The sequence below is a fragment of the Oxyura jamaicensis genome, chromosome 2, assembly GCF_011077185.1.
Source record: "Oxyura jamaicensis isolate SHBP4307 breed ruddy duck chromosome 2, BPBGC_Ojam_1.0, whole genome shotgun sequence".
NCBI lineage: Eukaryota > Metazoa > Chordata > Aves > Anseriformes > Anatidae > Oxyura > Oxyura jamaicensis.
This window is the reverse complement of record NC_048894.1, coordinates 103,888,819-104,032,997: the sequence shown is the minus strand read 5'-3', so window position 1 is coordinate 104,032,997 and position 144,179 is coordinate 103,888,819. Positions and strand designations below refer to the sequence as shown.

Below are 144,179 nucleotides of genomic sequence, written 5' to 3'. Positions count from 1 at the left end.
TTCTACAAAGCTAGGTGCTGACATTTTCCTTTCCACAGAAAAGTAAGTTACGGTGTGAGAGGTGCCTTGAGTGCAAAGTAGACATGCAGGAAAGAGTGATTAAGTTGTGTGATTGTTTGTTTTGAGTTGCCTCAGAGTGAAAGGCAGAAACCTCTGGGTATATACTGAGTCAAAACAACTCCTGGGCTCACAACAGCATCCACTTGATGTTAATGACCAAATTCTGCAAGTCAAAAAGTAATGGACTTCTCCTTATCATGTCACATTTATCCCATCCAGAAAGCTGTAAATTATAGTGCCAATAAGTAAAATGGCAGATGCTTAAGTGGAGTAACCTGAGGGTTACACCTCAGATATAAGCACCCCACACCAACCCCCATGTGCTGGAAATGTTTGATGAATTATTTATAAATGTACCTCTGGCATCTCATTTTGTATTACAATTTCAGACGTCTGACTCCTCGATGTCCTTAGGAGAACAGACCCTGTTTATACATGCACAGCACAGCACAGCACAAATAAGCAGTTGGCAAAAAGCAACAAACAACACTCTTACTATTTCCAATAAACCAACAATCACTTAATCAATCCCTGTCTGAATGCAGAACTCCTCCTACCTCTCTCTGCAGATTGATATCTGCTCCTTGCAACACCAATTCCCGTACGCAATCTATGTGGCCATGGTAAGATGCGACCATCAGAGCTGTTGTGCCAAGCTGGGAATAAAGAAAAACAGATCAGTTCCTTCAACAGACACCTTCAGCGTTGAATCAGGCTGTCTGCAAGAGACAACACCTTCTTCTGAAAAGATGAAGAGTGTTTATGCTTGTTGACCACAGAACCTGTCTGCTCTTCTTTTCCTGAATAGGGGACAAATCTTCCCCTGAACAGATCTGAAGGCAATTTAAAACTTGCTATCATGAATACTTTGAAAATGAGTAATTAGTGGGTATTAAAGCAATAAGTTACAGACTTGCCTGCAAAGCTAAGCCTGACCATTCAACAAATATGTACGCAATGACTTTGCATTACTGTCCTGAAAAAAGTGTAACAGAAACATCAACAATATTTTTGGTTGACGCATAACTTTTTATCAGAGAATCTCAAAGATATCTGCGTCCTTTCCAGAAGAATAACCTTAGACACAGGGGGAAAGTGACTTACCTGAGTCACTTAATTTTGAGTCATAGTCAGGAGTAAGGTCATGGTGTTTTGAATACTAATTTCCTAACTCAATGACTAGAACAAGCTCTGTCTGTGACTCCTCGCATTGTATCAGAGAGCTTTCCATAACAGAACTACATGTTCAGGTTCCCTCAGAACCCCAATAGCGCCACTGCTCCATTGAACCGAACTTAGGTTACATGCATGTGGTATAAGGGCAACGTGCAAAGCCCACATACATAAGGACAAAAGTAATCTTTCACACACACCAATTCAGTCTAAAGAAGGAATGTGTGACTTTGCAAAAAAAAAAGAAGCATGCAGCCTTAATTGTATGAAAATATTTTAATCTAGAAGATGTGTATACCTGACAAAATTAACATCAGGATATTTTACAGGGCGTTATAAAAATTCTTGATCGAGGTTTGTCTTATTTTGAGAAAAAAATGAGCAGTAGTGGACCTTATTTCTTTACATCTGTCTCTATCCTGTTTACCTCATGCCCCCATCTATGCATCCTTTCCTCCCTGTCTGAATGACAGTCACAGGATAAACTCCAGACTTTGCGAGTACTCACCTACAGGTCAAAAATGAAATGAAGATGAAAAAATAGGTTAAAGACAATAGGCTTAGAAAATCTCTTGCACTTTGAAGGCATTCACAGTGAGAGAAACACATTAATTGCTAGAAGTGTCATTAGTCCTGTACGACACAGGTACAACTGCCTGTAAGTCAGTCCCAACACCAGCCAAAGGAAATCTGGGGACTTCTCAACCTCAGTTTTCTCTGGCTTTTTGCAGTAATTTTGTACAACCAAGTAAAGGTACAAATGTTACAGGCAGAATAGCAAGACATACACCTTATCTGTGTTTTCAACCCATTTCTAACCTCAAAACTACTTTCAGGCTACAATTACAGAAAAAAAAATAAATAAATAAAAATAAATAAAAAAAAATCCCATGAATTCTGTTGGTCACTTATTTGGGCTCCTTTTTGCCTGGAAATCTTGCTGTGCCTTCGTGTTGGTGTCAGTGCAGGAGACACTGGGGTGAGGAGAGTAGGAGGTTAGGAGGCCAGCACCACCGGCTGTTTGTAGCACACTGCATGCTGCTCACAGCGGGAATGGCTGCACATCAAATGCAAACTTTTACATTGCTTAAATGGAAACTGTGGTCCAGGGTTATTTTTTAAAAAACTAATTATGAGGAGCAATGTTAGCTGACAGAATCATTGCTACTGGGCTTGGCTGAGTTGATTCTTCACTGTGATCTACTACCACAATGACATTTCCTTGCAAAGAGAAGCCCGAGGTGCTAGGATCTGTGTTTTTAATGTCAGCGCCACAAATAACTATGTAAGACACTTTTTTGAGTGCTGGCAAATTCCTAACCCTTTGCCACTGATATAAATCATCATGCTATTTTATCTCGAGTTTCAGACTTGCTTCCTGACAAGAGAAGGTTTTAAATCATGTTCAGGTGTCATGAGACTCTCAAACGTCTCCAGTCAGATCCCTGCCTCACCCTCTCTGCAGTGGGCTTTGGAAACCGATGTGAAATCAGCGCTATGGGAATACGTGCATCGTGTGCATACACTGTCTTTGCAGTCCACATCTACTCGCCCGCTGTTCAGCAGCAGCTGGAGGAGAGCCAGGTTTCCTTTTCTTGCAGCCCAAAATGCAGCATTGGCGAGTGGTGTTTCTTTCTGGTGAAAAAAAAATAAAAAAAAGGAAAAAAATTGGAAGACATATTGGACAAACACGCACGTGCAAATTCTGCATTCAAGACAGGCATTTTTCACTTAAGGGAAGCTAATCTGATTTATTTGCCCAATTACAGAGATCAGTCTGCCTGTGCTACCTCATGCTGTTTCAGGTCTTCCCTGTGTCCATAGCAGCATGACTTTTAGCTTGCTTTATATTAAGAGCTGACGAAGCCGTTCCAGATCCCCAGGGAAACATCACAAAAAACAATGTTCTAACTGGTACCTGCATGGTCTGCTTCTGTGGTGGGGCCGAGCCCAGTTACAGCAGCTGATTCACCCTGCTGACATGTCCTGCTGCAGGACATCCTCCTGCATTTCAGGCTCGCTCTCTGCCACTTCTGTCTTTACCATACAAAGCCCTGATACATGAAAAGCATTGCTCACCAATCTCCAATATTATTTGGTTTGTCCCCTTCCTGGAATTAACACCCTGCAGCTGTCAGCACATGAGTTATTTTCTGGGTGATGCTAGAAAAAGAAGGCTAAAATCTTGCTGTCTACAGCTTTATGAATTCATTTACTATACAAACAAGGCAAAATAGAGAAACTCTGAAATCTAGACTTCACAGACCTCTGTTAATCACACTGGTAGCTTTCCGCAGTGGCACAAAGAAACTTCTTCCCTTTAGGAGCAAATTATCACAAATTCAGCATGGGAGGAGGACAGAAAAAAAAAAAAAAAAGCTGATGGATAAGGAATGTGGCAGCAGAAGTGCTGAGGTGAAGCAAAGCTACGGTGGCAATGGTACATATATCCTACTGCAGGCTCCTGCTCTGGTTTTGAATAAGGCTGAATATCATTAACAGTTCAGTAAAAGCATCACATCATTGGTGGTATCTCAGACCAAAACAGTGCCAATAACTCAGGGACCTCACTCTCCCATAAATCCTGCCGTCAAGGTAACCCAAAGAGAGAGCAGAATGGATATAAAAGTCAGTCGCTCTGCTTCAGAACATTCGATGCATACTTTCCCATGTCTAAAAGTCAATGCACAAGTGTAATGTGATAGAGAACTACAATTAAATAATTTTATGGCTGACACTTAAAATATATCCATAGATCAGAGTTGAAATTGCTTCCTTCAGCGACATGCGTATAATAAACCTCCCAGAAACCAGCAGACACCAAATGACTTCCATGTGAACTTATTCCAAATCCATCACACTGGGAATTTTTAATTGGTTGCATTTTTTAATATTCATAGGTGTTAGCAGGTCATAAAACTGGCAACTGTTTGAGACAAGTTTCAGCCGTTCAATAAATTCTAGGAATGTTCCCATAAATTGTTAGTAATATTTCTTGTACCAGCACATAGAGGGGCAGGAGACTGAAAAAGAAAATTGCAAGAAACACAATAGGCTTAATTTTGATTTTCCTTTTACAGCTGATAAACTGCTTTTCCTCTGGTGAAACTGCTGATAATGTGGATTAAGACAGAGCTAGCACGTTATACCCTCCTTGCTGGTGACCAGCCAGGAAGCATGGTTATTCCACCTTTACCCTTACAACCACTCAAATTGTATGTGATAGCAGGCAGGTGACCCAAACACACAGTGGTCCATGTTGTGCTTTTTGCTCTAGTTTATTAGGCAGATATTTATTTTTAGTGATCATAGTTAGGGATATTGTCTTTATTATCGTGATATTCTGTAATTCCTACCGCAGTTCTCCAGCAAAGATGTCCTCACACTTTGGATCAGATTCAGGGAAGAATTCTCAAATGCATCAAGGACATGAAATTAGGTTTTTCCCAGTGGTGTTTCTGACCCAATTTGTGATGATCACTATCAGTACTTGTAATTCCCCTCGTGACCCCACAGTGCTGGGGATTCCTTACATAACCGTTGTGTATACAGCATGCTCAGTCTATCAGCTATGTATTGATTAGACAGAAAAAGCACACACAAATCTGAGCTGTTTTATATATTAAGGTGAATGGAATTTGCAAAACCATTCAAGCAACCTGGACAATCTACAGGGACAACCTCAAGAAAAACTGTGTAGCAATTTGTATTCTGTCTTCAAAACCAAGGATTTATATCTGTGTGCTCTTCATTGTCAGGTGATATCAACAATACTGACATCACTAGGAGACACAATATTAGTTTGGAATTATCAATCTGATTAACTGAATATTTTTTAGCAATGAACTGGTTTTAAACCAAAGGATACGACATACACCTTGGCTGCTGTTGCTCAGTTATGAATTCAGTCCTGTCTCATCAGATACTTCTTAGGGAGAGGCAATGCTGAATTTCAAGAGATTACTTGGATAAAGTTTTGATGCAATTCTTATTATAAAGCTAGTCTGCTCCTAAAAACTTCTTAAAATAAACAAATGATTCTCAGCATTGACAGTCAGGGAACAGAACTTATTAAACTTCTGGAAAAAGTGATGCCATGTTCACCAAAGCATTAGCTAATATTTCATTATGTCATTTGTTCCAGCACCAACAGTTTTCAGGGTACAATTTCCTTTATTTCATCAAGGTCTCTAAAGCATTACTGCAAAATTTGGCTGCGTTACTCATTTCAATTGTTTGTATGCCTTTTGGAGAGCTCAGAGCTGAAATGCGTGCCTTATATTGATGCTGTGTTGACATCAAGCAAAAATGCCTATTGAAAAATGGCTTAGAGGAAAATATATCCTATAAATTTATCAAGATCATTTCTATACAGGAATGCAGAAGAAGTAAAATGTGATAAAGTAACTGTATGTGTCATATAAGGAAGATTGAGGAGAAAAGTATCATTTAAATGCTGTGACCACCAGCTCCCACTCCCTGCCCTACCTTTCACTTGCTGTTTGCAAAGAAGAGGGAGGTCACAGCAGGCTAACAGCTGAGGCGGATGAGTGTAGCTCTTATTGATCTCAAAGATGAAAGAAAAGAAACAGAGAAAGAAAAGGGAGGAGAACCCTAGTCCAGAGGTTGGTTCCTCATACTGTCAAAATGTAAGAACATTTCATTTTCTTATTCAGTTTCCAAGCCAGTCCTGATGGAAAGGAGGAGTCAAGAGAAAAGTTTTAAAGCTGGAAATCAGAATCTGCATGATATAACTGAAAATATTAGTGGGACTCAGGAGGAAAGTCAGAGGTCTTCATTAGATAGTAATACATCTTACACAAAGGACCATGAGTAAAGAGACAGGTAATTGAAGATACAGATGTAAGTTAAGGTAGGCACAATGTGTAGAAGAAGAGAGGATGTTCATGTGTATAGACAATGAGAATGAATGAGAAATGCTAGCTTGTGGGTGAGAAGGGTAATAAGATGGAGTTCAATAAGAGCAAGTGCCGGGTCCTGCACCTGGGACGGGGAAACCCTGGCTGCATGTACAGACTGGGCGATGAGACGCTGGAGAGCAGCCTAGAAGATCTGGGGGTCGTGGTAGACAGCAAGTTGAATATGAGCCAGCAGTGTGCCCTGGCAGCCAGGAGGGCCAACCGTGTCCTGGGGTGCATCAAGCATGGCATCGCTAGTAGGTCAAGGGAGGTGATTGTCCCGCTCTACTCTGCGCTGGTGCGGCCTCACCTCGAGTACTGTGTGCAGTTCTGGGCACCACAGTATAAAAAGGACATGAAACTGTTGGAGAGTGTCCAGAGGAGGGCTACAAAGATGGTGAAAGGCCTGGAGGGGAAGACGTACGAAGAACAGCTGAGGTCACTGGGCCTGTTCAGCCTGGAGAAGAGGAGGCTGAGAGGAGACCTCATCACAGTCTCCAACTTCCTCGTAAGGGGGTGTCGAGAGGCAGGAGACCTTTTCTCCATTAACACCAGTGACAGGACCCGCGGGAACGGGGTTAAGCTGAGGCAGGGGAAATTTAGGCTTGACATCAGGAGGGGGTTCTTCACAGAGAGGGTGGTTGCACACTGGAACAGGCTCCCCAGGGAAGTTGTCACTGCACCGAGCCTGTCTGAATTTAAGAAGAGACTGGACTGTGCACTTAGTCACATGGTCTGAACTTTTGGGTAGACCTGTGCGGTGTCAAGAGTTGGACTTGATGATCCTTAAGGGTCCCTTCCAACTCAGGATATTCTATGATTCTATGATTCTATGATTCTATGGAAAACGTGAATAGGCAGTAGCAAATGGAGAGTGGTTGGAGTCCGAAGTAAGTACACAGAGAGTACACTGAGAGAAAGGGAAAATACCAAGGAAAAATACACAGAAAATAGAGAGAAGGCAGGGGCCTGCAGTTCTCCAGAGGGAGAGGGAGCAGGCACAGAGCTACCTTGGGCAGGAAGGGACAGAAAGTGAGAAATGGCACAAAAAGGGAGCAGATAGGGACAGAGCAGATAAGAAAATATGAAGAACAAGGTTAAAACAACAACAAAAAACACACAGAGGCCAAAAAGGGAGAAGGTGGCAAGAACATGATGCTGGCACCTCAGTTTCTGACATAAATAAATAAATAAATAAATAGAGGAGAAAGGCCATGAGCAAATTAAGGCAGGTGCTGATGAGAAACGAAGGTGGGAGCAACTCACAGAGAAAGAGTGGAGGGGCAGGAGAGACTAAAGAGGTATGGGGCTGAGGAAGGACAAAAAACGAGATAAATGCTGAGATTTCACCACTCAGCACATGGCAGGTGTCCTGTTCCCTGACAAATCCGGGCTTTGGCTGCAGGTGGGAGCCACCTGCAGCATTGAGCAGTCCTGCCATTGAAATAGCACCGTGCCAGTGCTGCACCAGCACTGCTGGGGTAGATGCATGGACTGAGGGAGAGGGAAGGACAGTGAACAACCCTTCCAGTAAAGCAACGCAGCACGAGCAACACGGCAGAGGACTGGCATGGAGCTGGTGATCAATAAGTGAAGAGCAAGCACAACATCCAGAAAGTGCATAAACTGAGGAGATGTACATCTAGCCTAAATATAATCTGCTATCATCAGCAAATTGCTGCTTGCTTCCCTCTTTGCCAATTGATCTTATTAATCCTGTCCTCTGACTTTTTTTTTTTTTTTTTTAAAAAAAAACTTATTTTAGGCAATGTTTTGACTATGACTGCTCTGGTGTGGGTTTGGATGACAGAAGCACAGTGACAGGAATCACAGAAAAGGGAACGAACCGGCCGAGCTTCAGTGGCCACCACAGCCTGAGCCGGGGAGCAGGGATAAAAGCTGCTTCCTAACTATTACACAACCAGCACCAGCAGAGAGGACCAGAAAAGTCGAGGGGAGGCTCCCGGCTGCATCAAAACCTACAGAGCACAGACCCTGAAGCCAGCAGAGGGCCGTGATTTATGTACCGCTGAGCACCCGTCCTTCGGGGGGACCTCCGCTGCGGAAAGCACCCGCTCCACAGCCTGCCTCCAAAGCACCCCTGGGGCACCCCACAGACCCTCTCCCCCCGCCCCCCCCCAACCGCCCCTCCCACCGTTCTTTCTAAAAATATAAATAAATAAATAAATTAACGGAGCTCTAATTCTAAGAATACGATGGAACGTTTTGCCGGCTGCCGGCACGGAAAGCTAAAAAAAATAAAAAATGAAAAAGGAAGCGGGAGGGCTAAATGCTCCTATCCCTTGTGTGTCTCCCCCCCCCTCCCGGCTCACCTTGAAGGACATCCTGAGCATCCCCTGCTCCGCGCCTCTCCGCGCAGCTCCGCGGGGCCGGGGCGGGGCGCAGCGCCTCCCTCCCTCTCTCCTTCCTTCCCTCCCTCCTTCCCTCCTTCCCTCCTTCCCTCCTTCCCTCCTTCCCTTCTTCCCTCCCTCCCGGAGGTTTGGATGCTCAGGAGTTTCTTGCCATCAGTCCCGTTTAAAGGCTGGGTGGTGCTGGTATATATATATATATACTATATATATATATATTATATATATATATACTACATATATATATATTATATATATATATATACTACACATATATATATTATGATGATGATGGTGATGTTTTAATCAGCTCCCACACCGCCCCCCTGTACCATCCTAAAACACAAGCCCCAACCCCAGCAGCTGGCAGAAAGCTGCAGATGGGGCACATGATGGTGAGCGTCCCCTGTAGCATCCCCGTTGCACCAACACCACCCTGCATGGGTGATGTGCGCCCACTAGACAGCCAATAAATTCCTGATGGCTTAATTTTAAGTCTGTGCGAGCGAGCAAGCAGAAAGGCAGTGCGTGTCCTGTTTCGCCTGGCTGCCACAGATTTCATTCAAAGCCTTCGTGATACAAAGTAGGCAAAATGGGGCATGCTGTGGTGGGAGATTCCTGAATTTCTCTGCTATTGTTGGTTTAAACAGAGGCCCTTAGGGATTTTTGTCTTTTGATGTACACGCATAAATGCCATTCACAAGAAAATTACGCGTGTGCATTGAGAGAAAATGCTTGCACTAAGATCCAAGGAGTTTATTCTACAAATCCGCAAGCAGAGGGGTTTCTGCAGATTTTTTTCCTGGGGCAAAATTCTGTGCATACAGTAAAACAAACTGTAGGCAAGCAGATGAAAGCTGCCAATAGCATCAGCTCATTTTAGGCTGTATGGCATGCTGTGAACCTAGCCTTAATTACTGAGCAAATCATGCAAACATGATCGATCGTTCTAATTGTTCCTGAAACTTAAAAATACTGAATAAACTCAGCAGATTGCATAGTTAAGAGACATCCTTGCTCTGATCCAGTTGCACAGCTCTACTTGCCCACTGATCAAGGAAAATATTAGTAATCTTTGCACGCTCCCTGCCTCACCCCTGGAAAATCCCTGTATTTATGAAATCTATTGTGAGTAACATGCCAACCATTTAACATTCATCAGCCAGAATGTTAAATTTTCTGACTAAGAAAAAACAAAATTCTCTGGACGAATGACAAAATAGGAGATTAATGCACTGCAGGCATTGATTTTTTTTTTTTTTCTTTGTCTGTACTTATTTTAGCCAACAAGGGACAAATTTTGAAGTGCCTTTCTTAATTTTCCCACAAAAGCTGAAATTATTTTCAATTGTATGTGGTCTGTGACTACAGAAGATGCAAGAAAAAAATAAGTCTATGTGGAAAAAAAAACAGTATTAATAATACTACAGTTAAAACTCATTCATATTTCATATTTCAAAACTCATTCATATTCATATTTCCTAGTTTCTACCCATTTTCCTGATATTATTTATCCTCGCCTTTCCCCTGCTCTGCTAGGTCCTGAAGTTGGTAGTTTCATTCCGGTGGTGGTGGCCTGGGATGTTACGGTGAGCTGTCAGCTGTCCTTACTGTGGGGAATACGGTGTGCATGCTGATGGCTTCTTCTTTCTCCCTCTAGGACCTTCACAGGGTCATCTTATGTCCTTGCTAACACTTTTACATCTTGCTCTTTCTTCATTGGTCTGCCGCTCCACATTCCAACCAAACTCATGTTGGCTTTTACATTTGTTAGTTTTTTTTTTTTGTTCTTTTTGACAGTTACTACATCTGTTTTGTCCATCTCCAGGTCTGCATTTCTGCACCTAGCTATTGGCAAGTTGTTGGTGGCTGTGAGGGCACCAGTGCCAAGCTTGTGTCACATCTCTTATTATCCCATGTCCATATTCATCTACTACATATCCAGTGTCTCCATTTCTCAGGGCCCTCGTCGTCATACCGGACCTTCATTTCTCTACTCTGTCTCATTATGTTAGAGTTGTAAAGCCGCGGTGGTACTATACAATGATAAGCAAAAGTAAATCAAATTGCTCATAGACACCTGGCCAATTAGAAGAATTACTGCTAGAGCTAGAATGTGTAAAACAAAGTTGTGGGAAGGTCAAGAAAAGTCTTAGCAGAACAAGTCCAGCAGTTCTGGGGCCTTGCAAACTCAGTGCAAAGTCTATGGCCTACAGTACCACAGGGCTATGCAGTTGCACTACCCACATCTCCCCCGTTCTTGATTCTTGGCAGGACATCTCACATTGCAAGATGTTTGAACCGGTTGGGATTTGTTACCTGTTTGGCACAATTCATCTGCAGGGCTGCATGCCTACCACATAATATTTCATCACGATGACTATTACAAATATCCTTAGTCATGTTGTTTTGTTCAAATTCAAGGGGTATCTAAAATTAACTGATGGGACTAATGAAAGCGATGCCTTTAAAAGCTGATTCACCTATTCTGTGTAAGTCGTAAGCAAACCTTTCCTAAGCCAGAACAGCTCAGGCACACCTATATATGAAGAGTTAAAAGAGGTGGCACAGATTTGGAGTTAGTCAAAACATTCATTTGGAGATCTTGATCCAGACATCTACAAGCTCTTATGCAAACATATGCATTTTCTTCTATTTGCTTAAAAATAGCTACCAACAAGCAAATACATGTTTAAAAATATCAGTGAAGAACAATATGTTTGCTTGTTGTGTAAGTAAACAAAGCTATTTTGACAGAGTATGGTGACTAGTGTATGTTTTTTAATTTCCATGACCTGTAACATGGGATTCTGCCCCCATTTTAAGAATCTATGGCTGAATTTGATTGTCTTCTTCTAAACTCCAGAGCTTTTCCTATTTCCTGTATGGCAGTATGACTATCGTGTTGATGCGTTTGCTTTCAGTATCATTTGTCTAAAAACCACTGATGGGAGCCTGTGACATTTACTGTCTGATTGTAACCTATTCTTTTCTAAAGTTTTAAAGAAGGTGAAGATCTTAATTTGTTACTGATTTCAGCTGCGTCTGCGTTGTCTTCTTTCCTGTGACATGTACTTCCATGAATATTTAGTTATTTGAATGTTCAAAAAATGTAAATATGTTTGTATGCTTTTCCAGGAAGGAATTACTTGATCCAAAGATGAAAAAGGTAATTTAAAATTAAAATTTTAAATCTCCTACATAGAGTTGAGCAAGACTTTTGTTCCAAAATCTTCCAAAAGATCTTCTTAGGCTTTCTTACATTCTCTTGCCTTATACAGGACACACAGGACAAAGGCTACTTTTCCTTTCAGCGTCAGCCTACGGTTTTTGCACATCACTTTTCACTAGCAAGATTCAGTATTGGCACACAGTACGACAGCAGCTCTAAAACGTCTTTCTCTTTCCCTGAATTTTGAGCCATTTATGCTGCTAAAATCAGTTTCTATCTTGGCTAAAGCCTGTGGTGCACTGTGGAGCGAACTGAGCTTGCCAGCTTGGATGGCAGCAGCAGATCTGCTGTGCTAGCCTGAAGGTCTGTGCAGACCAACAAGTCCAACTGCTTGGCAAGATAAATCAGTCCATGCTGATCTCCCTGCCAATGCCTACATTAGTGTTTTAGTCTGGATCGGGAGTATACTTCTGAAGTGAATGCCCTGATTGTCTCCCTTTATTGTGCCGTTGTTCTTACTGTGATCTTGCTGTATGCAAACTGGATCCGTTTCCTGAACCAAACTCCTAGGATTTCTACAGGAGCAGATTTAGCCAACTGCAGCTGCAAGTGGGTGGGTATCCATGTCCTGGGACTGAAGGACAGATAATCTGAATTTAAGAAAACAAAGAAAAATGAAAACGCCACAACATGAAATGTGTACAGGATGGGCTTCGGGTCCTCTGCACCGTTTGCTCTCCAGACCAACTCCTGTTAGTCTGCACTACTAGCAAAGTAGACAGCCTGCTTTTCCAAAGTAGATTGCTACTACTGCTATAACCAGGTTAGATATCTCTACGCTATAATGCAGTCTTTGGTGCAGAAGAAAGACCTTATAGTACATTGGCTGGTACAGCTATGTTGGCCCGCCCCCTGCCTGAGAAGTAGCCAAAGCCTCGTGCCGCTGGTCCTTCCCCTTTCCTTGTGCTTGTTCTCTCATCCAGTGAGAATTTGGGAAGTCTCAGTATTTGCCCAGGATATATAGAAGTCCTGCAGTAACTATAAATTGGCCAAAAAAAATCCCACAGAAATCCTAAGCCTGCCCACTGTGATTTAATGTAGACTTATTGTATGTGTGCTCCATCGACACTCTACTCAGACACTGTGATCTCAACCTGTTCAAGATGCCCTGTGCATAGGCAAATGCATGTTACAGAGCCTGCACAATAAATGTAATACTTTCTAGGCATGCTGTATGTACTCAGCACAGCTTGTGTCATCAGCTTGTACCTGTGCAACAGGAGTGATACATCCTTGAGTGCCTGGGCATGCCCATCCTCTGCCTGGGAGTATTAATCACTCCTAAACCAGCATGCTGTATCACCTGGGAGTATTATTGTGTCCAAAGGGAATCCTCAACTGCTTCTTGATTGCAGATTTTAATGTCCTTTGGCTCCTTCACAGAGATGTAGTGTTGAAGATATGGGCTTCCTTTTTAAAATGAGAATAGCACGATTTATCTCATGTGAGATGCTTGAACAACCAGAGATAAGAACAGCTGCATGTCTCAAATGGTTAAGTGCTTGTGTAATTAGCTATTTTTTTTTTCATTTTTTTTTTCCAAATGCTACGACATTGTGAGGTGAATATTGAGTGCAACATAATATTATTATTCCAACTTTAATTTATTATATTTTGGAGAACTACTCCAAAAATAGGAATAGTGAAAGATCTGAGAAGGGTTTCTAAATTAGTTAGACGAACTGTTATTTTACTTCCAGCACTCACCTGTGGAAACAAGAAGTCATAGATCATAAAAACAATACACATACATCAGTATCTCACTGTTAAAATGCACAGGCACACAGGCATACTAGGTGCTTCACAGTCTTGCTACCGACGTGGTATGCAATCACCTGATTCCATCTATTTAGCAACAGAAAAGATGCCATTCATTTCAAGTGAAAATGTTATTCTTGCTAACACTCTCTGGACAAAGATTTCTATAATGTAATTTCAAGAAGATCTGATACTTGAGACACTGCAGTCAAGGTTCTGTCATATAATGACAATTTGTTCAAGTTGTCAACTTATTCCGCTTATTCATAGGACTCCGTCAGATTGAGTCATGTTGTAACTCCTTTCCTGTATATTTGTACCTCTTTTATGAGACTGATTTGCAATTTTGGCAAACACTTATGAATGATTCTCTAAGGCATCTTACCTGGTTTTGTTGACACCCTAGTTGTACAAAGAACCTAATTTAATTTGAAAATGAAATACAGAAAAATTCAGAGAAAATGAATCCAACATATACAGTGACTGTCGGTTTTACTATTACCAGGCACACAATAGTCTTCAATTTGTATATTGCACTTTCCATGTAAAGATTTACATATATATACATATATACACACAAACACATAGTCGTACTGTTATGTCTGCTTTACAAGTTGGGAGGCTAAAAAAAGAGTATTTTTTCCCTAGATCACATAAGAAGCTCATAGAAGGATCAGAATTAGGTTCTGCATTTGGCTGAAACATAAACTTTGGAAAAAATAATCAGCATATATTCCATGTAACATTTTGTAAGTTTACTCTTCATTCAGTCCCAAAGCCAAACTTTAGGTGCACAGTGCTCTCTACATGTTCTGTCCACTGATTACAGCTCAGGCTGCTTAACTGGAGTCCATTTTTGTATTTGAGAAGCAAATACTGTGCTGGGTATAATTAAGAAAGTTGTGTGCTGTAAAGAAACCACAACAATTCGCATCACAGCTCTTTGTCTAAGATATGCCATGAATTACCTCTCCATAATTAGGCAGTGCAGGATCTCTGATGCACCTAGCATAGGACATATTTCATTTGAATACTTCACAGACAGAACTGGGGATGAAAAAGTGTAACAGCTCGTACCTGTCAAATATCACTGCCCATAGGAAAAAAAAAAAAAATAAATAAATATTTCTACCTTGCTCCGCTTTGCAATTTGAGTTCTAGCTGCTTGGAGCTGTACAGCACAAGCCTCTGAATGACGCAGCAGCTGATTCTGACCAATTTTCATGAGATCCTTTCAAAGGCAGAGAGCTTTCCCTATAACACTTGACCAATCCGCTTCCTACTTTGTCCTCAACCATTTTTCATTTAAAAGTTGGTGACAGATTTAGTAACCCTGAAAGCAAACCCAAACATGAATACTGGCTGGGTGATGAGTGGATTGAGAGCAGCCCTATGGACAAGGACTTGGGGGTATTGGTGCACAAAAAAATGAATATAAGCCAGCAATGTGCACTTGTAGCTCAGCCATTTGAATCTGGGACTGCATCAAAAGAATTGTAGCTAGCAGGTCGAGGGATGTGATTCTGTACTACGCTTGTGAGACCCCACTTGGAGTACTGTATTGCATTTAGCTCTGGTGTCCCAGGCATAAGAGAGGCATGGGCCTGCTGGAGTGGGTCCAGAGGAGGGCCATGAGGATGATCAGGGGGCTGGAGCACCCCCTTATAAAGACAGGCTGAGAGAGCTGGGGTTGTTTAGCCTGCAGAAAAGAAGGATTTGTGGAGACCTCATTGTGGCCTCCCAGTATCTAAAGGGGGCCTCCAAGAAAGATGGAGAGGGACTCTATCAGGGACTGTAGTGATAGGACAAGGGGGAATGGTTTTAAACAAAGAGATGGAATTAGATTAGACATTAGGAGGAAATTCATCACTCAGAGGGTGGTGAGGCACTGGCACAGGCTGCCCAGAGAAGCTGTGGATGCCCCATCCCTGGAGGTGTTCAAGGCTAGGTTGGATGGAGCCCTGGGCAACATGATCTAGTGGGTGGTGTCCTTGCCAATGGCAGGGGGCTTGAAACTAGGTGATCTTCAAGGTCCCTTCCAACCCAAACTATTCTATGATTCTAAATCTGCAAACTGCTACCCAAAAAGTTTTCTCACTGTCTGGCCCATGAGATGAGTAAGTGCTACAAATTATTCCTTTCACACAGGCGATGGAGCTCTGTGCTGAAGTTTTAAATGTTTAGTCCAAGTTCAGACACTGTTGAGTGCCTGTGCAGAGAACAATGCTCTGAACTGTAAAAGAAATGAATGATTGGCCGGTCATTTCAGAGTTGCAGCAAGTCAGTATATCATCAAACATTTTATCTTTATGCATTTATTTAATTATATAAGAAGCAAAGTAGTTATTCAAGATACATCTGAATCTAAATCATGAAAAAAAAATAGTCTAGAAGGACTGTACCAAGTACTTGTGCAGTTAATGCTGAAATGGTGGGATCTTTTCAGCATGTTATTATTCTTTTAAAATATGTTGTATCTTTGGCATTACCTGAAGTTGTTTCTTTTTGGTAGACTGAGAAGTCTTGAAGTTCACACTATGACTATGCTGGTGATATCTGTGAAATACTGAAATTTTAAAAGAATTTACCTGAAGTTTAGCTTCTGACAGTATAAGTTCATAATTAATCTACCTCTTTCCAAAAAGACAGAAACTATAAACGTTCTACAAATAAAATGTCTCACAATAATGCACTGCTAGTTATTTTTTTTCTTGTTCAAGCAAATGTATTTAAACTATCACTAATTTTGACAAAGCAGTAAATAAAGCAAAAGATTTTCCATCCAGCTGATCGTTTACATTAGTTTATATTAGTTACATTTTTCCTTTGCTAAACTGTAGCATAACCTGCTACAAATAGGCCAAATATGGGCTATTTCTTGTTTCCATAATATTTATAAAAATACAGGCCCCTTCTACTAAACCTATCACATAAACAATGTACTTTGAGTTACTCTATTTTGAGAGATACTCTTAGAAGAGTAATAGCAAGAGAAATAATAAAAATCACTGTAGAAACTAAACCTGCAGACTTTGCTGGCAAACTGTACCAAATATTTATGTATCTTACAAACCATATAAAAATAGAATTGAGAATTTACAAAACTGAACCAGAAAAAGGAAAAGTTTATCTAATAATAGAAGTAGTTTACCCAACACGTTCATAACCATATGCATTCATCCTTTTAAGGAGGTACTACCTTGAATTTTTCTTTTCACTCCATAGCCCTTTTGCTGAGGCCTTCTGTGATAGATATTTCATATAAAATTTGCTGCTATAAGCCAGTGTAAGGACACATAGGTTCTGGGAACCACAAGAGCATTATTAAACACATGGATGTTCTACCTGATGTCTGGCTTAACGACCTAGGAATCAAAAACAAGTTAGCATTGTACATGAATAAGTGGTACAGGATAATTTCCACAAATCTTCAATTGAGTGTTTCAATGCATTTGCTCTTTTGTTTCCTTTTTTCCATTTGTTCCTAGAAAATGAATGCTTTTAGCTACAAAGATGAAGCGACTTATCATGGAACTCAACTACCAGCTAAGACTAAATTTCCATCTGGTAAAAAGCATCATCGTCCCTTGTTCACTCATTGACAAATGCATTTCAGCATTCAAATAGCTGAACTTAAACTTTACTTGTATGTTAGCATCTATACAGGTACATCATGCTTTAACATTTTTTATCCTTCCCCTCCCCAAGCTGGAATTTTGCCCTCCTGAAGTTTTACTGCTTCAGGATGCTGACACTGTGTGCAGATTGTGACTGCATGTTTTCTTCAGCTATCATTTCCTTTTCCTTTCCCTACTTATCCTCTGTATATATTGATTTTATGACTCAGTCGGAAGTTAACTGTTTATCCATCTTCCATCTGCTCAGGCAGAGAGAAGCCAGGGAGCCTGCATTCAGGTGCTTTGTGCCTGCAGACTTTCTATCTCCATGCACAGCACTTAACTAATGCCTGACACTGGTGCAGATAATGCAAATGCAGGCTGAGTCCACGGAGAATATAAATGAGATGGACAATGAAGTTCTTGAAATATAAAGGCATCTTCAAATAAAATCACATCATGGACATTTTTCCTAGGCATTGTGTATTATTGCATGTAACTAGTGTGGGAAATGACACGGGTCTGAGAACATACATATCACAGGACTGTGAGAACAATATATGACATATGCTATGTGCTTCAATGGGCAAGAAAAAGAGCAGATTATCAAAGATTTGCTCTTTTTTTTTTTTTTTTTTTTTTTTTCACAGAATATAATCAGCTTCTATTCTTGTAAACAAAGTTTTGCATATGTTCACTAACGAAGATAGAAATAAGAGTAAATATAACAAATTGGGCCAAAATCTAATTACCATCCTTAGCCTAAATAAACAGGTTCTTTAATGAGGGGGAGGAGACAACCTCATTAGTGCTGCACAAGAACCCCAAGACTCCTCTGCACCAAAGCATAAGATGCTTGCCTTCCCATTCACATGAGAGATTCTGACTGGCAGAACAGTTTCAGTTTGGATATTTCTTGCCTGCTCCAAAAACCTTGCCTGTCAATGATGGAAACCATTGCAGAGCATAAGTTTCAGGGTCCAGACACTCTGACATCTCTGAGTGTCCTCAGCAGTTTATCACATTCCATAAAACTAACCTGGTAGATTGGTTTTGTCTTCACTTTGAGAGAGCAGTAGTCCTCAGACGAAGTAACTGAAGATAACAGGCAGAAGATAAGGATGACAGGACATAAGTAAATTTGATAGGAATTGTCTTTATACACTACTTATATTGCCAGGTACAAAATTTGCTGAGTTACTGGCTAGAGCTCAATCTATTCTATTTCTCTGTTTAATGCTCTGCTGGTCAAAACATCAATCCACTAATCAAAATAACTTAGCTAAAGAACCAAAGGACTACAGCTGAATGATAAACTGCCCAAACCACAAAATAATATTAGAGTAGCACTATGGTATCTCCTAACAAAGTGCCCTATAATTAATTTGACTGAAACCAATTGTTATTAATGAAAAAATATGGAGATTTACAAAAGTTATAAATCTTCCATGGAGAATTTTGGTGGCGTATTATATCTGTGCTATGGATATCTAAAATTGTGTTTAATAAAACATATCAATGGTATTCTCCATTAAATTTTCAACACTTTCATGAGGGATTTGTTCTATATTCACTATCTCTTCCAACCTCCAGAAGTAAACAAAAAGTACATCTTAATGTTCTTGAACTGTACTTGTTTGAGTTCTTAGTTACAGTATTACCTGGAATAAAATGATATAAGCCCTCAGTTTGTACTGCTGAAGATTGGGCTTCCTACCATATTTAAACATGAAGTTCTATTTAAAACTTAAAACTTGATGAGATTGTGGTTGGGCTAGAGTTAAGGTTGAAGTAAACCTGAAGCGGTATCAAAATTTTTGACAGTAACACTATTTGAAGACTATGAAAAGATTGTTGGATTTGGATCCCAGAAAAAGCACTGCCTTTTAAACACAGATCAGATCATTAAAAATTCTTGCAGAGAAATAAGCAGCTATGAAATTCATATGGCAATTTAACCCAACCAACATCTCAGAAGTTTGTTAAGAAAAGCAGTTTACAAAGAATTGGTTTCTTTGAAAAACAGTATATTGTGGCAAGAGGTCTGTTAATAGCTATTTTCCCTGATTATAACAGCAAAAGCAGCAATAATAGCACCAAAGTCAGCAAATAAACAACAGGATGTGAAAAAACTGAGAGTAGACATTTTATTTTTCCCAAGACACCTGAGTGACATGTCATTGGGTACTGACTAAAGAGAGCACATACCTTCTTCTTTTTGAACCTTAGACCCACAAACAATTCCATAAAAAGTACAGAAAGGCAGGAGTAAAATGGAAATCCATTGCAAAGAAAAAAATAAAGTGGATGGATTTTAATGTCAGGACCTATATTTGACTTAACAGAGAATCATGAAATGTAATTTCCTTAGGGAGTCTAAAATTATCTGTACCTTTTCCTGCTTTCCCCAGAATGTGATACTCTTAAGTTCTTCTTTAGAACCATATGGCAAAGAAGAAGTTCTGTCTTATTTCCAGGGTTGCCTTAGACCTTAGCGTACTCAGTGACTGAACATATAAAGCTGAAGACAGGGAATGGCATGACTTCTACAGATTGGGTACTGATGAGGATTTATGTTTTTGGCTTGAAAATGCAATTTGCCTCCTCCTAAATGAAAAAGGTCTTTTAAGGTACCAACATTCACCTTCCATTCTCTTTTGGTTTAGCACATCTCTTCAATAAAATACTGTGAAATACCAAACCTAAGTCTTGCATCAGACACTTACCTATTTTTATGTCTTTTGTCCACAATCCCACTGAGTCATGAGTGCATGCTACAAAGATATTTGTGGCTAGAACATTCCAGGAGAGAACAGAAGATACAAAAAATTGCACTCACATGTCACAGACTTGGAAAAGGTATTAATGTAGTCTGTAGAAAGCTGGCATGCTGAAGCCTGAATTTGTGTGGTCTGCCAAAGACATGCACTGAGATATCATGCATTAGAGGAGCATAATAGTATTGAACTGCAGTTCATCAAGAAATCCTCCATTTCAATCAAGAATCACAATTTAGCCTATTCCTATTCAAAACTGTAATGACTGGCCTGATGCAGAGAGGTAAGGAAAAGTCTTTCCTATTATCAGCTTTTCCTATTATATTATGCAGCAAAGATGAAAATCAACTATCTAGAATAATCAAGAGCTACTTCAGAAGATGGTGGTTTGAGTGAGCCAAAATACAACATGCTTCACTTAAGACAGTGAGAAAACTGTCTTGGTACTATTTTAAGTCTACACAAGAGTTTAATGGTTCAGGGTTGAGCTATGATGAGAATGTGGCTGTGGATGTTGCAAGCAAGGGAGTGCCCTGTTGGAAATGGAGGAATTCACAGTAGTTCTCTATGACAAGAATATTTCAAGTAAACTCAAGAAGCTGAATGTGCAAGAAAATCTTAGTACATGAGATTGCTGGCTGGCAGAGGAAAATATTAGGTTGTAGAGATATGCTAAGAAAAATGGTAGCCACTAAGCTACAGTACAACAAGTACAATCTGACAATATTACAACAGTATACAAACCACAAAACAAGAAACTGCCAATTATGAAAAAGCTGAAAGAGTGTCAACAGAGATACCTGAATCAGGTGAGATTCTGGACAGGGAGTAAAAGAACCTCCAACTGGATGGAGAATAAGATCTAGTAGACACAGCAGACACAAGGAGACTTACCAACAGGACCAAATTAAAAGTACAATTCTTAACAATTCACTTCTGGATTACACCAAGAACTGTAGGCATCTAAACTGTCTCTACTGACTTAACAGCATTTTCAGGTGTGGGTCCTAGCTTCTGTATGTGTCATTATTCCAACTATAAAGGGATAACTTCTCTTTTTCAAAGTCATATGGTAGGGTTCTCAAATACTGTGGTACAAGAAATTTCTGCAAGATGAAAAAGATCATTTCATGAGAAAAGTGGAAGCCAAAATGACCTTAACAGAACGAATCTTTCTTGATGAAATCCAGTGAACACAGAGGACTTACAAGGTCATAAAGGCACTATTGTGCTATTAAGACAGAGCAAGTGCAGACAATCCCTTTTTTAGCCTAGGTGTACTGCAAAATGCTTTTGTTAAACTACTGAAAGTTTACTTATAGACATGAACTAATAATCGTGCATAAATATTTATCACAGGGCATAATAAATGACTTACTTCCTTGATAAATGTAAGAAGCCTAATCTGAGCTTGTAGTGTTATGGTTCTATATTAACACTCTAGGCTACAAATGTGCTTAACTGATTAAAACTTTGAAAGAGTTGAGAGAGCTCCAGTACTTTGCAGGAAGACTCTTCCACATATTAAATCTTTAGGATTGGCCTCAACATAAATTCCAGATATGATACTTCTATGGAAGGACAAGATGCACAACTAAATCTTCAGTGATCACTCAGTACTTAGTTGGGTCTATCTAATCTGAGAGACTTTCTAGCTACCTACAGGGATATTGATTATTATCTCACAGAGTAAATTCCTACATCATCTGGTATGGCAATGTATGATGGTAAACGTGGTGCCTGCACATGAATCTTAGGTTTTATTCCTACCTTTTTCACTGACTTGCTGTGCAGCTCACATAGTACGGATTACAAAGTCTCATCCATGCTAGTTTTGCTGTCTCTTAAGGTCCACAGTACTTGGTTCCACCTTCTAATTCCTTTCTTAAATCATATTATGGTAGGAGTTAAATATTACAATTAGTATTAGTCACTGAGAATATTTTTTCACCATCTCCCATTTTCTCTGCAGCTTTCTGGTTTGTGAACTGCGCGTGCCAAGTCTTAAATTTATTATGGGCAGTATGAGTTGAGATGAGGCAGTATGAAATGAGATGTGCTATATTGCACGTATGAGAATGAAACAGAGAAATTGTATCTGCAATTTTGGAGCAAACATTCTTGGCTTGAAATTTTAAACCCATTCTTAAATGAATATCTTTCAAAATAGAAAATATGAACACAAAGAATGATCTCTGATCATGGTAGCATAAATGCCTACTAACGTAACATAATCTGTTTGCATTAAAATAATACAGATCCAGAAACACTTCCAATTGCTAACATTTATTCAATAAAGTGCACTACATCTGTCACGTAACAAAGTCTACTCCTTGCAGATAGGAAGAAACAAGGAAAGCAAACCTTATAAATTCTGAAGGAAAAAGGAGGAGAGGACTTGCTGTGAGGAAGAAAAGGGCAGGTAGCTGTAGAAGAGTAATTTCTGCTGAGGGCCACTGTCTTACAAATGCTGATTCCTGAAAGTTGCCAGCTAATAAATTCTTATCTGAGTTTCTGGAACTTGTAATTACAATGAAAAGATGACATGAAGGGAAGATAAAGTAGTATACCATGAATTATTGATATTGACCTTTTTAACAGGATGAAGTTCTGTGTTAGATACAGATAATAAGATCAAATATGTTAGTAAGTACTTTCCTGTGAAGTTCTGCCAGCTTTGGATTTGGTTCAAAACAGATTTTATTTTTATTTTTTTAAAAAATAGAGATGGTAGTTCTAGAGATTTCTCAGCAAAATCTAAAATGTGGCATTTTACACACTCCAGTTCTAGAAAACATATTGAATAAAATATGTTTGTTTGGCATAAGTGTTTAACAAAATGACAGAAATATCACCTGCAAGGCTAGCAAAATCTTTTTAAATCTAGCTATATGTTAAGCAAAATGCACATAATTTTATGAGCAAAGGAACAGAACTTCTTTCTCTCTTTTTCTATTTGATAGGTTTATTTTCTGAATGCAAACTTTCATTCTTGTTTTTAAGAAAGTAGATTCAAGATCATGTCATGATTGTTTTAAAGTGTTGGGTTCTTGCTCAGGTAAGTTTTTTTTTTTTTTTTTTTAATGCAAATACTCCCCAGTAAATTAACTGATACTTGCTGTTTAAATAATGGCATCTCTTGTGAGCAAGTGCTGCCTTTTATGCTGTGCAATGTAGCAAACAGCTTACAAGAATCTTCTCTTTAAAGTAAAATTGTAAAGGATCTCCTGAATCTAGATTCCTTACCTGAACTACCCACAAAACCATGCCAGGAAAAGTTGTAAGGTATTATTCTACACAAATGCAGTCAAAGAAAGTATAAAAACAGATTCTAGCAGATGCAGGACATAGATCTCCATCTCAAATTCTTACTTTAGGCAGTTATTTTCTCTGCTTTCACAGTTCATTCTGTTTTTTTAAAGCTTCATCAAAGGTAGCTGAATCACATAGTTTATGCTTTGCTTCGTCTTATTCTGGGTTTATGTTTTTTAGAAAACTCTTCCTAAGTGCTTATTTAGGAGACCAGGCACAGAGGTGCTAAAGAAGAAGACAAAACTCAAAACACAGAGGTGCTATTCACAATCCCTGCATGTGTATGAAGAGAATAGGCAGGGTTCTGTGCAAGAAATGTGTTCAAAGAAAATATGTTACGTATTTTGCAGTTATTTCAATTTGAAACATTCATATCAAGAGAATCCTTTTCAATATAATCAACAATCCCATCACAGGAGTCCAGTTTGTAGGAATGCACTGCATAACTGGCATAAACTACTTTCCTCACATGATGTGCAAAACAATCATTTTCTTTTTGGATGAGGAAAATACTTCATGGCTTGTTGGATATATACAGAAGCAACATCTTTCAGAGACTGCTAGATGAATGTCCAGTCTGGAGGTAATCTGACTACTCAGAAAGAGTCTGTGACAATTTTGTAATCTGCATAATTATAATCCTCATTGGTTCCTCTTAGTATTGTACTTTATAGTGCATTTTCCTTAAAGTATCCAAATGCTTATTTTCCACCAGGAACATGCTCTGCTCAGCTTTCATTCAATTTGATTTAATTTCTCTAACAATAAAGAGGACAAGAGCACTCAGCAAGTTAATGGATGGAAGGCCTTTGTAAGAGCATGCTTGCCTTGAACTTAAAGGCCACTTATATCAGACACTTCTGGTTCTCCATTTGTAAAAACTGATATACTCTAGATCCCTTTTTATTTAACAGGTTTTAAAGGCCAGTGTAAATCCTATATTACAATGTAACATTTTGCTCAATAGAATTTTTGTTCAATAGAGTATTTGAAGATGATATTGCTTATTTGTATTCACACCTCTCATAGTTTTTATGAAGTATTTTATATCGTAGGAAGTGATATGCACAATAAGATAATTTCCTTTCCACAACGCCACAGTTGGAAACAAAGTATATTTTTAAGTTGCTCCAGAAACTGAGAGAATTTATGGATAGAATACCCAAATCTGATATATTTAAATTGGCAGTATGTAAACATTTATGGAAAGCAACTCTTCCCATGGAGGACACAAAAATTGCTTCCCACAGATGTGTCTCTACGGTGTATTAAAGCCACAGTGACACAAGACTAGGGATTGTGATATTTGCTTGCAGACGGAATCAATAGCTTGTGGCTGGTACTTCCTGAAATAGTATACCAGGAATCTCCCTTGCTAGTGCTATTTGGAATGTATCAAGGACCATAAAGTTATTAAGTACTTTGCTACTCACATGAATCACTATTAAAATATTAGAGGTATGCATATCTAAGCACATCTTTGTATTTGAATCCTGCAAATTTTATTAAGAAAACTGAGCAGTGGATTTGTGAATGTGCTTGGGGGAGGAAACATGAAGGGGTATGAAACTTCAGATAGCAATGCTGTGAAGCAGTGTAGCTCCTGATACAAGTGTCTTAGTTCATAGCTCTCATTCTCGTGCCTCAACACTCCTTCTGTGTTATCCAAAGCCTGCGCCAAACACCTTCAAAAAGACAGCAGGTTCATTGTCTGTCCCAGCTTAGCAGCACAACCCTGGCATATGGAGTTTGGCTGTGTGCTGCAGCGTGGGGGACTGCAGCCTTTCAGCAGCCCTGGGGAGCCAACAATGCTGGGGAAGGGGTGATTTGTGCAGCACAGCTTGGCAGGGTGCCATCCCGGGGACCTGTAGGTAGAAGCACAGAATCATTGAATATCCTGAGTTGGAAGGGACCCACAAAGATCATTGGGTCCAACTCCTGGCTCCACACAGCACTACCCAAAAACCAGACCATGTGTCTGAAAGTGTTGTCCAAATGCTTCTTGAAGTCTGGTAGGCTCGGTGCCATGACCACTGACCTGGGGAGCCTGTCCCAGTGCCCGACCCCCCTCCAGGTGCAGAACCTTTCCCTAACCCCCAGCCTGACCCTCCCCTGTCCCAGCCCCATGCCGTTCCCTGTCGCAGTCCCCAGAAGCACACCTTTTGTGAAGGTACAGGAGAAAGCCCAGAAAACCTTAATTTTATTTATGTTACATGACGGGGTGGGATGCTCGGAGATTTCTCTGCAGTCCCTTAACAGAACTACCCCCCACATTCACTGGGGGGGTCACCTCTCACCATGGCGGCGGGGCCCACACCTGAGCCCGACCCCACCGGCTCAGGGAGCCAGGAGGCCGCCGCCGGGCCGCGCCCTCGCCCCGTGCCCGGGAGCCCCGCTCTCCCCTGGGGCTCCTCGCCTCAGCGGGCCGGTCCCGGCGCCGCACCGGGGGTGTGTTCGCTCCTCTCCCCGCCCCGCACACCGCTACAGCCCCGGCCCGCCGCAGCTATAGGGCCGCCTTTGGGGCGGCGAGGGCAGAGCCTGGCGCACGATGGCCGCGGCGCGGCGGCGGCTCCTCTGGGCGCTCCTCCCGCCGCTCTTCGCCCTCTGCCCGGCGCAGACGGAGTCCCCCGGCTCCCTGGGGCTCAGCCTCCACCCGCCTTATTTCAACCTGGCCGAGACGGCCGGCATCTGGGCCACGGCCACATGCGGGGAGAAGGAGGAGGAAGAGGAGGAGGAGGAGGAGGAGGCGGGCGGCGGCGGCGGGCGGCCGGAGCTGTACTGCAAGCTGGTGGGGGGCCCCGCCGCCGCCCCGCTGGGACGTGCCATCCAGGTAGCGTGTCGGACCGAGAGGGGTGATGGTGGGGACCGAGAGGGGTAACGGGACCGAGAGGGGTGATGGTGGGGACCGAGAGGGGTGATGGCGCCGCCGACCCTTCCCTCAGCCCCGCCGGCTCGTGGGAGAGGCAGGGGCTCTGGCAGCGAGGATGGGGACGGTCGCTGGCGTTTCAAGGCATGCCGCAAGGAAAAGCAGAGCTCCTCGCGAGGGGGTTAATGGAAGTGTGTTTTGTCCTTTGGCAGAAACCTGTCAGGGCGGGGAGGGAGCAGCAAACGCACCGAGCTCCGTGGTGTGCTGGGGCTGGTGTTCAGAGCCGGCTCCATCAGAGCTCGGGGGAGGGGGGGCTCTCCTAAAGCCTCCGACCTCCCAAAGCTCTTTTGTTTGTACTCTTCTTGGTGGGAGGAGGAGACAGACGGAACGAAACTGCACTTTGAAAGAGATTTTGAAAGATTTAAGGTCTGCTTCGTGACTCCAGGCGATACAAAAAGAATGCAAATCTAATGTGTTGGTGTCCTGGAAGAAGGGTTAGCGTTTCCAAGTCTTAAGAGGCATTTATGTGTTTTAACAGTGAAATAACCCGTAAGATCTGGTCTCAGAAGAGGCTCCAATGTATAAGAGTTTTTCCTTCTTGTTCTGTAGCAGGGACAGGTGCTCAAGAGAGGGGAGAGTGCTCCGCAGGCTCGGCACTGCCTTGCAGCAGGGTGCTCAGCCCCCAGGTTCCCTCTGTAATGCCTTCCCTGCCTCACAGACATCTCAATTTACCTTGCATCTGTGTACTGCCCTCCGTCCCAGCAAGCTCAGTGTGCTTTGGAGATGCTTACCGGTTGAGCAACACCAAGTTCCTGTTGGTAAAACCGGGCTGCAGGTATTAAATGCTTCATCTAAGGCGGCAGAGCAAGTTGCTGTGATCGGAGAAACTGCTTGCTCCTCTGCTTCTAACATGTCTCTGAAGTTTAGCCATCCGTCCCTCCATACTGAGCACAGCACCCCTGTTCGAAATTCACCTGCTGGTATGGCTGTTTTAGGTCCTAGCACGCTAATAACCTCTGCTGCTTTCTCAGCAGCACGCTATAGCCCACTGTTGCAGTGAGATCTCTACTAACATGCTTTAGGATAACAGCACAGCATAACAAAAATCAGCAAAATAAATATGAGATAAACAGGTCAAAGAAATGGAACAAAGCATGTAGTGCGATGCATTGCCATTGATTATTTTTCTAAGTGTTCCCTTTATATTACCATCCAGTTGGAAATGAGGGTTTTCTGTATGTGGGAAGAGGCTGGAAAGGGGAGAGATCCTCTTCTTAAATATTTGCCTTACAGGTCCTGGGTTAGAAGCAGTTATGGTTCATTCCTGATTCAAGTTCCTAGGACTGCTGACAGCTCAGCCCTGGCACGAGGAAGCCTGGTGCGCCTCCTGAAGCAGTTGTGTAAATGTGGATGCAGCAGCATCTCTCTCTCCAATTTTAACAAAGCCCCATTGAAATACATAACATGAATACTTCTGTAGTTTACCAGTAGTTGTTGTGGCTTGAGAAGGCTTGGAAAATTCTTTCTGAAGGCCAGGGAAATCCAGCCATGGAAAATGTGATAGCAGCACAATGAGCATATTATCAAGCCACTCCACCTCGCAAATTCAAAGACACTGTAAATAAGAGATTTTTTTTATTTTATTTTTTTCTTTGGTGGAAAACTGGGCAGAAGTGCATTAAATTCTTGTAGAAGCTGAGCTTATCTCAAAGGATTTAGAGCAGCATAATCATTCATGTGTTGTTTCTTAGAAGTCTGATGGAGGGTCAGCTGGCTTTTACACAAGGTGGCAGTGATGGGTGTAATAGCCACTGTCAGGCCAATTCCAAGTTAAAGCTGCACTATGTGCTGGAGTCACTCACTTTTGGAGGGTATCCAAAGCTGGATGGTGGCTGTTGCCCTACAAGCAGAGAAATCAGAAAGTGCAGTGGGTGGTTGTTCTTTTTATGAAAGGAGCACATAGCTCTGTTGCGGTGCTGTCACAAGCACTTAAAATAAGGCAAGGAGAAGAAGAGCAGCCCCAGCTTCACTTCTACTTTTGCATCAACCTCTTTTGTTCAGCTTGTTGTTTGATATGTCCACTGGTGAAGCCTGTTGTCCCCATTCCTTAAAGCCCGTCCAAGAGCTGGCAGGCAGGGTGGGCAGTCCCTAGAGGAACAGCTGAGCCACCAGGTGCAGTCTGAGGCTTGTGACGAATATTGGACCTACATTGTGGAAAGCAGCTTGTTTCCCTTGTTTAGCACATAGGCGAGTGGGGCAATGGCTTAATAAGAGCAGTGTTGAGTGAACAGATGCTCTGCAGCGCGAAATATGTTGGCAACTCTGATAGATAAATGACATGCCTGGTTTTGCCTGCAGATCTGTCCACAGTGGTGTGCGGGTGTGAATTAAAGTTTAACTCCATACCTGTCTTGCCTTGACAGTGGGCGCAGATCTTCTAGGTCCTAATTAGTGAACAAGTCCTTCATCGTTGTAGCTTTCTGTAATTTATGGGTGAGGAGGCATTTTCATCGATGTCATTGATCCCCACTGCTTTATGCAGTCTCATTTTTTTCCCCTGCTCAGAAGAACCAAGGGAAAGGAGGGTAGCAAGGTCACCAGCGGATGCACACCTACCTGGGTGATGAACTGCAGCCAAAATCAAAAGATGGCACGATGCCCAGTCTCCAGGAATTGCAACATGTCCTATGGCAGACAGGCTGGGGGTGGCGTGCCTGCAGGTACTGCCAGTGGGAAGCAGGTTAGGCCGCTCAGTCCAATAACTTACTTTCTTTCATTTTTTGTTTTTCTGTCTTTTTGGCAGGTTTGCTGGAATGTACTTTAAATAACTGAAACTCCAGTTGCAATGAAATTCTTTGAATTATGTGTCCTAAAAGAAAACGGTGGTGTCTTGAGTTCAGATCAAGTGCTCTGGTATACTGAAATAACACAGGTGTATGGCAATGCAACACTTGTGTTCAGTATTCCTCATTGTTTTCTACTCATTCAGCCTTTCTTTGAGGATTGGAGCCAGATGCCAGATTGGAGCTGAAACTGCTGTGGCAGCAACTGTTTCCTGTATATTTCCAGCCAGATCATTGTGAATGTGAATTGAGATCTAAAGACCATATTTCATGCATCCTACAAAACCATTTAGGGAAGCTTGTGGTGGTGTAGTACCGATGTTGGAACTCCACCTCAAGTATGCATCTGTCAGGAAATATTACCTATAAAGATTCTCTGATGTGGTTGCAGCTGTAACTGCATAGATTAATTGCTCAATGTATTGATCCAGCAGATTGTGACCCAATGTTCTCTGTCCTCATTGCAGCAACTGGCAATGTTGCCTGTAGCTAGCACAGCCTGAGGTGGTGTTGGCTGTGTCAGAATCCAAGTATCCTGGCCTATTGTAGATGTTTCTACAAAAATCAGCCAAGTCACCTTCTCTGACGGAGCTGGAGGAGAGCCGTGTTATAACTTGATCCCCAGACATAGTTAACCAACCTGTGTACAGATGGATTTAGTAAGTCAGTAAATAACTTGTTGAATTCTCAAGACTTAACCCTCAGCCAGACTGACAATCACAGTGCTGAATCAGAACAACTAACGGTGGTCACGTCTTCTGGCAACATCATCATCTTCTGGGCTTGCCAGAAGAGCAGGATGAGGACAAAACCACTGCTAGATGCAGATGCTGAAATAGTTACAACGTATGCAGAAAATGCAGAAGTATTCAGTGAACATCCATGTTTTTTATGTGAAAGACACAAGAGGATGTAGTTGTATCACATGAGAATGATGTAGTTTCCAAACCATTAGTAACTATGGAAGAGATTAAACAAATTCTGCTAAAGATAAACATCTTAGATTCACCAAGTGTGAATCTGCAAGACTGTATCCAGCAAGAATAAGAGAGCCCTAACATCTTTCCAGTATTAAAAGTGGACAAGTATGATTGCTGAAGTTAGTTTGCACTGGTTAGCGTGACAGCAGTGGCAAACAAAATAATGACAGTTATATGGGAGTCTTAATGCTTAAAGGATAGGAATGTACTTGATGCCAGGATACACGGGCTGTGGAAATAACAAAAGATGTCACTTTTTTTTTTTTTTTTTTTTTAATTTTCTGAAAATCTCTTTAGTTTATAAAGGGAATGCTTTAAATATGACGTATCACCTTACTTAAAACACAGATCCAGCACAGGGTCAGCACCTCACAGACTGGATGGATTAAACACATGAATCAAGTACCTATTAAGAGGGTGGTACCATTTAATGAAAATGTTATTTTTGTGTTGGGGTTCTACAAAGATCTGTACCTGGCATGGTTTATCACATCAATTATCTACACCCAGTGACTGGAAAAAGATGTGAATGGGACAGTAAAAAGATTGCTTAATAACTAATTCCAATACCTCACTAATCTTAGTAGACTGTTAAAATGCATTTTCTTGAAGATAAAAATACTGCCGTGGGGCAAGCCAAGATGCCAAATTAAAAGACAATTTGGTTTCATGAAGTTTATTCATTGTTATTGTAGGCAACAGTACAAAGATCTTTAGAAACTGTCAAGGAGAGATTTTCAGAGCATTTCCAGAATGTGGCTTTCTGGACTAAAAACTGGGTAGTAACTTATGCAAATGAAGATTTAATGGGATTCTTTCATTGTCCTTAAAGGGAACGCTCTGTGCAATCCATTGCATTTTCCATGGGTATGTATTTTTCAGAAGTTTCTTTTTCAGAACATACTTTAATAGCATGAAAAAAATTAAATCCACGTTACAAAATTATAACACCAATCTTACACACCCAAACTAGTGGAGTATTTTATTTATCAGTTTGTCACTGCCAGTCTTCTGTGTACATATGCTGATGTTTCATGGTCTTTTAAGAGAATTGAGGGTAATTTTTGTATTGGTCTTAATCCAGCTATAAGAATCTTTGTTTCACTGATTTTCTGTGGACATGCCTGTTTAAGTCATAAAATTGTGGCAAGGTATCAGTAAATTTATTGATAAGAAAAGACTTATTGTAGTTTCCTTAGAGATTTCTGAATTTCCTTTTTGTAACATAAATTTTTGTGTGTTTCAGGGTATAAGTGTGTATATGAATTGCAAGGGGAATCGTTATACAGAAAAAAAATACGCAATATAGAGAAGCAAAATTTAACTCCATTTATAGTCAAAGCTCTGATCAGAATCTCCGTTAACATCCTGAATCTGCAGTGAGTAAGATTTCAACTGATACCATCTCTTTAATTAACTGTGTTTCAGGGGCAGTTTTGTGATTATTGCAATGCCGCTGATCCCAGAAAAGCTCACCCAATAACTAATGCGATTGATGGAACGGAGAGTTGGTGGCAAAGTCCTCCTCTGTCTATGGGTTTAAAATACAACGAAGTCAATGTCACTTTAGATCTGGGACAGGTGAGTGCATGAGCTGTTGCTTAAGGTTTGATCACTTCTTGCATCTGTATAAAGGCTTTGCAATTGGGAGGGATGTTTGAGCTAATTGTTTTAATTTCCAACTCCATACATTTTTTGTCTGGTTTATGTTATGATTTTTTTTTTCTTGTTAACCGATTTAACTTTATTATGGAAATTTTGGAAATTTTAATGATGTGTGTCCTTGCCACAGGTATCATCCTGATTCAATGACTGCGCTTTCTTTCACAGACATTGTAACTTGTTAACCAGAGGTTATAGAGGGAATTGCCCGGATAAAACTGGGGCTCTGTCTTACATTTCATATTCTCCTTTTCCATGGGTCTGTACAGAGAGATTTCACAATCACTTACCATGCACGCATTTTGAGAATAATATCTGGAGTCTGCTTTTGCCTCCAGGATCCTTCCTCCTCTATCATCCAGCAAGATCTTCAAGGTAGACAGGATAATATTGATAACATGGCCTAAAAAAGAAGGGTCAGCAAAAACAGTGTAATAGGAATTAGTAAGATGACAGTAACGTGATCACCCGTATTTCTTCTGCAGGTGATAGGCAAATAGATAACAGTAAAGCCTCTGCATCTGTAACTGTAGCTTTTAAGTCATAGGGCTGGATTCTCAGCTGCCCTAATTGGGCACTGATCCAGTAAAATTAGTTATGCTCTGCAATTTTACACCAGCTGAAAATATATGCCTAAAAATACATGTATATTGCAGCCTCCAATATATATATAAAATTTTTTTTTTGGACAGTGGTAACTCTTTACTGACACTAGTGATATAAAGGGCAAGATATATATATATATATATATATTTAATTGGCTTTCATTTTAGTTAATAGCAAGGGGATAATAAAGGAAAACAATAACAAAACAAAAAAATATCTTTGAGACTTAGCTGCTGTTTTGTTCGGGATTCAGGTGCAAATCATTCTGCCTCTTCTACTACATGGGGTTTTAATACTCCTATGCCTCACATGTCTGGGACGCATCTTATTTTGAGGATATCTTCATTCTGTATTGTTTTTTAATCTGGTGTACCAGCAGTGCAGAAATAGTAGATAACTCCAGATGGAAATGGAGAATTTCAGTAGTTAAACTAAACTGCTGTGATTGTTGAATTTCTGTTTTTATTGTTTAAATGAATTACATGCGTGTTTGCTTTTTTTTCCACTGTACCATGAAAAAAGGAGTTATGTATAAGCAGGAAGGATGTGGATTGAGTGCCCTCTTCTCATGGGACTCCTTGGAGACCAGCAATGTGCTGGTTATTAGTTAGTAGTTATTAAAAGATTTCTCAGCAGGAGGCTGTGTCTTTCTCTTTACTCTGGTACCATTTGGAAAGGTTACTCTGAACTCCCTTACTGTGAAATGAATCCAAGACACAGGTCAAAATGATTTCAGGACTTGTGATCAAGAAGGGATCCTTTTATTTGGTGGATGATTGAGGGTGGATGGTTTGTTAGGTTTTCTCTGTGTGTGGTGGTTTTTTGTTTGTTTGTGTTTGTTTGCTTTTCCCTTCACAGACATCATATTGTATCTGTGTTCAGTCAGTTAAACCTTAGTTTCAGGTTCTGTTTGAACCTGAGATTCAATTTTGATGTTTTGCCTAGTATTCTCCCATCCCAAATTCATTCTGTAATGCACAATGCTAATCATAAAAGAAGAAAAGTAAATACTGTGACAGAGTAAGTCTACTGAAGTGAACAGGTAAACACTGAGACCTCAATTCACCTTACCTTATTTCAGGGACCTAAAGATTAAGAGCTTACTCAGTTAGTCATGCAGGCTTTCTCAGTAGTCAAGAAAGACAGACAAACACTTTCAGAGTGCAGTTGCCCCTTAAATGAACTGAAATAAGGCTTTTTTTTTTTTTTTTTTTTTTTTTTTTTTCCTTAAAGAAAAATGAATGTGCTTAAAATTAGATACGTGCCTAAATACCTTGTGGAACAACATGCTATAATACTGGGAAGGTATCAGAAATGTAGTTTTCCTCACAGCATGCTTGTCCTATTCTTTATTTTAACATAAGACACCTTCTTCAGACAAAATATGGAATTGCTTTTGCATTTTTATGTATGTGCGAAATAGGACAGAGTAAGGTACATATGTGTGCAGAAGAGCAATTATTGAGCTGTAAATTGGTCATCAAATAATCACAATTAGAGGAAGCAGAATGTCAGAAGGTTCTTATTTGCTGTGTTCCTGCCATTATATCTTTAAGGCTCAGAGTGAAGTCCCAGTGGAGCCTTTTGTCAGTGTTCTGAAGACAATATTTAATTGAGTAGTTTCACCATGATGAAAGTTTGAGGGCTCATTAAATTGGCGTTAGAACACCCACCCACTGCTGTTCCCGTTTCACAAGAACTGGGGATGATTTTGACAGTCCAAGTCTCTTCAGGATCTTAAATCTTTATGCTAGAAGAATGCGCACTCTTTTTTTACTTTGTAATATGAGAAAAAGCTAAAACTTTAAAGCAAAAGCTCTGCTTTACTTCCCTTTCTGCCTTTCTCTACTACAGTTATAATTCTAATCAATCACAGCCCTTCTGAATAATAATTATAATGTTGATCCCTGAGGCATTCTCTCCATCCTGTTAACATACCTATTTATGCTGTGGCTATTCACGACTTGTTTCAAATATTTGGATCAAATGAAGACTCACTTATACCTTTAATTGGTCCAGATTTTCCCAACATAGTTTTCAACATATTTTAAACTTTTGAATGCTGAATGTTTGACTGAACTTCGCTGCTGTTCCCCTGACTTTTTGGATTGCCTGACTTTAGCAGGTGTGCCCTCATCTTTGTCTTTCTTAATGCTCAGCAAATATTACACTAATACTCCCCCAGCTATTTTTCTGAACTCTGTTTAGATGTAGAAGATGAAGGTTCAGGATAGCATGATAGTGCATGATGAAAAATAAATTACTTTCTCTAGGGAGAGAGGGAAACTGAAACATAAATTTAAGATGAGTGGTATGGCCTGTGGAAGACGATGCTTTTATATCATCTGCCAATTAAAGCATGTAAACATGTACAGGAACATGCTCCATTTATTCCTCATTCCCACTACAAGCACATTCTTAGCCCAGTTGCCAGATTTAATCAGGGAAACACCCTGAATAAACCATTTCTTCCTCATATGTTGTGCTTTAAGAAGTAGTCAATGTGTTGTGTTTTCTCACAGATTTAATTAAAAGACCTTTTGAATGGCTGGATTTTTTTTGTTTTTATGTTTGTAGTAGTGTGTGTATTTGATATTCGGAGATTTTATTCCTAGAACCTACAGAAATATATTTGAAGGCCTGCTCTCCTTAGATTTCCTGACACTATCTTCCTCTGGTTCTTTTTCACCATCCTCTTAAGAAGATCTTTGTTCCCACTCATTGATCTCACTCCCTTCCCTCAATGTCTGTAAGCCTCCTTCTCCCACTTCCCTCCCTATGTCCATTCCTACATGTTACTTTCATCTGTGATGTGTTGCCCTAACTACCTCACTTTTCAACTCAACATAGTAAAATAGCCTTCAACCCTCCACACTGCCCCGTTTTCTTCTAGTGCTGACAGTCCTACTGTGTTCTTTGTACTTTGCACTGTAGACTTCATAAGGGGATGTTTATCTCCTGGACAGCCGAGGTCTGAACCATACAGATCCTCTCCCATATGAATAACTTCAGTGTTCTTTGAAGAAATAGGCTGTATGTAAGAAATAATTATGAGCATTGGGTTGGTCTTTGTCCAATTCCCAATGGAAAAGTGGCTGCATGAGAAATTTCAGGATTGTAACTGACAATCATTGATGGTTTTGCCTGCAGTCTTGGCAGAAAGACCAAGAACCTGGACAATAAACTACCCTTTCATTTCCAAAAGTGTTCTTTCCAGAATACTGCCTGTGAAACGTGGAGAACTTTTCCTTTCTGGTCCTGCACATTGGCTGTCATAGAGAAAGGACTTAACATCTCCAGCTGTGTCAGCGAGGCACGTTCACAGACACTCAGATAACTAAATACAAGCATAGCTTCTCGGTGTCAGTGGCAGGTTAAACAAAGAAGTGGTGTGAGTACAACATGCACAATGCTAACTGAACAATATTGGAAACCCTGTGCTCATTACTGGCTTCTGCATCCCGGGAGGTGAGGCTAACGTGCAAAGAATGACTTCCTCGTGGTGTGCAGTGCAATGTGAGCTTCTCCAGCCACTTGTGTATGTTACATTAGCACCACTGCATCTACATGTATGGGATTAAATGTTACGGAACACATTGGGTGGATCTAATGCCTCTCATAAACTGCCCACATGGGCTTTTCTCTACACCTTTACCATAGCTACTTTTCCAGATGGTAACTACCAAAAAGTCTGGTTCAGCTCTCTCTGGTTGATGTTTTTGTATTACAGTTTCATCTGCAAAAATCTATGGCTGGGGGTTGCTAAATGCTGATTGTTAGGATTGACTACTAAGTCTCTGGGTCTGTAAGGATGCCTCAATTCCTACTGAGAGATTCCTGAAGAAAGGGGGTGCTGACCTTCTTGCAACAAAAAGAAATAAAAACCTTTTGTTTTAACCATAATCATGGGATTTTTATTTCATTTAAATATATTGTTATTCTTATTGCTTGGTCTGCATTTTTTTATTATTTTATTTTAGGTTTTCATGTGCATTGGTGCTTTGAAGTTGCTGTACATTTTTTTCTTCTTCTGTGGTTTCCATGGAAGTCTGCCAAATCTGGTGCTGTGAGGCAGTTCTTTAAGCACTGGCAGAGCCGGTAGAAGAGTGGGTTCCTGATCTAATGCACGTATTTGACAGTACTTCAGCTTCACACACACTGAGTAATCACAGGCTTAAATCGGTTCCACAGCTGTGCAGCAGATGTGGCATACAGGTGTTTGAAGGGCACTGCATGGTGATTCAGCTGTGTTACACAGAATACTCTTGTGTGTCTTCATTTTGGGCTCAGTTTTCTTTAAAGGTTATAGTCCAGGGTGACGCTGATGTGTAAGTGGGCATGTTTCAGGTTTCAGTTCTTCAGCAGTGAGGAAGCACAGTGGAAATGGAATTCACGATTTCTATTTTGCTCATGCTTATGAGAAGGCATCACCTGCTATGAGACGAGATGAGACTGCCTGTGTCAGCAGTCTGAGGAGCATCTCAGAAAAAGAACAGAACTGCATGACAGGCTGAAGCAGGTGCTGTCAGCTTTTTTGGAGAGTAGGTAGAAGGTCATTGTTGTAGTGGTTCAACAATGTGACTACAAGCAACGTGTCCTGGAGGAGCGGTGTGAATTTTCGGTGTGCTTCTTTTATATTCCCCTGAGCTTTCTAAGACAATTGTCTTGATGAAATCTGGTTTGATGAGCAAGTGGACTGTTGTCTGCCCTTGTTAATATGCTTGTAAGAATGGAATTCTTAAAGACCTTAAAGCATAGGGGGGCAAGAATATTAATGAATAGGCAGTTGCCTGCCCGGTGCAGACCTGGTTTTAAGAGATCCTGCCAGTAAAAAGCAAGAACATAAACCAATTTCTTTTAGAAATGACACAACTGTTACCCTTCCCTGTGAGGATACCAGACTTTGCACTGAATGGCCATACTGGATGACACGTAGGGTCTGTATAGCCAATATCCCTGCTCTGAAACTTGCCAGTCAAGTAGCAGAAGTTGCATAGGTGGAGTATCAAAAACTCAATAAGACCAAGTCTTGCCACAGTCCCCAAAGTTTCTGACCACTGGTTTGGAGATTTTCAATCAGTAATTTAAGGACATTTTTCCACCTGTGCCATCGTTGTGAATAGTTCTGGAGAAAAGAACTGTCAACAGAATGACTGCCACTTACTTTGCTTGATACTGTTACCTAGTCATTTCCTGAATGTGGATACTGTCTGGCTAATTAGCTACCTAATTTAGTATCACATGAAGTGAAGTTGGTGCTTGTGAGGTGGTGTTAAGCTGGCAGGGTAAATCCCACCACTAACATGAGAGGGCTTCTTCTCTTGGTTATCCTTCCCACTGACTGAGGTCAGCAACATTCATCAAATCAACAGTTTCTAGAATAGATTTCAAGGTGCAACACCTGCTGCAGTGATGCCTTAATGCGTGTAGACCAGGCAGTTGCCCTGAACTGTAGTTGTACATTCTACATGAACTGAATGCACAACGAAAAAGCTTCAATTTCTTTTGCTGGGATGTGAGTTACTGTCATGAGAACATGCTCCATGAAGTCCCTGAATTCTCATGTTCCTCTGTGAGAAGGTTTTTCTTTCTTTTTTGAGTGCTTTTGATATTCAGAAGCTGATGTCTGGGATGGATGCGTGAAGATCTAGTCTGAAAGGAGCCCTAACCAAGTAAGACCCTCTTGCAAGCAGAAGTTCCTGAATTTATGCTGTTGAGTGAGAAATTCCAGTGCAGCTGCACTCAAGTATTGTCTGTCCCTTGGTATCTGATTTCTTTTATTGACAACTCATATACACATCATGGTTGTTTAATTTTTAGATGGCCCTTAGGGCTCAATCTGTATTCAGTCATTTGTGTGAGGGTAATTTTACAGATGTGCAGGTTTTTATAACTGTGGACTATCTCAAGAGGCTTATAGTAAAATTTCTGCTCTTGTCAAATCCAGATTTACTGTAGTGTTGAGGAGCTTTCTGTCTCTATGGTCTATCTCTGTGATACACATTGAGCTCCTAAAGAAGCCAGGTGGGACTCTTGGCCTTGGCAGCCTTGGAACAGATGAAGCATTTTGAGCAGTTTCAGACAATGAATGATCTACCAGCATAAGAGTCTCTCTTGTGTTACTTCATGCATAAAACTCTGGGGAGACTTGCTTCTGCTACTTGGGAAGTGGCAAAGTTATCTAGAAAGATTCTTGTAGTGAGGGACATGTGCCTCAGATTACTATCAAATGCAGCCAAAGGAGCCCCAGTGTAAAGAATATGTGCATTTTCACTAATACCATTGTGATTTTATTTGACTCCATGCACAGTTACATGACTAGAATGCCAGAAGCAGAGAAAATGTACCAGGATGCGGCAAATGAGTCTTAGCTCAGTAAAGAGTTGAGATGCTAACTCCTGAAGGTTAAGTAATAGATCATGAACACACCCAAGCGATCAGTTGGATGTGAAACAGAGCTACTCTGAAAGGTAACAGATGGCTTACAGCAGAGTTCTACTGCAGCTTTTTTAATGTATTGGAGCACATTGTCAGGTGAAGTAGGTTGATAACAGCTGCGTGGAGGCTACCAGCTGAGAATCTGGAATGTTATTTCAATGGGAATGGAACTGCAGATCACCTTCTCACTGTACACAAAAGAAAAGGGGGGTTACTGGCATTAATTTTAGTATTGCATGACTTTTATAGAGTTCAAAAGGCTGCTGATAATATTTCTACATGTTCTGTTACCAGCTTTTCCATGTTGCCTATATCCTTATCAAGTTTGCAAATTCTCCTCGTCCAGATCTCTGGATCTTAGAAAGATCAGTGGACTTTGGAAAAACGTACACTCCCTGGCAATATTTTGCTCGTAAGTATCAATTCTTGTGCCACTGCTCTTTTGTAGATAGTTTCTTTAATCATTCACCCAGTAGCAAGAAAATCATGCCATTGATCCTGCTGAAGATTTCAGCTGTAGTGTAGTGAAGACAGTGGATGGCAAATACATTTCTCTTATCTTAGCTGTCTGCAATAAATTAGTGAAAAGAGTGTAACTAAAAATGAGCATGATATTTGGAAACTGTAACTCAGCACATCAATGTTTTTCAGTCCATTGGGATTTTTTATTTTGCTGTTTTTGTCTTGATTTTTAGTATATCAGAACTACAGTGTCCTTCATCCCATTGGACTCCAGAGTTCCTTGCAAAAGTCAAAGTCAAATGCAAGCACAAAATCTTGGAGTAGATAAATATTTATTTTTTTTTTTTTTTTTTTTTTTTTTTGCGTGTATGTGTGATGACATTAGGAAGATTGTGTAGTGTCTTATCAGGCACCACTGAATTGCTTAGGACAAGAAATGATTTGTTTTTAGAAATTTCCATTTTTATGCACTAAGGGAAGTTAGTTATGCACTGTTTTATATTTTTCAGGTAAGGGGGAGAATTTACCTAAAACACAGGGGATATTTCTTTGTTAATTCAAAATAGAATATACAGTAGTATATATTTTCTATTTATATATAAAAATAATTTCATTCTGACTTGACTAGACTCCAAAGCAGATTGTTTGGAACGCTTTGGGAAGGAAGCTAATATTCCTGTGAGGAGGGACAATGATGTCATTTGCACTACAGAGTATTCTCGCATTGTGCCTCTTGAAAACGGAGAGGTAAGTGCTTTTAGAAAAATAATGTGTAATCTTGGAAGTAAACAGTTTTAGAAGTTCATTGTTTCAAAAAACAAACATAGAACAAGAAGTATTTTTTCAGTTATGACTGCTTGAAATTAGATTAATAAATCTATAACCAACTATTTACGTAGCTGGTGAGATATTTGGAAAGTGGGTTGACATCTCTTAACTGTCACCAGGTGACAGGGGCTGCTCAGAACAACTGGTATAGATTATTATGGTTTAGGTACCTCACTTTATGCATATGCATTTGAAGATATTGACTGCATTTTCTGAATAGTTTCAATGTACGTAATAGAACCTAACTACACAAGAATTCCTCATGGGAGCAAAGGCTGTAGAAACAGATATTTACCATTCAAGAATAAGTAACCATTTAAGATAAAATATACAAAATGCTACATGTCTATAACATAGTACATGTGCTTGCAAAAGCATTACTCTGATTTTAGCCAATGATCCTTGCTAGGCAGAAATGTGGCTTGTGTTACTTGAATTAATGTTAAACTCCTGGCTGTGCTGTTCACTCTTGCTGATGTTCCTGTTTTATGTCTGATGCAGTTAGAATCTACACCTAAACTCCTGCAGAGTTCTCCAGAGTTTTATGCATATGGATCTGGAGTTGTAGTTTAAAATTGAAGTAGAATTTGCCCATTAACATATCCATAAAATTTTCCACATAAAATATTTTTAAGAACAATTTCTGTACAAGACTATTGCTGGTACCATCCCCTATTACATGCTATATGACTTCTCCTGAAATAATTGTACTGCAATTAGAACTGCCCCCAGTCTACTGTTACATGTTTCTGATTATAGGAGCTATTTGAAAATAGAAATCTGTTATCTGGTTGGTTATAAATAAATGAAAGTCTCTTACTCGGTTGCACACTAGATTTTTAATTTAATAGAGATTCATGACTGCTAATTTTCTTTAAAAAATAAAATTGTACTGGAGTACGTTTTGAAAGTCAGATAAACCTGTGTTCATGTGAAAGGATTTTCTAAAGCAACACTGTGTACTTTCTTCAAGAAGACCATTAATATGCTCCCAGGCATTGGACCTAGTAACAATAATATTTTCCAGGAATGTTTGTGCCTTAACCCAAAAATAAATGTGCTTTGGGAAAGAGCCAAAACCTGGTGTTTTTACTCAGGCAAAACTCCCCTTGACACTATCAACTGTTCATGTAACTATTTGTAACTATACCTATTGTTTTTTTTTTTTCCTACTAAAATGTGTTCTTTTTGTGTGTTGTACCCACTGTTTTCAAAAGAGATAGAGGACAGAGGTACTCTTTACAGAGGTACTCTTTTTTTTTTTTTTTTTTTTTTTAAAAGGTGTAATATGTGTAATGAAAATTCAGGAGGGTCCAAGACATGTTTTTTCCTGATGTTCTGGTTTCAGTATGAAATGTGTAGTTGGTACTGCAAATATGCTCAGAAACAATAGCAATTTTTTTTTATTCTGTTATTACTCAAAAGTTTGGCTCTGTGCCCACTACTGATACTTACAGTTGATATGTTTTAACAAAAACACACTTCCTTTTTTTTTTAGATTGTAGTATCTTTGGTAAATGGCCGCCCAGGAGCAAAAAACTTCACTTATTCCCCTAGTCTTCGAGAATTCACAAAAGCAACAAACATCCGCCTTCATTTTCTCAGAACTAATACACTTCTTGGACACTTGATATCAAAAGCTCAACGAGACCCTACTGTAACCCGTAGAGTAAGTACTGTTTTCACAGAGGTATATTCAACAGCTATATCCAGCATGTTGGAGACCAAAAATGATCTGAATAATTTAAGTTTGCAACAATCGATATTTACAAAGACCTACCTGTAAATCCTTATATTTTCTCCAGGTCTGTTTGACATGAGCAGGTAACTGGCATAGCAGGTAGTTATGGAGGGGAAGTAATGATTTTGTAACAGGCTATCTTATTTTGCTGACTTTGAATATTAAAGGAAGTTGAGTGCATCACGGGAGCTATAAGGAGTCAATGCGGAAATCTGAGCTGTCTCATCAGCCTTATTTTATACTGCTTTCCCTTATTTATTCAAAGAGAGATTTCAGAAAATAGTACTTGAGTTTCTGAAGGAGAAGGAATCAAAGGGCCTACTCAGAAGTTACTATCTGTAGACATATTGTTTGAGATACATAGGTGTTTTTAGTGGACTTTGTGCTATCCTGGGGTTTGATAGCTGAAGTCCCACTTTCATTTAGTGGGGAAATATAAGGAAATCTGGATCCCTCAAGGGAATGGTGCATAGAGGTTGAAAGCTTCACATTGTATTGTTATTTTTGACCTTTTTATTTTAAATGAAGATTCAGTAACAATTGGAGGAAACCCTAGGGTGAGGCACTACACAAATGTGTGTGGGTTTCTGCATCGAAAATCATGAAACAGTTCCAGTTGTTTGATAGCACTCCCATTAAGTACCTTTATTGTCTTAAGTAAATGTTAAGATGTTGCTCACAAGCAGATGTAAAACAAGTATTTACTTTACTTGGCAAGCAGCATAGCTTTAATGTAAGAAAATTCTGATGTTATTGCCATGGGTTGTAGGACAGATGAATAAAAAAAATGTTTTATTGAATTGTTAAAAGAGAGCACACATTTTCATTGTAGAGACCTACAAAGTCTAGGAAGGAGTTAATATTCTTAAGGAAAGTCTCTGTGTTAAACTTATTAGAGAAACAGATGAAAACCAGACGAGTTCTGTTCTCCTGTCCAAGTAACTGCCTGACTTCTGTTAATGGCTGGAGTTCATGACATATTGAATTATGTGGGCAATGTTTTACGTCTAAACTGTGGCAATTTGGCCTATTAATTGTTTTGGCCTATTATTAATTCTACTTTTTACTAACCAGTAACAGGACTATTCCTGTTTGTAGTACAGCATAGTTCTGCAAAGCTGCACGTAACCATTGACAGTCTTACTATATTAAAAAAAAAAAGAAAAAGAAAAAAGGTCAGATATGATGGCAGGAGTCAGAAGAGTCACTTCTAGCTGTGCTGAAAATACTGGAAGCACAGGTTTTGTTTACAGCATGAAAATGGTAGGCACAGTTAAAAATTAGAAAGTATATTTCAGTAGAAATTGTTCAGAAAGTGAAAAATAATACAGTTCTTATTTCCTAGTCTATATATCCCACCTACTGCTCTTCTCCTGCCTAGAAGTAGCTTTACAGAAGCCAGAGAGAGAGGTTTTCAAAAGCTCTCTGCCTTGGAAAAGCATCTCATCTGTGCCAGCCAACTTCACCTACATAAAAGAAGAGAGTGTTTATGCCACTTAGAGGAGCTATATTGTGGACGAGTAAGCACAGGAGACAAAACTGCAAGACGTTCTGACCCTTTTTCTCTTTGTCCTCCAGTGGCATTATCTCTGGCCCTTTAACTGTCTTTGGGGGTGCATAGAGACCAAGAATTGCAACCAGCTTTCTGTTCTGCCTGGTGCACTAAGGAGGCAAGGAAACAACTTCTGAGCTACAGAAATGTATGCAGAAGTTAATATTGATATGTATATGCTGCTGAGATTTTCAATGAGTTGAACTGATTAAATTTTTATCTTCTGTTGCCTGGATGCCTGCAAGGCATCAGAGTGAGATAGATATAAAGTGGTTCAGCTTCAGGTCACAGGTTCAAATCCAGCTTGAGTCACAGTGATTTTATCTGAGCCACCGATCTCTGTTGGTTTCTAGTGTTTAGTGATTGTGTGTGACTGAATGGGGAAACTGTACTGCTCCTACCAGCGTGTCCTACTCGTTGACCAGACCATGGTATCCCAAAATGATGCTGTATATCTCCATGGTCAAGCTGGCTTTGAACAAGTTTTAGTCTTGGGCACTGGTGGCTTTGTAGCTGCTGGGGAATGGAGAGCTACAGCAGTATGCATTTGGTTTGAACCACACAAGCCCGAAATTGTGTTCTGTTGCCACCAGGCACCCCATGAGTACTGGCTTGATTTGCTGGGACTCATAGTGAGACATAATATCAGTACAGGTTTGACTATTGGTTGCCTGACTGTGGCCTTTTGTAAAGTCATGCCTTTAAAATTATCATAAACATGATTTAACCATGTAGAAATAACTGATGTTGATATGCCTGCCATAACACAAGTAAGAAAAGATGTATATCTATTTCTTGTGATTCTTCCGTAGTATTACTACAGTATAAAGGACATCAGTGTTGGTGGTCGATGTGTTTGCCATGGCCATGCTGAAGTATGTAATGCAAAAAGTTCTGAAAACCAATACCAGTAAGTAAACTGAGCATCGCATTAATTTAGTATCAGAAAAAAAGTCCACAAACGTTTTCAAATGAGCTTTTTTATTACCAAATGTATTCTTAGAATAAAATTTTATTATATTTAGATAATGAGAATCTGCTAATGATTGACATGAAAACATGTCAAGAGGTATTGTATGTGAAATACAATAATAAAAAGTGTTCTGTTTAGATTTTGACTGAAATAAGAGCTTGGAAGATCTAATAACTCATTAGAAACCCTTAATTCTTTCTGGAAAACATGGTTTGATATCATCTCCCAACAGCAGGAATTAGAAGGCCAACTCAAGAACAAAGTTAGTGAATTTTCTAGAGAAATAGAGCATTATAACTGAACTCAGATGAGATCCAATGCTTTTGATCACTACTAAAAAAAAATAAAAACAGAAATTGAACAAACTATATATCCTGTTGTCAGTGGAATGATACTGCCTTTTAGCTGAATTGACTATTAAGGTACTTAAAAGAGAAAAACATGACTTTTAGTATCATATTCTTAGTATATTAATGAAGACAGCTATAAAGTTGGTAGAACTCAGTCTGCATTTTTTGCTTGAATATTTTGTAGGATCAGAACTTGGGAGTGCTGGCTATTTGTCTAGGTTCTTTGGACATTTGGCTCTAACTAATATTTGTTTAGAAAAATTGTTGCAAAAGCATTCATTCTGTAGCTGCAATAGATCTGAGATATTTTACAATTATCTTTACATTCTGTAGTTGTTGGAGGGCGTTCTTATTATTGTCACTTACATGAGCTATTAGCAAATGTCAATGTTATTTCAGTAACTTTGCAGCAGGAGGATATTTATTTTAATGAATGAATATATTATCTTACTCTACCTTCGTTTACAAATGTTACTTTCTATGAATGAGCTTGAATTAAAAAGGGTCACACAGTTACCTGAAATCTATAGGAAAGTTCCATTTCCCTATGGAATTTATGATACCCATGTTGATTTCACATGGAATTAGATCAAGCTCTGTGGCTCATCTGTTCTGGGAAAATGACTGTGGGCATTCAGGCCATTCAAAACACATTTTAAGACCCCAGTTTAAAACAGCTTTTGCTCTTAACCGTGATGGCATTGAAATAAACTGATAGAATAATGTAATATTTTCAATTGGTTTCTACTGAAGCGTTACTGGGCAAATGGGTGCCTCCATTTCAGATGTCTATGCCGGAGAAATGTAAGTGCAGAATGGGTGAAATCTACCAGAATAGAATGGTTATACTTGAAAATTAGATTGCCCCTTGGTTATTAGGCTACACAGATAACGGAGGAATGCTGGAAAAAGCCTCTCCACTCTCAAGGTCCGCTTGTTACTCCTGGGACTCAGTTACTACGCATGACAGTAAGACCTAGCCCATAATGACAGCCTGCCCTTATGGAGGCTATTCAAATCAAAATAAATATGAACTATGTTTTCTTGATGATTAATGGGAATTATTTTAAATGTAACAAGATGAAGTTATTATCATGTTTTAATAAAGACAGTAATAAAATTATTGTAAGCAAAGCATAGCTGAAAAGGGATGAAGGCGTGCATAGAAAGTTGATAAATATTTTGATTTACTGTAGGTCAACAAGCTTGAGCCTTGGAATGAAGCTCAAATAGGGTACATTGTAAGCTGTTATGTACCAGTTTGATTTAATATTCTAGCATGAAGTTTCATAATCCAGTCTAAATATTCAGTTCTAGATGTTCTCTAAAACTCATTTGTGCTAATAAGCTCATAGTCGTATGATTAAAGTAACTGATCATGAATAACTTTAGGGAAGTTCTAAATCGTTCCAGTATCGCTTTGACCTCTCTACATGTGAACTTACGTCCTGTCCTTTTCACATTATGTGTAAGTTTGGGATGCAATAAAATTAAGATAAAAAAAAAAAAAGTTTAAACCCAGTTTCAGTAGACTATGAAGCTTTTATGTCTGTAGGTTTCAGTGTGAATGTCAGCATAACACTTGTGGGGAAACCTGTGACCACTGCTGTCCTGGATATAATCAAAAACAGTGGCAACCTGCAACAGCTGGGAACACAAATATATGTGAACGTGAGTAGTTAAAAATACATGAGTTTAAAAGGGACTTTGACAAGTGGGTGAAAATTAGCCATAGTGCAGTGTTCATGGACCGTAACTAACAGATTAGGCTTTGACACCTCTTTTTTTTTACTGAGAAGATACTTTCCATACAGAAACACGGACTAAATGATGCAGTGAATGTTATTTGTGTTTTTCTCTCATCTCATTAAACAATGAAAATAATCACAGATGTCAGAATATTGCCTGAGAAAAGTGGAAACCTTCCTGTAGCATGTTGGGTGAACTTTTCTCCCCAGTCATAACTGCCTGCTGACAAATTGTGGGTGCTCCCTAGCAGAGCAGAGTTTACAGGCATCTTGAAATTTGCTTCCCCATTGCCTATTTGTATTCAGAACGTAGAGACTGCATATATTAAACTTTCAAACAAGTCACTCTAAGTGGTATCAAGGGAGAACTCTTGCTCTGACTTCTAGATTTTATGTCCCGTTGGCAGAAAGGGAGGGACTGTGTATTTAGCTATGTGGCTTTTTTGTTTGTTACTGGAGGGAATGAGGAGTACTTAGTGCAGTACTGCAAGATACAGTCAGCTCCCCTTACGAAACAGTAAAGTATTTAGTAATAATTTGCAACTGGGAGTTGTAAGAAGTAAAAACTCGGTCTTTGCTATCTTATATTGGGAAGAGGAGCTGAGTTATTCAGTATTCATGTCATTATAGTTACTAGATCCTTGATATTGTAAAGGAACCCTGTTCAAAAGTCTGCGTCATAAAGCAGATTTTTAGAAGCAAATCTGTTTTTTTGGGAATTAAGCACGCTCCAGTGTTTCAGGAAGCAGTGTGAAATGTCATCTCTCCAGACATTCTTGAATTTACAATCTAATAACTGTGAACTGTGTTTGGTCTGAAAAATCCTTTCAGCAGTGGAGTCCTGCCTTAGCCTTGTCGCATGTTACCCGTTCATCAATGCGGCCCTTCTGCCTTTCTTGCCTTGGACCCATAAGCAGGGTCCTCTGAGCTTCCTGTCATCTGAATGCTGTTATGGGAGGTTGTTCAAGCCTAGCACTTCTGACAGGTGTCTGTTGCACTCGTTTTTCTGGTGGGGAGCCTGATCCACACATGTGCTTTAGACCCACAGACTAAATAGTCAAGCTGAAGAAGCCACTTCACCTTTCTTCTACCTTCCCCATATTTCATTCTCTTAAAGAAAAGGTAATATTGTAAGATCGACCACATGGACCCCCTTTTTCCTAACACGTACATGATGTCCCACATGGGTGTTTTGCATCCTTCTGTCAGAAAACAGTGGCTGTGTTAGCCATCTCCATGCACAGCCTTTTCTGAGCAAATGTGTTGGCAGCTTCCAGATTCCTTTGTGTCTGGCCTAATTTAACTTGTCTGCCTTTCCTGAGAGTAGTGTAGCCAGTGGGTACAAACGGTTAACAAGGGAACCTTATCTGAAAGCCAAATAGATGTACCTTTATAATTAGTTTGAGGAATAAATAGACTGCTTGTTTGATCAAAACTGCAGCACTAAGACAGAGTGTTGGGGGGAAGAAAAGATGATTAAAACATTTGATCAGAGATAGGCATGTTGGGACTCAATTTTTGGACAATATTTGAAACCTCATTTGAATTCCCCTCTTTGAAAGAAAAATACTTTCTGCCAGGAAGAGAGAGACAAAGAGCATAAATAATGTCATGTTCTTAAAAGAATGAGTTTATAGAAGATCATCTACAAGTTTTGGAGCCAAAAAAACTTAGCTTCTAACTACCTCTGAAAAAATACCCTTTTCAGTTTGGATTGCTTCTAGCTGTTTAAGGTGATTTTTTGAAAGTGTTGGCCAGGTGCAGGCCTCTTCTCCTGGAAGCCAGCAGTGGAGGAATTAAAGCAGCCTCATTAAGCTTTCCAGCAGCCTGAGGTCCCTTTGGGGAAACCGACTGAAAGAGGTCGGTGGGAGCTGATAGAGGTACGGCCAATCTTTTGCTCTGAGTTTCCTCGAGCAGTGCAGGTCAACAAATGGCTCCAAGTTATAAGAAAATACTTTGTGAGGTAGAAGGGGTTTGTGTTCACCTGTAAGAGAAAATGCTGTTACTTTGTCCAGACAAAGTAATTTCCCATCACTGTTAATAGGCATATTTGTGAGCTATATGTAGCTCACACAAGTTTTGGCCCTAGAGCCAAGGAGCTTTTTTTTGCAGTGTAGAGAAAGGGGAATACTCACGTCTGTGCACATATCCTCATTTTGTCCAGCAGCTGGGCTGAGGGTGAACAAAAATATCCTATCTTTGTTCTGCTTTATCACTCCCAGAAATCTTTTTCTTTTTGCCTATTACCTTCTTCCATTTTTTGACTTAGTATCTTGAATCAATAATATATACATATTGTAATGTTTTATTTTCCTTGAAGACTTTTGTGAATTTAAAACCTTCAAAGATCTTCAAAAGCTATCAAAACCCAGCCAGAAAACCTGGCTCTTGACCTATCTGGCTCCTGGCAGCAGACCATGAGGGAATCTGATAAGAGACCACAACTTTCCTTAGCTGTGCAGTTGATAGTTTCTATGGGAAGGCTTCTCTGTCCAAAGATTTTCAGATGTAAAGACCTAGAGGAGATATGCACAATGGTCCAGTTTCCCTTCTTTGTATGATCACATAGCAAGGCATAGAGTTGTGCTCCCAGTTGTGCTAGGTAATTTGAAGAGCATTTGGTAGGTGACCTTGGAAGAAGATGCTTCCTTCATCACAAAGAAAATAGGGTCAGGGCTCTTATTTTTTATTTTGACATGCTTTCAGGAATCCATTGTCTTCCAGAGTATCTTATCCCCTGGTCCAGATGAAGGAAGGATTTCCCAAGTGTGAAGTCATAGCTTTATAAAGTTGTAACTTTAAGAATTTTGTAGAAGAGTTTCTCTGGAGTGCTGGAACACTTATAATTAAAACTTACCTAGCATCACATGTTTATGGAAGCCTTTTTTGCTTTCAGCTTTTTGTTGTTGTTGTTTTTCTTTCATAAAATTTCCTATACGCAAATATGTATATCTTATGTATAGCTGTTTATTTGAAACAAAGTTTTAGTGCACACAGCTTCAGCCCGGATATATTTTTTTGGATGTGGAAAAATAGAAAAAGCATTTGAACATATTTTTCATTATTTTTTAAAAACTGCTGAAACCATTCTTCTGGAGCTTCCTAGTTCTGCTTTTATGTATAAATATATGGTTTTGAAATGGTACAACTGTTGACTCTTCTGACAAATCTAGCAGTACATGTTTTCCTCATGTCTAGATGATCTTCCCAGGTTTCTGGTGTAAAAATCTAGTTGCTGATAAGTAAATATGGGCACTTGAGAACACTCCAAATACATGAGTGTATGTATAAATAAATACTCTAGGTTTCTTTTTCACCTCTGCTACATTACTAAATTCCAGCATCACTATGAAAGCTGACTTGGAATATTAACTTTTTCAGCCTGCAATTGCTATGGACATGCCACTGACTGCTACTATGATGCTGATGTTGACCAGCGTCAAGAAAGCTTAAACATTCATGGGCATTATGAAGGTGGAGGAGTCTGCATTAACTGCCAGGTAAAAAGGCTTTGGTCTGTTTAAGTAAATGGCATTTGAAGAAGGGATACTGGAGTGTCACAATGCCCACACTGACAGTTTGGAGGCTGACCAGTCTAGATAGCTCCATTCCTCTGGTATTGTTACTGGTACTCAAAGCAGGGAAAAAGACGTCTGAAAGTAATTTGCATCATACAACATGCTCGTTAATAAAAAAAATGATACATAAATTATGTTTACACTCAGTCCAGTGTGATTCAAATAAAGCCACACAATACAACAATTAAATGAACTATAAAAGTCCCCTTTCCTGTTATGAACTCTGATGTTTCCCTGCTTAATAAAGGGAAGTAAAATTTCCTAAATAAAATACTGACTCAGTCCAGCTGGTTCTTTACTGAAGCAAAACACAGAGAGCTCTTCCTCACCAGAAGGACTAAAGGAGGGCATACGCTATACAAAGACAGAGATTTCTTGGTATTGAAAACATGGAGTGGCAGAGGGGAGTCTGGAAGTCATCTAGACTAGTTCTCCACTCAAACCAGGAATAGGTATAGAGTTATATCAGGATGCACAAAGAAACACCCAACTGAGTTCTCAAAATTTCAAAGGATGGAGATTACATTGTCTCTGGGTAATTTATTACAGCACTTAATTACTTTAATGGTAAAGAGATTTTTTGCTACTGTTCAGGGGGAATTTCCACAGTTGCATCTTGTGACAGTTGGCTTTTGTCCTGCTGTGCATGTCAGATAAGGCTTGGCCCTGTCTTCTCTCTTCTCTGTAACCCACTCCTGGGTAGTAGAAAACTGCTACTAGGTACCCACCTTCCTTAAACATCTCTTCTCCAAGTCAACCAAAGCCATTTCCTGAGTTTTTCCTTACATGTCATGTGCTTCAGCCCCGTAACAACCCTAGAGACTCAGTTAGTTTGAATCAACAAATGTAAATTTGGAGTCAGAGACGTTACACTGTATGTCACTAATGACTAATACATTATTGTAAAGAGAAGGAATGTCTCTCATCATAAGGAACTTTTATACTGCTATGACTAATTACTTTCAGGGAAGATCATACAAGACTCTAAACAACTTGATCTAATCTTGGAGATATCTCTGCTCTGAGTGAGATTGGACCACCTGACCTCCTGAGGTCTCTTCCAATCTAAATTAGTCATTGTTTCAATAATCTCAGGGTTAAATACAGTTAAATACTAATTTTAAAGGTTGTCTTCCTTTTGTTGTCAGGTCTGTCCGATAACAGCTGACCAGAATGTAATTCAGAGGGAAAATTATCATCAAGCCTATGCTCCTATGACACTTGCATGTAATGCATATAATTTATATATTACCATGCTGTGCGTTTAAAATATAGCTGTATTTAAGCAACAAAAAAGGGGACGTCCAGTAAAATGTATAGGGTATTTTCCATCTTATTGCCACAGTATAATAAGGTACTGTCCAAGAAACAGTCAGAAGAGAATTATTTCTACTAGCATGAGTGAAAGAAATGCCCTTTGTCTTCCAATTGATATTTCTGTGCAGAAATTGTTCATGCAGTCTGATCAGATTTATCATGTTGGTCCTTTCTTTCAGTTCTTTGTTCATGAAAGAGCGTTTTTCTTAAATTGCTTCTAGGACAGAAAAGACCCAAATTAATTTAAATCTGGAAGTCTATGAGTCTATAGTTGTATGATTGATATTAGTTGTTTGTAACCTAATTTTGTGGAAGTTATGCTAGATTAAATGAGTTTACCATAAATCTAATTATAGCATTTTTTTTTTTTTTTACAGCAAAGCACATGGATTTTAATTTACTTTTTCTGTTTATGTCAGGGAAAAAAAAGTGAAAGAAATGGATGCTTGAATGAATATTGAATGTGTCAAACAGTAATAGTATTCAGTATTGTACTTTCCACAGTCTGTTTTATTTTAACTATTTCACAGCTTCAGGAGAGAGAATAAACATAGAATCACAGCATAATTTAGGTTGGAAAGGAGCTCTGGAAATCGCATAGACGAACCCCCTGCTCAGAGCAGGTCTGATTAGATCAGGTTGCTCAGGGACTTGTTGAGTCAAGCCTTGAGCATCACCAACGCTGGAGATTCCACAGTCACTGATGGCAACCTGCTTCAGTGTTTGACTACCCTCCTGATAATGTTTTTCCCGTAATATCTAATGAGAATTTTCCATGTTTCGATCTGGGTTTGTTGCTTCTAGTCCTATTCCTGTACACCTCTGAGAAACCTCTCTTGCTGCTCTTCACCTCCCTTGCTATTTTTAACTCCAGTTGACCTTCGGCTGTCCTAACTCCATTATTACACATATGGGCAATGTCTTTGTGTTGCTCCCAGGTAGCTTGTCCCTACCTCCAGCTTCTCTGTTTCCTTTTTTAGTTTGAGATCAATCAGGAGCTCAGTATTGATTCATGCTGGCCTTCTGCCTTCCTTGCTTGATTTTCTGCATATTGGAAAGGGCAGTTGTTGTGCTAAGGAGGCTATACTTGAAAGTCAACTAGCTTTTCTGGACTCCTTTCCCTTCCAGTGCAGTTTCACCGGACCTTGCCATGCAGATACCTGAACAAGCCCAAATCTGCTTTTCTGAAGCCTAAGATTGTAATTCTGCTATTTGTCTTTCTTGATTGTTTAAGGATCTTAAAATTCAGTCTCCTGATCGCTGCAGCCAAGCCTGCCCTCAGCCTCACATCTTCTATCAGTTCTTTGTTGTTTGTCGGTGTCATTTTGAACAGAGTATCTCTAAGTGCTTCATGAGCCCTTACACCCCCAGATTTCCTTTGATATGTTCAAATTAACTTCTGGGTTGCCTGCACCCAGCTGCACTGCCCTTTCAGCCGATATTGGGGTGGTTAAAGTCATCCATGAGTACCAACTGTGATTGCAGAGCTTTCTCTAGCTGCTTAGAGAAGGCTTCATCTGCCTTTTTGTTCAGGCTCTCTGTAACACACACCTACTGTAACATCAGCTTGTCTGGTCCATCATTTGATCCTTACCCACAAGCTCTGCACAGGTTCATCACCTGTCCCAGCATCAGGGAGAGGCCCAGACACTCTCTGCAGCCCTAGACGTGGACAGCGGCATCCTGCAACTCTGAGAGGAGTCCTACAGTGTTGAGCAGAGATGCTGGGCCACTCTGTGGTCTAAGTGCTGCAACAAATACTGTATCTCCATCTGCTGTGTGATGTGAGCATCACCTCCCCAGTCTAGCATTAGCCTTTCTCAGCAGTAGTTCAGATCTGCAGATGTTAGAGGAAGCTCCTGGCAGAGCTGGAAGCAGAACCCAGAACTATTGCACAAATTAAGAACACCAACCACAAACAGCAACGTCCTGGGTGCCCTGCTAATGAACTGCCCTGCGAGCTGCCATTAAGTGCTGGGTCCCTGTTTGCAGCCCTGTGTTGCAACACTCCCTGAGAAGGAAGTGAGCAGCAAGTGGGAGCCAGGGGAAGGTGCTTGCTGCTTTTGTTGTTCCAGAGCAAAGTTTATCCTCATTTCTGGTCCCCTGCTCGTGAGACAAATGGGCCCACGAGAATGCCTTGTGACAGCTCTTTGCTCAACTTCTGAATGCCATCACTGCTGCATGCTCCTGGCACCCTCGCTTCAAGAGAGAGCTTTAGTGCAAGAGTTGAAATACACTTAGGACTTTGTTCACAGGAGATAAATGTATTTTTGCTGTGGCTAAATTACGATGTTTTTCTTTGTGTCTAAAAGAAGTTTACAGAGATGTTTTGTAGTATGTTTTTCTAATGGTAGATCTGTTTTGTTCATTTTACTTTTGTTTCCTGTAGGCTGATGAGGTTTTGGTTTATTTTGACATTGCTGATCTTGGATAAAAGATATTCAAAATTTAATAAAAAGAATGAATAAAAATTAACGATGCAGTTGTCTGAATGATGTACACGTTGTGATAAGAAAGTTGTATAAAAATAAATTAATATCTGGTGATAGTGTAAAAGGGCATTTTATTCTTAGAGTGAAATTAATTTTTTGTTAAATAGCTCGTTTTCATAATGTTTTAAAGTTAAAATTCAGCTACTTTATGTGAGAATACCATAATTCAGGAAGCTGTATGTTGTTAAAGAACACCAAATGACAAATGTTGTCTTTATTGCAGTAATAATTCCTTTTTTATTTTTCTGTGCTGATCCTTTCTTGGTTGTGTATTAGAGACAGCGTTAAGGATGTTATTGTTTCTTAATTCTCCTTCCAAGTTCATTTTTTTATCTCATATTCTCCTTTTGTTTTATTTTGCACAGCATAATACAGCTGGTATTAACTGTGAGAAGTGTGCAAAGGGTTATTATCGTCCATATGGTGTTCCAGCAAGAGCTCCTGATGGCTGTATACGTAAGTCTTTCTCTATTTGGCATCTTCTCGTAGTGAAGAATAAAATATCCAAAAGATGTTGAAAAACAACTGCAAACAACTTCCTGTGTTGCTTTCGACTCTTTAATGATAATCTTCTCAGCGTATTTGTCATATGAACCTAAAGCTTCAGACTAGCAGTAGGACAATAGGAGGAAGTAAGCCATAAAAGGCTGATGAGGAGGTAGGACCAGCTACACACCCCACAGTGAGCAACACCAGTGAACACCCACAACCCACAGTGAACACCACCTCTGAGAAGCCGCTCTCATCTCATATCCTCATGACCCTGCTTCTCTTAGTTGTCTGACATACATATAAGGTATCTTTTGGCTATTGGTCAGTTGAAAATATTATTGTATAGCTCCAAAGGTGATAAGGATCACTACTCCTCATCTATCTAGTGCTCAACCTAGCATCTATAATAATAATGCAATAAGATGATTAGAAATACAGCATTTAAAAAAGATTAACTGAGTATAGGTAAGAACGAAGGATTAAATTACAAACAGGCTAATAGAACTTTTTGACAAGTAGGAGGAAGCTATGGTTTGTTGTGTTTGGGTACTGAAATGAATGGGAGGTCAGAAGAGCTGTGGGAATGCTGCCATAATGTTGTATGTGGTGCATAAGGGAAGGTGTAAAGAGCATGGTGCCCCGCCTAGAAAATGGTATAGATCTTCTAACTGATACCATAAAGATTAATTTTATGATCTAGAGTACTCAGAAAATATGAAACAGAACGCAAATGTTAATTCTTTAAATAATGACATTCACAACTGCAGATGACATAACAATGTCATTGCGCACTGCTATAGAAGACAAACTAAATATTTTCCAAAAGTGCTTATTTTATCATACTTGCTTAGCCTGCAGTTGTAACTCAGAGCATGCAGAGGGCTGTGAAGAAGGGTCTGGCCGCTGTTTCTGTAAGCAGAATTTCCAGGGAGAAAACTGTGAACGCTGTGCTGATGGTTTCTATAGTTTTCCATTTTGTATCCGTAAGTATACAAATAAAAATGTCTGTCCTCCAGAATTTTAAACATGCTTTAAAGAGTTAGCTGTTTTAATTACAGTTGGTTTGGTTGAACTGTTTGATTTGAACATCTGTTGTTTCAGATTCTCAAGCATACACATTCCAATAAATCAGTTGTCATAACACAGAAGGTAGTCTGGTTTACTTTACAAAAGAGTGGTTACTTGAAAATCAGATAGACTGTGTTTCATTCTCAGAATTCTGAATTAATTTAAGATAATCAGAGAGTCTAGACTGTATAACTCACTTGGACTCAGAGGCAGAATGTGACTAGTGAGAGATGGGGGAGAAAGTGGTTGTGCGTTATCCTTGAGGCCTCCAAGGATTGAGAGCTTGTATGCCCAATAAACCAAGTTTTTGGCATTTCAGAAGATTCTAAAATAATTAAAAATAATTCTAAATTAGCGCCAGTGTGATGTTGGAAAGACCCTCCTGGCAGAGTATAAAGCTGTCAGCCATGAAGGAAAGGTTACAGTTTGTTTCAGATTTTTTAAGAAGTGATTGAGGGAAAGGTGTTAGTAAATCCAAAGAAAATAAACATGAGAGAAAAATGATGTGACAGAAATGCTGAGTGCTTCCATTTACTAAAAATGTTAATAGAAAGAAATATAATGCCATTGATTAATTTAAAATTAATTAATCATGCTCTTTGTATTGACAGGACAGAGCTTCATGATCTGTCATGATTTTTAGTGAAATAAATGTGTCTGTTTCAAATATACCTTATAATTTCTTTTGTTTTAAAGGTATTCCTGTATATCCTTTTACTTCTCCAAATCCAAGCGATGCTATAGCTGGTGACATAATAGGCAAGTTCTTTTTTTTTTTTTTTTTTTTTTTTTTCCTACCACTTTTTTTTCCCTATGTCACTACTTTTCACTGTTTTAGCAGTGCGATTTCTTTCGTGGAGATTTATGTAGTAGTTTTGACAGTGTTGGTATTTATCTTTCAGAGAGCCTTTGTTCTCACCAGAAGTTCATCTTATAGTCTTGTTCATGTTAAACAGTTTAGTGGGATACTTCCAGAAAGAGTTATGGATCAAAATAAGTTTGAGCCTCTGGCAAACATCTGCAGAAGAAGCTGACCATCTTGTTTGATGCTTGTGAATAGATCCATCAAGGCTTTCTGACACGTACAACTTGTCAGCTGCTTTGCAGTGTAAATCTATTTCTTAAGGCTAATTGCCCTCTGTTTTTGGCCTCTTGCACCTGGTGAATTGTACGTTGTGAAGAACTTGAATTTCGAAGAGGGCTACGTATTTCTTACTTATCCCACTGCAAAGCTGTCTGAAATACACAGAATGATTCCCTTGGTGGGCTTTTGTTTTGTAGTGTATATTGTTATACTACAGAACTGAGACATCTCACAGCCAGGGCTAAATCAAATACATACTGCTAATGTCCTTTAAGACCAATAACTTAAAAAAATCTGGCAACCTTTGTCATATCCTAAAAACAATGTGTTTCCCCTTTATTTTTTATTAGTTTAATAGAACTAGAGTTTATGCTGGCAAATGAAAGTGTTTTCTTCTGTGAATGTAGCAGGCACTTAGATATAAGTCAACAGTGCACATCCATTTATATATTTACAAGTTCTAATTGTTTGCTTGAAAGTGTATGCAGTTACTGTTACAGCCTACAAAACTTTAGTCTCCTGTAGCCAGCTGTCATCTTCTTTATATGGCATCAAAAATAATAGCCCTGGTAGGCCTCAGTTGCATGTTTTCTTCTCTCACATAATTTTAAAATGAAAAAGAAAAAAACTGCAATGCTATAACAAGTAAATATAAACAGGAGTAAACTGATTTTAAGCCATTTACATTTTCAACAAATAACACCTCATTCTGAAGGCTTAGGAAAAGCAAATATCTCTAAATGGAAGCTTCTATATCTAGAAATTGTAAGTTAGTGCAGTCAAACTAAACACATAATTACAAATTTATTTATTTTTAAAATGAGATTTGCATGTAAGGGTCATACGAATAGTTTTGTTGGTTCAAGAGTAATAATTGCTAAGTACCAATCTGTTTTTTCATGCAGATATACAAGCTGCATGGTTTTGTGCACTAACTTTTGTTCCTTTCTTTCTTTTATTTCCTGCAATAACTAGAAGGTGGCTGCAAACCAGGGTATTTTGGCCCCCAGTGTCTGCGTAAGTTCCATAGTTTCTTTTACTCTTGGAGACTGAGCCCCAGTGTAAATGCCAACATTTAGCTTCCAAGTGAAATGCCAACTCTAAGATTGTAATACTGCAAATGTTTTTTTTACAAATGTGCTCTTCAGCACGCCAGTTCCACAGCACAGGAGTTCTTGGTACTGACTGTAATGGAAATACAGGACTGTGCAGATGTCGAACTGGATTTCAGGGATTTTCCTGTGATACCTGTGCAATTGTTTTTTGTTTGTTTGTTTGTTTTTCATGACTGCCAGAGTAAGCCAAAACATTCCCGTTCAGCAAGTATCTCCAAAAATCCAAGCTTTATTCAGAATTATGAAATTCTTTTGCCATGGAGATGTGTTTATAAGGGAGTCTCTCAGAACTCACAGAAGTCAAAAAAGAAAAACTCGATGAGGAGTGATTCCTATCTACAAGTGCCTCTATTACATTGATTGCTGTCTATTTTGTGATGCAGCTGTCAGATTCCAGTTTGAGAGTGAATTTAATAATATTATTCCTGATGAAATTTAGAATACCAATGGAAGCATTTCTGTTGCTTATCCTTATGGGCAGAAATTTATGTTTAACTTTAGTTTGCAACCTCAGTTTCATGTATCAGGCTGCCCTTTCTAATCAACACCAGAAAACTGACTGTCTTTAAAGTATTTCAATTAATCAGCTCTGTACTGCTGATTTTATTAACTGCTCCCTCCAGAGACTGTAAATCCAAACCATAAATATTTTATTTTTAGTCTTAACAAAGGCTGGATCTACTTTCAGTAGTCAGCATACCACTTGATATTGATGCATCTGTCCTGAGTGGGGAGAGGCTAAGTGTGCTTCAACCCTGACATTGAATGCAATAGTTACTTTAAGCCAGATCCTTTCTCTCTAACAGATTTTCCTTTATATCTCCTTCAGTACTGAATTCTTACTGATGCTGGTGATCAATAAAAGCTATTATGAAACTAAATGAATGTGAGGAGAAGAGTTTGGTCCTCTTGATCATTAGGGAGTGGCTTTTATTTATTTATTTATGTAATAATAGAAGAGCACTTCTGCAGAGACTGCCTCTGAAAATTCTTTACTTGGTCGCAGCATGTGAATGTAACTCAGCGGGTACCCGTCCTGAAGTCTGTGATTTTCGTGGAAGGTGTCTTTGTCACTCAGGGGTACGTGGACTTCAGTGTGACAGCTGTCAACCTGGCCACCACTCATTCCCTGTCTGTGAAGGTAAGGTTGCAGATTACATCTATATCATCAGACAGACCCCTGAGTAGGCAAACTTTAATGCTTTTGAGGTACTGTTTTTGCAGGAGTTGAAGCAATGTTCACTGCACTAAGTGAGCAAGAGACTCTTCTGTTCCTTGCAGTGAAATCCTCATATATTTTCATTCTCCAAACACTAATTCTGTGCATGTTTCTACAGTAGGAAATAATTACATAGTCTGTTTTCCCATGGGCTTTTTTTTCTTGGTCTGACTGTTTGATTTAGCTTCAGTTAGCACAGCTGTCTTACTAATAACCAAAGGATTTGAAAACTGTTTTATCATGGAGGTCTACAGCAGCAGAGGATGCTTGACTGCTGGCAAAGGACTGGCATAGTAAAAAACAGTAGATCTGTGAAGAACTAATACACTTTTGCAGAGGATCTTTGTTTAGTACCTTGTACAATGTGTGTTGTTTAAATCTGAAAGTGATTTTGCCCGTCACAGTGATTTTTCACATTTTGCCCTTCACAATGATTTCTTGCTAATTTTAACATCATATGGCAGGTCTTGCTCATGTATTCGTGAAACATGAATGATCTCCGTGGGGTTTCACCAGGGCATATGACACCAAGGACTAGCCTGCTTTTTATGTGAAAGGAAGAGTGATCAGTACTGAAGTATAACTTTGAAATGTATAATACTTTTCTACGTGTATGAAGAAGCCATCAAGTCCTATCTGGCCCCTAGGTTTTGTCTGCCTTTGCAGTGAATGAGAGAAGGGCCCTTAGTCCCTGGTAATCCTTGAAAATCCCTGTGCCCCCAGTGGCAGACGGGTTGGGACTAGGTGGTCTTTAAGGTCCTTTCCAACTGAAACCATTCTATGATTAGTGAATTGTACATTGAAAAAGAATATAGGCTGTTGCTGAGTTTTAAAATATACGTTCCTATAAAGGGTAACAGGATTTATGTAGAACATTATGACTTACTTTCTTCTTTCTCATTATTTTTAGTTGCTGATTACAGCAGTCTTCTTCCTTTTGGGCTTTATATACTTATGTCCGATGAATAGCCAGCAGAATTCTTTACGCACTCACAAAGATGTATTATGTTGTGTTACTAAACACAATGGTTGGAATAAAGAAATACTGTGTGACTACGTCTTTATGGTCTGGAGTAGATCAACTTTTTAAAATTAAAAACATAAAGTCATGATTCTGCCTTGGTACACTCTGTTCAGTGGTTTTAAAATACAGTATTTTTTTTTTTCTTAGAACTAAATTAGATAGCAATCTCAGAGCAAATCAAACCCATATTGAATATGTTCAAACTTTTAACACCAAGAGCTGAAAAGAGACATAAAAGATTAAGCATGCAACAACAAATTGTAAAACACAGACAACATAGTTGAAAACACAGCCAGTGGGATTGCTCAAAACTGCAGTTCACAGCTTGTTCTATTAAAATAAGCTGCCATTGGTTAAATTTAAACCAATGCTGCAGACTGTAGTGGAAGACGAGCAGCCCAGCCTGCTACTCCTATTTGGAGTTGTCATCTTCAGAAGGGAGGTAGCTCTATAACTTCTTGGCTACTGCAGCTGAAGCTGTCCTGTCTGGTCTTACCTTGTTGTACTCTATAGAAGCTTTCTGCAACAGGAGCAGAATCAAAATAAAATCTTTAAACTAATTGATGTAAGTAAAATGAGGAGAGAATGTGATATAATACTCAGTTGGGAGGAGACTGTAGTTTTGGTGATGTTTTTGGAAGCTTCAGTATTTGTATTGTTCTTACACAACTTGCTAGCAAGTTCTGTGTCTTTCCATGAAGCTTTGACGTAAACACAGCAAAACCAGACATCCTTGGCTGCAGCACGAAGAGGAACCAAAATGGGGAACCAGGAAAATGAACATGCAACAGAAAGAGAGTACTTGAACAGTGTTTGTTTTATATTTGTCAGTCAGCCATTTCTGTTAGTCAAATAATATAAGAGATTAACTGCAAACCTTAGCCTTAACTGCAAAAACTGCGGCAGCTGGGATTCCTGGACGGGCTCCCATTCCTGTACCTATGAAATATGGGTTTGTGTAACTTCCAGCATCATTTCAACAAAGCAGCACATCCTATCTGTGATAGAGCTGTTAACTTAAACCAGTGATAAATCCGAGAGAAGCACCATGCAGCTAGCTGGTACCGTCTGACAGTGCGCCTCACGTATCATGTGCAATTCTTGCAGTGCACTGCTTGCCAGCTTGTAGAATTGCGACAGGGCAGCAGTTCTTACCTTGTGCATCCTTTATTTGTCCATCATGAAGTTGTGCATCATTAACTGCTTTTCTAGTAGGCTTGTCAGCTGTTAGACCTAGCCTAGCTTTGTGGATGCTTTTTGTCAGAGGTAATTTTTTAAAGATGATGAGTACTTCTCTCATGGGACTTTTCTTTCCGTCTTAAGATAGACTTCTCTTCCTTACACGTGTATTTTACAAGGAATCAAACTGAATGTCTAAATTGTACATCATGGCATTGCAGTAAGAACCTGGTTATCAGTGGTTGAGGAGGCAATTATATTGTAAGCATCTATTTCAGGATATTTATATTTGGTGGTGAAAGTATAGTTTGTCCGGATTCCTCATGATTGTTTAACATTTAAAGGTGTCTTTGGGGCAAATTCTCTTTTAAATAACTACTCGTTTAGACATGTGTCTGTCAGGATATTTAGTGATTTTTGTTTTTATTTTTTTCCCTATGCAGAATGCAACTGTGATTCAGTTGGCTCAGTGGACAATATATGTGGTCCTAGAGGACAGTGTCTGTGCCACGGGAACTTTGCTGGATTTAAATGCAACCAGTGTGCTCCAGGTTTTTACAGCTATCCCAGCTGCTTCCGTGAGTAACAGCCTTTCCTCCTTTTACTGGGGCTTGCCATTTTATTACTACAGTACAGAAGAAAATATATTCTCCCAAATATATTTCCATCAAGGTACCTGAAGGGAGGCTGTAGCAAGGTGGCGGTTGGTCTATTCTCCCACGTGCCTGGTGACAGGACGAGGGGGAATGGGCTAAAGTTGCACCAGGGGAGGTTTAGTTTGGATATTAAGAACTTCTTTACTGAACGGGTTGTTAGTCACTGGAATAGGCTGCCCAGGGAAGTGGTTGAGTCACCACCCCTGGAGGTCTTTAAAAGATGTTTAGATGTAGAGCCTAGGGATATGGTTTAGTGGAAGATTTGTTAGCGTTAGGTCAGAGGTTGGACTCGGTGATCTTGGAGGTCTCTGATTCTGTGATCAAAAACTACCTATATAAGTGTGATAGTTTGTTCCTTCCAAAGCTGGCAACAGTAACACTGAAGATGAACCCAGTGGCCAGGCTTCCTGGCAGGCACACACTCTGGTAGCTCTCCCTAGCACATCACTGCTGTATCTGTTATCTGTACAAGTTGAATTAATGTTAGCATGGTAAACAATGTCAACATGAAACAGATCATCTCAAAATCATAGGTTCCAAGCAGGTGTGAGGACCCTGAATTATTTATTTCAAAGAAAAATGAAGAACAGTCTAGAGAGTATCCAAAACCTCTGCAATACCAGAGTTTTGAAAATTATTGCTTAGTAGGTACAAGGTGAACTCTGCTAATATTATCAATGTGGTTTTTTGTTTGTTTGTTTGTTTTTGTTTTTGTTTTTGTTTTGTTACACAGCTTGTCAGTGCTCTCCTCTTGGTTCCCAGCACAGCACATGTGAGCCAACAGCAGGGCAGTGTGAGTGTCAAACAGGTGTTACGGGGAGACGGTGTGACAGATGCCTTTCTGCAGACTACAGTTTCCCCTACTGTGAAGGTAACATTTGTGCTGGAAAATCCTGCATTCAGTTCACATCACCCCCATTTCATTGTGAGGTTCTTCAGGACATCCTGCTGAGTGTAGTTTCATAGAAATGCGCTGAAGTGTGGGAAGGGAGGGACACACCAGGATTATGTACTAGACGATTTCGTTCATCTTTCTGTATATTTTCTGAAGTGAACTGTAAGATTAAAACCTTTTTTCAACAATGCCACAGAAACTTTAAGAAAACATCTCTCAGTTGTAGGTTGGTGCTACGGTTTTCCAAGTGACTACTTTGTATACCAAAACAATTAGTCCAAACGAGGCTAAGTACGTTTGAACAACCAGCATTAAAGGCTTCTTCTGGTCTTAAAGTTTGAAGTATTTGAGTTGCTCCAAGGTGGCTATTAAGACACTCTTTTAAAGTTGCAGAGGTTACATTGTTGTTTTTTGCATTACTGTATTTCATAGCTGTTTTCAAAAGGTCTTCTAATGTGTTTATTTTTTAACTTCCTAAAGGAATCAACAGTGAATGTGACCCTTCAGGTAGTGCTGGTTCTCATTCCGTAAGTATTCTGTCATTGCAGCTAGCAATATTCATACTTCATGTATGGTCTGAGCCTTTGATGAACACATTCACTCCATCGCTTAAGTGCCTGAAGCCTGATCATAATCTGTGATAGAGTTGCACAAGCTTATTTGTAGAGTAAGAGTGGAAATGACCTCAGTGTTTTATACTTTGATCAAAAAAAAAAAAAAATGCAATTACCTGTCTAGAGTGTTTGGTTTTTTTTTGAATCTTTTATATAGAATCATAGAATCATTAATGTTGGAAGAGACCTTCAAGATCATCTGGTCCAACCATCACCCTGCTACAATGTGGAATATGCATACTGTTTATGTGTGCTTGGTACGCTAGGACACTGATATATACATGCAGATGTGCATATATGCTTATGCATGCTTTGAAGACCTTCTGGTTCTGGGTTGGACCATTTCAGTACCAAATTATTCCCAGAAAAATATTTTTTCGTATTTAGCATTTTAGTATTATTAATATACTAGTATTTATTATATGAAAGTATATACTCGTATTTTAGTATTAATATTAGTAATATCCTAGCATTAGTATTTAGTATTTTAATATTAGTAACATACTGTGAAAAATAACAGATCAGAAACTGTTACGTTACACTCCATGTAAATGGGTTGCAAAGAAGACCCAGAAAAGAAATGTGGCAGGTGGAAGAGGTAGGCTCAGGCATACATCCGTATTCTTCTTACAGCTTTTTTTCAAGTTGGCCACATGTAAACCAGTTACTCCCTGGAAACAATGTTCACAGAATCACAGAATCACAGAATTTTCTAGGTTGGAAGAGACCTCAAGATCATCAAGTCCAACCTCTGACCTAACACTAACAGTCCCCACTAAACCATATCCCTAAGCTCTACATCTAAACGTCTTTTAAAGACCTCCATGTTGATGTGCCTGAGCAAATAACCGTGCTGAGAGACATCCATTCTCTTTTATGGAAAAGGATAGAAAAAGAATAAAGAAGAAAAGCAGAATTCACTATTGTTTGCCTCTGCTTATCCCTAGGAAAAATGTGTAGAGGATGGAAAATCCTCCTTGTTGCCTCAGAGAAATACGCTTTAGCTTTGTGTAATTATTTTTTTCAATAATTAATAAATAGAGAAGTATAAGAAAATATGAAGAAGAGATGTAACAAATCAATTCTACAAAAAATTGCCTAAATCAATTTTACAAAAAAAAAAAAAAAAAAAAAAAAAAAAGTAGACATCATATCTACTTCACAATGCTGTATGATACTGTATGGGTGATTCAGAACATAAATTATCTAAGATTAAAAGTACAGAAAAGTTGTTGGTAAAAATAAAAAATATAAAAAAGTGTGGCATTGCCATAATTGAAAAAAAAATAATTACTAGTATTAACATTTTTAATCTGAATTAGTTCACTTTTCCACTGTTGTTTCTACTCTGCCCTCCTAAGAAAAAGGGATTGATAAAGGTAGGAGAAAATACGAAAATTAATGATTACTTTTAAGGAAATCTGTATTTTAATCTTTTTTCCAAACTGTTAATGCTTTAGAGCAGTTATAATAAGGCTATGAAAGAACTGGAAAGTATGTCCATTGGGATATTTAGGATAAATTAGATATGGAAGAATGGAACAATCCTGTGCTGATAGTATGAGACAGAAAAATTCAAAAAGTTTGAATCAGCCTCAGATTCCATGCTTCTGTGAAAGTCAGTAAGCTGCCTGAGTTATTTATAATATTATTTTTTTCATAATATTAAAGAGCTGTGTGTTTTTTTATGAAACAGATCAATCAACTTCTTTCTGTCATTAGGGCTATTGTCAATGTCTTCAGCACGTTGAAGGTCCTACATGTAGTAAATGCAAACCGTTGTACTGGAACCTGGCCAAAGAAAACCTTGAAGGATGTACAGGTACAGCTTTAAGACATATTTCTTTGGGTTATGGAATATGCTAAATTATTTTGAAAATCGTCTTTGTTAGCTGTGGTGCTCAGTGATTTTAACAACTTGTTAAGAACATGTTTTGACATAATATAATTTGAAAACCAAATTTACCTGTAATAGCAGAAGTTATTTTTAGAAATTAGACCATAATTTCTTGAGTGTTTGTTAGTGCTGTACTCAAGTAACCAGAAAGCACTTCTGTCAGAACAGTCAGAAAAGACTGGTTTTGTTAAACGCAAATTAGGATACTTCAAAACACGTCAGTAAATTGCACGTACATGTAAGTCCTCATTCATTCTCCTTTGCTTTTTCTTCTCACCTTGCACCAGTATCTCTTTGCTGTTCTGAATCGTCCAGAGTAGAATCCACCTTGTTACTCTGTGACTCCAAATTGCAGATTCAAGATTTATTTATTTATTTCTGCAAAGTATCTTGCAAAGAAGGAATGCAGACAATCTGATAATTTATTTTTATTTTTATTTTTTTTTTCCCATCCATGCAGCATGCCATTGTGATGTGAGTGGAACGCTAAGTGGAGTTGGAGAATGTCAACAGGTGAAGTGAAATGATAAGGAAAACATTAATTCAATTTATTTTGTAAAGATAAGTTATTGTAACGCGGTAAAATAGAACTCTTGGAACTGATTCCTGCTTTCGTACATGAAATGACAGGTGACATCCTAGGGATGTATAAAAGTTCTGAAAATTTTTCATTGCTTTGAAAGTAGGGATCTTCTCATCTGTTCATTAAAGATGATAAATAACAGAAGTTATGTCCAGATAATATTTTTTGTTCCGATTAGAAAGATTTTCCTCTTCACAACTGGAGGGAATTCAAAGTATTGAAAGAATGAAGTTCTGAAGAAGGCACTGATGAAATTTTTGATGAAATTATTTTCTTCACAGGAAAATGGACATTGTTATTGCAAATCCAATGTTTGTGGAGATTCCTGTGACACTTGTGAAGCAGGTTATTATGCTCTTGAAAACAAGAATTATTTTGGCTGCCAAGGTAAAGAACATTTCTAGCAGCACATTTGCACTTAACACAAAAGTCTTTAGAATTTCACAGGTCATATTTTTAAAATGTGGATGTGTTTGTTGAATCATTTATGCACAGTGTTTTGCACTATTACTTGTAACTTGTGCAAGTCTCGGTTTGAGCTGGATGTGTTTTGTATTTGAAATCTCCTTCTTTGCCTTCCAAAGGGAGAAAGAATAGGGCAGCTGTTACCACTGTAGCTCCCAGAAATGTTGTGGCTCACTCTCTTGATAAAATCTGTTCCTCTTTGAGTTCATCAGCTTTTGCCTCACCATCCTCAGTGACTTGTTTACTGCCACCTGTCTGAGGTTTCTCTGTCAAAGCCCATTGTGAGATAGCAAGAGGAGCTGCTGTAGCTTGCCCAGCACAGAACCAGTGCAAGCCTGGGCAATCTTGAGCTCTGTGCCTAGCCTTCATTCCTGCATGGTGCACCTCACTAATCCCTGTCAAAATCTAATGCCTCACATTCTTAGAGGGTTTCAATGAAGTCAGAAATTAAAATACAATGAAAAGTTTAATGCAGTACGTAACACCGAGATGCAAATCATCCAGCAAAATAGGTATGTATCATAGCTAAAGAGATTTCCAAATAAGATAACTGTAAGTCATTTCTTCTACCAGGATACAGGCCAAGGGAGGTTTGATTTTTCCTGCAAATATTAGCTGTAAGATTGGTAGCTCTCTGTTCAGTTTAGTGGTTTTCTAAGGTCCACTGCTGGAATAAGAACTTAAAATATTACAACAGCTAGTAACATCATTTATTTTTTTCAGTTATGTTTGTGTATTGCTATAAACTGTGACTCAGTATGTTTTGAAGTACAGTCAGATGTAGCTGTGATATGGTGGAAGCAGTCATCTCTCTGCCATGTGTTTTGAGGAGTACAGGGCTACTTCAATGGTTCCCTTTCTTCCTTGCCCTCCTTCTAAAATTATTGAAAGCACTTTCACTGCTTTTAGTGGGATTTATACCTGTCCAAGGATGATGCAAGAGATTTACTTTTAAAATACTGATGTACTTTTTGTGTGTGCAAAGTTTAAAAACAATGGCTAGTTTATCAAACAAACTTTTTTGTGTGTGTGTCTAATTTTCAAATGAAAGATCTAATGAAATCAATCTGGCTTCAGGAAGGTGCAAATTGCTTTAATTCTCCTTGATTTCAGTGAGATTACTTGACTCGCTGTAAGTATGTTTAGGAACATTCAACCTTCCAGGTCAGTTCTGAAATTTTTAACTTAGGCATACTTGTTCCTTAGTGTGATACATATTGCCTCATTTATTAGAGTTGTCCGTTACTTTATGCCACAAATCCTGTCTCCTGTAGCAAGACACTCAATATGGTTGTCCAATACTGGTTAAAAATATATGTATGCTCTTATGTAAACACATACATTTTTCTTATGTTGTGGTACCAGAATGGCTGTTCTGAAAAACTGTGGTCCAGCATTTAGTAAATGTGGCTTTTTACTTGTGATTTAAAAATAAATAATAATAATAATAAAAGGCTTTTGTCATGTTACAAGCAGGAAAAAGGAAAAGAAAAGAGAACAACAACAAACGTGAAAAGCCAGAAGTAATTGCAGCTTATCCGTGGGTGTTAACGTGTTTCAAAGAGTCTGAGGGGAGTCTAAATGGCTCCGGAAGGAGGAAATGAGTTGATAATAGTGTTTAATTAGAGGAAGCGAGGTGTGTTTTCTGATAACCTTTATCACTTTTTCTGATGGGATATTTGGCTTCTATTCTTTTCCTGGCAGGCTGTCAGTGTGATGTCGGAGGATCCATCAGTTCTGCGTGTGCTGAACCCTCGGGTGCCTGCCAGTGCAGAGAGCACGTTGTGGGGATGACCTGTCAGGAGTGAGTCAGACTGTAACAAAGAGCTTGTGCTTTAAAGTAGATAATTTGAAACTGCCCATTGGTTCCTTGCTAGCTTTTCACATGAGATTCTGGATTTGTTGACAAATAAGCTGGTAAATTGTGCTATTAGTTATACTCACTTTGCCTGACAGTTTTCTTCTGTTACTGTAATAGGATTTTTTAACTCCTTTCCTTAAATAATTGATACCTGTTTCGCAATCACATTGTGTATGTATCAATGTACCTGTATATATCAAGAGGTACGTAAGGTAAGGTATAGCTGTAAAAGCTTCTGGAAAGAGAATTCTTATTCCATCCATCTTATTTGCTATTTATTAGCTACTAACAGGATTTCTCAGTGATCGGTAGATCACTTCCCTTCCGTTGCTTTATTCATTTAGATGTAGACCATACATGTAGATGTAGCATACTTTTAGATGTAGACCATACTGGTAATTCTTTCAGATTACAATGGTGAGTGGGTGGAGGCTTCTTGTCAAAAAGTGTTGGATGTTGGGGTTATACTCAGATGACGAACTACCTGAGATATCATAAATTCATCAGGCATTTTTAGCTTACATAGCTGTGAAATGAAAAATCATATCAGAATCAATTTGCTTTAGTTGTTGAGTGACGTGATTTAGGCACATTGCCTAAAATGTCTTTACTCACAAATAAATATCAAAGGTTCAATCAATGCTTATATTTGTATTTTATACTGGCAAGGATATACAAACTGATATACAATCAGGGCAAAAAAAAAAAATGAAAATTTGGAGGAAAAGAATAGTCCTTTGAATGCTTGTTCTTTTTTTTTTTTTTTTTTTTTTTTGTCTCCTTGAAAGGCCTGAACAAAACTATTTTTTCCCTGATCTGCACCACATGAGGTTTGAGATTGAAGATGGAACTACTGTCCAGGGAAGGGGAATTCGGTTTGGCTATGATCCTCAGGAATTTCCTAACTTCAGTTGGAGAGGATATGCCCAGATGTCTTCTATACAAGTAAGCTGGTATTTTGCTCAAGGCTTTGGGGTGAAAACATAGATGTATGTTCTGTATGCCCCTGTTGTACTGTTGTGTGCACAAGGTCATGGAGAAACCAGGACGGGATCTCACTAATCTGAACATTTTGGCACTGTATCACTGTTTGGATTAGTGACTGTTAGTATTATTTAAAGTTGGTCATTGCTAGTGCAAATATGTGTTCTCCAGAGACGTTCTTTGCGAGGTCATTTTTTTGGGGGGGGAGGTATTTTTTTGTTGTTGTTTTGAGAAATGCATTTTGCTGTTGGTTTAAAGGAAAGAACTAGTAGCTTTAAAGTCTATAATACTAAATGAAGAAATTGTTGTCATGACAAGGACAGCAGAAGCAGCAGAAGATTGATGTTGGGCTAAATCACTTGGATTATAGAGTTCCATAATAGTCCATGTCAAAATTTTCAGGTTTCATTATAGTGCTGTGGTGAAGCCTTCACACTTTCAACTTGGGCAAGGAGGATAAAGTCTCCAGTTTGCCAGAAATTATAATTTTACTTTACAGCAAACATGAAAGTGTGTGATTCAGTAAAACAAGATGTGAGCAGGAGTGTTTCAGTAACATTTATTTTACTCTCATGATAGACTACAAATAAAGCAAAACACAGCATAGGGAATAAGGACATTGCAGGAAGAGTCAGCATAATTTAATTGTGTGAGAAAGGACCTGTTGGACTTTAGATGGAATTGCTGAGCAAGTGAATCAGAATTTGAAAAGAGTAGATTTGAGCAATAAATGGGATTTGCTCATTCTTCTTAAAAGTTATACTTTGGTATTTGTAGTACTCTGATGCTGATAAGATTTTTTAGTCCACAGATATAGTTGTGTCCAGCCTCTGTAACCTGTCCAAGGACTAATGGGTCAACTACAGACAGACATAAGCACATAACTGTTGTGCAAGTATAGTGATTTTCTTTCTGTTCTTCACTTTTCACTTTTTCCTCTTTGTTTATGTTCTTTTTTTTTTTTTTTTTTTTTTTTTTTAATCTCAGAGCCATTTTTTTTGGCTTTTCAGAATTACTCCACATTTACAAATGAAGGCAACTCTGGAAGCTGTGCTTTCTTAAATTTCAGCTGTGTAACTCAGATGCTTTTTGCATTTCATATCCACTTGGCATTTTGTAAAGAGTTAGTGAAAGTACTTAGTTTCTAATCCTGCTGAAAGTGTGCATTGCTTTGCTCACCTGAATAAAGCTTTTCATTCATGTAAGTAATTGCCAGATACAGGCCCTCCACAGTTAGATCCTTGCATAGATAGTCTTCATTCTTCATAGTCACATTCTTCATTTCAAGAAACTTTCAGAATTTTCACATAGATTTTTTGTGCCTTGCAGGGCCCTGAAATACTCCTGACATTTCTTTTGTGGAAGACAAATAGGATTACAATATCTACCACACAAAAGGCTAATATATCAACTTTTTGTGAAAATATTTCAATACAATTTAGAAAAATCAGATGAAATAAATAGTCTGTGGGTGGTGACCTATGCTGTTGTGCTTCACCCATGCTGCTAACATGGGGCTCTCATGATAGACTGAGAAGCTAACAGTTTGTCTGAGTTTTTAAAGCACTGGCAAGAGCTGCCTAGGTTTGTGATAGAGCTCAAATAATAAATTCTCCTCACTTCCTGCTTTTTTCTTGAAACTGAGGACTGACATCTCTCCTTCCCTCATTACTCATTAGTGTCTTCTTTCTCTCTCTTTACCTGTGTTCTCTAGATATTCCATAAAACCATTTTGTGAAACTTTCTGAGGCATGTTTCTTCATTTCTTTCACCTTTCCTTTTTTGTTCCTGTCTATTTTTCAGGTGTTCCCTCAATGCCCGTCTTTTCTCTTCAGCAGTCACCTTTCTCCATTTAAAACATCAGCTGTAAAACCTTCCCCCATGTGTCTGTATTTTCTGTTCTGGTCCACTGCCCTTCTTCAGTCACCGAGATTTTAGCCATTTAATCTCTGCAGATCTCTCATCCCTATCATCTGTTGTATGCCTGTTTCTGCTTTCTGCATTGCATTTCTATTTAGAAAGTGGAGGTCTCTGTGATGATGACAGAATTGAATAATATACTAAGTAGCATATGAGAGCTGGCACTCTAACATTTATTTTAGCTTTTTGCAGTAAGAGAAAATATGGCTTTGTGCCCCATGCTGAGAGGTCTGCAATTTAGAAAACTTGTGTGCTTTTGGGGATGCAGAATGGACCATAGTGGTAGGGAACTTACTGTATCAGAAGCATCTTGGAATGGGACAGTGAGCGGATTATGATGGGTGAACAGGTGGGACTTGGTTTGTGATGGGAGCTTTATGATTTAGGATGGAAAGGAGGAAGTCAAACCCTTAAGGCTGCACAAAGCCATTTTTTTCCTACCCAACCAACCTTTGAACAAGTCCCTGCTGATTCTGTTGCTCTGCAACTAAATGGGGGCTGTGTGAATTCATTCTCCTGTGGGCTTACTGCCAGTCCAGGGTTGATGTGAACTGTGTAGTTTCGGAGATGTCAGTTCAGCCCAAGGGCAAAAGAATCTTGGTATCACATCTCTAAGGCAGTGAGGGATCTGGTAGGGGAGCAGAAGTTGCAGTGCCAGTCTGAGACGTCTGCGTGCTGTGGAGCATTGTGTGTTATCTCAGACTAAGATCAGTGATTCTGGCCCTTACGTTTCCCTGCACAGGCAGGGAGAATATCAGTAAAATACTGTCCGTGTTTCAAGGTGCAATATCAACTTGCATATTAGTTAAGATTCCATGTCTTTCAGGGTAAGTAAATAAAAATAAAACACAGTGCTTTATTTTACAGGAGGTTTTATTCTCTTGTAAGCTGCTGGAGCCTTTCTTTTCTGTTATGGAGTATGTCTTTTGCCAAATGGTTTTTCTTTCTCTGGGTGCTAGTAACAAATAATATACTTTCCTTTCCTCCTTTTTCCCTTTCTTTTTATTTTTCCCAGCCAGAGGTGGTTGTACCTGTCACTGTGGCTTCCCCTAAGCTCTTCCACCTAGTCCTCCGCTATGTCACCCTGGGTTCAAAAAGCTCTAAAGGGAAGATCTCAATTGCTGAGGGAAAACATTTTGGCACTAACTATACTTGTAAGTGAATTAATTTTCTCACTAGGCTTACCTGTCTTCATCTGTCATACACAGCATTGCCATTCCAGTGTATACTTGTCTGCATGTGCATTTTTCTTGTAGGCATTTAGTATGGTGCTTGCATGGCTTCTCACTGTTCCTCTTTTCAGCACTTTATGGCTGTTTTTGTTTATTAACTTCAATTTTTCAGAATGAAGTGAGGATAACTTTGAATGTGGAAAAATCAAACCACTACTTATTTCGCATTATCCTGAGATATATTAACCCTGGAGGTGAATCGTTACCTGGCCGCATATCTGCTTGTCAATCTCGGCCTGAAGCAGGTAGGTACAACTCGACGGCACAACAGATCAGATGAATGTTAGATTAGAGAAGCCTTGTCAAGAAGCAACTAATTCAGATTTGTAATGTCGCTTAAAATGCATTGCTTTTAACAGCGTCAATGCTTTTGTGCTTTTCCTAGTATATTTTCCTGTAAATGATGTGGCTATGTTTGCATGAAACTTCTGCTAACTAATAATCAACATTTGTTTTTTAAATGTTTGCCAAATTCAGGACTTCCAATTCTGTACTTGAAAGCTTTGAACTGTGTGTTTTATGAAGCTCTCAAAGAAGGGAAAACAGAATTTATCTTGGTTCAGTTGCCTTTAATATTTCAGTTTAAAGGTGACTTCTGCCTTCTTTCCATGAATAATATTTATTTAATGATGAAATCAATCCACCAAATTAGCTCTGATGACAGACCTCAACAACATGACTTGGTCCCTGGTAAAAGATAAGTATTCTATATCCTTGTTATGTCTGCCATTCAAAGAATATGTTCAGAATTATCTCTTACGATGCCTAATAGTACCACACTGCTGGGAGTCAATGGCATTTAGTCATAGACCTTCAATAACTTGGAGAAGACAGAACTGAAGACATGACAGGTACCTCTCAGCAGAGGGGCAGCAGTTTATAGTCAGGACTGTCTTACATTGCCTGGGAGACAGGGAATCAGCTTAGAGCACAAGCTTTTGTCTTTGTCCAGGGGCTTTCAAGAGGAAACCTTTGCTATTCACAACATTTTAGATGCTACAGAGAACCTCTGGTATTTAAAATATACAGCTGAAAGTTGCATAAGAACAGGCCTTGTGTCAACTGAAGATGTCTTGAGTCAGTGGAGAAACATATTGAATGGAAAATAATGGAAGAGGGAAGGGATGTGAATATTTCAGAATATTGCAAAACTATCCATTACAAGGGAAAAAGTCTGTTCTTCTGAACCAATTTGCTCAAGACTAATAAAAAGCAAGATGACAATAATTACACAGCTCTATAGCTTACTTACAATACATATTGTCAGAGCAGCATCGATCAGCTCCTGTTACACCAAGTTTAATGTATTAAATCATAAGTCCAGAGTACCAGCCAAGCAGAGACATTTTACACAGTCCCTTATTTTTTTTATTTTTATTTTTTGGCAGGGGCTGCTCAGAGCAAAGAATTTGTCTTCCCACCCAGCAAGGAGCCAGCTTTTGTCACAATCCCAGGAAAAAGCTCCACAGAATCTTTCTCATTGGTTCCAGGAATGTGGATTGTCAGTATAATGGCAGAGGAAGTCCTCTTGGTAAGAAAACAATTGAAGAAAACAAGTGCTTGAAGGCTGTCATGATAATATTGCTCTGGAGTTGTTTGTCAGGAACAACCTTGGAAGCAATTGAAATTGCACATTAGTGGAAATAGAGTGGCAGAATATCGTTATGAAAATATACAGTTCAGCCTCTAATTTCACTTTTTTTTCCTTCTCTGACTTTCATCTGCTGTAATTTTTCATGTGCTTACAGACTTTCAGTCTGTCCAGACTCTGTACCATCAAATGTTGAAGAAATATTAATATATACAGCACAATTGTCTGAGCATAAAAGCTCACAGAAATTAGTAATTCTTGCATATCACATAACATATCTAAAGCTTGGCTCAGCTACAGATGATCAAGCCCTTAGTTTTCTGGCAAAGATTCTTCAGAAAAGTATTATAAGATGGGCTTCATAATTAGCAGGTCACTTTCTAAATTTTTTTATCCTCCTATTTTTACTCCCTTCCACTTACTGAAAAATTGTCTGTGACAGCTGTTGTGAGTTGCTATAAAAAGACAAAGCCTTTGAGGTGAGCATTTATGGAAAACCTTAAAGATGCACGATCACAAAGATGCTATACTGAAATTCTTATGTATATTATATACAGTTAACAAGGAGCCGATATCTTTAGTCATCAACCCTGGGGCTCTGTTAAATTTATGGAACGCCATGTAGAATGTTACTAAAGAGCTTGCAGCATATTTCTTGCTCAACGTGACATACTATTGTGCCTTTTTCTTTAAAACCTTTGAAAAGGAATTTGTTAATGATATTAGCCTAGTATGTATTCATAAAAGAAAGTTTTTATAAATAAGCTCCACTCTTTTAAGTTGAAAAGGCAGAGCAAAAATATACCAGCTTCTTGAAGCACAGCTTAATAGATTATGAGGACTATTTTTACGAAGCCACCTGGGATACATGAATCTCCCTTGCAGAGTCAAACACAGGTGAGTTGTATGCACGTGAATAGCATACATGGGTGAAAACTGTGCAGTGACAGCTGTGTATTACCACACAGTGCCTGTGCAGCTCAAGCTTATACAAACTGATTTTTTTTCCACTCTATTGACTGGACCATTTGGCTTATAAAGCAAGAAGAACTTTGGGTTGGAAGATCTGTGTTTCTTAGCTTTAAAGCTTAAGTAGGAGAGGCCTGTGCTCTTAGATTGTGAGGCTCTGGACTTAACAAGTCCTGCAAGCCACAGATATGGTGGGGAAGCTCCTTTATGAGCACCATCCTGTACAACACATGATGGGATAGTGGCTGCAGTTTCCCTGCTTACAGGGCAGCTGCTTTCAAACTATCTCTGTGAAGATATAAACAGATTTACCATGACACATAGGGATGTTATTGGCCCATATAGCAGCAAAAAAATCTACATGTGTATTGCAGATATCCTCCATAAAAATTATTTGTGTGATCGGTTTTGTGCATTGCTACATTGTGAATGTCTGGAGAGGTTCCTTTTGTAATTTTCTGCATGGTCTTGCATTTGTTATATTTGTTCCTAGGATTATATGGTGCTGTTACCTAGTGATTATTATGAAGCATCCATCTTGCAGATACAAGTTACGGAGCCTTGCACCTATCCTGGACGTGTTTCAACAGAGAAGTCAGTATATATCCTACGGAATAAACCATTGCCTTGGATTATGTTGTTATTATACTGCTGCAATTGAAAGCAATAATAATTCTGTGTGTGTTTTTGTTTTGTGTTAGCTGCTTGCTCTATCAGCATTTGCCATTGGGCAGATTTTCCTGTGTCCTCGGTTCAGAGGCAGCGTATTACAGACATGGGGGAGAATACAGAAGAATACCTGTTCGACAGCCAACTCCTGATCATCCAGTGATGTCCCATATCAGTGGAAGAGAGGTGAGATTCCTGCCCGCTAATCGCAATCGCATCTGCACTATTAACTACAAAACTACTGGACTAAAAAAATGGTGGCAGATTCGTGGCTCAGGATTTGCAGACCTGTAACTCATCCCTAAAACAGGCTCTGTACTAAGTTCTATATTTTATACAGATCCATGTAAACATATCAGTATTGGCAGATGTATAACTATGACTCGAGTGGATGCTTCACTCTGAGAAAAGTATTTAATAAAATAAAAATACCTGTGTTTTAGGCATACTGTCTAATTCAGCATATTGCTTAATTGCAGTAGCAATGGCAAAATGGTTTGTCAGCAGTAATGGTGTATGTATGTTACTCCAAATTAATCTTTTTTGTTGTTGTTGTTGTTGCTTAAATAGCTATACTTATGTAAAATATTTGCTTTAGTTAAGAACAAGCAGATGCAAATATGACACTGCTGTGGGTCCATTGAAAGAGAAACACGTTTCATGAAACCAAAAATTATACTTGAAGCATGTTTTTTAAAATAAGCTATTTTATCAAGTACATGATAATTAAATGTAAAGTGATTTTGTCCTCTGTTACTGTGCTCTGACAGTTGCTTTAAAAAAATGCCAACTGCAACAATGATAATTAAATGTCATAGGCCCCAGTGCTTCATCACCGATGCATGTGCAAAACTTTACTGTTATGACTTATTGCTGTGAAGTCGGGATGGCTGTTGACAGAATTATTTGCTTGTTGAAAAGTTCACAGCCTAAGGACATCTTGAGAAAAACAACTTACATTTGAAAATAATTATACAGCCCACTGTAACAAAGCCCAGCACTTTTCATGCAACTACTTCAGAGTATTTTCTGTAAAATATTACTTTAACCAACTTGCACAGGTAAACTAAAAGAAAAATCTGATGTTTCAGAAAGTGGCAATGTCTATTTCCTGGACATAATGCTCTCATTCTTTGTAGGTAATCAGTATAAAGCGCTGCAGTAGTAGGAATTCTGTTTGTGGAAATATTTATTCAGTGGAAAATTAAGAGTCAATTTTGATTTGTTTTTTAAAGATAGCTCAGAGATGAGGGTGACAGTTTTTTAGGAACATCAGATTTTCCTCACTGATAGTTTATACTGCCAAGAATATTAATAATAAGCCTCATTTCCTAGCCTTATCTTGCAGATCTGCTGTTATCTTCCTAGAGCCGTTATAATGGCAGCTGTTTCCTGAATCTGGTTGATGCTTACTAGTGGACAAAGTGATTATTTATAAGCACTGCTTCCATTCTGCTCGATTGTCTTTTGCTGAGACAGCGCAGGGTTGGCCCTAGACTAGTGAAGACCAGTTAGCTTGCAGGGCAGGCAAAAGGAGCTTCCTGCAAGAAAGAGAGTGAAAAATCTATTTTTTTTTTTTTTTTTTAATGATGCTTGACCTAGGTCAATTTACAGATGACCATAAATGTTCCTCAAGTCGGTCGCTATGTTCTAGTTTTTGAATATGCCAATGAAGATGACCAGTTATACACTGCTGAGGTAAAAATAAATAGCCCTGGACCTGTCATAGAAGGCAGAGTGAGAATATACAGTTGCAAATACAGGTAAGAATTTCTGAAATGGTTAAATAACCATTTAGAATATAATTATGCTTTTTATATATCGGAATGCATTTTACTGCTGTTATGTTGTTCACATTTTAGGGTGATTTAAAAGCAATACATAATTCTTTGGGTATTGTACAGATTACTAAGTCTGTGCAGTCAGCACATTAAATATTGCTACTGCTTTAGTGAACTTTTTCTGTACAAAGGGGTTTTTATATACACTTGTAAATCCTTATAAACTATTAATTATAGAGTCCAGTAGCAGAGCATCCAGCAGCTCTGTTGGCTGCAGATGTTTGCGCTGTTTATGATTGTTTAGTAAAAAGCATTTCTGAGGGTTTTGACTATAAAAAGAAAAAAAAGTATCAGCCAATTTTACAAGAGTGTTTCCACTCCTCTAACAAGATTTGTTGAAGCAAAGGTATGTGTTTCTCTGAAATTTTGAGTAGGCCTCAAGCCCTATGTTTCTTTATCCTTGTTGACTGCTGAGGTTACTGCAGATGTCCCAGAGATTTTGTCTGTCATAAGTGAAATTGTTGTTAATACTTGAGCAATTCAGAGTGAGTCAAATTAGGATTGTGATCCCACAGATATTTGTGTCCCTGGGAGTGTCAGGGGGCTACTGACATGCATCATTTTTTCCTGTGAGCCAAGTGTTTGACAGATTGTAGGCTTAGGGATTAGGATTTTCATCAGCGTGTATGTGATACAGAGAAGAACTATATGACTTTGACAGGTCACTCCTCTTATTCTAGCCTAATAACATGTCTGTTAAAAAAGAAAACAATCAAAACTGCATAATGAAGTTTGTCATAGAATCATTATTCAAAGTATGCCACGTCTACTTAGAGCTCTATCAGATGATTATTCCCAATAAAACATTGCAAGAGAATGTATCCCAGATTCACAGACATTCTTAGTTGCCCAGTTAATAGTGAAAGTCAAATGAAAGACCCCTATTTCTCTTAAGTGTCCTTAGCCCTGAGATGCCTTTATTTCTGAGCTGTGCTCTGAACAAGTGAAACTTTCACAATCTCTGAGGAGAAACAGAAGAGCAGTTTTATGGGAATTACAGCTTCTCACCCACAGCATGCTGTCTGGCTTAGCTGAACAGATGAGCAGAAGAAAGAAAAGAAATAAGCATTGTATCATAGAACCACAGACTGGTCTGGGTCCTCTAAAAATCATCTATTTCTAACTCCCTGTCATGGGCAGGGACACCTCCCACTACATCAGGTTGCTCAAAGTCCTGTCCAATCTGTACGTGACTTCCTCTTTTAGGAAAAGGGAAATATTTCTCCTTTTGTAAGCCTGTAGGGATCGTGCTCCATGAGCAAGGCAGAGTCCCAAGTCTTTAGTAAGATTCTTCCTTTTAATATGTGTTTGTCTTAACCAAAGATGCGCGGCCGATCAAAGGTAACTGATGAGAGGCACAGACCTACATCTCAGTGTACCGCTAGCAGTAGCTCAGCTGGAGAACTAAACTAAGGTCAGGAGGTTTGGACTCTCTTAGGCAACCTACAAAGGGCAAGCCATATTTTGCATGTGCTGCTTCCTTTGTCTCTCCCGTGAGGATACTGCATTCACCAGTGGCCAAACATACTTGTTACTTATGATCCAACAGAATGACTAGGTACCTGTGGTGAGGAAAGCTAGGCCTCAGCTGAGCTACACAATAGCTCAAACAACATGGCAATGCCAGGAGGCTAATTTTTAACCCCGCTTTCTGTCTCAGTTTCCTTTGTCGCAGCATTGTTGTGGATGACAGAAATCGTGTTGTAGCCTATGATCTTCTAGCAGATACAAAGATACATCTTAAGGCATCATCAATTAATTTTCTTCTGGTAAGTTTCTATTTTCTTTTCCATTTGTAATATTTATTCCTCAAATAGGTAAAGAGATGTACTTTTCTCCTTATGTTCATATGCTCAATAGTGATGTGAGAAAGGGTGTATATTAGATGCTTGAAGATGTTGGTTTGTATATAGTCAACGAATACTGAGTCAAACAAGAAAGGCAAATTCCTGTGTATCTTTTTTATCTTTGATCTTGGCAAGGGTATTTCCAACTTTCTAATGCTTTATTTCAGTTCCTCTCTCTTCTCTACATGTAAACTTTAATTGAAAAATATGCTGGTAGCTTTTTTCTTAATTGCTATATCTTTTGCCTTTCCCTTTTTTTTTTTTTTTTCTCTTTATATCTTCAAAACACGGGCATTTCCTGTGTCTCTTAGAAAATTTCAGATAATAAATATATTCATTTTAGAAAAGATAGAACTTTTAAATGCTTTGAATAAAAACCTTCACTGCCATCTTTTGGCCCACACCAGTAATACATTTTTCGAGATACTGATTTTTTTTCCAAGTTGTTTCAGTGTTTACCATTTTAGAAACACGAGACCAGTTGCACAGTTGGTTTCAATCTAAAGTTAAAACCAAACTATGAACACAGAGTAGTTCCATGGCACTGTTAGGATTAGCAACTGATGCATACTTTCTTCATTTCCTGAGGCAGTGTTCAGTGTGAACAAATACCATTTAAATTGTGTGGTAGCTCCCTGTAGCAGTTGCTGTGCTAACAAGATCCTTACCCAAAAGGTATTGATATTATTAGGCTATATCTCCACATATGGAAGTTTCATGATAATATTTTGTTATCCAAATTACAGTTTCCTTTTTCTAAATGACTTGCTTCAAGATTGACATACAAAAAAATATTTCCCTGCATTAAACGTAAACGCTGCACTTACCACAAGATGAGAATGAGGAAAAGAAGAACTTGTGTTGTATGGACACTATCTATGGAGTCAGTGTCCCAGCAGTTTTGAAGTTAAAGGTCCCCTGTTGTACAGAGCAGAGAGGCAAAGGGGAACTACCCTGAGTGCTGGAGGTCAGAAATTTGGTCTGAATAGTAAAGAGGGAATGCAATTGTTGAGGTCAGCTTTCAAGAGGGGCTCTAACGACTTTATCTCAGACAGATGCAAATGAGCTGTCTAAATCCAAATGATAACCCACGGTAACTTTTTAGGTGCTCTGAAAGTACAGTTCCAATCTTCAGAGCCTATCCTTGTTCTGCTGCAAAAGGCTGGAGTCCTGTGGGCTCCATATTACAAGGAGGACAAGCACATTACACATATCCTCATTACAGGGAGGATAAGCACAATACTTGCTGCCAAGGAAAAGGGATTTTTGGCACTCTGCCTTCTACCTTATAAAGGCTTTATATACACTGCTCACTTACGCTAAAGCACAAGTTGAGCTCCTTTACGACCGCTTCTAAAGTGAATTGCTTTGCACATGAATGCATTCTCCCTATGCAATTGCTATTTATACTAATATGTAGTGCTAGTTATCATTATCAAGTGCTTCTTTATTTCCTTTTCAAGTAGTTCATGCACACATTTTGTAACCTGCACTTACGTATTTTGGAAATAACACGTAATATCTTTTTATTGGCAGTAATGGTTGTGTCTACCTACACGTCTTGCCTTATGTCAAAACAACAACAACAAACATATGAACTCTCAACATTTTTTAAACTGAATTCTGAATCCACTGGGAGAAATCTCATAGTTACCAAAACTTATTTATAAGGACTTTGTGTGAGCAAATATTACTGCCTGCATTTCAGAAGGACTAGGAATTCCCCCAGGGTCTGAAAGTCTTAACACCACTGATGAGGGCTTCTCCCTCTGACCCTTGTTCTGTATAATCTTGTCCACCCTTGGCTAGCTTCCGACCCTGCAAGCTGGTCTTCTGTGATTCCCATTACCATACATATACTTGCATTTTAACATTCCCCTGGGAAGGACAGAAAAATGCTTTTAAATACTGAGGCATTCAGGTGCAGGTAGGTAAGGGATCCAAAATCACTCGTGAAGTCCATGACAGTACATGGGTTGGGACTTAGATCTCTCTGTGCTGACATCAGGTTACATTGTTCCCCTTCCAGGCTTGGCCCTATTATTTATTTTCAGTATTAATTGCTAATTGTACCTTGTGCTTATTTTTCAGCACAAGGTTTGTATTATATCAGCTGAAGAATTTTCTCCAGAATATGTGAATCCTAAAGTACATTGCATAGCTGTTTACAGGAGTACCCATGATGGAAGGTAACTTGCTTGTTGTTATCCTTTATATTTTATGAAAAAGACCCTCAGAGAGAGACTAAAGTGCATTTTAATGCTTTTCAATGAACCTTTGCTCGGTGACTCAAAGGCAGTTTGTTGACCACTTCTACAATGTAGCATTTGTAAAAATAAAAATTAAAAAATTAAAAATAGTACTAATAATAAAAAGCTGAATTGTTAGTGTTAATCTAGACAGGCTTTGTGTGGGATCTTGGTAATACTAGCCTTTCCCATCTGAACTACCGAGTACTAATGCATTAGAATACACAAGTATTTCACATGCTTTCCAGTATAATAGGTGTCCAAGCAGGAAAATCATTGCTGTTTCTGTGGCAAGCCATGAATTATCAGGCCTGAAATACTCACTGTTCTGTTTGGACTTTGATTCTGCATGTTACTGCTTCACCTGTTTCAGAATGGCTTTAATTTCTAATGGGTAAGGGATATGAATTTCCTTTCAGGTATCCCAAATTCACAGATCCACCAGCAAAATGTGGCAGCCCCAAACCACCCAACGTGCAAACCCCTTCTTCACAAACAAACCACTCCCTTCTCCCCCTCATTGTGGGTCCTGTATGATAGGTGATGCAAAGTGTGCCCTCAGCATTCATTACTCACAGCAGCGCTAGGTGATCCTTCCCCTCCTCCTTTATACTTACGTAGTACCAGTAGTTGGAGTACTCATATGCAGTTGGGTCAACACAGGTCGATGTCCCCTTGTTACTGAGAACATCTGAACCTAAATGTTTGCTTCCCAATTAGTCAGTTCCAGGTTCTGCAGAGCACTTATTCCATCCTGTTGGAATTCTTCTCTCCATGTGTTTCGATCTTTGCGCCAGAGAGGAAATATCATTGCAGTTCCTGAATTAGGAAGCCCCACATTTTCAATTCCTGTTGCACTTCCCTGGATGTCCTTGTGATTCTAGTCCTAGGTTGTGGTGTTTTTTTGTTTGTTTTGTTTTGTTTTGTTTTTTGTTTTTCCCAACTGATCTGGCAATGAAGGGAGCCTCAAAGTAAATGTAAATGCCATTTGCAACACTTCAGAGGCAGAAAGAGTTGGTGACTAGGTCTAATAGTTTTCCAGTTGGTAGTTTCTAATACAGTGGTTGAACTGAAATAGAAAACAGAAAAATCTGGATAAAAGCATGTGACTGGCACTTGGCTTTTAGCATGTGTAGCACTGAATTGCAGCTTTATTTCTGCTCCTGTTCAGAATCTTACAACTGAGAGCAGCTTTCTTAACACTGAAGATACTTGTCCTCTCATGAAAGGCATTTTGCATTCCTGCGTATTTGTACTCTGAGTGAAATGGGGAAAGGAGGCTGGGTGAAAAGCATGATATAAAATCAAGCTAATGCAGATATATGTACCTTTTAGTTTGTTCGGGTTTGGTTTATTTATTTATTTATTAAATCACTCGCTGTGCTTGCATAGTTTACTGTATATTTATGTTCTGTTATTAAGACTGTTATCTGGCAGCATTTTTGCTTTCCTGAAAGTGTTCACCAAGTTGAAAGATTCAGAGTCTTGGCTTAGTTTAAGAGTATTATAAGTGGATGCTGCACGTGGTTTCCCAGACAAGCCTGGCAAATACATCTCAGTCCTGGCCCTGAAAGGTATTTGCCGTTCCAGTTCTGGGCCTGTCTTGAGCAAAGATTAATCATTGTCTGCTGAGTACTTACAAGAAGTGAATGAATACTAGCGTGAAACCCCCAAATAACATTTTCTCCTGCAGTCTTGGAAACTACTTCTCTCAATCAAGTTCTTCAGAACTAAATATACCAAGGAAGAAATAGTTAAAAACAACAGTGGATGAAATGGGATGTTTTCAGGGAGCACTGTTATGTATTTTGGCTTCAATTCTACAAATATTTGAGTGTATATTCAACTTTTAAGTACTTAAGTAGTCCCACTGGATTCAATAGGAAAACTTGCATGTGTAAGGGATGCACCTACATAAATATTTGTAGAACTGAAATTTCAATATCAGTACAGATTCTGGTGAATGTAACTAACTGGATTCACTAACATTTATTTAATTGTATTTTTAACACCTTTGGTTTCCTCAGCAAACTCTTTTTATTGAAACTGATCAGGTTATGGAAATTTTGAGTGCATAAAAGCAGTTATGTACATTTTCCCCTCTGTGAGTTAGCTCTATACCTTTTGTTTTCATTTACTGATCATTTCCATAAAATTCCAAAGAGTAACAGTGGTTACTATTGCGTTATTGATTGTATTACATTCTAATATACTAACTTTGGGGAGTTGATTTTTTTTTTCTTTCATAATGCTTAAGAAATGCTCCTGACCTCAAGAGTAATTAATATAATTCTGTTTTTTAGTGTAACATGCATTCCATCAGTGTATGAAACTCCACCAGCGGCTTTGGTTTTGGATACATTCAGGGATGGGAAAATCTCTGAAGTACAGAGAAATATACTCCATGATCCACTGAGTGCCCCTTTACCTTCTGACTCAGTTAACGGAGTCATCTTGACATCATCACAGGTAGTTCACATTTTGAAAATACTGTTTCCAAAGTCACAAATTATGTTCTTAGTAAAGGTAAATAGATCAAGCATTTTTAGAAAATCACAGCTAAATTATATGAACAAAATATTGCAGATTGAGTAAGCCACAATGATAATGAACAGAAAGAGAAACAGAAATGCTAGCTTCTTTCTAAACAGACTGCGGAAGTGCATTACATATGCTTGGCATGTGAATAGATAGAAGCATGCAGATGTAATGCCATATCCTTTGAATATATTAACTTCCTGAGAAATGCTAAGCCCCCTCTCTTCTGTTCCAACTAAGCAATTCAGAGCAGAACTCATGAAATGATGAATATTTCACAAAACATATATACTGTTAGAGCTGTTTTTGTTTCTGCAGAACCAGATTACCATGAGTGGCAGAGTGCCCCACTTGGGCAGATATGTATTTGTGCTACATTTTTATCAGCCAGCACATCCAACGTTCCCCGTGCAGGTGCATGTGAATGCAGGACGTGTGTGGTCAGGTAGGCTTTCAAATTTGATCCAACTTCTTTCTCCTCTCAGCTTTTTGGCACATAGGTCATTATTTGGCATTATGCTTTTTCTTCCAGGTTCCATCAATGCTTCATTCTGCCCTCATACTTCTGGCTGTCGGGATCAGGTGATTGCAGAAAACCAAATTGAGCTTGACATTTCTGAACCTGAAGTCTCTGTTACAGTGATGGTACCTGACGGAAGAATGCTGGTTTTGGTAAGTTGATTGCATAAACATACCTGGAAATATTCTTTTCAGCTCCACCAGCCGTTTAGAGACAATTTTAAATTATCAACTTTCAAACTTTCAAAATTTTAGGAACTTGTACACTAGTTTTGTTTTTACTGTAAATTTTAAGATATTGTACAGTATTTTTATTGTATGCTGCTTGTATTGTAAGCTCTGGGATATAGATAATGAAGTATATTTTCCTACCCTTTTGCTTAAAGTGTTAGCATTTTTGAGAAAATCCAGAATTCATAATGAAGTAATGTTTAAATATATAAATGCCTTAGCTTGTTTCTTTTGTTTTTCTCTGAAATGTACAATCTAGCTTTTTTGTTGTTTTAAGGAAAATGTCTTAGTTGTTCCAGCAGACAACTACAGTTACAAAATTCTTGACAAAAAGACTGTGGACAAATCATTTGATTTTATCAGCCAATGTGGAGGAAACAGTTTTTATATTGAGTAAGCATCACTTTCTGAAAAACTGAGCAAGCTAGGATTTAATATTATTTTCACTCCATATTAAAGAAATATATAAAATCCCCATCACTCTGCTACATTAAAGTGCTTTTCATGGCTTATGCTGGCCTGTTAATCTTCTATGAGTCATTTTTGCATGACTTTCTATTGTAAATGAAATGTAAGGGTAGAGCTTTATTGCTCACAGTACAAAAGAGGAAAATCTGTGTCATCTTTCTGCCTTTGGTATTTCCATCTTTGGTATTTTGTATTTTGCTTGGCATGTCTGAACTGATAAGACTAATATGAGCGCTTCTTTGAAAAAAAATCTTACCTACATGAGCTACTTACTACTAATGTAATTACTTTATGTGTATCCTTGCATGTGTACTGATGCCTTCCATATTTCAAAGAATTGTTTGAAAGACAGGACCCCAATTTACTGACCCACTGCAAAGCATTCTCACAGCAGTTTTCAAGTGGCATTACTAACATGATTTATATTTCAATGTAAATAGCCCAGAAAGATCGTCAGCCTTCTGTAAGAATTCTGCAAGGTCACTAGTGGCTTTCTACAACAACGGAGCATTGCCATGTAATTGCCACAGCCAAGGTGCCGTGAGCCCCACTTGCAGCCCCCTGGGAGGGCAGTGTATCTGCAGACCTAATGTCGTTGGTCGTCAGTGCAGCAGATGCCAAACTGGCTACTATGGATTTCCATTCTGCAAGCGTAAGTACATGCTCTGATGTATTCAGTGCCTGACCTGACATTAGTTATTTAATTCTCAGATTACACTGCACAGGCACTGCGGCCCCACTTTTCTTTATAGGGCTTGACCTTGTAACAGGCTGGTTGAGCTGCCTTAGATTTAGCATAGTGTGGTGGTTTTACTCAGGTGGGCAGCTGAGATTCAACCGCTCTGTCAGTTCCCCTCCTCAAAAGGAAAAGGGGAGAAAATACGATGAAGAGGACTCAAGGGTAGAGATAAGGAAAAGGAGATCGCTCAATGATTACCGTTACAGGCAAAACAGACTCAGCACAGGGAGGTTACAGAAATTCATTGCCTATTACTAACAATCTAGAGCAGTGAGAAATAAAGAAAAGAAACTAAAACCACCTTCCTCCCATCCACCCTCTTCCACTTCCTCCCCCTGAGCGGCACAGGGGAGTGGGGGAATGGGGGCTGTGGTCAGTCCCTGATGTTTTGTCTCTGCTGATCCTTTACGGTCACTCTCTGTCCCTGCTCCACGTGGGGGGGGGGGGTGCTACCCACAGGCAGCAGCTCTTCAAGCACTGCTCCCACACGGCTCCATACCATGGGGTCCATCCCCCAGGAGCAATCTGCTCCAGCACAGGTCCCCCACGGGCAGCAGCTTCCCCCATTTCCCCTGCTCCTGCATGGGCTCCTCTCCACAGGCTGCAGCTCCAGCCCGGGGCCTGCTCCTGCAGGGGCTCTCCATGGGCCGCAGCCTCCTCCAGGCCACATCCACCTGCTCCACTGGGGGTTCCTCCATGGGCTGCAGCGTGGAGATCTGCTCCATGTGGGACCCCTGGGCTGCAGGGGGACAGCCTGCTCCACCAGGGGCCTCTCCACAGGCCGCAGGGGAACTGCTGCCCCATGCCTGGAGCACCTTCTGACCTCCTGCTGCACTGACCTGGGGGGCTGCAGGGCTGCTTCTCCCAGCTGCTGTTCCACAGCATTTTTTTTTTTTCCTTTTCTTAAATATGCCCTCACAGAGGTGCAAATGAGATTGCTTACTGTCTGTGCTCTGGCTAGCAGCAGGTCTCTTTGGAGCCAGGTGAAACTGGCCCTTATCTAACATGAGGTAGCTTCTGCATTCTTCTCACAGAAGCCACCCCTGAAGCCTCCCCCACTACCAAAGCTTTGCCACCTAACCCCACCACAGTCTTAGATTTAGCATAGCATAGCTTTCAGTGTAATGCAGAAACAATACTCTACGTGTATTTATGTTTATTTGTAAAAGTGGTGCCCATGAAACCAAAGCTATTAATTGTTTAATACTTGGCAGGTTTGGGAAGTGTTAATAATTCCTATGGTGAATTTAAGCAGCAAATCTGTGGAAAAGAATCAGGGTCTCTAGATACTCTTTGAAACTACAGTTGCATAATTGGTTTCCATGACCTTGATCGGTCCTAATCTCAAATCATTTTGATAATTGGAGTTAAACAAGCCACCTAAGTTTAAAACTAATGAAAGAGAGAAAAGAATACAGGTTGTGTCTGTTTGTTTTATATACAAATTCAATTAGAGTTGATCATTGTAAGCTGGGACATGATTAATTTGTAGAATATTTTTTTTGACCCAGTGTGCAACTGTGGGCAGCGTCTTTGTGATGACATAACTGGTAAGTGCATTTGCCCTCCTCGAACTGTGAAACCAACGTGTGAAGTGTGCGAGAAACATTACTTCAGCTATCACCCTCTCGCTGGCTGTGAGAGTTGCAACTGTTCAGAAAGAGGAGTTATTCATGTGGCGAGCCCAGACTGCGAAAAAAACAACGGGCAATGCAAGTAAGTTTGGATTACATGCATTAATAATGTTGCATGAGTGGTTTGATTCACTGTTCTTTTCAGGTATTTGGAGGATGTGGGGAACTTTTATGATAATGAGCAGGGATTTAAGCAGTGCTTGGTGTAAGTTAGAACTCAGCTGTTAACAGAAGTACATGCAATGCTTACTGAAAATTTGGTTTGTACAGTAACAAATGGTGGGCTTTGGGATTCCCAAGCATGCATTGTTTGCCAGTGACATGCCATGTCACTCACAGTAAGTCACCAAATCTCTGTTCATCTCATATATAGCTTATCCAATGCCCAGATAGCAGTGGACCTTGGACCAGAACTTCTGACTTCTGGCACGTTCATCATTTGTAATTGTGTATGTTAGCTCCCAAATTGTTAAAACTTTGTAGTTCACCTTCCACAGTCTAATGTGTGGGTTTAAGTCCAGTAGCGTTTTGAAGTACTGTAAAGCTTGAATGATAGGTGCTGTGTGTATGGAAACTATTGTTCAGTTGGAGTCACAGACAGTGCCCTATTATGCCCTCTGTATGACATATAATTGTTTTTATGTGTCTCAGCATGCTGAGCTGAAAATTGGTTCTTTTATATATTATTCTATTTATATTTTCTAAAATATGTATAGCATACAGCTGTATTTGTAGGGAATCATCTTAAATTCAGATGCTGTCAATATTAGTGTAGTTGAACATTTCTATTATTTCCTTGGAGAGATGAGTCCTTAAAGAGCAAACACAAATATGCGAGAGCCAATAGGTTGCATAAGGCCAAGGTTAATTCATTTTGATTAGATTGGCTATGTTTTTGTAGTGTCCAAACAAAGAGGAATATGGTCTTTGCTGCTCTGCCATTAGTCCTGTAAATATGACAGAGAATACTCATTTTCAGAGAATACTCTATTTCCTGAATTTAAAATAATTTCTTAAGTCTGTCCATTTTGTGTGAACTGAATAATTATTTTATACCAATGACAAAACAGGAAATTGTTTTCATAGATAGAAGTCAGGATTCAGGGTTAAAGTGTACCATATTCTGCATGTCTTGGTGCACTCTAAATCTGATTGGTCTTTGCTTTCATTTTCCCCATATCTTGCTCTTACATGAGGCAACCAAAGCTGCACAAATAAATAATTAAATAAATAAATCGGTGAAATAAAATCTATTACTTTAGGTATGCTAAGTCCTATCTTTATGTTTGTGTAAAATTGAGGGCAATGTTTGCAAAAAATAGGAAGATTTCCTGTTTCAGTGAAAAGTTGTATTGCCTGATTATAATGGTGATATTTTTCCCATACAGCCCAATTGATAATATAAATGAGATGTCAACTTCTAAGTACAATAGTTCTGAAGCAAAACTTGACTTTTAGCCAGTATTTTTGGATTGATTCTAAAGTGTATAGCCAACTACTAGATTCTGATTAATACTTTTCCTTGTGTGGATTACATGAAGTTCAAAGTTCCCATTTAGTTCCAGTTATCTCTGTGTATGGGTAATGCATTCAGAGAGACTCTGAGAAACCTCGCCCATTATTTGATGAACTGAGTAATTGTTTTCATATTTTACATGAAGTGCACCTTGTCTGCATGCTTTAACTATTTATATCCATTAAGTTTGTAGCATTAGTACACATTAAACTTGGTGCTGAGAGCAAAAGGAGATTCCACCAAATCTCTGAGCATTTTTAAAATCATGTTCTTTACAACTAAAATGTAAAGATGTGGATGGTGGTGGTGGCTGACATTCTTTATCAGTGGGTCCTTACTCTCTTGAAACTTTTGGGCTAGTAAAGATAGATTGTGAGAATAGGCTAGTATAGACAGGAGCAAGGAAGATTGTCAGACCTACGATTTCATGGGTTTTATCAGTCTGAAGAAGTTGTTCCAAAGGCAGGAGGAAGGAGCTGCTGCCATGGAAAGATGTTTTCTGCCATCTCAAGCTTTGTTCATAGTTTCATGGTGTTTTTTGCATCATCTGTTTCACCTAAATAATTCCAAAGGTTTCAGCCCTCACTGTGAGCAAAGTGGATTTTATCCTTTCTGAACAGTTGTAAGCTAACACAAGATTTATGGCAGGTTGAAGTCCCCATAATTATTCATATTCCTGGGTTTCCCCACCTTTTAGTTAGCAGGTGAGTACCTTGAGAAATGCCCAGTCACATCCTCCAGTTGTAAATCTTCTTCCAGTTGCGCTTACCTGTGTACAACATCCATGTTTCACTCTTTGGTGTATAGTGAGAGCAGTTCTGTGCTGCAAGGACTGATTAGCTGCAAACATCTAATTCTACTGTAAGCATTTATCTTACAAAATCAAATCCCTTCCTAATAATTTCTATGACCACTATGAAAAATTGCAGTACTTGTCACCATTCAAACCTGAGAACAGCACTAACCTGCTGCTGTTTCTTCTTGGGAGTCAGAAAGCTGTTTCATAGCCATGCAATTGCTTCAAAAAGCTACCAGCCTTTTGTTTCATTCTTCCCTTCCTCCCTCCCTCTCTCCATTCCTGCCTCTCCCATTGATTTTCTCTTATGTGTGTTTGTTGATAAAGATGCAAACCAGGAATAAAAGGGCGGCGGTGTGATCAGTGTGCTCCAGGTACTTACGGTTTCCCAAACTGCGTGCCATGTAATTGTAACAGAGATGGAACAGAACCAGTTATTTGTGATCCCCATACAGGAATTTGCCTCTGCAAGGTCAGATAAATCAAATTATTTTTGCATTCATAAGCATTGTTTGCGCATCAGTGATCATTTCATATTTAATGGCATGATTAAAGTGATTTTATCATTTAGAATTTTATGTCGCTGTAGAAAAGCACCACACCTTGCAATATGTGCACAGATTATCATGATAGCAGATACTTTTTTTTTTTTTTTTTTTCTTTTAATCAGTTCAGTATCTGTTTTACAGGTAGTCTTAGTCTTTGCAGTATCTGACAGTGCTACAGTGTAGATGTCCATTGATTCCCTGAAGCCCTTTGTACCCTGCACAGATCTGCTTTATGCATCTGCATCCCAGTTTTTGGATGTTAACCAGGTCCCAGGCTTTTTTTAGCCATGTTATGTCAGTTGACATTTCACCACATCATTATGTCCAGGAAATCTTCTTTTGTTCTGATCTGCATAATTAAATGTGATAAATGTGAACTTTCACAAGTGACCTTTTATATCGTAGGTTTCGAAAAGCCAGCAGGAGGGCTTTGGCAGGGAAGTTAGCAGCTGTCGCTGACTAATATGTATTACTCAGTGGTTCACTTAATAAACTGGAAAGACAGCTCATAACTAAGATAATCTCAAAGTCAATTTTATTTGCATTTAGAATATGGTGTACACAGACAGTCACATGCTTTCATTCATGTTTCCATACATTTAAATATGTATTTATATGCAGAAGGTTTGGGGGGGCTCACAAAACCAAAAGGAAAACTCTGAGAATTCTTTCAACTGTGTTTTAACAGGAGAATGTAGAAGGTGCAGAATGCAGTGTTTGCCGACCAGGATCGTTTTATCTGGACCCTTCTAATCCCAAGGGATGCACCACTTGCTTTTGCTTTGGGGCAACCAGCAACTGTCGCAGCACAAATCGTCGTAGAACCAAGGTGTTTTCATTAGTTTTCTTCTTTGCTGTCACAAACCTACATTTGGAAACACCAATTCTCTTCCAAAAATCTAAATATTATTTTATTAGTTGTGAAGGATGGGAAATAATTTGCAAGTAATAGTGCAGTTTTGGTGCAGCATCATTAAGACTTAGGTGTAGTTTGAATGTGCCCTTCTGCAGAAATGCCCCTTTTCACCTGTTTGTTTACAAATTGTTAGCTGACTGAAATTAAGCTAGCTATCTATTGCTTTATCTTCAGACACTGGTTCATCATCAAAGTCAATGGTCTCATTCATCATGCTTTGATAAACATACATGTCTTTTCACATTTATATCACAGGTACAGTTTGAAACCTAAGAAGTGTGTGACAGGTTCCACAGAGAAGTAAAAATTGTCCCTCTTCCCTCCCTGTAAAAAAAAAGAAAAAAGACATATTATCAAGGGTGAGAAAAGGCAGAAGCCAAGATAGATTTTAAAGTGATAGTAGCATAAATGAACAGTAGAAATGAGTTAAGATGGTTGAAGACTTAAATAAATAAGAGCAACAACTGTCTGAAACAATGCAAGAGAAAGAGAAGGGAGAAGTAGCGTCCTAGAATGATGGATGTTGACCTTGGTTTAGGTTTAGGATTAGACGTAGACTGGATGTAATCCAGATTGTGGCACTGTATATTTTAGAAGCAAGGATGAAAATCTGGCCCCAGTGAAGTCAGTAGCAAACTTCCATTGGTTTTAGGAAGATTTCATTTAGAGTTTACTTGTCTTCAAGAAAGACTGTTCTTGAAAACATCAGGAAAGACTGTTCTTGAAAACATATCTGTCTTTTTGTCCTGTGGTTGTGAGAGCTGTTCAGGTAGATATGCATTATGCTTTCTTTTCCCCAGCATAATGATAAATAATAGGATGTATGGTCTTTAATGAAACAAGAGCCAAGAACATACAATGTGCATTATTAAAGAGCCAGAATATTAGACTACATTGCCTGCCTCCCCAAAATATCCTGCCGTGTCCCCTCCCTCCCATCTAACCTACCAGTAACAGGTATCTGGTCTGCCTTTCAGGTTAGTGTCTTTGGTTTAATTTTAAGAACGGATATAAAAAATACAGCTCCAGATTTTGTCCTTGGGTTTATGTACATAATTCCCAATCACCTCCAGAAGCAGTATGTCTTCATGTGACTGCAGATAGAGTTTAATTCATAGCTGACAAGCCAAATGCTAGCATCCCAGGCAGCTTTTGCACATCTGTCCCTCTTAAGGTCTCTTTTAAGAGACCTTTTGCATTGACAAAGACTTTGGGTAGCCTTTAAAGGGGTTGAATTCATGTTTAGGGAATTATGGTCTAAACAATTTCCCCCCATTCCTTAGTGTCGGTGAAGTTTAATAAAGGATGAAACAAACTTTTATTTCCTTTATTTCATTAGTTTGTGGACATGAGGAACTGGCGCTTGGAGACAATGGATGGAAATACTGACGTTCCAGTCACGTTCAATCCAGTCAGTAATAGTGTAGTGGCTGATGTTCAAGAATTGCCTACTTCAGTGCATAGTTTGTACTGGAAAGCACCACCATCTTACCTGGGAGAGAAGGTAAATGACACCTAACTCAACTCTTTTAATAAAATGTATTCATTTTTGTCAGCATTGTTGATAAAGACTCTCCTTGTCTTTGTTAGATACTTTTCTGTCTCCCTCCACTAGGTTCTTATCTCTCTTTCCTGACATGCCAGGAATCACAACATTTGACTTCTCAGTAGAAGGTTAAAATTATAACCAGTAAAACAGAATTAATACTTTTTTTTTTTTTTTTTTTCTGGGTGCCAGGGAGATCTTTATGTGAACAGCATGGTCAGGAGCTTTGGTATAGAGATCTATCTTTCAGTTGAATGACACATTTAGTTAGGTTGTTTTTTTATGCTTATGTTACAGAGTTTCTTGCTGCAATGTCTAAAAATAATTTTCCAAAGTAATTTCATGAAAAATTGTACTTTATCTACTATAATATTAAACCAGAAGAACTTCTTATTGTTCCCATAACAAAATGTAAAGCAGTCAATAGCCTTCTTAAACACAACCATTAAAAACAGTGCTATGATTTTTACATTGCACGTCATGCTGTCAAACCAGACATGCCATGATTTACTTTTATTTAAAATGACAACATGGTAAATGAAATAGTTTGTTTGACCCTACTTTTACCATGCACTGCGTGTGTGTATTTTAATAGGTACTAGCTATACTCCAGTAGGAAAACTAACTAAAGAAATACTATCTCGATGCTAGTTTTACAAGCTCATAAATACACAAGTCATTCATTTTATTGTTCCATATGATGAGCGTAAATGCTATTTTCCATTATCTTCAGCATTTTAACTAGTTCAACTGCAACATAATACTTAGCATAATATATTTCCTTTCCTCTCTCTCTCTGTTTACAAAGTTAAAAGGAAATCAAATATAAAATGTGTAGCAGTGCAGAAACTAACACTGAATGAGGAATTCAGTTTACATAACCCCCATTTTCATTTCCTGTGTATTTTAACATTCTGTTTAGTAGACCACTTTTAATGTTAGAAAATAAATACTGTACGTATAAAATACAGAGGGCAACTGATAACACCAGTGTTTTTGCATTGCCCTCATAATTTCAGAAAAAAAGCCTTACCATAACAGCTCATCATATAGCACAGTCCTAAAATGTGTGTTAAACAGGAAATGAGCTCTAACTTGAATTTTCTTATATTTTTGAAAAAGAAAAAAAAAAAAGATTTATACAGGATTGTTTTGATTGTATTGGCAAAATATAACCATTGTTCCAAATTATGATTTTGAAAATGCAGTTGGCAAAAGTTAGTAGCTTTAATTACAGCCCTGTGATCCAAGGAACAAATTTTCTTCACAGAGGTGTCTGTGTTTTGTTCCTAATATATTAAAGTACATAGAAACAAACAGAGCAAATGCTGATGTTTACCTGCATAACACTGAAACCTGACAAAGCAGTTCTTCCCATGCCAAAACAAGCACAAGCTATAAGGCAAACAGCAAAGGGTGCAAAACAAAGTAACGTGTCTGTGGCAAAACACTTGGTTTCAGCTGAAGTTTTGAGCCTTTTTTTTTTTTTTTTAAATATATATTTATTTATTAAAGTAACTTCTCACCTCTGTAGACCCTCAGGTCAGTCAGGTTTCACATATAGGTAGTGGTGTAGATTTTATTAGACAAAATCATGATTCAGTGAAGTATTTTTAGTTCTGATAAGTGCTTCTGACGTTGATTATTCCAGTTCAAAGTGCCTGGAAGATTTTATTCTTAATTTTTTTATGGAGAGCACACTTACAAAGGGAAGTCAGTAAATGGCCTATATACACTTCAGGCATAAAATTTTCTCAAATTTGTATGGTGGACTTGACTATGATATCATTTTCTCTCATAATCCAAGAGAGAAAGGGAAATCTGAAGTGTTGAAGATTGCTCCATGAGAAGTTGGAATATAGGACTTTCTTGAATGCAATCTTCTCTGTCCCCAAAGGCTGCAGAGGGTCCTGCACGGGCACTGAGAGATCAAGCCAGAAGAGGCGCTTAGTAGCTTATTCAAGGTTTCTCTTTCACCTAGCACTTTCTGGCAGGCTCTTCTTGGAACAAGAACTGTTTAGGCTCTTCCTGGAGCATGATTTTGTCTCTATATATTTTGAACTGAATCACTCATACACAACCCAGGGAAGCTGTTTGACAAATGATTCAAACTTGCTTGCCTAAATCTTTGTTTAGTGCAGCAGTGGGTTTATTTGGTTGGGGCTAAGGCCTTCTGTGTTCACCTGTAGTTCAGCCGAAAGACGGTGGGTCTCAGCTCAACCTGCAACAATGGTCTGTTATCACCTTTCTGCAATAGAGCTGATACCAGTAGAAATCTTGTCCTCCAGAAGGTGAAACAAAGATTTCCTGATTAGATTCTTATATGTTGTAAGCTTAGAAAATGCTGGGCAATGAGAGGCACTTTTGAACGTGCTTAGTCTTACTTTTTTTTTTTTTTTTTTTTTTTTTTTTTTTTTTTTTTAATCCATGGCTATTCATAGGGTATACACTATCAATATCATTCTCAGTCTGATGTCTGCTCTTGATGAGCCTAATCTGCTCTGTAGGGCCTGGGGAAGAACAGCATTCATGTGAATGTGTGATTTCTCCACAACACAGATGGCATGATTTAAGGTATGGAAAAAAATAGTGCAGGTAACCATCCAGAGAACAGTAGTAGGTACTACTCAAAAAGTAATCATAGAATCATTAAGGCTGGAAAAGACCTCCAAGATCATCCGGTCCAACCATCCCCCTGTCACCAATGTCACCCACTAAACCATGTCCCCAAGCAACTGGTCCAACCTTTCCTTGAATACCCCCAGGGGCGGTGACTCCACCACCTCCCTGGGCAACCTGTTCCAATGCCTGACTAGTCATGTGTCTGACTTATGTTGGATACACAAAGTAAATAGATTAAAAAGTAGTTTCTTCCAAGCAACATGTATTTGGTCCAAAACCTAAAGAATTAACATATTATTTAGTGTTTGAAGGTGGGTTAAACTTGAATACAAGTTTATATTAATATCAAGCAGTAGAGTATCTCTGATCTGATTGTGTGCATTTTGTTACAGCTTTCTTCATATGGTGGCTTCCTAAGTTACCAAGTGAAATCTTTTGGCTTACCTAGTGAAGGCATGGTTCTTCTGGATAAGAAACCTGATATACAACTATCAGTAAGTTTTGAAATACTGTTTTTTCTTTCAGGCAATACCATGATTTTTTTGTTTCCTGACAACTATGGCAAATTTTGCTCCTAAAGTGTGCTTAACTTTTATAGCAACTTGCTACATTTCTATAAAAGTGATTTTACTGCATTTTGCTCAAAGCTATCAACACACCTCTCTCTGATGCCAAAGTAACATATTATTAAGCATAATTGACTTCAGAGCAAATGAAAAGATAAAACAGAATTTTCTCTGTAAAATGCACCTGTGGAAAAATATTAATTAATGTCTGGAACACTTGGCAACAAGTATGGCCTCAACTATGCAAAATATGTCCTTGATTCCATATTCATTTTATCTCATTTTCTTTGAGAATTTTCTTCAGCATAAATTTAAACATAATCATAAGGCTTTAAGGGACTGAAGTAAAAATGCATTTTATGTATGGTGAAACTTAGAAACTTCTACTGTTTGTTTACATTCCCAAGAGGGTGGTTTTGTTTCTTGAGCCCATCAAAAATATTAATTCAACGTTCTAGGATTCTGGGAAAGATGCCTCATGAGGTACTTCAGTGGTATCCAAAGTCATTTGTGCACTAGGATGTAAGGTCAAAGAGTGTTCCTCAGTCCAGTATTGTTTTTATTCCCTTCCTCATGACAACCAAAAATTTCCAAGGTAAGTTATCTTAAAGATAATCAAGAGGCATCTCCTTTTCTAAAACGAAGGTGAGGGCAGCAAAGGAGACTCTATGAAAATACAAAAAAAGTTTTTACTCGGATAACTAATTCTTGTGAAAACTGGTAAGCGTTAATTTAATTCTCTTTGTGTTAGATTTGAAAGCAATGATGTTAATAGGCAAAGGCAGGGAAAACCCTGATGACAGTAAAGCACAGTGCTTGCAAAATGACATACAGTTACTTTTACTTAGGTTTTATTCCCCAAATAACAGTATTAATTTGCTTCATCAAACGAATTGCATGTGGACACTTCATCATAAAAAGTAGTGAAATGGCAATATTATGTCTTCATTCCCACACAGGGCCAGAACATGAAAGTTGTTTATGTGGATCCTAACAACCCACTGCCTGACCGTCAATATTATGGCCGTGTGCAGTTAGTTGAGGTAAGAAATGAAAATGGAATGGCCTTTCCTTTTCTTCCCTGTGGTACCTTTAAAAAAAAAAAAAAAAAAAAAAGATGCACAGACAACACAGACAATATGTGAATAAATACCAAATACTGGATAATCTTAATGAACATAAATTTCAGTACTATAGACCATAAATATAGACCACATTTTCTTCTCTCTTTATTGTCACACTGAACCTAGGTTCTGGTTCATGCCACCTAATTTTAGAACCTCTAATTTAGGCATCTTGTCTAACCTAGTCCTTAGTATTCTCTTCAGAGACAGTGGAGTAATACTGAATCAGTCACCAATGGAATATGATTCATCACAGCCCCAGATGTGTACTTAATAGGGATGGGATGGAATGAATTGTTATCTGTTTTCTTCCTCTGACTCTCAAAGGAGTCTAGGTGCCTAGTTTAGAATGGGTTTGCAACATTTAGGGGGGTTAAATTAAATGCTCAGAAATTGAAACTAAGCTATTTCTGTCTCATGTACAGGCAAAAAAAGATAATGGTTCTTCAAGCTAAATTCCGTTTTCAGTTACACTATGTCTATTAGTAGTATGTAAGGTTGTGAAGGCAGCTCTCAAGACTGGATTTCTAGTACTTTAGTTACTCTTAAAAATAAAAGCATTTTCCTCCACCCTTTTGTGGTTGAGTTGGTAATCCCTCAAAGAAATTTGGATGACTGAAAAGAACCTAAATGCTTCTTCACTTTTTGATACCTCAAAGCCATGTATACCTTGCAAAGTACAGAATACATCATTTTTTTTGCTCGTTGCTCCTTTTCCTGCCTATCCTTTGTCCTTTGTTTACATTCATTATGTTTATTTTGCTGACATCTGTTTCACCCTTCACCCCACACCACTTGGGACTATAGGGGTCCTAAAGTTGTTTTTTTTTTTTTTTTTTTTTTTTTTTTTTTTTTTTTTTTTTTTTTTTTTTCCTTTTTTCTGGCATCCTGTGTGCTCTGCACATTCTCTTTGTAAGAAACTGCAGGGCTGTGCTCATTTTGTATCCTTAATGTGCAGGGAAACTTCAGACACGCCAACAGCAATAACCAGGTATCCAGGGAAGAACTGATGATAATCCTGTCTAGACTAGATGGTTTACACATCAGAGGCCTCTACTTCACGGAGACTCAACGATTAACCCTTGGTGAGGTTGGGCTGGAAGTAACCACCAGCACAGGAAGTGGCAGCATTGCATACAATGTAGAGACATGCTCCTGCCCTCCAGAGTATTCCGGTGACTCATGTCAGGTAGGAAATGTTTGCCTCTGTACCTCACCATTACCTTCTGTCTTGCCTACAGCTATACATACTGGTTTAGTTAGAAGAGCAGGCCAGTTATTAAGGTACTTACACAGTTCTTTTAAGTGTGTGCACTTTTGATGGCTCAAACACTTTCACTGTCTAAAAGGCACAGTAAGGTTATTCAACTCTTGATTGCCTTTGTGGAACTATATATGTCAGTTTGCATGTTTAAGGCACCATAATGAGGTTCCAAGGGAAGTAACCTGAACCAAGATAGTTCTGAATACTTTCCTGTTCTGATAGACTGACTAACACTTTTCCTATTTTTACAGGAAAATGTTTCAAAGCTGAAATTAATATATTTTTAAAAGTATTTGGAGATATTTTTATGAAAGATAATGTAACCATTGCAAAATAATACGGTTACCTGAAGCATGGTGAAATCCTAGACTTAGTTGTGTATCCCACCCTGATGCTGTTCATGGAGCTCTAATTCTTTTGGCTCATGCTTTGCTTAGCTTAAAGCTCAAGTGTTCCAATGGTTAAGTACCCAAAGCAGCAGAATAAAGTAATGGAGAGGTAAGCAGTGTACAAAGTGCACAAAATATGAAGAATTTTTCCCTGAGAAAATGGTTGAAGGATAAAGCAGCAATTGCTGTGCTAAGCTTGCAAACATTTTTGAAAAGAGAATGAAAGAATAATACCTAGGCCACAGTAGCTGCAGAGACAGTGAACAAAACATTCACAGTTGGCTTAGGTCTCCCATCTGCATCCACTGCTCAGGCTGGCCAGTTATCATGTGTCAAAAGTCATTTTGGAAATATTTCTAGAAACTTATTTTTCACACATATAGTGTTCTCTGCCATGTTCAAATTGATGAGAACTGCCCGAAGTTCATACTGCCATCCCATTGCTTTCAACATATTGCCTTTATTAAACTAAGGTGGGTTATTTTTTTACATAAATTGATGAAAATACATAGCCAAAGGAAGTGATCAAGACAGTAACCTGGGTAGTTTGTAAGCCCTGTGTGTTTATGCAGTATTACTCAGGCAGTGATTTACTGTGCTAATCATCTAGCTCTGTCTGACTGCGTTAGGTGGGGAGAAGGTGATGCCGGCCACACCCTAAGTTAGGTATATATTGAGCTACAGGAACTGCGGAGTTACTTGTTAACTCCAGGAACTGTAATGTGTGCTGTACAACTTGACTCACGTATAAAGTTTAAAGGTGGGGCCCATCTCAGCACATAGCCTCATTAATCTGAGTCAGAAGCTGGAGAGTAAGGGAGAGTATAAGGGAACGTGTAAATAGTGAAAGAATAGTGTGTGTTAACAGTTGAGCTCAAGTAAAATGATGGCCCAAACACAGGGGCCAAAGAATGTAGGATGGCTAGTTGTCACTTTAGTAGCTATGGGGTGTAGTTTAGCACAGGGTATGCAGCAGAGGCTATTGTTTCCTCATCTTCAGGAGAGAAGTCAACAGCAACAAGTTCAAAGGGATTTTTACCTAAGACAGGTAATTTATTAATTTTCCCTTCCTTGCTTGCTTCCTTCCTTCTCTCTGTTTTTAAATGAACCATTTTTATAACAACTTATACATCACTTAATATAAAGGTAATAACACAGGTCTTTTATCTCAGAGTATTTTGCTAACAAAATTATGTGCAAGAAGTTTCTTTTAAGTTGTTGTTTATTTGAAAATAATCAGATGAGCTCCTAAGCACTTGAAAGTTTCTAGAGCTTTATCTTTATGTGGAATAAATTTTTCAGTATCAAGAATGCTGCTCTGAAAACAACATGCCTACACATTCCAAATGTGTTGTTTTCAAGTTTAAAGAGAACATAAGTTTAAAAAAAAAAACAAAAAAAAAAAAAAAAAAACTGCATAGATTTTGTTTTTCAAATACATTTTGATATCTGTCTGAAATGAGTGACTCATTTTGCTTTCAAAAAAGAGGCTTTTGGTAAATACAATTTATATGCATTAGAACCTGTATTTCACTTAGTCATGCCGTTTATGTATTTCAGGCCCTGGTTTCTTTAGAAGGAGGGCATACCGACTCCCTGTTGTTCAAGGAACATACTCTCCCTTTTAAAAATATATCTGAAAAATTTCAAGTGAGGATGCCTATTCTAAATAAAGTCCTTGCTCACACTGAAGTCAATATAAAAAAGAGCTGTTGATGTTATTAGTATTCGGCCCACGTTTCTTTTTCTATTTATCCCATATGTGAAGAAAGCAAAGATGCTGCTAGCAACTGTTGTTTAAACAGCAATAACTCAAAATTCCATTTGGGATCTGCTTTGGAAGAGGCGTTTGGTGTTTTTTTTTTTTTCTTTTTCCTCCCTCTGGTAGTTATGTCGTTGATAAATTTACCAATTATTTCTGTCCCTGCATGAATACTTATCCCTCAACCACCTGCCATAAGATTTGAGGCACTGTCCTGGAAGCCCTTTGCTCTTCAGATTAGTCCCATCGATCTTGGTGGTGCAATTGCTATGAGAAAAGGTTTACAGTTTTGAAGTTCAACTCTCACTTGTTTTCAGAATGTCATTCAGGCCAGCCTCTAACTGTGAGTTACAGGCAAGGTAAAGGTACAGTGCAGAACTGCGTTGCCTGAGGCAAGTATTTAGGAGGTGTTTGCTTCGTGGGGAGCACAGCTTTCTCCTCACTTTCAGACAACCTCTCATCTTCCTTGCACCATGCCAGTTCAGTAACTAGTGAAAAAGAGCTTAGAAAATAGAGGGATTTTTTGGTGGGTGTCCTAGGAGGGTCTTAAGCAGAGTGTAAGCATGAATGTTTGAATTGGTCTTTCAATGGAAAGGCTCCATGCCCAGGAGAAATTCCCTGTACTTGCCCTGCCCTTGTACTTTCTCTCCCCGTGCCAAGCAAGAATCTGGTTTTAACATATTAGTTAATACCTAGGTGGTTCAGGCTAACAAACTGAATGTCTCTTCCTTCATTCATAATGCTCCTTCCTCTGGTTCAGCCCCCTGTTTAAACCCAACTTTGATCTGACTGATCAAGCTGTGTTTCTGCTTGTGTGCTTTCAATAGCTGAACATTCTTTTCGTGCTTCCTGGGGTTTTGGGACAAGCCTGTACTTAAAAATTAGACCATTGTATGTTTCGTAAGATCATCTAGCTCTCTGTCTAAGCATGGTTTCTTATAGCTCCAGGTGGACTTATTTTGGAAGTCATGATGAATTCATGTAGAAGATATCTCATTAGAAGTATTTCCAAACAATACACAGTGGTTAAATTAACATTAAGATTTCATATAACCATTAGCTAATATGTGAGATTTCCGTATGTTCTTCTCTGAGAATACTGTGGTATGGAACAAATCTTTTTGTGTGGTTTAGAAGTCATATTCTACAACTTTGTATGTAGCCACAGGAAACGTGTTTTGCTCAGAGGTTAAAGTAAAAATGATGAAATTCCCATACCACAAAATGTAGAGCACAAGGTTCAGATGCTTAGGCTCAAGCTTCTTCACCTCCATTCTTCATTGACATTTGCCGAGTTAAAATACTTACTACTTAAACAATAATATGGATGTAGAAGAGCTTGTCAGGAAATGTACATCTCTACTACTCCTACTCCTACATCTCTACTACTCAATTTCAAAATACCCAACTTATAACCTGTAAAATTTACCTTCCACCAACACTCACTTTTTTTTTTTTACTTTTTTTTTCTCTGTTTACTGTCTAGGAATGTGGCCTTGGATTTTATCGTGAGAATAAAGGAGTATTTACTGGACGCTGTGTGCCCTGCAACTGCAATGGAAATTCAAATAGGTGCCAGGATGGTACTGGAAAATGTTTAGTAAGTAAATATTAACATTCATGAAATGTATTTGAAAAAAAATGAGGGGAAAAAAAACACACGCATACCTTACTGCAGTATGGACTGTACAGCATTGCTAAATTCCTAGCAACTAAAATATTCCTTCCATGCTTCATTCTCTGTATCTTATGCTGTTAAGGAGCATGAACTGTATAAACTTTCATGTTTTGTATGTTTAACATAACTGTGGGTGGTTGGAACAATTTGTGCCCTTGTTTTTGTTTTCTTCTTTCCCTTTGCATTTTTGTTAACTCACGGCACAAAAAGTCACCAAAGTTGCACATATGTAAGTGTTTGCAGTTACTTATAATAAATGTGGGTGCTTATCGTCGCATATACAGTCTTTAGTTTTATACATATATGCTAGGGTTTGCCAGTGCTGACAAACTGTGCATTCATGCATAGCTTAGCCTTTGCGGAATCTCTTGTCTAATTAGCATCAGTAAATGTCCGCTAATCTAAATTTACAGCTAGATGGATTAAAAAAGTAGCGGAGTAAATAAAATGAGATAAAGGGGATAAAAGTTAGATTAATTTGAAAATGTCAGCTGTTACAGAAGATACAGTGGGGCAGAGTCTGCTCCCTGACATACCATATACCTAAAGCAGCCTAATGGGAGCTGCTTAGCCCTAGTAGCAAGGGAGCATGACATTTGGCTGACTGTGCTTCTCTAGCTTATGTCCATGACACTTCTTTAAACAGTTTGCTCGGAACAAATTTCCACTTCACATTTTTTCACTAATTTTTCACTTGCTGTGTAAATGAGAACCTTGCCAAAATCTTTCCTGGGTTGTTTTCTCTTCTATTTCTTCCTTGTTCATTCTGAATCCATTCTGCCTGCGGTGCATTCCTGTGCATTACGTAATTCCCCTCGACTTTGTCTCAACCAACCCTAGCGCTTCGATGCAAGCAATAAAGTAATTCAGCACATTCTCAGGAATGACTTACAGTCTGCTGCTTTGGTGAGGCAGGGCAGGCCATGACAGGAAAGTGCTGAAATAAAGCTACAAAGATGAAGAAGTTTTACTCCAGATGAAAATTATAAAGCTAGAAAAGTGCAAATTTCACATTTGCCTCATGAAATAGATGGTTTAGGTTTCTCTTTATCCCCTCCTTCTCACAGCTGTGTTAACTCTCAGATAGATAGAGCTAAATCAACTCTTGGCCCTGGGACAAAATTTAAGGCAAGCAAAGTCATTCAGGATAATGCAGTGAAAAATGAAAGCCTGGCGGGCCTGTATTTCCATAATGAGCCTCCATCTAGTAAAGAGCAAGTTTCTCTCTGTATAGGAGCCATCAAACAAAGGCCTATAGTAGTGCAGAGAAGGCAGCAAGGCTTTCCAGCATGGAGCCGTCAAATTTCTGTCAGGTTTCATATCCGAAGTGTAAAGCCTGGCCTTTTGGTTTCTGCTCCTCACCTGGAGCAGTACCTTCTTCTCATGTCAACTTCTCTCCAGTGATGGCCTCCATGGAAGGCTTTGTGAGGCTAAGCCCCGGCAGACTCCTCATGGCAGCAGTACAGTGCTCCTCAGCTAAGGCAATAACAAAGCTGTTGCATGATGGTGAAAGAAGAGGGGTGCAGTACTGCCCTGCTGAAGAGAACAGAGTGCAGGAGGGGATGGAGAAGACAGAAGAGCTGGTTCTCATCTGTAGGGAAAAGCTGACCTCCTGCCACAAATTAGGCTTTCTGTTCTAGTGGTCCCATGTCCCTGGAAGGCATGTTCCTTGAGCTGCAGCATGGTGCTGAGGCTTTCTCTTCCCATGAGATACTAGTTCTTGTCACATGCTTCCATGTAGTTCTGTTGAGCCCCTGGCACACTGTACTGTGGCACCCACATGTGCGCCTGGAAATCAGCTAAGAGTTTTCCTTCCAAAGTTTGCAATACTTGAAAGTTGGGAGGTGCAGTGACTCCAGAGGTGTCTCTGTTCTCCTATCCCATGCAGGGCCCTATGAATCTTGAAGGAAGAGCCATGAGGGAGTTGCTGCTCTGGCTTCATTCCACTGTGCTTTGGGAGTACCGGGTTATGTTCTCTGTTCTTCATATGCTACGTATCTAGAGGAGCACCATGGCACATTCAGAGTGGCTTACTTGTGAAATACCTTAAACTTTTTTCAGTTATATATGAAACTTCCTCAATGCCTATAGGCATTTTTAAATGGATGGTGTCTTCATAGAATCACAGAATGGTTTGGATTGGAAGGAACCTTAAAGATCATCTAATTCCACCCCTCCTGCCATGGGCAGGGACATCTCCCACCAGACCCATCCAGCCCCAGGTTGCCCCATCCAGCCTGGCCTTGAACACCTCCAGGGATGAGGCATCCACAGCTTCTCTGGGCAATCTGTTCCAGTGCCTCACCACCCTCAGAATAAATATTTTCATCCTAATATCTAATCTAAATCTACCCTTTTTTAGTTCAAAGCCATTCCTCTTGTCCTGTCACTCCCCTCCCTGACAAAGAGTCCCTCCCCAGCTTTCCTGTAGGCCCCCTTCAGGTACTGGAAGGCTGCTCTAAGGTTTCCTGGAGCCTTCTCTTCTCTGGGCTGAAGTCCCTCCCCATCTTGATAGGAACCCCAGCCCTTTGTGTTTCTTTAGCTTCCCCTAGTTACATGGCTCATATGTGAACTGTAGCTTTTCCTGTTCTTTCCCAGAACCTTTCACAAGTGAGCCACATAATTAATTTTTGAACCAAAACCAAAACAAATTATGAGTTACTATGTGAAGAGGCTGGTGGAAGGGCAGTTGATGCGGTTGAGAGAATCTGGATGTAAAGAAATGTGGAGGAGGATGTAGTATAACAGGAGATGGGAAAGGCTGAACTGTTGCTCATTGTAGGAAAAATGCCCCAGTGCTGCAAATCACAGTAGCAGGGCCTTCAGCCAGAACTTTAAGTCAGAACTCCTGCAATGGAATTGCAGTCCGCTCAGTGACTCTTTCCAGCCAATTTTACACTTTCTTTTTCAGACTTTTACTTTATTAGAAACCCTCCGCTCTGTGGGACATTGAGTTAGTCTGCTGCACATTGTTTTCGACAGTTGTAGAATTAGGGAACGTGAATACCTCATGGATGTTATCTACACTGTATTTTTATGGCTGCTCAAAATGTATTTCAACAGCTTCTATTTTAAATTAGTACCTCCCTAGGTACAGCAAAAGCAACTTGCTTCTCCTCTCCCCATAATGTATAAATGTGTGTGACAGTCAGGCAACACAGGAATAAGAATGTTGGGAATCATATTTTAGGAACAATTTTGTCATAGAAAAGTAGCGCGGTTTTATTGGCTTCAATTCTTCTTACAGCCTGTGCTTTTCATTATTTATTGAGTTGTTCCAGGTAAATACAAATTACATGTACACTAGGAAAAGTGCATGAAATTCAATTCTGATCTGAACTTACAAAGATAATTAGTTTTGATAGAAATTTGTGGGATTTTAAAGAATGCATTTGGGCTCAATTCATTGCCTGCTTTTAAATGGTATCCGACTTCTAATTAGTGTTAAGAAGAAGAATTCAAAGTCACATTTAATCAGTGATCTTTTTCTTGGATGCCACTGAAATATCATTACAGTGTATTAAGGCAATTTTCATTAACAAGCTATGCATCTGATTGAATATCTTTAAAAATATATTTAATACTGCTTATTTATCTGTTGCTTTTCCACAGTGGTGAGCAAAATGTACTTCCTACAGTTAGAGAAAGATTACAATCAATCTATTTTGACAGTGTAAGCAAAAGCAGTTTGGTTTGTAAGGAAAAAACCAAAAACAAACAAACAAAAAAAAACAACCCCCCCCCCCAAATTAATTATGTGGAAAGGAAAGAACATATCCTCTGCGTAAATTTGCTATAATTATTTTTAAATAATAATAGAGCCTTACTGAATGGGAAAGCACTGTTAACTGTCTTGTTTGTTTCCTTTTTAAGAACTGCCAGTATAATACTGCTGGGGAAAAATGTGAACGCTGTAAAGATGGTTATTTTGGAGATGCCACTCAGGGTTCCTGTCGGATATGTCCTTGCCCCTATACAAACAGGTAATGTAAAATGTCATGAGAAGCCAGATGGAGGGGAAGGGAGAGAAAACAAAACAAAACTGAACATTGCCTTTTTTAATAAGCTGAGTATTCCAATTCTGACTCAGTTGCTGAAACACAAAGGTGTGCTGCTGATCACCTGGGGGATCTCCAGGCACTTCTGATGTAACTATTTACCAAACCTCCAGTAACATCTTCATAGTGAATACTATAGAATGAAAGTCTTTTCCCTTACTGAGCATATCCAGAAACATTCTTTTATTTAATGAAATGCAAAATGTAAGTTATCTTTAATCTCACATTTAATACCATATAGCTAGGAGGTAAGTGACAATGATAAAAGAAGCCTTCCCTATGAATTCAGAAAAATTAGTAAAATTAAAAAAAATAACTTAAAAAAATTAAAGCTCATAGGCACTTGTCTAAATTTCTGAAAGATTAAAGTGGCTGTTCAGGTGGAAGCTCTGAAGTGCAAACATACTGAGCTAGAAAAAATAAATCTCCTTGGATCCAATAGAATCATAGAACAGCTTGGGTTGGAAGGGACCTTAAAGATCACCTGGTTCCAACTCCCTGCCATGGGCAGGGACACCTCCCACTTGGTCAGGTTGCCAAGGGACTCATCCAACCTGGCCTTGAACACCTCCAGGGATGGGGCATCCACAGCTTCTCTGGGCAACCTGTTCCAGTGCCTCATCACCCTCAGAGTGAAGAATTTCGTCCTAATGCCTAATCTAAATCTCCCTTTTTTAGTTTAATACCATTCCTCTTTGTCCTGTCATTATCTGCCCAAGCAAAAGTCATTGCATCTTTTTTATAAGCCCTCAATAAGGTTGCCAGACTATTAAAATTTGGCAGCATATTGTGTTTAAAATACATAGTATGTTGAGACACATTGTTTGTCATCACTAGTAGGTTCTGAAATGTGAAATGTGTTAAACAAAAGCAAGAATTTTTTAAAAATCCTGAGCAATAAATTGCTATAGGCACCACATAGAACTTGCCAGGTGCATTAACAAATGCCAGGTAGCCTTGAGTAAGAGATTTACACCAGCAGACTATAGACAGGTTTTTAATTTATCAGAGAACTCTCCAATACATCTGGTTTTGACAGCATTGACTTCTTCTGCAGGTGCTTGCCTGAGGCTGACTGAACATATTTTTACTCATCCTTTGCTTTAAGAGTGCTGAAATATCTAAAGAGACCATGATAACTGCGGTAGTTTCATAGCTGTACATTAGGGTGGTAAATACCATTCATTATGTAGGAAGTGCACCCCACCTGGCATTATTGGAGTAAGCAATTTCAACCTAGTCAAAATACATGTAATCTTAGTGCAGACATCTTTATTTAATACGCAGGCTTGCTTTATCCAACCGTTCACAGGTTATAAAATGGAAATAGCAAACATGGCCTATCTGCTCTTCACCTGCCTTCTCCTTACCAAACACTGGCCAAGGAATGGATTTCCTCCGCAGAGGAATTTGAATCTAGTCAAGTTTTCTAGAAATATCAGACAAAAATCTGTGTTCTGTTAATCAGATATACTCTAGAGCTCCCCAGATTGGTGTGCAACTCTATACTGCTTAGGTTAAAAAAAGAAAAGCGATATTAGCCACATAAAAATATTTTCTAATGTTTCCATCCATTTTTTTAAAAGAATAAAAATATAAAAATCTATCCAAACAGGAAGAAACTTTGTTTAGCACAGCCTATTGGTTTTTGCCTGGTAAGTTAAAATTGCTTCATGGTGTTGTTTTATTTTACATCACTGTTAAGGTTTTCCTTAGGCATTCCTTCGGGTAGTGAACTATAATACTCTAGGGAGTAATTCTGTAGTCTAAGGACAGAATTTAGAGGAAAAAATATGAAAGAATTTAAAGAATTAGTCACATCACTTGTTTATTGGCAATTAAATTAGCTGAGAATTTAATTGGTGGTATAAAACTTTTAAGTCAGAAAGTCATTTAACTGAGTTTAGTGTCTGGAGTGTAAAATGTATTTGATTATGTATTCACAAAAATATTTTGATTTCTGCTCAAAGATTTGCAACTGGCTGCGTGGCAAATGGTGAGGAAATTCAGTGTCTCTGCAAAGAAGGCTATACAGGCGTTCGCTGTGAACGGTAAGTGACTTGATACTGAAGACCAAAGTCTTTGAGGGGCACAATAAAAGGAGGTATGTCTACATTATATAACATGTCAATGTATGGATATTAATAACATGCAAACACTTAAGGAGTTTCTATTTCTATGAGCAGCTGCTACAGTGTGGTGTTACAGTATAATGCTAGGTATAAACCCAACACTCCCTGAAGAAATGTAAACCATTCTCCACAGCCTATTCAGTGAATACACAGTTTTTACCAAAAGGAGAAGTGTCAGCCTCTTTGCAGAAGTGCCCTCTGCGTTGTCTTATATTTCACTTTCCGATAATAACAGCTCCCACTTACTTTGTCCCTGGTCCAGTTGAAAACATTTTCCCATTTCTTCCAATGTACTTGATGGTGCTTTGGTGCTCTTAATTAGTTTCTAGTAGCAACCATGTAACATTTAACACCATACCCTTCATCCCAGATCATTCTGATGTGCTCCACAGGTGGAGTTTACAAACACGATACTGAAACCATCTCTTTTGCTGGAACAACATTACAACAGTTTGGCAAAATAAAAGAGGTACAGCAAAGTAATTTAAGGCAGGAAGAGGAAACAATTTCATTGAGGTTCAAATCCAGGAGGAATTTAAGCATAATGGAGAGCAGTTGTCTGATTTGGAAACATAAGGCAAATGAGTCATGATGTCTGTCCTAAAGACTGTACCTCCAGTGGTAGCACACTGTCTTGTACTTCACAACTGTTACCTTTGACATCTAAGCTGTAGGTTAAAGATAGATTTTCTCTTTCAGATTTAGCCATACCTCAGCTCCTCTTTATGGTCTCTAGATTACACATTATTAACCCAATAGATCTTACAGCAGGATGACTTTTATGATTGTTAGTCAGCCAGTCCAGATAATGTATTTTACTTATAAAATAGTCAGGGAGCACTCATGCAGAACTGTTTTGCTGACAGATGGCAAGAGGAAATAGCACCCAGAGAAGGGTGGTAATGTTCAGCGCCACTGCTGTTTGAAAACTCAGTGTGTGCTTGCAGTATGATCTTAGTTAATATGTGAGTTCTGGTGGGATCACAGACCAAAATGATGTGGTTGTCTTGGTTAAGTCTTGTAAAATTCTCTGTTTATGCCTGTATTTGTCTGCATTGTATTTTTACAAATTAACTGAATTATTCTTATATGAGCACTGTGGGAGTTCTTCTATTTTTAGAAAAAAATCTGCAGTACTGGGAAAGATATTTTTAACATAGTGCAGAGGATACTGTAAACCAAAAATACACCCATTTTGTCTAAGTTAAAACATGAAATCAAAAGTTCCTGATGGTTTCTTCAGGAATAGAACTGTTTTGTTTTTGTTTTTGTTTTGTTTTTGTTTTGTTTTGTTTGTTTGTTGTTTTGTTTTTGTTTTTTGTTGTTGTTGGTTTTTTTTTGTCAAGTGAAAGTATATTTGACAAAAGTGGGTTCAAATATGTAATGAAAACAAATATTCCTATCTCTTTATCTAGTTGTGCTCCAGGATATTTTGGAAATCCACAAAAATACGGAGGCTACTGTCAGAAATGTAGTTGTAATAATAATGGACAGCTGGCTAGCTGTGACCGCCTGACCGGAGGTATGTAAGAGCCTATGGACGTGGAGTGTTGTTTTCTCTCTGGGAAGCAGAGAGAGAAGGTACTTACATAAGTAGAACCAGAGGAAAGATCTAGAGCAAAGGAAGGGCTTTCCTGAGTCATTGAGTTGACCCTTTTAAGCCTTTTTTTCACATATTTCCCTTCATTGTATTTTGCTTTTCAGTTTCACCGGCATGTATTTAGACGCATTATGATTCCTTTTCTGACATGTTTAAGTTGTATCTTGCAACTCTGTGTTACAGACTTACAAAACAGATCTTACAGAGCACTCTCAATATGTCTTTTTTAAATGTATCTGGGACAGATTAGCAACATCTTCAGAGTCTGCATCAGACACTGCCATCTTAGGTATCCCAGCTAGCTATGTTTGCAGTGGTACTGACTGAGAAGGCTGTTGTTTAGATCCTGCTATACACCTATATGCAATATGGGACATCCTTGATTTTCCCAGTATCAATCACACATGTACTCCACCATTACTAAGCTCTTACAGTAATGTTATGCCATAGCTATACATTCACTTTATCTATTACCATTCTGAAGTAAAGGGTCTGATCCTACATTACTTAGACTGGATTTACCTTGATTCACCTGAGTCTCTTGAGATGAAATATTCATTTCTATTCAGAAACATGTAGGCCACTGCACTTGAAAAGGACCTTGATTCTTCTATGTTTTCATTCCCCAGAAAATTATACTTTTCTTTCCCTGTAGGCATCTTTTCCTTCTGACATGTTCTGAAGTGTCAAACTAGTAACTCCTAATATTTCCATACTATTAATTTCTCTGCACTGCTGTTCATACTGCATTCAAATGACTGCAAGGATCACCTTCTCTTTCTTTGGTTGCAGAAATTAGAAAAACAGCAAGTGATGTGAACTGCTGTTGGCACCTGGTGCATTTTTTCAATAAGCAGTTCTCATTTTGTATTTCATCATTGAAGTAATACATCTTTATTATTTTTATACTTACTGTGGAACAGATCCAAGCAGTGTTTGATGTTTTATCGCTCTTTTCTTTTTGAAGCAAGAGTTTGCTAGGACAAACTAATCCGTAGGGCAAAATTCAACAAGCCAGTTTGTTTTCAGTTTGTCTTCAACTAGATATTCTGATCAGCCCTCTCTTTGTCCACATGAGCAATAAAACCCTCTGTGATCATCAGCACAGCGTGTTCTAGCAGGTTTCTATGTGCATGATGTTCGGCACTTGGCCAGATTTTCTCATTTCATCATTTCTTGGCTGATGTTTGTGCACAAGCTGTAATAATAGTTTTATTTAATTGGTACTTCATGGCAACAGCTGAAATGCGTCTGGTGTTAGCTTGAATTATACAACAGCAGAACCACACATGTATTTGCATTCAGAATAATTTCCTTCGTTCTCTTACAAATATATTCTTTGTGACTTGTTTTTTTTTTTGGCATCAGTGCTCACTACCAATCTTCATTAACTTTCTGATGACTTAATGTGTAAGTGCCAAAGGAAATGGCACAGTTGGGCATTTTGTTCCGGGCTGTTTCATGCTGCTGTTAAATTTCAGGTCCAATTTTATCACTGCAGCCTCTCACAGTTGCAAGCTGTTGTTTACCCTGGGCAGCAGCAGCCTATGCTGAGTGCGTCCTTTTAATTCAGTGTAGATTATGTCCACAACCTTTCTCATTTTCAACAGGAGCTGGCAGCACTAGGAGTTTTGCAGTAGCCAATAGGACCAGATCTGTAAAAGGGATATGGACACCAAGACGGGGAGATTCCTGTCCTATATAAAGGCATTTTTAGGAGCCAGTTCCAATCCCGCCTCCTAGAAATTAGGATCCTGGGTTGAAATCCTACATACACCTGGAAAGTGTCAAGCTTCTTGTAATGGGGTTTGTAAAACAAACAAACAAACAAATTAAACAGTGCACTGGACTGGCAGTTGCCTGTGCTAGCTTGTTGGAAAGTCTGAGGGCAATGTTTGTTGTACACCACCTGTAACTATGGCCCAGGCACGGTGCCTTAGGTGATACACAGTGCCTCCTTCCATGCATACAATAAGGGTTTCTCTAAAGCCTGATTAATCCCTTAATCAAACAAGCTGGAACAGGGGTAACAGGAGGTCATAAATGTCTCTCAGTACCTAGTGGGAAGACATCCTTGTGTGAATTAGAATCTGTGGTTTGAATGTGGATGCTAAAGCAGATAGGTGTTTTAAACCTATGTCCTGGGTAAAATGGTTTAACTAGAAGGCAACATAGTCTTGGCTCCAGTCACAGTGTTGTTATTCTAGGCAAATTCTAGGAATACACTCATCACACTTTGACGTATGAGAGCCTCCTGCTGCTACACAAGTAGCATATATTTGGGGTTACAGTCAATTTCTTTTGAGGGATGAAAAAAGTGTTCATCTCATCAAGGTATAGGTGAGAGCTAGTTTTTTTTTTTAGCACACTCAAGCCTCCCAGATATTCTAGATTATTCACAGTGGACATGGTTTTATGAAAGGACTGCACCGTGTTTTAATGGCTGCCAGCCAAGAACAGTGAAGGTAAAAAGGCAGTAGTAGTATTTCCATAAGAAATCTTTGGTTACTGATGATTGTCTTCTGATTTCAGAATGTTTTAACAATGAACCAAAAGATGTGGATCCCAATGAAGATTGTGACTGTAAGTAACTGTGATGTTTTTACCCTGTTGGGCAGCTGAACTCCACCACAGTCGCTCTCTCACTCTCCCTCCCCAAAGGAAAAGGGGGTGAAATACAATGGAAACGTCTCAAGGGTTGAGATAAGAACAGGGAGATCACTCAACAATTAGCGTCATGGGCAAAACAGACTCAGCATAGGGAGATTAATGTAACTTATTGCTTACAACTAGCAGACTAGAACACTGAGAAACTAAAAGCAAACTAAAAACACCTTCCCCCCCCATCCCCATCCATCCTCTTTTACCACCTCCCTGCAAGAGGCGCAGGGGAACAGGGAAAGGGATCTGCGGTCAGTCCCTAAAGCTTCATCTCCACCGCTCCAATCACTCTACCCCTGCTCCAGTGTGGGGGTCCCTCCCATGGGATGCCATCCTTCCTGAACTGCTCCTGCGTGGGCTCCTCTCCATGGGCTGCAGCTCTGGCCCAGGGCCTGCTCCTGCGGGGGCTCTCCATGGGCCGCAGCCTCCTCCAGGCCACATCCACCTGCTCCACCGGGGGCTCCTCCACGGGCTGCAGCGTGGAGATCTGCTCCATGTGGGACCCCTGGGCTGCAGGGGGACAGCCTGCTCCACCACGGGCCTCTCCACAGGCTGCAGGGGAACTTGTGCTCTGGGCCCTGGAGCACCTCCTGCATTGACCTTGGGGTCTGCAGGGCTGGTTCTCATTCCTCTCTCCCAGCTGCTATTGCACAGCAGTTTTTTTTTATCCTTTTTTAAATCCCAGAGGCCCAACCAGCATCTCTCACTGGCTCGGCTCTGGCCAGCAGCAGGTCCCTTTTGGAGCTGGCTCTGATCTGACATGGGGCAGCTGCTGAGCTCTGCTCACAGAGGCTGCCCCTGCAGCCCTAGTCTGCTACCAAGCCCTTGCCACATAAACTGAATACAGTAACAAAACAGAACTAAACTTAGATTGCTGCCTGCAGGCTTTGGCTACATGCAAGTAGCTCATTTAAGAGTGACAGAGTTTAAAAAGAAATAGTGGTGTCCCGTAATGAATCTCTTAAAAGAAAAGAATCAAACAAACACTTGGCAAAAATGGTAGGAGGGCAACTAGCCAGATGCAGATGGAGCATTCTCCTCCTTTCTGGGTTTGGTCACTTTTTTAATACTGTGGGTTTTGTTGTTGTCTTTGTTCTTTATGGAAGCACCAGGTGACAAGGATCAAAGTTTCCATTGCATCTCATTTATTAATATGCTCAGTGAAATGTTCTCTTCACTAATATCAATAATATGTATTGTTTCCCTTTGCTCATTCTCCTTTTAGCTTGTGATAGCTGTGTAATTACATTGCTGAAGGATTTGAGCACAATAGGTGACGAACTTCAGCTGATTAAGTCTCAGCTGCAAAATGTCCGTGCAGATACCAACACATTGGAGCAAATGAGACGGTTGGAAATACGCATCAAAGACTTAAAGGTACTGTAAAGTAAACAGAAAAGTTGATCTCAGATTAAGCAGATAAGAGGAATTTATGCAATCTTTTTATCAGCTTGCAAGGAAACATGCATGAACTTTTAATTTCAAATACTGAATCCTGACAGCACTGAAATACTGAATCCACAGCACCTTTTGGAAGAAAGTTATTGGTTCCATGTAGTGCTCTGAAAGACAATCAGTATCTCTGTTTTTTGTCTGTTCCTTTTTTTTTTTTTTTTTTTTTTTTCCCTGAGGCTTGCTCACGATGAAAAGCTCATCTTTGAGGTTAAAAATTTCAAATTAACAGTACCAAAATTATTCTAAAGGAATTTTCTTCAGTTGGAATAGCAATTGCTGTGCCTACAGAAACAAAAGCCCAGCTTTTGGGCAGCAATTGGCCAGCCTTTATGTCAGTAATGCTGCCTTTATTTACCTTCGCCAAGATCTGGCACATTGAATCTTTACGCATTATCTCCTGTGTCTGGGTGATTTATTGGATATATTTTTTTGTTTGCTTTTTTTTCAGGTCTTATTGAACAATTACCGTTCTGTCGTCCGTAATCAGGGTTCAAAGGCAGATGAATTGGAGAAAGAAATCAGTAAGCTAAATCACGACATCAGTGCTCTCCAGGAAAAGGTGACTTATCAAATGAATTTAAAAGTACACATCTCTTGACTAAATATTATTTGTTTGCTGTATCTAGGTATTTTTAATCTAATTACTTTTTTCCCTTGCTAGGCTGAAGTGAACTATAAAGCAGCTGAGATGCTCTTTAATAATTTTGGCCAAACTCATCAGAAGGGAAAGGATTTGGTTTCAAGAATACAAATAGTTGTCAATAATATACAAGGTAAAAATAGTTTCTAGCTCCATAATACGTTTTGTTTTATAAATCTGTTCAGTTTATTTGCAATATTCTTAATTAAGCATGAGAGATTTTTATTTTTTTTTTAGAAAGCAGCTTCATAAAATCAGAAGTTAAGACATAACTATGGAATTAATTCTTCCTATTAGGAATCTCATACATAATGCTAACTTAGGAGCGTACCTTGTCTTTAAAGTGAATAGGTACAGAAAAAGCTTTACCAGAGGGAAATTTATAGCACTTAATTAACTATTTTGACTTCAGCCTGACTTCAAACTCAGTTGCTATCATAGGGATTTTTAAATTAGAAGCTTAAACTAATTGTTGTGAGTTTGGTCATTTGGGACAAATTTCTTTCGTGATGTCATCCTGCTAACTTTGGGCATGTGACATGGGATATCTTTTAGCTTAATAAAATCAGTGCTAAATGGATCTACTTCATTAAAGAATTTAGGAATAGGCATGCTTTTTCAGAAAAGAGACTAGACTTGTCATTTGAATCTTCTGCATACATTTAAGTGCATCCTCTGTTTGAATTTGACGATTCCTTTTTTTTTTTTTTTTTTTTTTTCAGTGCTTTTGGAACAAATAGCTGGTACAAATGCAGAAGGTAACAATTTGCCCTTGGGTGATGCTGCCAAAGAACTGGCTGAAGCTCAACAAATGATGACAGAGATGCGAAAGCGCAACTTTAGCCAACTGCAAGCAGATGCAGTGAAGGAGAGAAAGGAAGCTCAGCTGCGTAAGAGCTTGTTCTCTCAGCTCCTTAGTTTCTAGAAAGATTGGTCTTAAATCTGTAGCATTATTGATTGTTTGGGATGAAGAGTAGGATTTTGCAGTGTATCACTGGGATTTGTAGCAACTGTTAGTCAAAATCAAAGTGGCAGTTCTGGAGGGGATTTAAAGGTGTTTTTACTTTGTTACAAAGAAATTCAGTTGAGCTGGGGCAAAGCTGTCTTTAATAGCCAGGTGAATCTCAGTGAAATAAAGATGTAGTCAATCATGCTGCATACTTAGCCCTTCTATTCATTATAATAAATAGGCTACAATATGTGCAGCTATTTTAGAGAAATTACATTCATAATTTAATAACAGATTTTAAGAATCTGTTGGAGTAGCACAAGGTGTCAGACCATATGAGAATGGTACTAGTTTTCTGCTTTCTGTTCTTTTATGTACTAGTTGCACTTCATTTTATGTTTTCTTTGTGTTTGGCTGACACATTCATAAACCTTATATTAATGACCGCAAGGATAGCAAGGTCACAAGTTTAACTCCTTAACAAGGAGTATAGTTGAGAAGTGTGAAAGACCATATGAATGATACTAATTTCCCCTAACTTTGGACTTTGATACCTCCTTTTCAGTAACTCTGCAGTATCCTATCATGTAGGCAGTGAACTGGACATTCGTAAAAATGTGATACATTTCACCTTTTTTATGTTACTACCTCCTGTGAGATGAAATGTGCTTGTATCTCTCTGCTGATTACAGAGGAAGATTTGATGACTAGCTCAGAGGTAGATGTCTGCACTGTAGATGAAATTGGTGATGAAATCATGTTAGTTTCACATTGAAAAATAAAACAATTCAGTATTTGCAGAAGATCATCTTCATCCTTATTTAATTTAGAAATAGTCAAGTAGATCTTTATCTGTGCTCTGTGTCTGCTGCAATAAATCTGTGAGCAGATTTGATCCAGTGAGATGCTAAATAGCATCTTTGCTATAGTAAAAATGGATCCAGTGCTGCAAAGGATGGTCAGTAATTCATACAACCACAGATTTCTAATCCTAAATGTCAGGACCTTTTGAAGGAGGTTTGTTCCTGTTGCTGCCTTCTTTGAACAAAACTTTTCTTTCTTGTCCTGATAATGCAGTACTGGAGCGTATCAAGAATGAACTACAAAAGTACCACCAAGAAAATCACGGGCTTATTAAAATTGTGAGGGATTCATTGAATGAATTTGAATCCAAACTCACTGACCTTCGTGAAGCTCTGAATGAGGCGACAGCACAAACCAAACAAGCTGAAAACTTAAACAGTGAAAATGGAGTTCTATTGGAAGATATTAAGGTAATGTTGGGGTTTGGGAGAACAAAGTTAAATCTCAGGGGATAAGAAGTGCTTTTGCTTGCTGCTTTTGACCTTGCAAAGCCAAGTAGCACCGATAACTTAGTCTTTCTTAGACTTTTCTCCAAGTTCTCTTTCCATCTTTTGAAGTATGTGTGTAGGGTCAAGTATAAATGTAGTCTACTCCCACTTGTGACCTTTTTATGTGACAAGAACAGAGTGAAAAGGACATATCACTGATGAGAAGGCAGGAAGAATCTCCACGTGGCTGTTTTCTTTAGCTACCCCTAGTCTTTTTTTTACCTATTCTAGATCAAATTCCTGATTCTGATACTTTCCATAGTAACTTCCTTAAAGTAATTTGCTCTAACAACCATGTAAGATCTGAGAAATAACATGTGCAATACTGTTAAATTGTTTGGGATTATGTCTACAGAACTGCTTTTGAGGTCTAATGAAAAAGGTGACAAGAAACAGTTGTTGTCCCTGAACTCTGCTTTATTTTTCAAGCCTCCTTTCTAGTGAGATCTACAGAGGAAGAGACGTTGTAAAGATTTTATTTCTGACTTTGAGAGAACAGAAAAGATCAGAGTAGTCATCTGGGAGCTGTTTTTAAAGTTTCCAAGTTTGTGAGAAGAAACCCTTAGATGGTCTGTCCTGACAGGTCATCTAATTGACCCGTACTACTTTCATTTTGTCTGAGCACTAAGAACTGAACTACTGTAGCCTCCTACGCAGCTGTCTTGATGAGCTACGCTATACTACTGCAAACTGCTGAGTTTTCTTACTGTTCTAATCAGTAGGATAGCATTTAGATCCTAAACTCTACAGGCACCTGATTAACACAGCAATGGTACCTTTGGTAATTCCTACTGCACTTTAGATTAGATAAATATGATTCTTCCTGCTTCTTATTTTTAACCCAATCACACGTTACTCATCTTTTATTTTTCCATAGAAACGGATCGAGGAGACAAATGAACAACAGAACAGCGTCTTGGATATTTTGAGCTCTGCCCGATCTTCCTTGACTCAAGCTAACAGTATGCTGGTATTATTGCAGAAAAGCAAAGAGGTATAGTTAACCTGTTTAGGTTACGATTTAAAAAAATACTTTGCTGTCACTGTAGTGGTAGCATAGCTCACTGGCTAGGATGTGAGGCTTAGTTGAGCTTCACAAAAAAGGAAGGATCTCAGCCCATCGTGGGTCCAAGAGGAGCCTGCCTGGACAAGTTTCTGGAAGAGCACCTTGTTGAGGGTTGCTATATATCTGAGGAACTCTCAGCTGCAGGTATCTGAAGCGTGGGACAGTATTTGTGAGAAATACTGTAAGTGACTGTGCTACTCTTGTATTTCTTTCTAGGCAATTGCCTTTTGCCACTGTCAGAAAGAATAGTTGGCTAGAGACACCTTTGTTCAGACTTAGGATGGCAGTTTTTGTGCTTCTGTATCCATTATGTAAAAACGGAGTGTAATGGCTAGCAATTGTTTCCAACAAACTCCAGAGTTGGAAAGGGTTATTTTTCCCCTTGGTTTCCTCAGGTGTGAGGTATATGTAGCACCGATGATTACAAGGACAAAATCAAACGTGTATGAATACAGATAAAATTTTTCTTTATGAACCCATAGGAATATGAAACCCTGGCTGCTCAGCTTGATGGAGCAAGGAAGGATATGAATGAAAAGCTGACAAATCACTCCTTATCAGCAAGCAAAGAACCTTTGGTGGTGAGAGCTGAGGAACATGCCAAATCCTTGCAAAACTTGGCAAAACAACTGGAAGAGTACGTTACTGTTTCTGTAAATGAGCACTTATTGTACATAATGTCCACAGGTGCAAAGATCTGCCTGTCCTCTCACTTCTATGACCATTTGCAAAGTTAGAAAAAAAATCACTTAGTCTTTTTCTGCTTCTTCATGATGTACAGATGTTGTCTTCTCTTTTTCTTCCTCCAAACCAGGTCTTCCTGTATTTTTCCTGTGTTTTTTTTTTTTGTTTCTTTTGTTTGTTTGTTTGTTGTTTTTTCCTCCAGCACTGTGATCACCCATAATACAACTCTGTGTTACTGTACTAACATTTTGTTAACTTTTTATTATCAAGAGAGAGAGTCCTCATGTAGAGAGCAGGTAGATGTTCAGAATGTATTTTTGTAGTGTTGTTTCCAGTATTCATACTCAGTGATACCTTTTGATGTCAAAGTTAAATTCCAAAAAACTTAATGCAGCTGGAAATTTCTTGGTAAAAAACATTTTCATTAATTTTCTATTAATTTCCAGTATGTTGTTTTCAGTTTAGAAGACAGTGTTGTCACAAATAGAAGGCAGCTCATATTGGGCAGTTGCATAGCTCACAGGGAATGGGTATAAGAGATTTTGTCTATTTCTGATTCCAGAGCTACTGCACCAGTTCTTGGGCAAAAGCAGAAGTGGTCTTGTATTTGCTCCATCATGTATGCCATCTACCACTTCTGCAGAACACTGGAGCAGGCAGAGGTTATCTGGAAGCTGCAGTTCTCAGAGTTTCTCTGAACTGAACTATCTTTGAGGGGCTGTGATGGAGGTGGATGACTGGCCTTGTGCCTTGGGAAATTCTTGCTATCTGAATCAGTTAAAGACTGCTTGGAGGTCCACAGCTGTATTTTTCTTGGTACCTGAACTCATCCCTACTGCTGGAGAATATTTTGTATTGATCATCCTCTGTTTTGAAATCAAAGTAAAAAAAAAAAATCTCTATAGGCATTAATTAGAAAATACCAAGTTCAGGTCTATTCAGAATGCTTCTAACTGTCCACAGTCTTTGCAGAATTCTGCATTTTTCACCCTGTTTCCTACAGAATTAAGAACAATGCCAGGAAGGATGAGTTGGTAGGCTGTGCTGTGGAAGCTTCTACTGCCTATGACAATATTATTAATGCCATCAAAGCAGCAGAAGAAGCAGCCAATAAAGCCGGGACTGCAGCTGACTCAGCTTTATCAGTAAGTACCCGTAAGCAGCCAAATAACGGTACAGCTGGGTACATACATTTTTACTATCAGAGAGGCACCAAAATCAAAGAGCTCTGTGTCTTGGCATGCGGTATTTGTCTGTGGCCTTTGTATGAGGAAGCTGCTATTCTGCTTGTACATGTGTTAGTCTTCCTTCAGCACTCAACAGGCTGGTTACTGCCTGTCTGATGAGGCTGTCCGTCTGAATACTTCTTGTTCATTTCAGTGCAAAATAAAGTGCATTTGCATGAGGCAGACCCAGTAATCACCGGGGGTGATTTCAGCTATTCTCTTTTACTGTCCACTAGTAATGCCCATGAGCTCTTCAGCAGAGGAGTTGCATCTAGCAGCTATGTGCTAGTAATTTCTGCCTAATGTCCCAAAATGTATCAAAGGTTTGCTAAAGGCCAAGACTGCATTATACTCCAATTTTAATAATTGTGTTTAAGTGTTGCTCTTTGCATGAAACCTTGCCCTAGCTGCTTTTTAAACTGGATTGTGCTATCCCTTTTACTCTTTAAATGTTAGTATTAAAACAATCTTAAAATAATACTAAAGGAATCTTACAATGCCATGCTTCTATTACCAGACTGTGAAGAGAGAAGACCTATCAGGAAAAGCTGCAAAGTTAAAAGCTGAGAGCAGTTCACTGTTGAATCAAGCACAGGAGACTGAAGGGAAATTAAAAGGTACCAAAAAAGAAAGCGATTGTCGAAGCTTTCATTGAACCACAAATCTTCACAGCTCAGCAAAGCTTTTTAGCCCGTATTTAGTAAGGAGAGGTTAGTTCCATTACCATGGGACATCTTGTGATGGTTATTTTCAATAGGAAAAAGGTGAGAGAGTGGATTTCTTGCCTCTGGTGTGTAATACACCTTTGCAGCACGCCTGTCCAACAAATCTTTATCCTTGCACTTGTTTTACAGTGCATTCAAACCTCATTGGTAACATGAGCTGTGTAACAGTGCTGCCACCTCACCCATCCAACAGATCGGTGGTATTTCTGTATAAAATTCATAGAGGATATTCACTGTTTTGCAGCTATTGGTCCAACCCTTGAAGACATGACACAAAGACTTGGTGTTGCTGATGGAAAGAAGAATAAGCTACAAATTGATCTCATTGCTCTTCAGAATGATCTCAATGGGGTAAACAGAGGTCAGTTACTTGCTCATCACTTCTGTTTTGCTTCTTTCACCTGTTACTATAAGAACGTGCACATGTGTTTGTGTGTGTTTCAGATGACATCGGCAACATCATCACTAGTGCAAAGGACATGGTAAAAAGTGCCAAGGATGTCACAACTAATGTATTGAGTGAACTGCTCCCAATTAAAACAGATGTGGAAAAAATCAAAACTACCTACGGAAGCACACAGAGTGCTGGCTTCAGTAAAGCACTGACAGAGGCAAACAATTCAGGTAACTGTTCTGTTTTCTATTGCAGGTGCTTGCTCTTCGATACCTGCCAAGTCACTGCTCGTATCACCCTACTGCTTTTTCGATAATGGTGTAGTCATATCCCATATTTCTGCATGTTTTTATCCTCCATTCTACCCTCTATAATGTGTGTTTGTTTTTTTTTCATTACAGTTAAAAAATTGACAAACCAGCTTCCCGATCTGTTCAGCAAGATTGAGAGTATCAATCAACAGCTAATGCCAATAAGCAACATCTCTGAGAATGTCAACCGCATAAGAGAACTGATTCAGCAGGCAAGAGATGCTGCAAATAAGGTCTGTCCTGAACAATCATACTTGACCATAGTGACTTGGACACACAGCAGTGTTTCTGTTCCTCTTTCTCTTTATAAATAATTGTGTTAAAATATGAAAGACCAGATATAAATTTAATTCAACAGCACCACCCAGCACTTAATGTAACTGTGATTATGGGAAGCATAATTCATACATAAGAATGGGTGGATACAGTAGCATCCAGCTCCATCCTTCTCCCATAGTGCTTTTTTCCAGGTCACCTTTCAAATCTTATTTGTTCAATAGCTTTTATACTTCCAAGTAACATTGCGGTGACTTTGGCGGCAGAGGCAGAGTCAGTTCTGCAGCTTAGAGGTGGGGATCTCCACTCGGTGGAACACTGGCACTTCCAAAAAAAGAAAAAACAAGTTGTGCAGCCCTGTGCTTTTGTGTCTCCATCAGCTACTAACATCTTACTACAATGTTCTTTCTCCATTTAAGCAACTGCTGTAGTTGTAACAGTAGTATCAAGGGGATAATATGGTCTCAGGTGGCAGTAGGTGCATCCCTGAGGTAATCCCAACTAGCATACAGTCCTTACAATGAATAAGAAGAATTTGTGACCACGGTGTAAATAGCAGGAATAGCATATGCCTTTATTATTATTAGAGGTGCATTGTAATTTCCAGCCATCAAGTCCAGCTAACTGAAGCATTCAGGTATATATGTAGACATCTGAATAATTCATAGGCCTGCTCTTTACAGCTGCAGAGCACATCCTTCCCATTACATGTAGTGAAGGTAACAATTGCTTGAAGGAGGCGAAGTAAAGGTTGATTAATTAATGTCTGGAATAAAAAAGTGCTGTGTTAAGTCATAAGCGTTGACAATACAGAACACAGTATTGTGCATTCTGTTTCCTAGTTATATTGTTTGGTAGGATCAGAGTCCACATCTGTAGTAACTGATGGCTGCAACATGACCAGGTTGTGTGTTTAATTTCTAAGAAATCTACTACACAATGAAACAAGTCGTAGCAACAGACACTTTTTAAGTGGTGAATTTTGTTTTTCTTAACAGGTTGCTATTCCTATGAGGTTCAATGGCAGCTCCGGTGTAGAGGTTCGACCTCCAAGCAACCTTGAAGATTTGAAAGCCTATACTTCACTTTCTTTCTTCCTCCAAAGACCTCAGAAAAGATCAGACATCCCTCAGAGGGCATCAAATAAGTTTGTCCTGTATCTGGGTAATAAAGATGTAGGTATATTTTGAGATTTAATCTGATTTTTAGAACTGGTGACATGCTTTGAGAAACAGATGGGAGAGGATTCATTTTGACTGAAGTTTATAGCTACTGATAGCCCCCTTCTTTTTTTTAATTGCCATTATGTGATGGAATAAGTGTTTTGTGAAGTATAGACTGACTGCTTTGCCCTTTGATATTTTGCTGTTTTGCTCCTTTAGAATTTATTTCTGAGTCATGGATATCATCACACAGTCCTGTCAGAACTGTCAATTTCTGCAGCAGACAGCACAAACTCAGCCATACTCCTGCTTCAGATTTTTGACTTGTATCATAACATTAGTAACTGTGAATTTCTCTATTAGTTTAAAAAGTGATTGATTCAGCCTCTTTGCCATTTTCTTTCTTTTCTGAATATGCAGTGTAATACAGAGCTGCTTGTGCGTTCATGCTTGCTCAAGCACCATAATTTAAAAAATTTCCTGCATGAGATTCCTAACTACCTATTTTTGAGTCCTGTTATCTGACAGCAGCTGTATCTGTAGCAGGTTCCCTGCGTACATAGAAAGCTGTTTAAAAGTAGTTACACTAAACTGGCTTTCATCCTTTTACCCCCGGTCAGGATTCCTGTTGACAGTTTCCAGTCACCTCAGTACAAACTGAGTATTGACCGAGTGTTGTTCCTAACATTTTTTCTACTTCTCAAATGTTGTGTTGAAATTTTTGGTAGATGTGTCATGATTTCATGGCTTTAGCTGGAAGATGTTACAACGCTGGAAACTATTTTAAATATTAATGTTATAAACATAAAAAGTCATGTGTGACTCTTCAGTTAATTTATAACTATAGTCACCAAATCAGTGCAACATATATGACTACAATGTAGAATAGAATAGAATAGAATAGAATAGAATAGAATAGAATAGAATAGAATAGAATAGAATAGAATAGACCTACAAAGGTCACCAAGTCTAACTGCCTGACCACTTGAGGGCTAAACAAAAGTCAAAGCATATTATTAAGGGCATTATCCAAATGCCTCTTGAACACCGACAGGCACAGAGCATCAATCACCTTTCTAGGAAGCCAGTTCCAGTGTTTGAGCATCCTCACAGTAAAGAAATTTTTCCTGAAGTCTGGTGTGAACCTTCCCTAGCACAGCTTTGTGGACTCCCACATGTACTATCATTGGTTACCCGTAAGAAGAGATAAGCATGTCTTTGTCCATTTCCCCTCCTTGGGAAGTTGTAGAGAGCAATGAGGTCACCTGCTAGTCTCTTTTTCTCCAAACTATTTATTATTCCCAGAAACAGAACCGATAAACTTAATAACAATTCTCATCACTAGGTAGGTGAATGGCTTTTGACTCATTTATGGTATTATGATGTCCCTGAGGAAGTGCTGCTGTATTGTACCTTCATTAACATTAATCATTTATTTATGCTTTGTTGTTCTTAGGCTTCCAAGGACTATATTGGTATGGCTGTAAAAAATGGTCACCTTACTTGTGTCTATAACCTGGGAGACTATGAAGCCGAAATAGCTGTGCAGCCATTGGTGATTGAAAGCAACACTGAGGAAGCCATCATGGATCAAGTGAAGCTTGAAAGGTATAAGACCCACAGCACACAACAATCTTTTCCCAGATCTGCTAAGATTATCTTTTATTAGTGTGATATGATATTTTGTCTGTCTGTTTTGGTTTTAGGATCTACCAGTACGTAAAGCTGAATTACATCAAAGCAGCAACATCAACTTCTCCGGAGTTTGAAAGTCCTTTGACTATGAGCAGTGAAGGCATAGACACTCTCCTAGATCTTGATCCCAGCAGTGTCGTCTTTTACGTTGGAGGATACCCACCAGATTTTAGGGTACAAAGAGTCACTCATTCTTTTAAAGAGATTTCCATATTAATCATTCTGTTGTCCTTACAAATAAAAGTTGGAAGTAGTAGTCTTTCAAAGGCTGTATAAAAGTTTATCCATGCCAGCAGGAATAAACTGAATGCAAGGAAATGCTTCTTCCCACAGAAGCTGCCTGGCTTGCAGTATGCTAGAACTCAAAGCAGAGAATATTATGGTTTTTTTTCATCTGCCAAGGATGCCATGAGATCTGTCCAGCCCTGCTAAGTACTATTCCCAAGCCACCTATATGATTCTGCTTTAAATTGTGCATTACTCCTGGGGTGTTATTAGGTGGCTTAGATATTATATCCAAAGATGTAACAATTCTTTGGTATTAGAATATCATATTCTGTGTTTTAGTAATATTTGGAATAGAACCTAGCCGTTACACGTCAATGTAAAAATTTGTCAGCTGGTGTTGACAGGATGTTTTTTAATGACACTATTTTGCAGCCTCCACGTAGTCTGGACTATCCTCATTATGAAGGCTGCATTGAATTAGACAACCTAAATGAAAATATTATCAGCCTTTACAATTTCAAGAGGACGTTTAATCTCAATACCACTGAAGTGCAACCCTGCAGAAGGTATGATATAGACTCAGAGTGATTCACGGTTCTGTGATTTTTATCATTATATTTTTTTGTCTCTTCACAACAAGAAGAATAAGCACTGTAGCTAAACCAGTGATTTATTTTTTTTTCTAAATCTTGGTCATTAATACACATTCTAGAGAAAATTGTCAGTGTTGGCATAATTGACATCTGTAGCAATCTCAGTTCACTGGCCAACAATTTAAATGTTACAAGGTCTTGCAGGGTCTTGCACCTGGGTTGGGGCAATTCCAAGCACAAATACAGGCTGGGTGGAGAATGGATTGAGAGCAGCTCTAGGGAGAAGGACTTGGGGGTGTTGGTTGACATGAAGCTCACCATGAGCCAGCAGTGTGTGCTTTAGCCCAGAAAGCCAACCGTATCCTGGGCTGTATCAAAAGCAACGTGGCCAGCAGGTAGAAGAAGGTGGTTCTCCCCCTCTACTCTGCTCTTGCGAGACCCCCCCCTGGAGTGCTGCATTCAGCTGTGGGGCGCCCAGTCCAAGAAAGACATAAACCAATTAGAACAAGTCCAGAGAAGGGCCACGAGGAAGATCAAAGGGCTGGAGCACCTCTCCTATGAAGACAGGCTGAGGGACTTGGAGTGGTTCAGTCCAGAGAAGAGAAAGCCCAAGGTAGACCTGAGAGTGGTCTTCCAGTACTCAAAGAGAGCCTACAGGAAAGCTGGGGAGGGACTCTTTGTCAGGGAGGGGAGTGATAGACAAGGAGGAATGGCTTTAAATTAAAGGAGGGTAGATTTAGATTAGGCATTAGGAAGTACCTTTACTCTGAGGGTGGTGAGGCACTGGCACAGGTTGCCAGAGAAGCTGTGAATACCCCATCCCTGGAGGTGTTCAAGGCCGGGCTGGATGGGGCTTTGGGCAACCTGGTCTGGTGGGAGGCGTCCCTGCCCATGGCAGGGGGGGTGGAATTAGATGACCTTTAAGGTGCTTTCCTATCCAAATCATTCTCTGATTAATACCCAGACACAATTATTGGGCTAATGAATATAGCTCCTCTATAGGAGAAATATTACATTAAGTGCAGAAAATCAACCACTAACTATTTAAAATCAGACTTTTCCTCTCTGGAGACCATATACAAAACCAATAGAAGCCAGTGAAAGGTTTATTTTTGACTTGGGTTAGATCAGAATTTGACACTGTCAGTTGCTCTGTACTAAACACCGTAACTTAAGCTTTCTTAAAATGTGAATGATAGTAAGTCCATGTGGTAGTAGCTTTTATTCTCATATATTCACACCTGTGACATTGAATTATTACAGATACAAAGAAGAGTCTGACCAAAACTACTTTGAAGGCACTGGTTATGCCAGTGTCACCTCTAAAGAAACAAATGCAAATGTGCCAATACGTTATGAGCAGACGATTCAGACTACTTCAGATGAAGGCATAATATTTTTTGCAGCAAATGAGGTAATTCTTGGAATGTTTCTGCCTGTTTAAGGGTCCCAGAAAATTTTTAAGAACTGTAGTCACACGGAAACATATTAGATTTAGTAATAACTGCAGTGAAATTTCTTAATACTGTTGTTTTTGTCCATATGGCAGATGAGTAGATTCACCTGTGTGTTTAATGGCTGCTGAATACTCACTCTGTCAAGGCTGACTGAAATTTATTCTAAGTAGTTCCTCCATTAGTCAATGCAGAGGATCTGGGGTTGCGGGGTGCAGGGAGAGCATAATTTGAATCAAACCAGTTTTGAAGTACTGAAATCCTCCAAAAGTGGAAGTGCATTTTTCTCAAATCTAGAGTAAGGCAGAATTTAGAAAGTGACATGGAGACTTACACCATGGTGACTTAAACCTGTAAAAGCTGCTCAAAACAGCAGTGATACTGCTTATCTATTAATATTATAAGAATATTTGCAATCACTGTGACATTGTCTTGTAATTTCTCAGTGCTTTAAAAAATCAGTAAACATCTTGAAATGAGAAAAAGTCCTTGAGAGATTTGAGGAATATATCTTGAGCTGATAATAGATCTGTTTATAAGAGCTTTTAATTACAGTTATTCTTATAAGTTTTAGTCTGCTTCGTTTTATCATATTCTTGGCATAATGGAACAACTGGAACAACTAGGTAGGTTCATTAAAATAATTCACGTGACACTGAAATATATACAAAATGTTGGGGAATTTGTATGTTTTTATTCTTACCACAGGATCAGTTCATCAGTGTGCTCATTAAAGATGGCCACCCAGTTTTTAGATACAAAATTGACTCTGAGCCTCCAAAACAAATAGAACGCAATGCAACTTTAAACGATGGAACATATAAACAAGTAAGTAATTTTAAACAACTAAGTGATCATTATTTGTAGAGATACACATTAGCTGAAACTGACCGTCCTGCTAGCTTCTTACTAAACATCTACTTAGCAGTCATCCAGATGTCATTAAAACCTTTGATTTTGATTCATTCTCCCTTTTCCCCTCCCTGCATTTCCGTTTAAATAGTGTAGGTAGCAGTGACTGCTGGAAAAAGTCCTTATGCTGTACTAGGTCAAGTTACCTCCAGTCAGCTGACTGACCCAGGCTTGTAGGAGGCAACAGCTCCTCAATCTTCAACTGCAAACAGAAGGCAATGTTTGAACGTTAGGTGAAGTGTATTTTTAGGACAATATTTCTAAGAAAAATGAAATCTCACCTTGTATTTGAATAGAAAAACATTTTGCTTAGGCATTGGCTTTGGCTAAGTGCCTAAATTTTTCAAATACCTTTGAACTACCACTCTTACTATGAATTTAAAGCACTAGTATACAGAAGGAGGAAAAACAATTCTGTGTCCTGCTCTCTCAGTGTAATCTGCGAAATCTTGCTCTGAGTGTAATGTGCTTAATAATTTCTGTTTCTATTAAGCAAAGTAATTCCCAATTTTTCACATATTTCAGATTAGCATGTTGCTTGCCCGAGGCAAGAATATTGTTTATGTCAGCTATGATATTACAGCCAACATAAAAGTCTTCAGTTTCACTAAGTACTATCTAGGCGGAATTCCATCTTCTCTGCGGAAACAGTGAGTAGCTATAAAAAGACTGTAATATAATAGGCTTTGTATGGTAACTCCATCTAAATTCTTTCCTTAGGCAATTTCTTTCACACTCTGTATTGTGTATCTTATGCGATATGCAAATAGACAGTGTATAAGCTATGATTGTAATCTGTGATTTTTATGGCTAATGATGGGTTCTTCATTTGAGTGTGCCCTTAAGAACAGGTTTGATCAGCATGAAGTATGTTTGTGCAATAGAGGTTGCTTTTTTTTTTTTTTTCTATTTGTTATATTGTAAACATTTACAGGGTATTATACTGGTGTGTGCTTTGAAATATCAGACTACCAAGGCTACCAAACTCTTTTTCCTTCCATTCCCTGAAACCAGATTTAATATAACCACACCTCCATTCCGGGGCTGCATGAAGAATGTGAAAAACCCTAAGACTGCATCTGTTGTTTTTGATGAGACTGTTGGGGTCAGCAAGAAATGTTCAGATGACTGGAAGGTAACTAAGAGTGGTATTTTAAAATGTTTGCTAGAGTTCATAGATTCTGTTTTGTCTCTGAAGCCTGGGTGTTACATTTTTCTTAGGTCAAAAATTAGGTTTCGTTACATGTGATGGTAATGAAAGAAGCTGAATTTAGTATGAAGATGAAAGAAAGGAGACTTCACCCCTCATCTCCCTGTAGAGCTTCTCACATCAGTTAGTTAATGCTGGTGAAACCAATTCAGTCAGTCTGTTCTGTACTGAAATTTTGTACGTGCAGTTTTCCCTATGTTTAGTGTGGACTGGAGTTGGTCACAATTATGTTGAGTAGGGCAGTTATTGGCCCATACAGTCATTTCTTCAAATTAGAAGGAAAATCACTGAAAGTATTATCTCTTTCAGCTCATCAGATCTGCATCTTTCTCCAAGAAGGGCACACTGAGCCTGAGCGCGGAGGGTTTCCCATTTCCCCAAGATTTCCAAGTTGGCTTTGGTTTTCGCACGATGGCATCGACTGGAACACTCTTAAATTACAATCTAAGGGTATGAAACATGTTCAGCTTACAATGTGTAATTGTTCTTATTTCTTGATTAGAATGTTTGTCTGTGACTTTGTCAGTTTGGCATCACAAGCAAGTCTCACACAGATGCCTGTATTTTAAGGCAAGAAATAGCTACTATAATAATCTTCAGAGCATGCCATCTTGCATGTCATAGGCCAGAGAAACTCATCCTTGCATTTCTTCACTCAACCAACAATTAGTTTCATGAGAAACTGATCTTTAACCTTGAGCATTCTGCAGAGTAGCTTATGCACCACACCACCACCATCCCGGTAAGATAACTGTTGCCTAATACAGTTGTCTGGGGACAAATTCTGAGGAAAAACAGGCCCTCTAGATGACAGATAAATGCAGTTTTAGTCTCAGAAAATTTCTCTTCCACAAGAGACCACAGGGAACTGTATTAATGGCAATAACACAGGAAAAACTAAAGGCACCTGCATTAAGGTTCATATTGTGCAATTCTTTTTTAGCCTGATACTCTTACAATCTTTCTGAGTCCTGGCTTTGTATTTGCAAAGATGGGAGAGAAGGAACTCTCTCTAAACAAGACATATGAAGATGGGTTAATGCATTATGTGACAGTAATGAGAAGAGCCAACAGGTGAGTTCAGTCTTTCATCCAATTCTTTTATGTTGCGCTTGGCAAAAGATTAAAAATTTGTGTGACTTGTTCTTTGGGTACACAGATAAAAATGCCCTGGGCTAGCAGAGGATAGTGAAATAATAAAGCAAAAGGAGATTTTTGGTCAAAGGGAAATGTATGTCAGTACCTGTAATGTTTCAGCTGTACATCACTATGCATGTCACACACACTGTGAGTTTAGTGTATTTGTCAAGCTGGAGGTATGGAGTTCCTCCCCTTGCCATAGCCTTTATGTATGTCACTGTAAGTTATAAATCTATCTAACATAAGTGGTTACGGATTCAGAGAAGAAGCTAATGTCGTGTCTGTTTTTTTCAATAGTGATCTATTATGTAGATATCAGAAAGAACAATTTACCAGAAAACTCCTAAATCCTGTTGGTTTCTGGGCAACACATAAAATGAAATAAATGCTAATTAAAGAGGAAGGTTTTGAATGTTTGACTATAACTTTGGGTAATTATAATTTTTAATCTTATCTGTACTAAGTGTTGCTAATGTGTTAAGTGCACTATTTGACACAACGGATACAATCCTGTCCCATATCTGTCAATAACATATTTTTCATGAATTTCAATTGGATCGGGATTTCACTGTAGAACTGAAGAGCTAGAGGCAACACTTACTCAATACCTACCACTAAAAAGCAGAGTTAATTTCACAGAAGATGAATTCAGTATAAGCACATACCTAAAAAAATGCTAAGAGTAAGCTAACAAAGCTGTAGTGTAATTACAAGCTAATGAAAAAACACTGCTGTCAAATGTTTCTTTTTTAATAATATATTTCATTCAAATTCATAAATGTATTTCTTTAGATTTCATGCTCATTTTTCTTCACCTTGTTTCAGAGTAAGTCTACTGGTTGATGATAAGCCTGCATCAATATTAGTTGACTCTTCAAGATCACGGATATCAATGCAGCCTATAATATTTGGTGGAGATGATTTTGAAGGCTGCATCTCAAACATCTTTATAGAAAGGTATTTGGCCTAGAAGGATTTTAGTTTCATGTATTTTAGCCTGTTATCCTTCTTTAATCACATTAAAATCGATTTTGGCTAAATTGCTTCTTTTTCTACATGTATAAAACCTGCATAACTTTCCTGCTCCAAAATGTTCTTTTTTTTTCCAGACAGATTACATATGGTAACAAGTTGCAATTAAATCTGTTGTTCAGATGTAATGGGATTTTAGTTTGAATCATACCCATTTAGTAGTCTTTTAATCAAAGAATAAGCTCAACATAGTGAATTGGAAGTGTCCCAATAAGGCATCCAAAAAGATCTGCTAGATTTTATCATTATAGCTTAAACAGGGAGCCTGGTAATGAAGTGAGCAAAGCTTGCTGGCTTCAACCAAAACAGTTACACAAACAAATGAGAGTATGCCTATAAAAATCAGGTGCCTGATTTATGTTTCTCTTTTTCACTGGTGTTTTTCAGTATTAGATACCTTACAGGCAAAATTTAGGAGAGAAATGTGATGTAAAAATGTTCTTTAAGAAAAGCACACCTTCAGTCACAAGTGATCTACCACTGTGGCTTTGTTTTAGCTACGTTTTGATTAATATTTATACAAGTATAGAGTTTAACAAAAAAAGTGTATTTTGATTATATATTCTTTTAAAATAGCGTAAGACAATGAAGTAACCTGCATATTAACCTCCCCATCAGAAGCCAAATCTGGAGAATTGCTTTTAATACAACAGATGGAGAGTTGATATTGTAGCTAGTTAAGTGAATGGAGACACAGACTAAAATTGAAGAAGTTCAGTTTCAGCTCCCAACCCTACCACTCTTCTCATAGAAAACCATAGGCAAGGAGCTCCATTGCTTTTTCTCAGTTGTAAAGTGTTTTGTAATTTGCTCATTAAAGGTGCTCTGTATGACCTACGGAATGATAGTATTACTTAATGTTATTCTTTATACACAAAGGAAATTGGTGTTGATGGTCTTTCTGATAATTTGACTATAATCCCAGAATTGCATATTAAGTTGTGATGGGGTTTACCGCTTGACAGATCTGATTAGAATGTCTTACTTACAGGGGAGGTGAATGATTGAGCTAACAGGACCTGATGTTCCCATTTTATCTTGATCTGCCACTGGCTATGCATACATTAACCAGAAAAGTTTTGTAGCCTGATCCAGAAATTTTATTCAGTCAAGGCTGCTGTCACTTTTCCCCCTTTTTTCAATGGTATTTTTTTTAAAGTAGAGCACAAAAGACTTTGTTTAGAAGAGATGAGAATAAAACTTTTTTTTTTCTTTTTTTTTTCTTCTTTTTTTTTTTTTTTTCTCCAAAGCTAAAAGGCAAAGGCCAGAGTCAGGACAAATGTGAATTTGCAGTGTTGAATGTACATTTTCCATCGAAAACTGAAAATTGGTACTTTAACATCAGGTCACTGGGAAATCCATTTTGTACAGAACAGTTTTACAATGCGTTGTTGATTGTGCTAGAGAAAAGGCATGCTGTGTCACAGCACTTACTGTTTTCTTCACTCTAGGACAGATCAGCTCCCCGAGGTTCAAAATCTCATTCATCATACTGAAAAGAGGGGTGTATCCCTTGGAGCTTGCCACCAACATGAGAACCTTGAACCAATGCTGCTGAAAGAATTCAAAAATCCACTCAGGTTTAAGATGCTAAAGGTATGCCTATTTTTACTGTCATCTTCACTCCATATTGATGCATATTTGTCTGTATGGCCATGGTTTGTAGAACCAGGTGTAACTGTTTTACTTTCATCTCACATCTGAAGCATGTTCTTAATGTGTTGAAGTTCCATGCTAAATGCATACCCATTCCAGAATGACAACAACTTCTGTCATTTAGAGAAGGGTGCTGAGTGCCTCAGGTGGGAATTCTTAAACATGTAGATTGAATTATTCTTTTACCTTCTGTAAAAATTTCAATTCTATCTTACAGCATGAAAAATATGTTGACCATTTGACAGATTATAATGTGCAGCATGACCAGCAAAACCACAATTTATCAACTTGGTTAAATGCCAACAGTGAAGCGTATCTACTTGGAAACACCCCCAACAGTTTTATATCCTACACATTTTCTCCACCTACGCCTACAGACAGGTAATACAAATGTAATCCTAATATTTGAATCTTCAAAGCTGATTGAATCTTTCGGTGCTAAAAGCTAGGATTTTTTTCCTGCTTATGCTTTTGGATACAACAGAAGAATGGTTCTAAAGGTTCAGGAACTTTTTCCCATTGTTAATATTTTACCAAACTGTGTAGGTTGACAGATATGGTAGACAGCTACAGAGTACATTGATGCCAAATGCTAAGCCTGAATACGTAAACATTCATTCACGTTCAGAAATGCAGAAAATGTAGAACACTGTGGTTCCACCCAAACCCTATTCTGCATTTCACAAATTGAGTTTCACTGCCATTTTTTCTGGAGAACAGAAAGAATACAAGGTCTAACAAAAGAGACCTATGCATGAATATGCTTACTTTCCCCTACAGGTTACATTTTTCTGTAGATATACGGACTCGATCATCAAGAGGATTAATAATTTTCATGGAGGAAACGTCTGAGAATTCTTATATATCTCTCCACATTTCAAAAGGACATTTTGTCTTTTCACTTAGTTCTGGAGGAAAACGATTCAAAATCAAAACTGCTACTAAATACAATGATGGGCAATGGCACACTGTGAGTATTATGGCACAGGAACCATGGTGAAACCATGGCAAGCATTCAGCATGCATGGCCTATTGAGCTTCTAAGTTATTAGGCAGCGGCAGGGAAGAAAAAAATGAAATTGTTCCTTTTGGCCATCTGAAGTTAATTCATATGCTTGAAAGCTCATGTGGTTGGCAGGTGTCTGTTACGAGAGAGCTTACAGAGACCAATAGTCCTGGCGTGTTATTTTCAGTTTAAATATTTCAACAACATGGTGCTTAAGTTAAAGAACAAATATCACAAAGGGATCACTAAGGTACAGAATAAAGGCAGTATTCTGACTTCTGTCACACACACACAAAGCATGGAATTACTCCATTCACAGGCTGTAGCAAAGGTGGCCAGAATCTGGGTCCCTGACAGAATGGTTGGTGTGCAAGATACTACTCATTATCAAAACATCTTGATATTTGATGCAAGTATTTCATTTGTCCACTTCCCTTGCTACTTGGGCTAGCTTCAGACCAGCCTGAAAAATACACTCTCACTTTAAGACTATACTGTATATGATTAATTTTTTTAAACACCTATTTTTTTTGCTGCTTGGTGCTCTAGCTGCAGTGGCTTTCACTGGCCTTGGGTTTTCACATTCTGTTATGTTTGCACCCCGCAAAGGTGGTCTTCAGCAGAGATGGGAAGAATGTACTCCTTGTTGTTGACGGTCTAGCGGCCCAGCATGGAAGATTAGCAAGAAATTCTCCTGTCAGCATTAAGCCACCAATCTATCTGGGAGGCCTGCCATCACTGAAAAGACAGGTAAATAACTGTGATGCATCCACCTCCACATACTCCCCAGGCTGCACTAATTACATGTGGAAGTGTTAATATGAAGGGTTCCCATGCTGAAAAGGTCTGGCGGATATTTCCAAGCACTGACTGTGAGCACTGTCTGTAATCAATGTTTGCAGTTGATCATTACAGATCTTTTTCCCTTGCTGTTCACACAGCTCTCAACTGGACCCATATTTCCAACATGTGCTACTGAGGCACGGCTGACAGCCATGTGCCATTTTCATTTCTGTTATTTGAGAAATAGCAAATACTGAAGTCACATTTGTAATTCCAGGGATAGTGTTTACCCATGCACTGCTTATCTCAGTGGGCTAAGTGATAACCCATGGAGAGCAAAGGCTCCTCTTAATTAAGAAATTACGGATGTAGAACCCGATTTTAATCTGAAATAGAAGTTGTTCCTATTACTTCAAGAATGAGAAAATTAATGATGCAGGGCATTTTGTAAAGGCAGGTTAAAATAAAGAGCCTCTTAGGAAAGAAGGGGTGTATCTGAGATCTTACAATTCCCATTGCGTTGTCCTTCTGACACATCACTGGGAGCATCTGTTTTGCAAGCAGGAGTTCTGTTAAGTCGAAATCAGCTATTTCATGTTTTCAGCTCTTTTAATTTCAGAGTATCTTTTCACTGCATAGAGATGGAGTTTAGGTGCCCTTAAATACCCATTGTCTGTCTACAGTCCAACAATGCAAAGAACTAACAGGTAGTCTTACTAAAAGGGTGGTCATCATGCTTTGGTAGTCATGTTTTTGAAATATGCTTTCAGAGTATACCAGTGAAGAGTTTCAAGGGTTGCCTGAGGAATTTTAAGATGAACGGAAAAATCATGAATGCACCTCAGCAAAAAAATGGTGTGCTTCCATGTCTGGATACTCCCATGGAGATGGGGATCTATTTCTTTAAGGAAGGAGGATACATTGCCATTGGTAAGCAGTGCAGAGATTATGGTTTGAATGTGTATACATGTACATAGAAGGATTTTTAGTGCTTATTTTTGTGATGTTTTCCAACTGTCTCTTCCAATGATTGTTCATCTACGTACTCTTTAATTTCTCCACAGACAATTTGCGAATGGGCTTGGATTTTAGGATTGTATTTACCATTCGGCCAAGGAGTTCAACGGGTGTATTACTCCATTCTGGAAGCAAGCCAGACAACTACTTGACTGTTTACATGGAAGAAGGAAAAGTAAGTACCTGAAATGAAATCACAGCCTATATATTACCATTATTCAGCTGGGAGGAGTTCTGAGCTTGAACCCTGGGCTTAGGTGTTACAGCATTTGTCTAGAGGTTTAACACTGAACAACTTCTTCAGAATGGTTCAAAACCTTTGCATGGAAAATGGAGCATTTAACGTGTCTCTGTGCCTACAGGTGGAGCTTCCCTTGTGTGAACACTAGCATGCACGTGTTCTTTGCGCAGCAGTCAGCAGAAGGGCACAGTCTCCATTTTCTCAGGCTTCGTAGCCCTGACAAAAACTGGCTGGGCTTTTGGCCAGAGGCTATAGGACTCCATGGCTTATTTCCACTTCTATTTTAGTCATCACTTGGCTGTACTGATGCAGCTCTGTAACAGCATTGAGTATAGAACTTGAGCAGTCTTTTTTTGTGTTAGCACTTTCTACTCTAGTTGACAGGTGTGTCATGGTGATTATTTTTATCACTTGTTTTTTCATAATGTAACAGCTTTAGAATGTATGTTGGACCCCAAAACCATTGTGCTTGCTTCTGGATAGACATCAAATAAAAATAGGTCTCAGCTCAACAGAACCTGTTGTCTGGCATGGTTTAAAGGAGCATAAATCTATCTAACTTCAGAAAGGGTCAGCTTTGCTCTTTTCTCCCTAGGCATGGCTATCCATTTGCAGCCATCCCTAGTGCAGGCCAACAGCTGACCAGATTAGGGAGCTTGTTTTTATTATTTATCTTCTTGTCATTGCTTAGCTTCACCCAGCTCATTGATCTGGTTCAAGACACAGCTAGCACGTGGAAGCAGGGCCATCAATAGCTGGGGAGTCCTTAGGGACAAGATTGACCACTTTTTTCAGCAGTAACTTCGATTCATGTTGGCTATCAGTGTGGGCAAGGTGATAAATGTCAAAGGGACACCATCAGTCCTGACACGATCGGAGCCTGAGAGGAAGGGCACTCACTACATCAGTTACCTGACCGTTACCGAGTTTGTTGTAACCATCACAGAAAAAGCAGTCTGTTTACAAGGAACAAGGACCAAAACGTAAGAAAACACAAGCAGATTCTTGTTTGAAATATCACAGTAAATAGACAATCTACAAGCTTCTCAAGTGACATACAAGGAGACCAAAGCTACCTGAAAGGCTGGAGAAACATATTGCAGTGATTCTCTCTGGAGATGCCTAGAGTGTAGGTGACTGCTTTGCAAAAAGAAAAGGGAGGCCTAGTAGGAAAGACTCTGTCTCAGAGAGATTATGTCAAAAGAATTAACATAATTTTGTAAGATTGAGAGGGAATAAGAGACAAAGGTCTTGTTTGTACGCTTGTAAATTCTGTAATACTTCTCCTGGGACTTGATTAGGGAAATTTACTTTCTTCCCGGAGATGATAATTTCTGGAATAGGTATACAATGACTGTGACCCTTAAAATTAGGTGAAACCCAGCCCTCCACAAGTTCAGTAAATTACTAAAAGTACTGTATTTTTCTGTTCCTCATTTCTTTGCCATGGTAACTTAACAGATAACTGTTTTACAGCTCATTGCTGCTGGAAATAGTGGCGCTGGAGAATTCCAGACAACAGTCACACCTCGGCAATCTCTGTATAACGGACAGTGGCATACAATTGCAGGTATGTTGTATCACACCAGTTCTACAGAAACTTGGAAAGAAGGGCGAGCACAAAGCATTGCAGACCCAGATTTATTATTAATCATTTCACTTCTTTTTATTTTGAGAGTACTCTTAAGAACAATGTAAGTGTTTTGTGTTAATTCAAGGCATTACATGAGAGGGCTTTTTTTTATTTAGTCCCAGAGTACCTAGATGTGTCAGCCTGATTTTGAATTGAGATAAAATCTGTTTTTCAGCAAGTTAAATTTCAGAACAGATGCTGTTTAAAAAAATAATGTCATATCTGGCTGGTTCTTCAATACCTGCTTCTTTGCAGTCTCTCGGACAGGGAACGCTGTGCAGCTCGATGTAGGCACCCAGAGTAACAATACCACTGGACACCCACCCTTTTCTCCTAGACATCTGCATCAGCCACTCTACTTTGGCAAAATTCCAGGTAATATAATATTATTGCTGCTTTATTTCTTTATGTAGTCACTGTGTTTTTTCTCCTTTCTAAAACAAATGTTCTGTTCATACATGCAGTCCTATATCATTCTTCCCTCTTCTGAAAGCCTTGAAGTAGTTCATCTTTTAAATAATTTTCATTTTATTGAACTTGATCTTTCTACCTTGTTGTAGCAAATTTGGACACACCGTGGCTTCCAGTTAAAGACTCATATTTTGGCTGTCTTCGGAATATTAACGTCAACGGCAAACCTGTCTCCACCAAGAGAATTTCAGAGGTTCATGGTGTAGTGAGTTTGCATGGGTGCCCGGCCACGTAACTGTGCTGTTGCAGTATTTGTACACTCATCAGGTTGGGCCTGCTGAAGAACTACGTGAATTCATGCAACGTGGGTTCCACTTCTGCTGATCGCTGGGTCACTGTCATCAGGCTGGTTATTCACAAGAGCTGGTGAGCAAATGCATCCTCTGGATGTGGACGGCGCCAAAGCAATTTTAAACTACGGACTTTGATAAACTCCCTATTAAATGTTATTGATTTCCAAGGTAATCCGTTGTGTCTTTTGAAATATATGCAGAAAATATAATTGTATATACCCTACTGGGCCAAATTCTGCTCTCACCCACAACAGCGTGGAACTAAGTAACTCCTGTGGCTTAAGTTCAGAAATTGACCTTAATGCTGGTCATCTTGAGAGCAATTTGACCCACTAATATAAAGAATTTTATAAAAAATATAAATCTCTTTGGATTGATGAACAGAATGTCTATACAGAAATGTACATTAATGTTAAAAGTAATAATAATATAAAAGGAGTTTGAAGCACTTTAAGGAGTGAAACTCTGGGAGTTTTTTACAATGCTAGGAATTCTGGGGCCAAATAAATACAGTATGTTTTTAAAACCATCCATTTTCCTGTTTGGTTATTTCAATCTGGTATTTCTTTGATGTGCTTTTTACAGACTACTAAATCCTGCTTGCTTTACGCAAATGTTTCTGTAGCTTTAAGGAGCTGGTTTGCCTGAATAAGCAGGAGTCCATTATCTCTGCTTATTAGAATTTGGTTGTGTAAAAACCTCGGAGTATTTTTTCTTGTAAGCTTCAGAGCCAGAGTTTCCTCCGTAGACCTTTTTTTTTTTTTTTTTTCCTGATTAAATGAAGAAAAGTTAGTTTAGGAACAGCACTGCACGTGGTACAGTTGTGTAGGACTGCAGGACTAAAGCAGCAAAACTGTTTTCTTTGGCATTCAAATCTTTGTACCTGATCATGACCCATGGTGGAGTGAGGGGACCAACTTTGCTTTAGTTTTCTAAATACAGGGTTGACCTGAATAGACTTGAGTTGGCTTCACCTTCCACTGCATTTTGATGCTGGTTTTTGTTTTATTTTTTTCCCAGTTCACTGATGCCATCCCTTTTTTGCAAAATTAAAAGCTTTTCTAAGGCTGGCCATTAGGCAGGAGAAGACAGCAATACAAACAAACCTTCCTTCCCACCTCCTGCTATGTTTGCTCCCACCTTCTACTGTCTTCTTGCCCCAGGTACAGCAGGATGTCCTCACAGTGTGTGGTACGAGGTGCTGCCTGGATTAACAGAAGATCCCAGATCAATAGCCCTTACACCTGCGGTTGCTAATCCCTTATTAAATTCTTGCAGCTTCAGGTCTTTGGGGTGACAAAAGTGTCAGACAGCTGCTCATGCACAATCTTGCATTTTTGTTTTTTTACAGCAACTTTGTGTCTATGTCCATACAGGGGGCTCTCAGGGACTGAGTTAATTTTGGGGAATGGGATGAGGTGAAAGTATGCCAGGGTTGACGTGTCTGAGGGAGCAGAGGATTGGCACCCAAGGGTAAATGCCCTTTCTCTAGAGGTGCTCTGCAAAAACTGCTTCTCCTGTACGGCTGCCCGCAGTTGGAAAGGAAATACCCGCATGCCTAGGGGTGGTAGGATTTGGAAGTAACCTTTTCAGATATCAATACTTGAATCCTTTCTATACGTAATGCCTTTGAAGTAACCCCCTGCCTTTGAAGTAGATTGTCAGGTATACAGGTGACCAAAACTGTGGAAATGCACAATTGGTTTGCTGGCCTGAGCTGGCACTGATAATTTCTGTGTGGAGAAAGGAAGAACTGATAAACTTTATCATGATATTTTCTCATAACATTTAAATATCTCATGCCCACCAGACTGCTCACTGAAGCAGATTTTCCCTAGCCCCAAGATAGCCTTTTCCTTCTTCCCTTCCCCCATCAAATAAGCAAATATGGCAAAGATCTTTGCCTCACAGTCTGGAGCCAGTCCTGGATTTCAATTCCCTTCCACTTCATTTTATTTTGTCAGAAATATTTTTAATGCTGACAGGAAAGAAATGAAAAATGTATAAAGACTTCTGTAAATGTATGTTGTAATATCTGGTAAGTATGAATTCCAGTACAATCCTAATGTATTAAAAATAAAAAAGTTGAAAAGTGCCTCTGATTTTAAGGGTGGCTTGTTTTCTTTCTTTTTTTTTTTTTTTTTGTAATTTTTTAATTGTTATAAGCAATATTTGCAAGGATCTCATCATTCAAGCGTTGGCATTTGATAGTTGAAAGAGTATCAAATACACTCAGAACACTGCAAGTGCACAGCTAAATAGGCACTTTAACAGACTGATGTTACAGGCTCGTCTGAATCCCTGATCAATTACATAAGGAGAGCAGATTTCCTCTCTAGATTAAACGACATTGATTTTGCTAGGGCCAAGCCCCTCCCTTAGCCCTTAGCCACGTCAAGGGCAAGGGCTTCTTCTCCAGTTAATTTGGATTAGATTTAATAGAAGCATGTTACCTGGGGTGGATGACACTAAGTCCAATGAGCTCCCATTTATTATGACTGCAAAACACAGCCAGATTATAATGAGAGCTGAAAGCCAGTTAACGACCTAACACTGAGATCTGCCGTCAAATATAATGAAACAGATCACAGGGCACTCAGGGAAAAAAGTGCAGTTACCATAGAAAAAGGTGTGTATATACAAGGAAAACATTTTTCACTTCATTGTTTGTAAATGACACTGTTATTTAAGTCTCTAATTAACAACAGCATCCAATTAAGACATCTTAACAGACTTCCTCTATCTCTCCTTGAAGGCCTGTGCTTTTGCTACTGCAGAGCTCTCGTGTAAATACAGAGCCCTAAGCCCTGCAGTCTGCAGCAATATGAATTGGGTGGACTAATTCTCTTTGGTTTTGCAGCCACGTATTTGGATTCACCTGTGAACCGTTTCATCTTAGCCAATCCTCCTGCTAGTAGCTTTGCCTCTTCTGGAGTCCTTTGTGAATTATTTACTGTGAGGGGGTTTTGTTTTGTTTTGTTTTTCCTTTTTTTTCTTCCCTCCCCTTTTTGTCCATCATAAAATCAGGGGAGTAGCCTGGAACTGGAAGACGTGGTCTCACTGAAATGTCTATAACTGCATTATGGCTGTGTAATGAACTCTCACTGTGCTTTTTGCCTCCTACCATTTTCTTTGTGGTTTCTTCATTTCAAAAGTTCAGCATCTCTCTCCAATGATGTAAGGAAATTTAGGGCACAGTGGTCCAGTCTTCTGTAAATCTGTCTGCACTTTCTAAAAATACACTAAATGGATGTCCCTGGCAAAAGGAATTGCTTTACGTTAAAAAGGGATAGGGCCATGATGCAACGTTACAGCTTCACTCAAGGCACTGAGACTGCAAGGCATAAGCATAAACCTCCTTCGTGTCGCTGGCCCTGACATCCCAAAATTGCAAGAGGTGGGTCACTGCCAGAGCTGCAGTGAAGCATCCTCCGAGTACAGAGAACTGCAAGCAAATATAACTAACGAGTCTTTATTTCTCTCTCAGTTTGGGGGATCCTCTGTAGCAATGAAACCAAGCTCCAACCTGTCGTTCATGTCATCCCCTCTCTCCTGGTTTGCAGCTGACAGAATTCAAAATATTTGTTTCTTTTTTCCAACACGCTCCTGTCATAACTTTGCATCTCGACCAATTGCTGTGGCTCCTGCAGGTGGTTCTGACCGGGAGGCATACGTGAGATGCTCCATGAGATGCAGTTTCTTTGTGAAGATGTCGCTTGCTCATTGATAAAGATTGAGCATTATTACATGGGATAAAAAGGCAGTTGGTTGGCATCGTGATCTTCTTGTCTCTGTTCAGTTATATTTAAACTTGGAACAGCAACAGATTTCTGTGTTGTGCATGAGCCTACGTCGAAGACCCCTGTCACAGAAGGACTGTGTGCTGGTAAGAGTGAATAATTATGCGCAGAGGAAGCTCAGTACTTCATAAATTCGTATGAAAGACAGCCGTCACCATCAGAATTTCAGTCCTGAAAGAACTTTCCAGATGTTTTTTGAGGCTTGAAGTGATAACAAAGGAAATACTTTCCAAGTATACTGAAATAAATGGCTCTGTGTCCGGCTCCTGCAGATAGTTTTAATTAATAACGTGTTCATAATGGAAGGAGCTGTCTGGATGTCATCCTGGGCAAGAGGTCCTCCTGCCTGAGCAGGGGGGTGGACCAAGTGGCCTCCAGAGGTCCCTTCCAGCCCCAACCACTCTGTGATTCTGAACCAAGATCCGTCACTGCTTTGGATAGAAGATTTACACTGTTAGGTAACAGCACCAGCCATAAATCTTAATTCTAGACCCTTCTGATTATGTTCTGGTGAGAAAATCCATCTGGATCCTGCACACCTCGAGGGTTAGTAATATGCAGTCACCGATTCCTCCAGCTAAGGCAAAGGTGTCAACCCGTAAAATTTACCTCAGAGCAACGGTGTCAAGTGAGTAATAAAGTTCTGACTGCTCACTTAAATCAAAGGTAATGACGTACCCCTGGGGACAGAGAAACCTAGTACAAAGGAAGCTAAAGGCACTCTGGGCAGTTCTCCAAGAAAATACATAGGCATGATCCAAAGTTCAGTGGCTTAATGGAAGGATCTAACCACTTCACAGGACTTTGGCTCATACACTTTATTAAAAACACACCGAAAGCCCTAAATACAGTTTATAAAAATGTACTCTTAAGTTACTGCCAAATTTTACAGAGAATTTTTATTGCAGATTAAAAGTTAGGTAAGAAAGGGCAGGACACGGTCTCCAGAAAACCTGAGATAACCCTTTTTACATAAATATACATGAATGTAAAACTTTGGACAAATACGAATAGTATTTGCAGCAGCAGGGATGGAAAGAAGGAGGCCAAGGGAAGAGCCGTTTGTGACTGACAAATACCAGGGGTGCGGGTGGCACCGATGGGTAGTCTGAGAACACCAGCAGTGAGCCAAATCCTCTGAACGCCCGCAGAGCCCACCTGGCCTCTGTCCTCTCCTGTGCTCCTCTACATCAAGCCTTTACCAGACTCAAAGAAAAGGAAAAATCCTTCAGGGAATTGCCTTACCCCTGCATGCAAAAGGGTAGGTCCACGTTTTGAACATAGGAGCGGTAAGTGGCGAGGGTCCTGGGACTTTATATTGCCACGTTAAAGGAAGGAAACATGCCCTCTGCCGAGCCGCTTGAGCAGACGTGCTCTCTGAATCCACGTATATTGCATTTATCATGAAAGATAAAACGAGTCAACGTGACGTATACACTCAGAGCAAATCTAATTCAAAACAGACACCGCAGAAATGCTCATGATCATCATCGTTATTTCATTAAATGGGAGTGAATCAGTTAAATCTTCCAAAGGAACAGGGAATGCCATTAAACAGAACAAAGGCCAGGTGCGTGAGTGGTATAAATCAACATCGCTTTATTGTTCCCTGATCACAGCTGATAGGAGAAAAGCTGTAGTCTTGTTTGTCTAACCTATTGTTTTCGGATGTTGGGAACACCATGTGTAGATCCTACAGAAAACAGTGCTACAAAGAGTCCAATGAACTCTTCAATTCACTTTCTACAAAAAAAAAAAAAAAAAAAAAAAAAATGTTTTCTCAGTAGGATGAGGAACTCATGAAGAACTCACGCCATCCTAGAGGCTGGGTGCAAAGAAAAAGACTTCACAGCCAAAGAAGGAGAGGTAAGTGAGGAAAAGTAAGCCTTAATTCTGCTAGGAGAGGACTTACCCCTGCCAAGGGGAATGTCTGCAGGAGAGGGGCTAGCTAGGAACTGTGATACCTGTTAGCTTCACTGGAAAATTTTGGGCTGTGTGGTGGCAGCAAGGAGCCCAGCTGCTGTTCCCTTCCAACCCCAGGCTCAGTGCTGCCCTGCCAGGCACCAGACGTCCTCCCTGTGAACCTACAAATCTCTGCACGGGGCACTCAGAAAAAAAGGTAGGACAGGCCTAGCCTAGGGCAGGAAGGAAAATAGCACAAAGCTGCCACTCCTAGCCCCTTTTATTTTGCTCTCTGGCCCTTTTCCTTTGGTTTGTGGCACTTTGTATTATGGACGGGAACATCTGGACTTTAGCAACAGCAGCTGAAATTTGCATGCATATAGCAGATAATTAAACACGTGTCTATCTACAGCTGCAAACAGCAATTAAGTCATGAGAGCTTTTCACACCCCTTCATG

General features: G+C 39.0%; 2 protein-coding genes across 5 annotated transcripts in view; one reads left to right on the top strand and one right to left on the bottom strand.

Moving 5' to 3' along the window:
- The window catches only part of ANKRD29 (ankyrin repeat domain 29), a 32,961-nt gene extending 24,397 nt beyond the window's left edge, over window positions 1–8,564 (bottom strand). For both annotated transcript variants that reach the window (XM_035317963.1, XM_035317964.1), the window contains exons 1-3: window positions 8,486–8,564; window positions 2,758–2,868; window positions 618–716 (exon numbers count right to left, since the gene is read on the bottom strand). In XM_035317963.1, the coding sequence (XP_035173854.1) occupies window positions 618–716; window positions 2,758–2,868; window positions 8,486–8,506 (231 nt within the window). In that variant the 5' untranslated portion in view covers window positions 8,507–8,564. The remainder of the gene's footprint in view (window positions 1–617; window positions 717–2,757; window positions 2,869–8,485) is intronic.
- Window positions 8,565–25,734: 17,170 nt separating this feature from the next.
- LAMA3 (laminin subunit alpha 3) lies at window positions 25,735–138,548 on the top strand. Of its 3 annotated transcripts, none has more exons than XM_035318301.1 (77): window positions 25,735–26,047; window positions 31,335–31,487; window positions 38,907–39,024; window positions 39,703–39,821; window positions 41,401–41,571; window positions 44,008–44,105; window positions 46,074–46,189; window positions 49,648–49,766; window positions 54,019–54,109; window positions 54,997–55,128; window positions 55,910–55,972; window positions 57,276–57,314; window positions 58,419–58,553; window positions 61,278–61,412; window positions 62,224–62,361; window positions 62,866–62,912; window positions 64,722–64,821; window positions 65,357–65,409; window positions 65,761–65,866; window positions 67,649–67,748; window positions 68,594–68,750; window positions 71,725–71,863; window positions 73,330–73,472; window positions 74,995–75,095; window positions 75,203–75,356; window positions 76,773–76,933; window positions 78,672–78,780; window positions 80,950–81,047; window positions 83,411–83,576; window positions 83,964–84,090; window positions 84,178–84,317; window positions 84,673–84,788; window positions 85,304–85,515; window positions 87,114–87,318; window positions 89,876–90,020; window positions 90,785–90,925; window positions 92,352–92,516; window positions 95,573–95,674; window positions 96,706–96,789; window positions 97,829–98,059; window positions 101,772–101,885; window positions 105,837–105,946; window positions 107,992–108,072; window positions 109,569–109,675; window positions 112,286–112,336; window positions 113,640–113,791; window positions 114,318–114,428; window positions 114,531–114,642; window positions 115,232–115,399; window positions 116,536–116,732; window positions 117,688–117,804; window positions 118,359–118,513; window positions 119,564–119,705; window positions 120,304–120,403; window positions 120,756–120,872; window positions 120,956–121,135; window positions 121,307–121,449; window positions 122,491–122,667; window positions 124,112–124,263; window positions 124,362–124,524; window positions 125,011–125,144; window positions 126,435–126,585; window positions 127,334–127,453; window positions 128,063–128,187; window positions 128,552–128,672; window positions 129,057–129,197; window positions 129,691–129,821; window positions 130,713–130,844; window positions 132,371–132,515; window positions 132,793–132,956; window positions 133,356–133,545; window positions 134,191–134,331; window positions 135,135–135,294; window positions 135,429–135,556; window positions 137,099–137,192; window positions 137,511–137,630; window positions 137,816–138,548. In XM_035318301.1, the coding sequence occupies exons 1-77, from the start codon at window positions 25,766–25,768 to the stop codon at window positions 137,959–137,961; spliced, it is 10,203 nt and encodes a 3,400-aa protein (XP_035174192.1). In that variant the 5' UTR covers window positions 25,735–25,765; the 3' UTR covers window positions 137,962–138,548. The 3 variants fall into 3 exon arrangements, with proteins under 3 accessions (XP_035174192.1, XP_035174193.1, XP_035174191.1); XM_035318302.1 differs by lacking the exon at window positions 71,725–71,863 and adding an exon at window positions 72,054–72,186 and having other exon boundaries at window positions 57,273–57,314; XM_035318300.1 differs by having other exon boundaries at window positions 57,273–57,314.
- The last annotated feature ends 5,631 nt before the right edge of the window (window positions 138,549–144,179 follow it).

Coding starts and splice junctions, on each gene's coding strand:
- LAMA3 (XM_035318300.1), top strand. CDS start 25,766: ATGGCCGCGGCGCGGCGGCGGCTCCTCTGGGCGCTCCTCCCGCCGCTC. Junction 120,404..120,755: donor GACTGAAGGGAAATTAAAAG/GTACCAAAAAAG, acceptor ACTGTTTTGCAG/CTATTGGTCCAACCCTTGAA. Junction 129,198..129,690: donor TCTTAAATTACAATCTAAGG/GTATGAAACATG, acceptor ATTCTTTTTTAG/CCTGATACTCTTACAATCTT.